This window comes from Numenius arquata, chromosome Z, assembly GCF_964106895.1.
Source record: "Numenius arquata chromosome Z, bNumArq3.hap1.1, whole genome shotgun sequence".
Taxonomy (NCBI): Eukaryota; Metazoa; Chordata; class Aves; order Charadriiformes; family Scolopacidae; genus Numenius; species Numenius arquata.
In genome coordinates, this window is record NC_133616.1 from 67165046 (window position 1) to 67308827 (window position 143782).

Sequence of the window (143782 nt, forward strand, 5' to 3'; positions counted from 1 at the left end):
TACTAAACTTTCCTGCTGCTCCTCTTTCTAAACTAAACTACTCAGCTTGTGCTAATTTTACATTGTATATTCACATCCTGTCTTATCTTGAAAAGAAATATATTTAGACACTGGGGACATCAGGTTTTGCATTACTAATTTCCATAACTTGTCATTTATTTTCAATCACAGCAGGTGCAGAGCCACTTGGCAACGCACCATTAGTGTGTCTGACCTTGCTGTTGTCAAATTAAACCAAGAGGACTCCTGGAAATTATCTTGACTAGTTGTTTCCACTTGCTTCAAAAGAATCTCCGCTCCTCTCTGCTAAATGGTTATAACTGGTGATAGGAGTACAACGAGTCCTCCCTGGCTTTGAAAGATCTGAGTCAGCTTTACAGTGAATACTTTCTATTAGTTTTGATCAACCACACTAAAAAAAGTGAAAAAGCCTCACTTTAACAAAGTATATCTGACTGCATAAAAATTTAATTAGTTTTTGGAAGGGATAGACAAAATAATTAGGCCCAAATGCAGCCTTCCAAAGCTCAGACTAACCAGAAGAGTGGGTACTTACCTCAGTTCTCAATATGAAAATTGCAGGACTCCTGCTAGGGGACACCTACACTTCCTACACACCTAAACCTTCCAAAAAACCTGCCTTCCCTGGCATTAATCTCATTAATCTGTGTTCCTGCTCCTTCAATTGGACAAAAGGTTTCAGTTAGTAAAGATTGTGTGGTTGGTCTGTTCACTGTCTGGAAAGAATGTTGATGAATACCAAACCACAAAAGAAGTTTTTAGATACAGAAGACTTCCTCCCCCCATTCCTGTGATCTAACATAGGAGATCTGCATGATGTCATCCCAGCAAAGGGAAAAGCATGATGTTTCATCTTTGTTGACACCCTTGGACAGAGTAGAACAGCTAAGCCCATAACCAAGACAGATTTTAGCCTTTCTGAATAGACAGCACCTTAATATTTGAACAGAGAGGGTCATTTAAGGTTGGCTTCAAAATAACACATCAAAGAGATTCTAACACCATGCATAATCTCACTGTGTGATGGGGTTTTATACTTGAAAAGTTTTAAATATTTCCTTTTATTTACAGTCAATGCCTTGGCTTACTGTTACTCCTGGTAAGCACTTTGCTGTGTTGATGCCTAGAAGACAATAGTGTTATTTTCTAGATAATGGTGAAATAACAGCTTTTTAAAGAAACATTTCTTCAATTAGGAAACAGTGCCAAATTTTTATCAGCTTGTTATCACTTCACCAACTACTTCTGAAATAACTTACAATTTTTTGCATTCTTTTCTTCTGTGTGTTATTAATTCTACAAGCTATAAATCAACAGGAAGCCTAAAAGCATTACAAGCAACTATACCTCAGCTAACAAGACATTCTGCTAATAAGTCATTTAACAATAAAGCTTCCAATGCATTGGGGACATCTAAAAATGTCATTTCATATGCAATATCAACATTACTTCAAATGGTGACTCTGATTTGTGTCAAACTGGAAATTTTCAGGAAAGTAAATCTGGCTAACAAGCTCATAAATTGCAGAGCTTAAATTAAAAGGAGATTATTTCAGTCAAATAAAAATTGGAAGGTGCTTGCATTAGAATTAAATGGTCACAAAGCAGGAAACAACTAAATTTTCAGAAACATATGTATAACCTCTTAGGAGCATCTGTTAACAGAAAACAAGCTCTTTGCATGATGGAATGGGAAAACCATTCTTCAGTTCAGTATTTAAAAAAAAAAAAAAAAAAAAAAAAAGCATGTCTTCTCCTTCCTCATCACTTCAGAGCTAGGGGCCTATAACAAGGGGTTCTACAAGTGTCTCTGTCTTCTCTCTATTCTCAGCACCTTGAAGATTCCACTCAATGCTTTACTAGTCTTACAGTAGTTTCCACTAGAAAAATACAATTTAAGTTCTTGACATTAATTTTCACGACAAGGTCTTTTTCTCCTTATCAATCACATGCAATTTTTCAGGTCAGCGTATACCATGCAAAAGTGTACTCACACACCAGCCTACTCTATCTACAAGGCAGAGAATACTGCTAGGCAGAGATGGTAGCTCAGTTTGCAGAAGCATAGTTTTATTCATCCTGAGAGGCAGGATTAACGGGTTCAATAGTACTGATTAAATAGTATTGATGCAGCTATACAGCTTTCAGAACTTCTATTAGCTCAGTTATCTTTGCATAACACCACACTGGATTGTACATCATAACCTCAGAGCCACAAATATGCAATGTATACATACTTATCAGAGCCCTTCTACCAGTTCTGCTTACTCAGCCAAAGCTCTTACGAGCAGGAGCTACTCATATTCTTTATTTGGAGGAAACATCTCACTTCATTCTCAGGCTGCTTAAGCAGGCTTTTTGAAGTATCTCCATCTTAAAAGCTGGATCCCTCTATCCTTTCTTAAGACATGTCCAATATCTGTATAAAGTAATCAGATACAAGCCTGTCATCTTCTAAACCAAATAAAACCCCAAAAATTAATCTTGCTATCAGCTGCATACCAAAGCTGTTTCTTCTAATCCTTGCCTGTGGAAAGCTCCAGCTCTTCTCTCATACCTCATGGCCATTTTACTTTCACTTAATCTAAGTAAACCTAAATTGACCTAATCACCCTGTAATTGTTAATCTTATATATTAAATGATTGCTTAAATTCTTATCCTGTTCCCTCTTCAATGGTTATTGTATACGATTTCCTATATTAAATACTAACACAGGAAATACTAGATCTATGACAGTCAAGAACAAGTGATAGGTCAACATCTCAGACAGTAACTGTCTCCTCTAGGAACCCTCCTAAGCTACACTTTAACGGTATTCCTTCCTTCATACTGCTGACAGTTTCTAATTCTCTCATTTTCTTTATTCATAGATTCATAGATTGGTCCAGGCCGGAAGGGACCTCCAAAGGTCATCTAGTCCGACCTCCCCGCAGTCAGCAGGGACACCCCCAACTAGACCAGGTTGCCCAGGGCCTTGTCGAGCTTCACCTTGAATATCTCAAGGGAAGGGGCCTCAACCACCTCCCTGGGCAACCTGTTCCAGTGTTCCACCACCCTCACGGTAAAGAATTTTTTCCTAATATCCAATCTAAATCTCCCCTTCTCCAGCTTAAAACCATTGCCCCTCGTCCTGTCGCTGCAGGCCTTTGTAAACAGACCCTCCCCAGCCTTCCTGTAGGCCCCCCTCAGGTACTGGAAGGCCGCTATGAGGTCTCCCCGGAGCCTCCTCTTCTCCAAGCTAAACAACCCCAGCTCCCTCAGTCTGTCCTCATAGGAGAGGTGCTCCAGCCCCCTGATCATTTTGGTGGCCCTCCTCTGGACCCGCTCTATCAGGTCCATGTCCTTTCTATATTGAGGGCTCCAGACCTGCACACAGTACTCACACATCACATTTATTCATCACATTTATCTGATGTCTCACCATCCCAGTCAGGTAAAACTGAGCTGAACGTGCTCTAGCAGAGAGTGTTAGATGTCCACAGAGAAGGACCATGCATTCTGTTACAGCAGCTCAGGAAAACAGAAGTGAGTCATCTGCTACAGGGAAGGCCTGATCAATGGTAAGCTGAAGTCAGTGGGAGTCAGTGGATTTCAAAACTCTTGCTCATTCATATTAGGAAAAAAGTTTTTCCTTGTTTAGCATGCAGTCACTCCTTATTACATACACAAACATCGTCTCATTATCTACTCCCTATTTAACCATTACAAAATTTCTAACCTTGTTAGAAAATTATTCCTAAAAAGTCTTCCGCTGACCTTAGTGCAGAGACATTAATGTTAAAGTGTTTGGGAGCAGCAGTCTTCCCTGTTCAGGCCCAAGTGTTTTGCCAGTTGATTAAAACAGGGTGTGAAAATGCCAGTGATTAGACAAGTGTAAGCCCCTGTTCTCACGTGAAGTTCATTTTACGATCAAGGCATCAGTCAGTGTAGCCATAGCAACGGCAATTTTATTGTAGCACACTAATATCCAAACTGTTACCATGGAACCAAGTTACAAAGACTTGGACAATCAATTCCGGTAATAATAGTTAAATGGTCATGACTTAAATCCTACAAATGGTATTTTTCATACACATATTTGAATTACATATTTCTATTTATTTCAGACAGAACAAATTGTGCTTAGCATTGTAATACCAGTGTAGGTCATTGAGGATATAATTTGCCCCGATATTCACACAGGTTTTTTTTTTGTTTTTTTTTTAACCTGCAGTCAAGTGGTATTCAAAAAGGTAAACTCCTGCTATCTTTGGAGATCAAATATAATCAAGGAAATTACTTCCAGACCAATTCTAAGCAATCAAACATTCATCTGTTCGATATTTCAAAAAGCAAACACATTAGCACCAATTGGAATTGGTTTTTGCAAAGTTATTTTTTTATCCTGCAGTCAAATAAAAGTACTATTAATTTTTTCTCTGTGATGATTTTGGAATAAAGCAGAAGAAAGAGAAACGAGTGGAACAGGATGATCCAAAGACATTTTAAAATATAGATCTAGTTGTTATTTTAGAAAGAACAAGAAAAAAAGGTAATTTTAAATTTTTTTCCTGATTGATGGGAGAAGCAGGAAGAAGGAGAACAGATTAAAATAGCAGACTAGGCAAAATCAGTCTCATTGCAACAGATGACACTGAATGCTTTATCAGCACACACCAAAATATATTGCTTAGTCGTTGGAGAACCAAATATCACAACTAAGCCAGGGACATAGTTGTTTCGTGGATTCTGACAGGAAAACAAGCATCCAGAATACTCACTTCTGCAGAACAAATACAGCCTTCTCCACTCACAGTCCAAGATACTTTGGGGCCTAAACATAAGCTACATCTATTGCTCATTTGAACAAAAAAAATCAAAGCAAGCAGAAATCAAAACAGCGGGTTGTTTATTTTGTGCCATCTGCCACCAACATGACATAAACTTGGACAGCATGATCCGTTACTGTTTGTGCAATAATAGCATGAAGGTGTTTACTGGTAGCAAGATTTTGTTGAGAAAATGGGATTATTTTGCAATTGTTCAAAGAAATTCCAACTTGCTTACATAATTTCCTGGAGGAGTGCTGTGTCAATTGAGTGCTTGAAGTCCTATTCACGTGGAAAATCTAATGTATGATAAGAAAAAAAACAACCAACACACAACAGCATGACCATTATGCCTCTGCAAAGCAAAAAAATGCCTGCAGTAAAAAACACCACGCTGATTTAAGCACTGCTGTCAACATTTGCTTCTTTGAGGCCCTAAGGACCAATAGACTCTTACAGGGAAGCGAATCCGGGTCTTACATACAGGCAAAGCTCCTAGTACTGATTATTCACAGTCAGGTCCCCAGGAACTCTTACTACATTTCATATTTTTCAATTTGAAAGAATGCACTACTTATCTTGAAACCTCCTTTTTCCCAGAAATGGAATCCATCAATAAAAATGTAACATCAGCACAAAAAAACCCCTGCAGAGCTGATGTTTGCCTCTGATTTTCCCTTAAGTGTTCAATAAATTAATATATGACTATCCACAGCAAAAATAATTATCCAACAGTATTGTCCATAACCATAAAATAATAGTATTCACTGATGTGAAACTAAGTTGGAAGCCTCTATAACTAGCCATAGCTGTGATAGCCACCACTGTCAGAGCCTCCTTTTCCTAATTGCATATGTATTTTTGCTTCTGGATTATGAAAATGACACAGAGGAACTGAATTTGACAGTTACATTATTGTTTCATTACAACTGTTAACCATTCATTGCTTCTATCTGCTTTATCCGTCTCCTTGAACTGTAAAATGAAAAGTAGTAATTTAATGTTATGCTGAGGTGAGAGAAAAAAAGATGACTGGGGTAGAAAAGAAATAGCACTGTCTTAGGGCAGACCTGAAAATTCAGAGCCCTGGTTCAGAGACCCGCATATGTTGACGTACTCCTGTCTACACTATTAGGGTGTATTACCTTTATTCCCATTTCTTCTTGATTAACATCCATGTTTACGATCTTAAAATATAATTGAGCATAAAGCCTTCAGATTAGACCTTTGTCAAATAGATTGAAATGCAAACAGAACAAGAGATGGCTACTTACTGGAGATAGAGATGCAAATACGTTAGATATAGATGCAAATTATAAACGACAAAGTTTTTCTTGGTAACTCTACAACTTTAAAACTCCAAATCTTAGATCAAATGAAGAGGACTTCGTAAGAGGGGAAAGATGAATATACTACTTGAATTTGACCATTGGGGGTGTTTTTTTGTGCAAAGAGTATTTTTAAATGACCATTGGTAAACCTAAGGCTGAAAAACAAGTAACTCTGTAAAAAACAAAACTCTTGAGACTTTGTTTCCTACAGTTTTCTCTGATCTTTCTTTACCAACAGTCCTGATCTTCCTTCCAGTCCCTGTTTTATCTCCAGTAGTGAGGAACATGTGTTTGCTGAGACTGGTGGCAAATGAATGGCTAATGCCTGCTGCTCGTGCCACTGCTCTCTTTTCATTGATTTTCATGAATCTTGAAAGAATGTAACTATCTTTGAGAATCAAGCTTTCATAAAATCATGGAATAGAATCATAGAATAGTTTTGGTTGGAAGGGACCTTGAAAGGTCATCTAGTCCAACCCCTCTTCAATGAGCAGGGACATCGCCAACTAGATCAGGCTGCTCAGAGCCCCATCCAACCTGACCTTGAATGTTTCCAGGGATGAGGCATCTACCACCTCTCTGGGCAGCCTGTTCCAGTGTTCCACCACCCTCGTTGTAAATAATTTCTTCCTTATGTCCAATCTAAATCTACCCTTTTAATTTAATACCCTTTTAATACCCATTACCCCTTGTCCTGTTGCAACAGACCCTGTTAAAAAGTTTGTGCCCATCTTTCCTGTAGGCTCCCTTTAAGTACTGAAAGGCTGCAATAAGGTCTCCCCAGAGCCTTTTCCAGGCTAACTAATCCCAATTCTCTCAGCCTGTCCTCACAGGAGATGTCCTCCAGCCGTTTGATCATTTTTGTGGCCCTCCTCTGGACCCACTCCAACAGGTCCATGTCCTTCCTGTGCCAAGGACTCCAGAACTGGAAGCAGTACTCCAGGTGGGGTCTCATCAGAGTGGAATAGAGGGGCAGAATTTCCTCCCTCATCCTGCTGGTCATATTTCTTTTGAAAGTACTTCTTTTGAATTTCTTTTGCAGCTCAGGATATGGTTGGCTTTCTGGGCTCTGAGCACACATCGTTGGCTCATATCCAGCTTTTTATCCACCAGTAACCCCCAGTCCTTCTCGGCAGGACTTGATATTGGGTGTTGCCCCAACCCAGGTGCAGGATCCTCACTCGGCCTTGTTGAACCTCATGAGGTTCACATGGGCCTACTCCTTGAGCTTGTCCAGGTCACTCTGGATGGCATCCATCCCTCAGGCATTTCAACTGCACCACTCAGCTTGGTACCATCTGCAAACCTGCTGAGGGTGCACTTGATCCCACTGTATGTCACTGATGAAGATATTAAACAGTACTGGTCCCAGTACAAATCCCTGAGGGACACCACTTGTCACCAATCTCCATCTGGACATTGAGCCATTGACCACTAACCTCTGGATGTGACCATCCATCCAATTCCTCACCCGACAGTCCACCAATCATATCCATATCTCTCCAATTTAGTGAGAAAGATGTTATGGGAAACCATATCAAAGGCATTAATTTCTTTCAGATTTGTTGGGCGGGATGAAGGGAACTGACAAACAAATGGGTTCATTCTACCTTCTACGTCTTTTAACGTTCATTCACGTACATAATGAAATTATGGAGAAGTATGGGTATAGCTTTTTCGCTCATCTGTTCTTGGTTTCCCAGTTTATTCGAGTGCTTAAAGTACCTAAGCTGGCACCTACTCTAAGATACTTTTGCTGCCATTACTTGAAAGAGTGAAGTTATTAATTTAGATTGTCCTGTCTTTTAATTCAAAATCAAACATTCTATTTCCAAAATTTATTTATGAGCAGCAACACCAGCATAACTGCATACATACACAAAGAACATAGTCCTGCTGCCTTATGTGCACTAAAACCAATTAAAACATCTACTAGCTTGCATAGTTCATGTTTTTAGGTATCAAAATATGCACATAGTACTACATGTTCAGGTATTCTTGACATACTGGATATATCCAAAGAACATATTTTGGAGAAGAAAGTCTGGAGAGTAGCACTATCTGAAGAACTGTTAACAGACGCAGATCATGTATTTAAGCTGGAAAAGAAGGAGGACAACACCAACAAAGAAATTATCAAAAGAAAGATATGACAAATATATCTCAATTTAATCTCTCTCTAAACTGGCAAAGCTGAGAAAAAAAGCATCACATTTTCAAGAACATACAATTGGGCGTATTTAACCCCATCTAAGTAGTCATTCTAATCTTGTACATTTCAGTAACAAGTGGGCTAATTTGCTATCCATTCTGTAGATTCAAATGCATATTCACGTCAAAAAAAAAAAAAAAAAAACCAAAACAAAAAAACCCACAAAAAACCTGGGAAAGCAGAGAGATTCTATGGAAGGGATCCAAATAAATTGACAAGTAAAATTAAATTATATTGACTCATCAGCTTCAGGCACTGCCAAATCCTTCTCAGCAAAATGATTTATCTTCCAAGATCTTACTCTATTACGGTTTCTTTCTCTTCATAAGAAAGCCTTCAATTTTATGAACAATTAATGTTTTCCATACATCTGTTTCCATGAACAGATGCATATAAATTCAAGATTTTTTTTTACTCTGAAAGCTAAAGAAAACTATTAAAAATTAGCCAAACCAAAGAAAAGTAAGCTAGAGAAAATCAAACATTACTTTTACTATGACAGTTCAGATGCTGTGTTTGGGTCCAATCAAGTTGCATGGTCAGAGATAATCTCTTACATTGAAGAACATTAGAAATGACCAATACTCGACATATACCATGGGTTCCTTAACTTTTTGGACCCTAGACCCCGTCAGCTCTCAATATTGCTCATAATTTTTTTTTTTTTTTACATGAAAGCATTAGAGATGAAAGATGTTTCCTAGGATAAACTGAAGCCTGCCTTGAAGACCAGCTGTACCTACATGACTTTGAAGACCTTGGTTTTTTGTATTAAAAATGCCTACAAGAAGAGAAAATCAAGTTTAAGAAGATAGTAACCATACTTATATTATATACAGACCATGGTGTGAAGCTGAATCAAAAACATGTTCATATTTGGATTTGATAATACTGAAAGCACAAGACTGTATGTCAAAGCTGTAGAACTATTTTTGAATTTCAAGAGCTTCCTTCTGACTACTTTCACCTTGAGGTGAAATGATATAAGATTATTTGTTTTTTTCTGGTAATTCTGGCAATTGAATTAGTAACAAAGAAATAAGCACCTTATATATAAAAGTACTAACATGAAATACAAGGAATTTAATTAGGCCTTCAACTTAATATTTACCCATATAAAGTCCAGTTTTTCCAAAATAAAGTTTTTGTGCTGAAATAGCAGTGTGCAAATACCATTTCAGTCCACAAATGCAACTATTGCATAATAAGGTCACTTCATAAAAAAAGAAAACCCAAGTGGTCTGAGTCAAATTTTCATTGGAATTATTTGTACCTCAGAATAACAAAGATGTTAGTGAAATATTTCACTCAGGCCTTCTGCATCTCACTATTCTAAATTGCTCCAACTTAACCACATTTTAAACACAATAGAACTCAGCAACTATAATCTAAATCATACACTTACCAGTCTTTTTCCCACAAGCCTTGAATCCTAAAAGTTACCATGGAAACAAATTCTACATTTCCACAAATTGAAAGAGCCAGTTAAAAACAAAACAAAACTAAAAAAAGATTAACTCATTGGTAACTATGCCTTATTGAAGGTATAAAGATGGCAATGGTTAAACAGCTTGTAAGCAATAAGGAATAATGAGATTGGAGGACTCATTAATTAATTAATAAATTAATCTGTGATCCAAAGTAGCATGGCTCTCATAAGACCATCTTAAACAAACAAAAAAAATCACACTATTTTCTTCTGAAGAAGCATTTTTACAGTGTATTTATAATATGCCATTTTAACTGTTAATGTGTGATAAGAGTGCCACTAAACCACAAATTATCCTGTAACCTAAGTGGAGGCAGAACTGCTGGCTGAAGCTTTAGATTCAAGTAGCGTATACTCAAAGTGTTTCCTAAATCAGAGAATTACAGAGAGATTTAATCTCTCACAGCTTTGGTTTCCTATCTATAAAATGGGGATGGCAGTGCTTGTAACAGCAGATAACACTTGGGAAAGGTACTGGTTATGTTTATCTGCATGGCTACCTAATCATGCAACATCATACAATCGCCATATTGTGCTCTATTTATATTACATGATGTTTATCTGTGACCTTGAGCAATACAAAGAAGCTGTAACTCCCAAGGTCGTCTCTTATGTCTATAGAGGTGAACAGATGTATCTCCTGATATCTATTTTATACCAAGGTCTGGTACATTTCAGATTATACATGACCCAAAAGCATAAAAAATAGCAAAACACAAGGGCTAGAAGCCAAGAATATGCACAACTGGGGATCAGCTATCCTTGTTTGACCTAAGTCCATGGAATTTCTATTATTGGATGAATAAAGACCAGAATTCTTGTTATTCCAGATGTCCTTTTCTTATCCATAGGACACAAGAATAATCAGAAGTGGTTCTGATATAGGAATTTGCTTGCAAAGTCTGCTGCTTCTCAGTGATATTACTCTCAAAATATCTACGGTTGGGGAGTATCATCCTCTCATTCAGTTTGACATCTAATTTACCCTCTAAATCCTTGTCATTCATTTTAACCTTGTTTAATCACTATATTGATCTTAAACATTGTGTCTTCTGAGAATGCCAACGAATGGGACAGTCCTGATAATGGCTTATGTCATGTGAACCCCTGTCAATTATAAACCAGTTTCAAAGTACTAATGACACTGAAGTACATCAGATAGTAACTGTTCTTAACCTAAACCAGATTTGAAAATACAATGTGGAACAGTCGTATTCAGTTTCTTCACCTTTTTTTTCAGTAGGTATTTCTAAGAGATCTTTGAAAGGTGGCAAGCCGTTCATCAGGAGTTTGCACTTGTACAGTAAGGAGTCACAAACTGAAAAAATTTAAAATCAGGGTTTGCCTAGGAGTCAACAGATCTTTGGAATGTGCTACAGCCCTATCCTGACTGCATCTAAAAAAAATATATGAAAAAAAAAAAAGCCATCTCATTTCTCAGTCTTTTTTTTTTTTACTATTCTTTATTCTCATAGTTTAGAAGTGTTTTCTTCAGTCTCAATCGTAAAACAATGAAGCAACAATAAAGACAGAAAATGTCTGAAGAATCTGTATATGTACTTAAAAGGTAATAAATATTACAGGTATTGAATTTGTTTACTTCAAAGTGTGCATGAGAGGCAGACTAACTTTTTTCTAGTTCTCAAAAATAAATATGGCTACAATGGGAGGTCTTAAATCCTCAGTATTATTCTTCCATGCTGTTTCAGGTGCAAATGATGAAAGTATTTCTAGAAATTCATACCACTCTTATAAATGGCAGTTAGTAAAATCAAACCTATTGTTAAATACATTTTTATTCTTCTTTTGTCCTAAAAAACTTTCCGCTGATGAAAACCAAGATGGTATATGCTATTTTTGCTATAAAAATCAAACTTTGCAAAAATGTTTGCAATGCTATTTCATCAAATTTCTTAGCACTGACTGCACAGGAAAAACATTCTCTGTTCTCTCTTAGAGGAATGTTTTAACATTTTCAGTTGAGAAAAATTAGATGTTGGTATGGCTTTAAGACATTCTCCCAGTTTCAGTCTAGCTACTGTCACTGGTCATTGAAAAAAAGCTGTTGACAGAGCTTATAAGCAAAAGCCTCTTAGGATTATAAAAGAAAATATTTATAGATACTAAAGGAAAGAGGGGAGAGACAGCAAGAGAGAACTGCATGTTTCTCAAGAGGTACAGCACTGATTAACCAGTACTATCTAAACCTGACTATTCCAAGAGTGTCAGCCAAAGCTCTTAGGAGCAAAATAAGTTTGCTTATTTGCTAAAAAAGTATATGGTAATCATCATTTAAAAAAAAATCAGCCTCTGATTCAGTCTTCTTTGTTTTATGTCTTTAAAGCACCTCTCTATTGCTTTTCTCAAGTCCCTTCTCCTGATATGGTTTCATCACATGTAACCCTGTTCTCCCTCTGAGGCTGGAAACTCAACATATATATTTTCCTACATCTTCTGTCAAACAGAAAAGAAATAGGAAAACCTACAGTGATCTTTGCTTTTATAAAGTGACCACTGTACAACTTTGAAAGCATTATTGCTCTCTGAAGCAATAGGGTGCGCACACACTTGACCCAACATTAAAAGTCACATGCTTTAGCAATCCATTTCAAGTCATTTATATTGTACCCCCTTATATGCCATGACAATTGATGTACAATCTAGCAATCAGTATACATACAAGTCTACAACACTATTTTTGTCATTTTAGAATAATCATCTAGAGTTAACATAGCCTTTGTTTTCCTAACAAACGCCATTTTTGGACTACAGTCCTGAAGTTACCTCAAACTGTTCATATATAATATCATCATCAGTCTGCAACTTTATGGCATTTCTTGAGAGCTTGCTTCACCTTTGCTTCAAACTCATTTACTTTCCCAGTAGAAGTCATGTCTCCACTAGTATGAACACATATTTTACCACAAATTTTATCCAGAAACACTTCACAGTGATTTCAAATAGCCAATCACAAGACATATTCTGATGCACAAGGATTTAAACAATACAGTTTTGCATTTAGGATACTATAATAGTTCACTGCTGACCCTTGAACACTTTCTATAAATAATTCTTCTTTACTATATAGGAAACAAAAACACCTTACTCCCTAAATAATGCATATTTTACCTTTAAACAAAAGCTATGAAATAATTTGGTTTCTTACTACTAAATTAATTTGTACTAAAAGCATGATATTTTTTGATCTGAGTTCCCTTCATGTCACAAGCATTCTTCACACAGACCCTTGCACACTAACCTTGTTTGCAAAGTGTAGATTCATCCTTGCAGAATTCCCTAATACTCTCCTTATGTATAACCCTAGAAATCTGTAGTACACTAAGCCAGACAATGGTATATTGACTTGTTTCCTTAGTTCAATTCTTGTTTGATGGAAACATGGAAAATTCCTATGCATTTTTAAGTTTAAACAAAGATATTCGAACATCTTGCATACATAAAATATTGCACATCTGTCATACCATTCTCATTTGTTAAGAACGGGAAAACTTTTTGAGGAACTTCTGGGTTTCATGTATTGTGACACTTTTCCCTCTCTCAAAGTTTTGCACATAGGCGATACTTTTTGTGGTCTCATGTACGGTCTGAAAACATCTTCAGGTGAACTTCTGTAGATTTCCCTCTTCTGAAAACTGCCTTTTCAGTCAAGCTGATCTTAAGCCAATTAACTTCCAGCCATCTCCCTGTTTTCACTAGACATAAATAACTTACACCAACACGTGGGACACACCATAGACTATAACATCTTGCAATCTCTCAAAAACCAGACAACAATTAAAGAAGAAATTAGCATCAAGTAACAGTTTCGCAGATGATGAGAGACTGAGCCATCACATCTCTGAGAACGGCTGACAGCTTGCCCTCATTTAAAGAAGCATCAGCAATGCCTTCCAACAATAGGCCCAAGTCTATTCCCCTTTTTTCTGCAGCTATAAAAAGGGCATAGATCCCATATTCAGCTGGCTGTGCGGATCTTCTTAGAACATCCAAGATTGCCAATCAAGACACCAGACAAAACTCAATCAGGGTAGGTTCCGCATTGACATGCTCCTGCCTTCATATCATTAAATTGCTGTGGAAACCATTCTATAACTATTTAAATTGTACCTACAGAGAAAATTGAAATAGTGTCTTTTCTTTGAATCTACTCTCTATTATCAGAATACCTACTTTAGAATTATGTCTTTGCAGAAAGGCCTTCCACAATTTAGTATTTCCTTCCTTGGAAAAACATTGGTTAGGCTTAGAACACACACATATATTAATTCCTAAAAATATAATATGATTTGAGAAGAAATTGAACCAAAAAATTCTGTAGGCAAAAATTGGATAAACAAAATCTAACAAATATCAATACAACCTTACAGTAATAGATTGAACTTTTTTTGTTGCTATCCTGTGAAATGTTTAACCAGTGCCAGATTATTACCTTTGCCTTTTTATTAATCTTATCTGCAGTGTTGTGTTCCCAGGCTACTACAAACATTGCATAAAGCCTTGTCTATATGGTAAATAAGCTCTATCTGGTTACCTAGGTACAACATAAACCATTTTCTATGAACTGAATACAAAATTAAGCATCTGAAAACGCAGACCTTAGGGAAAAAGGTTTTCTGTCAGAATATATTATTTATATTTAACATTCATATTCTCCTGTCAAATTTTCAAGCAATGTAAGTGAACAATATTTAGTGTAATTTAATTTTAAATCTTATGCTAATTGCCAGAGACCTTTGAACCTTGGAAGTAGTGCTACCATCCGCATGGCAAATGTAATTATGGAATTTGATTTCCTATATGTTGTAAGCAATGAAGCTGCTTTAATTGACACTGATATATATTTGTAATAACTTCTGTGTAAATTAAAAATCAATGCTAATTTTAGCTCCCTGGATACTATATTTATTGAACTGCTTATTTCTTTGGAATTGGAGATATACAGAAGCAAACATATTGCAGAATGAACAGTATATGTTTTAAATCCCAGTGTAGTTTGCATGTATGCCATTTATGTTTAAAGCTTGCGTATTTCACACATATGCACACACACAAAAAGGCAAATCCCATCAGATCTAGGCTGCCTTCAGGAGATTTTGCTTCCAACTGGTTTTTGATTGATTTTCAAGCATGCTTCACAATGACTAAGTGTGATATTATTGTATTATCTTGTATCAGTGCTGCAGTGAACTGTAGATATCCAAAATGGGACTACAAAAGAAACTAGAAGTAGAGTTATCCATTGTACTTTTTTTTCCCCTAATTTTTATAGGGCAATCTAGATTTAGCAAACTTTTCAGCCCTGTTGTGCTTTCTAAGAAATACTTGACAAATATTGCTAATTTGTTTCTTTCTCATTTAATCATTTTTCTTTGTCCCCACACTCATTGATTAAATGTTGGAAAACAAACTACAAATATAAATATCTAAAGTAAAGTTACAACTCCACACCAAGGAGGGTGGTTTTGTTTGGCATCAATAAAAATATTTTGCCATCTGGAAACTGGTGTTCTTTATGAATTCAGGTAAATTTCAGGCTAGGCTTTGAAATACTGACAACAGCTGCTGTAGAGAGTGGAAGGTGATCTTTGTGGTTTCAATCCTCAAAACCAGCATGCTAAATTGCGCAAAATATTTTTCTATTGTCATAAAAATCACAATAACTTGTAATTTTTCCCTAAAAGTAAAAAGGATAGAAACATATTTTGAAATTACCTCTTATGTTTAAATGGTGTTAAACATATAAGCTACATACTAAATAAAGATGGATTGAAGAACAATGAAGAGAATAAGAACACTCACAGCTCAAAGGTCGTGCTCTCACACACAGCACAAGGCTACATCTGAACTCACAGTGGTTTATCCTGCTGTGACTGCATAGACTTCATTAAGCTTCATCCTTTATATAAACACAAATGAATACATAAATAGAAAGCAAAGAGTTGCATAGATTCTACACTAGAAAAGGGGGAGGGAGGGGGGAATGTTAATCAGGAAGCACCCAGCTACAGCTCTAGTTCTGTTTTCAAAAGCTGTTTGTTCACATTGTACTCCTTAGGAAGAAAGCTAATTTACATCATAGCTGCAAAGCAGCAAAATCAGTGCAATATTATAAAATAACGGGGAGAGTTTGCCATTCAAAGAAATAACATTTCTCACCTGTAATGAAGACTCAACATCACCTAAGTTAGGTCTTTAACTTAGAAGCATTAAACCATACCAGCCCTTTAAAATAATTTCTTTTTGCTTCATGTCAAGTAGAGAACTCTTTTCTTTCCTGGATTCTTTCCTAGGAGTACTAGCCAGTCATGAGGATGTACCTAGGACTTGCACTCCACAGTGAGAGCCATTACCATCCCTCTCACACCAGATTATTTTCAGCAAACTGTGTTTGGGAAGAAGGGAAAAAAGAAAAAATATCAGATAACATCAAAACATAATTGATTTCTGTTAGCTTGCAAAACAAAGCACATTTTTTAAATCAGTTATTTTATTGTAAGCAACTCCTCATGAACTAATCCCTTACAAAAATAAAAGAATGAGAAGAAAAATTTTATAAGCTAGATTTTGTAAATGCCACAGAGGCCCAGCATAACCCAACATATTTGTAGTTATATTTTACTCAGCAAACAAACCTTCAACTTGTAATTTGCTTCTGATGTAGCCTAAAAGCACTTTATTATATTAAAGCTTATTGATGCCTGTAAGGCCCTTTTACCTAACCACTATTTCAAATGTGGTGAAATAATGCAACACTAATCTCTAAGACTTTTATTCCATAATAGATGTTTTTCTCACTAAATCAATTCAAAGGCTAATTGGGGTGGAAGGTGACTATCTCTAGTGGTTATAAATACATTTGCATTGCTATCAATCTTTTACACGACTGATGTTTAACGAGGCTGAACAAGAGCTTGGTCTAGACTTAGAACGGCAAAACTCGATTCAAATGCATAGTCAATGGTGCCATCAAGTGGCAAAATCTGCAGTTGCAAAACCCGCCAGTGTCCAGCTCGGACTTCCTCGCACATTCTCACTTCCCACTCAGCACCCACGCAAGAGGAGGAGCACAAGAAAGAGATGTCAGGGGTGCAAGAATTTTTGCTCAACTTTGTATCTGGCCTGTGGATTTGAACATCCAAGCAGCTCTTCCAGCACGTAGACACAAGTTGCCCAAGTTCCCTCAGCGCTGCTGGGCACCTGAGACTCAACCTATGACCATTTACCAGAGTCAGGGGTGTAACAAAAAGCAGCAAATACCCCCACGATGATTTAAATCAGATAAGCCTCGCCTCAAGGTCTAGACAGTCCAGAAAAAGTAATTAATTCCTTCAGTGTGTCTTGGCCTATAGTCTATGTCCATAAATTCTAAGTCATTCAAAACACCTACAAGTACATTTCAACCTCCTGTCCAATGAGGAGTCTCTTGTCACTTTCTGAAATAAGCTTGCTCACACACACAACCCAGAAAAAAAAAGGCAAACACTTGGCAGTTGTAGTCGGCATGTAATTTAAGGTGTTATATATACTCCACAAGTTCCAGGTGTCAGAGAGAGAAAAGGACCCACAATTATCATCACATGACCATCTCCAAAAAAATTCACAAGCAAGGCTGTTGACAATATCCCTATAAGCTAGGTAGAACAGGATATCTAAACTATAAAAGTCCAATTTACCTTCCCCAAACCCCCTGAATTTGTCTGAAATAAGTGATAAGGCTCTCTGTAGACAATAAACTTAAATAAAGATTTTTGGTCTGAAGCATGTATAAAAACAATTTTTTCAGCTTTTGCCTAATGAGAAACGTAGAGATACGGGAAAGAAAGCAGCTGTTTTTCTACCATAAAAGTTATTTGGGGAAAGAGCTGTTTTGTTTACTTGGTTTGCCTGTGAAACAGATTATCTAAGTGAGCTGAGTGACTCTTTCCTCCACGCACCATTTCTGCATGGGCAGCTTGCAATGAAGTGTATCTTCCCCTTGATGAAAGAGTGATCTAAACCAATTATTTTGTGTACACCTGTAACTTTTTCTCCATCACGAGCCAGACTGTTACAAGTATTATCCATGGAAGGATCATACATATTGAATGTCAAATATATAATAAGCAGGCAGCCAATACATCCTTTATGAAGTTACAGCATTACTAGGTGCTCCCTAGAGCTTTACAACCAGAAACTTAAAGTAGCCAATTGTTGATATGATAGAAGACTGAGTTTACTGAAGCCAGCTATTATGATTCCAGAATTTTGCTTTCATGTGCCTAATGTTGCAGTAAACAGTTCATAAACTATAAGTTATGATGTTAAAGCAGTGGGCAAGAAACTTGTATTCTGTCTGTTATTACTGAGCATTTGTACGCATACTGTCAGAAGACATTATTTGCTCTGTAAATATTAATGCTGTAATATTGTACTTCACATTGCTAGTAAAGACAAGCCTTTGTGTCAATGAATACACAGGCTAAAATGAGTACTGAAATAGAAGTAGAAGCCTGAGGGAAAATAGCATCATGAAGACAGACAAAATGAACAAAAAAAAGCTAGAATCAGTTACAGATACATGAGGTACTTAATAACACTTTCTCTAACTACAGTGTAAATACACACTGTTGTTTAAAAGGGATTAGGAGATATACATGTCAGATAGAAAAAAATACACTTAAAGAGCCTTTTCAAGACTTAAGCCAAGAATTCACATTCAAAAAAGAAACAGTCCAGAATAAAAGTTCAATTTAGAAGGCCTGTGGCTAAATAGGGAATGAACATTACAAGCAAAACCAAACTCCCCTCAAATGCGGTGCATATGCTGCAGCATTATTATTGCTCCTTTCATGTGTTCCAAGATCACAGCTGGTGTCACACTGACATTTTTAATTTCTGTCTCAAGTATTTTTGAACAGAAATGTATATAATTAGAAAACAACTAAATACACTACATCTTCTCATTTATTTATTGCTCAGAAATTGAGACCTTCACTATGTATTGAAAGTTGCAAAACAGGACCAGTTGAGGGCAAATCTAACTGGTTTGCAAAATATAAAGAGATGTCAAAAATGAGAAACTAAGTACAGATAAAATATGCAAGATGTCAAAACAGGCATTCCAAATAGAAAAATGATAGCAATTGCCCATTCCAGATTATTTTCCTTGACATTGTGAAGGGCTGAAATGTATTATCAACAGCAAAAAAAACCCCAAAACCTAGAACAAAAACAAACATGAAAAAGGACACAGCACTCTATATTAGGGCTAGTTAATGTGCCAGTGCAACCAAGACTACAATCAGAACCAGCCAATTCAATTAATGTTGCAGCTGTTTCTGAATTTCCTTACTACTGCCATGCCACAGCAACAGAGGGGAGATCTGTGAAATCAGGCTCTATCACTTTGACCAGTCATTGCTAAACCTGTTCTGTGCCAGTCTAAGGCAAGTTTCTAAAATCCTATAGCACCAGCACAGTAGCGTACCTTAGAGCTTTCACTCTTACTAAGCAGGAACTGAACCTGTGACAAGCAGAGTTGGATGTTTCACAGGGAACAAAACTGTGCCAGTCAAGTGGTAGCATTTTCTGATCTCACATTCTGAGTATCAGCCTCGGAAGTTCTACAACTATTGCACAGAATTACCAGTTCTTTCATCCAGTAGGGTTAATGCACATTTTCAGAAGTTAAAAAGGAAAAAAAAGAAACTACTAGGTTTTGGATAGGTTCTGCTGAAGTAACCTAGGAATGCTAATAGCAAGATTTTTCAAGCCTTTAGTATCTTAAAGAGGTACATGGCAGTTAACCCAGTGTAGAACACGAAAGTTGGCGTCCAGGATGCTCTGGATACCTGTCGAAGTTCAAGTTCAGAAAGTAATCAGGCAACTCAATGGAAACAAAAATAAAATTCACTAAGGTCATTAAACTGATAAATACTGCTTGCGACTGAGCAAGTTCTGAACTGTGGAATGCTGAGAGAGGTGACTACTAGGTGAAGTATTACTGTAAGCTTTCATTTTCTCATATTCTTTCTTATTAGGTATCTGATAGTGATCACTGATGGTGACAGACTACTCTGTTAAATATACATTCAGTCTGTTCCAACATGGCTGTTCTTGTAGCGTGACTATCAAAACTTTATCTGTTTTCACTCTTAATTTGAATTAAGTGTATTTGGAAAAATTACATTTGAAAAAAAGTCACAAAAAATCATTAGAAATGTCCTTGTAATCACCAGTCTATCCTGAGACTATTTGTGGCTTCTGATAAGCCATCTTAATTTAAATACACTTCATTAAAAGCTTCACAGCTGTTGCATCAGACGACCTTGTATCTTCACATGAAACACTGCCTAGAAGTGATCTGCTGAGTTTCCACGCAAACTGACTTTGTGCCTTCAGCTCTGCACCTTCTTTCGTAGGTTATGATGGCTCACTGCTACACTGGTCTTACATTGGTGTGCTTGCTGAAGGTAAGGTACAAACAAGCACAGCATCAGTGATGACCGTAAACTAATGTTTTACTTATGCTAATAAGGAATGTTTGAATTTAAATCACTAAAACACTTCAGCAACCATAAAGTTCAGTGAGTGACTACTTTAAAGTTAAAAATTATAACAGCTGGCTATTTATCTGTGCTTTTGTTTCGATATAAGAGCAGCATTCATATTTAAAAAGAAAGCTAGTGTTTGTGATATGGTAAGATCATCCACATGGAAGCAGATGCAGTTCTGCTGAAGTGGGCCATAATTTCCATCACATGTTATCCGGCAGAAATGCCCTACTTTTGTTGTACTGTGTTACCATCTATTAAAACAAAATTGGAATCTTTTCAGTCCAACAGCTTTTCTTAAAAGACTCTTATAGGCAGGTTTGACCTTTACATTATGAATTTCATTTCATTGTAAGCTCTTACATTTATATTACTGCTTAACATGAACTCTCACTGAAATGTGACCTGACAATTTCTATCTATATTTATTCATGCTAAGCTTTCTGTTTAACAACCATCGGGCTAAAAGCATAGTATAGTTACTATAGAAATAATATTTCCTGCTATTTCAGGCAATGAAAGTCATACCAGCTTCACATAAAAGGAAATGTAATTTTTCATGTTTTTCAATTGGGACATGCATTTTAAATTCCTAGTTATAATCACCTATAATAGAGTGTTTGCCAAAATTGCTTTTTTTCCCCAACTTCCTTTTCTGTCTTTTAAGTGAAGCATATAGTTTATTATCAGTACTGTCCTGCCTACAGGATAAAAATACCAAATACACAGATTCAAAAGTTACCAAGAAATACACCTGAAAAAAAAAAAAAAAACCAAGCAAAAAAAAAAAAAAAACCCAAACCAAAACAACCAGGCTCAGGCCTGTCTGTGCCTAAGTTTATTCTCGCATTCTTATGCCATTGGCAAAATTATTTTGCCTTTCTGGAGTATGCATTCAAAGAAAGGATCCCAAAGAGATCTATAAGGTATTAAGCTTCATGTTCTTATTAAACCAGGTCAATAAGAATAACTGCACAAGCCTAGACCCATGATGAAAGGTGTGGTTGATTCCTAATTCACTTTTATCTGGACACTAGAGCCTCGGTTCCTAGGCAGTCATCAGTATACAGTAACTATAGCTACTGTGCTAATTTCTGCATTACACATTTGTACATTAGACTTCCAAAGTTATTGGAGGGCACAGAACAACAGATATTGCTAACATAAAAAGACAGCTACTGAAATTTTAAGTGCATTTTTCTAGTTAAAAACATCAGTTGCTTTTTCTTTAAGCAGATAAATGTATCTAGAAATACACAGATATTGTTACTTGTGCTCTGTAGGTATGCTTCCACACTCACAGAAAATACTCTATTGTAAAACTTAAAACAATATAATTTAGAAACGTTGTAAAACATGGAAATACTTATAAATAGCTCTTATAAAACAAATTTGCAATCTTTTTCATAGACCAGTTCCATGAGACACTTGTTGAACATGCACAGGGTGTCATCATTTACAGCAGTCTACCATATTGAACAGAAGACCGGTAGTTGGGTTGGGTTCTTTTGTGTATGTGTTGTTTCGGGGTTTTTTTTAGGCATTGCATTTTAGCTGCAAAATGGAGCATTTTCTGAAGCGCTTGTTCCATTCCTGGTTACAGTTCCTGATGGAGCATATTTGATTTGGAAATAACCAGTGATTTCAGTTACAAAGCACATATAATAAGAACTTTCAAATGTCCGCTCTATGTGGCAGCATTGCAGTACAGCTGAAATAAAGTGTTTGAGCAACCATTTGAGCAGGAATTCTGCCAAAATAAAAAAAAAAATAAAAATACAATGCCATAAAGAAAAAATAATTCAGCAGCAATGTTAGTTTTGTGTCTGTACAAGCAGTACAAAATGTTTTGATCCAGGTCTCCTTCTCTCCTTCAATAGCTCCATGGCAGTGATCCCGGACACCCCAGCTCCTGTCTCACAACAATCCTTACCTCCGTACTCCTCCCTTCCCACAGGGAATTAACTTTGGCAAGAGACTGGAAATCTACCTGCTTACAAGCTACCCAGTTAGCTTGGGAGAGACAGGGAAACCTGAGTGTCTGGTAAGGGTGGTTATACAAATACTTATTGTCAAGGTGTTACACTCATACAAGGATAGAGATCAGCTGAAGCAAACATTATATTTGTGAAAATATGGAACCTGATAGAAATAACCTCAACACTAACAGGAATCTAACCAAAACATGTCAGCTGTATCCAATGAAATTCAGCAATATTGATTTAATACACTGTAGTACACTGACCAAAAAAAAGTCATCATATGGTGATGAGGCTTGGGTCATTACTATTATTTTGACAGGAGATACACAAATTCCAACTAGTTGCAGAAAACCATTGCCCAGTATTGCACTCATATGCAATCTATAATTATGATAGGTCAAAATGCAGGGTATATAACTCAAACTACTCGCAGCCCACAATCAAGTTTTGAGCCATCAGTTCTATTGCTAAGTAAGACATAGAATCACAGAATATCAGGTTGGAAGGGACCTCAAGAATCATCTGGTCCAACCTTTCTTGGCAAAAGCACAGTCTAGACAAGATGGCCAGGCACCCTGTCCAGCTGAATCTTAAAACTGTCCAACATGGGGGAATTCCCTGGGGAGATTGGGAGATTATTCCACCGGCTGATTGTTCTCATTACGAAAAATTTTCCTCTTGTGTCCAATTCAAATCTCCCCAAGAGTAACTTGTACCCATTACCCCTCATCTTTTCCTTGTGACTCCTTGTATAAAGGGAGTCTTCATCTTCTTTGTAGCCACCCTTTAAATACTGGAACATGGTAATACATATCTTGAAATCTACATATATAAGGCTTGGATTTTTTCTTCTTTGAAATAGCTCAAAGTCTAGTAGGCTTCTAACCTACTGCCTCTTAATTTTTTTCCCTTTATATTCCTTTGCACACAGTGAGCTTAACTCAACAAGCTTTATACAACAATCACACTCAAACTTAGCACAGGGTTTTTTCCTTTGAAGCACCAGCAGCTGTTTGTGCTATGTGTACAGACATACATGAATTTTAAAATCTGGATCAATCACAAACCAAAAAGTGTTTGATGCATCCATCTCTGAAGTATGACAGCAATGCAGGAGAGGAATGAACTGCCTTCTTGTATTACAGTCCATATTATAAAGTCATGACTCTCTAAGGCACTGGAATTACGAAATATAATTCAGATCTCGGAACTGAAACACAATATGGCTACCAATTCATTTGCTATGCAGACAAGATGCTCTTCTTAATTAGGAAACACTTTCAGATATAAATTTTGTATGTTTATGATGAATAAAAATTTTAAACTACCAGATTTACTAAAATGATCTTAATGCATCATTAAACATTCTCATCAGGCTAAAGTTAAGACTTCAACTGTAATTTTGTGCAGTGTGTGTAGGATGTGCAATGCAATACAGAGCACATGTGGTAAGTACTAATTCAAGAATATGACTTCCTCGGAGAGACTCAACTCTTCTCCAGGATGCTGGCTTGACTGGGGAACAGTCTTCAAACTAATCCATGTAATCTAAATTTATTTATTGGATTTTGTAAATACTACTCTTCATAAAAGGTGAGGAGAGCATATCTGTGTTAGGTAAAAGATTGCTAGCACTCTAGCAATCTTTGGAATAAAATCATTAATCCAAGTTTCTCTAATAACAGGACAAACAAGTCTGAAAAGGTCCATCATACTTATTATTCAATTATTCATTACTGCTCTTTAACAGCTCCAAGATGAAACAGGTCACTTCCATGTTGATCAAATTAATCTCATCTAAGAAACTGCTAACTTTGGGACTGACCAAGCTGATCACTGAGGCAAATCAGAGTAACAGCAAAAGAAAGTAGAAACTACTGCAAAAATTTTCTCTAAAAAAATATATTTTTCTTAAATACTGGTATAAACAATTCTGACACTGAATTACAATAACCACTCATTTTAATAACAGATTTCTTAAGTCCAAAAATAGTAAAAAGTGTCCAAATATCAATGCTGAATTTGCATTTCTGGCATCACCTGTTCTTGGAATTGGTTTAAGTCAGATAAGCCTACTGTTGGTCTCCATTGAATTTGATTTAATTAGCCATAGCTATCAAGTAAAATGTATTATTACAGAAATACTTGATTTAAGGCATATTTTTTTAAAATCATTGTATATACATTGCATTTATGTTTTTGGAAGTTCTAGGTTGTTAGTTCTCACACCTATCCACAAAACAAACCAAGATCAGTTACTCTGTATTGTCCCTGTAACATGTCAGATTTGTAAGCACTGACAAAATCCCTCCACAGATTAAGTGCCTCGTAGTACAATGAGACACGGCATGAATCTGGCCTCCATGACACTAAAGAAAAAGCTTTGCATTGCCCATATGTACAGCAAATTTCACCCCATGTTAATACATATGCTAAGAGGAACTATCTGGCATATTGACAGTTTCCTCAAAATTGGCAGCTGTTTTTCTAAAAGGCAGTTGGTAATTGTTTTGTAAAACAATATGGCTTTTACAAAATCTGAAATCTTACCTGTCATTTTTATGTCAAAATAGTCTTTCTCAATAGCTATTGCAATTCTTTCAAAAGTTATAGCATATATTCTTAAAAGGTAAACTAAAGCAACAAAAGACACAAAAGATAAAAGCATCAAGAAAAGAAATATAAAAGACATATATAGCTTGTAAAAGAATAACTATAAGATATCTGAAAACACGATGTCTAAAATTAGTTTATCATCAATATAAACACTGCAGGATTCAGACTGGAGTTTTCCATTTCTTTTTCTGGAAGATCTAACTAACTTTTATTGCAAACTGGAAAGGAAGAATCCCAGCAGCACAGACTCTGAAGTACCATCAGCTGTGAAACAGAAGTTCAAGCCTTAACTTTCATAGAACCATAGAATGGTTTGGGTTAGAAGGAACCTTAAATAATTATCTAGTCCACCTCCCCCATCAAACGCAGGGACATCTTTCACTAGACCAGGTTGCTCAAAGCCCCATCCAACCCGACCTTGAACACTTCCAAAGATGGGGCATCCACAATTTCCCTGGGCAGCCTCTTCCAGTGGCTCACCACCCTCATCATAAAAATCATCTTCCCTATAGCCAATCTAAATCTGCCCTCTCTCTGTTTACAATGCTTGCCCCTTGTGCTGTGTCCTGGTTTGAAGTAAAACCGAACCAATTTTCTGTTCTGTAACTTTACATCCTAGCTAGGCCTCCTCTAACTCTCTGAAATGAACGGCATATTGTGGAGAAAACTGCTCGTTCTCAGAATGATAAGACCAATGTTTGTGCTCCATGCCAAGGAATGGTATGCAGGGAGGCCCTTGCTTATACTTATTGCTATAACAACCAAGGTCAGCCCATTTCGTTATTTGCCCCCTTAGGGGGTCGGAAATGGAAAAATGTAAAGGGGTCACATCAGTGGGGAGGAGCAGACAGGACAGGTGACCCAAACCTGACCAACTGGGGTATTCCATCCCATCTGCCCCATGCTCAGTATAAAGGCTGAGGGATCAAGGGGTCAACTCTCTTTCTTCGATGGCTGACGTCCGAAGAGGACTCTGTCTGTTCATCTGCCTTTGATCCTGATCCGTGTGTTCCTGACTCCAGAGCTGGAATCCAGTTCCCATTCGTCGCTGAGTCCAGTCTGGGACTTCCCCAGTGCCTGCCGGTGACGTGACTGTCATCCCGGGAGCTTGACACGGTTTTGTATATATTGTATCTATTTCATTATTTTCTTTTTTTTGTTTTGTTTTATTTTAATATTAATTCTTCATTAAAGTAGTTTAGTTCATTTTAAACTTCTAAATCTCCTCATCTCTTCCTCTCTCCTCTTTTGGGGGGGAAGGGGGAGGGAAGGGCCATCTGTCGGTCTGGTTTTGGTAAATTTGGCCGAAACCACGACAGCTGTCACTAGACACTCTGGTGAGAAGCCTCTCTCTGTCTTTCTTATAAACCCTCTTTAAGTACTGAAAGGCTGCAATAAGGTGTCCCCAGAGCTGAACAGCCCCAGCTTTCACCTTTTCTTCATAGCAGACGTGTTCTAGCCCTCTGATCATTTCTGTGGCCCTCCTCTGACTCCACTCTATTAGGTCTATGTCCTCCTTGTACTGGGAGCCCCTGGGCTGGATGCAGTTCAGGTGGTGTCTCACAAAAGCAGAGTAGAGAGAGAGAATCACCCTCTCTTGACCTGCTGCCCACCCTTCTTGTTAAGCAGCATAGGATATGACTGGCTTTCTGACCCACAAGTGCACATTGCCAGCTCATGCCCAATTTGTCATCCACCAGGACCCTCGTGTCTTTCTCTGCAGGGCTGCTCCCTCTGTACATTTTCTTTAATCTTACTTTTCTGGCCAATGTACTTGTAAAAGCACTTACTCTTTTTCTTCTTCTTTGCATTTCTTGCTAAATTCATCTCCAACTGTGCCTTAGCTTTCCTCATCCCGTCCCTGCACACCCAGGCAGGGTCCCTATATTCTTCCCAGGATATATGTGTCTGGTTTCACTGCCTGCACATTTCCTTCTTACATTTTAGTTTGACCAAGAGGTTCTTCCTGAGCTGTGCTGGTCTCCTGCCTTCTGCACCTGATTTCTTACACATGGGAATCAAGAGATTATAGAACCCAAAACCCTGAGGACAGCACCTGCCACACAGGTAGGCATTCATCTATCCAATTTGTCTCCTCCTTCCTGAACCCCTTCCTCTGACTGGGAGGATAAACAAGACCACCTCTCCTCCTGAGCCTTTTAACATGCTCCAAGGGATTGATGGTTCTAACTTGCCTCAACACAGTATCATTGGAGCCTACATGGAATAGTAGGAGTGATGGTAACCTGTAGGGTTCACCAGGCTCAGCAGCCTCTCAGTGACATTGTGAAGGCGAGGTCCTCCTGGTAGACAGCCAGCTTCCCTAAAGAAGTTGTCTGGATGGCAAATGGGTACTTTGGTGCCTCTCAGTAAGGAATTTCCAACTACTAATACTTCACATGTTTAGCACCTATAAAGGATGAAAAGCGTTTCTAAGCTTGCAAGAAAGATGGACAGAGAAGGCATGTTCTTGCAGACCACAGCCAAAGCCTTGTTCCTCAATATTCCTTCTAGCCAGTCATGTTTGCATGAAGACCCTCAGTAAAGTTAATACAGCAGGCACTGATAACCTGCACTAGTTCTCAGCAGTAGCTATTATTTTAATACAGATCTTATACTAGTTAGTGTTGCACTAGCTGCTACAAATCTGTGCCTAGCTGTGTCCTCTTGGCTTGGCCATGCACATTTCCTCAGCCCCCAGACACAGCCCTTCTTTCCCAAGCTAAGCTGAACAGCACTGCAGGCTAACAGCAAAGGCCAGCTGATTTCTGACTTGCATCTGCCTGGGCCAGACCTTCAGGAATGCTCCTGTACTTGGAGGAGATGCTCCTTACTCTGCTAGCTCTGCTACTCTAGACCCTTCTTAGCTCTGCCCAGAGGGTCAAAAAGCTTAGTTTTTCTTATCTTTATTGTTCAAATATTTAGGCCAGGGTTTCATAAAGCTGCCAGGGACTAATCCAAATGCTGAAGGGAACAGAAGTGCTGATTCTCACTGGTTCGACATCAAACCTGTCTTTTACAGAAAAAAACACTTGATCCAGTGGAGAGAGCGTTGACTCAGAAGGCTGACAGAAAATTAACTTTTTTAATTTACTTCCTGAATTTTAAATATAAAATAAAATCATAGGAATCCATTCAAAGAAATGTGGGGTTTTTCCGTATCTCCTGTTTGTATTGTTTGCAAAATGCACTTAGTGCTTTAGTCCCAGTTGCTCCTACAGAGCAGCCATGGAGAGACTGCTGCAATTTGTGAGCACCACCTGGGTATAGGGACTGCCCAGGACAGAAGGAGTGCTACTGAAATCAGAGTCCTTCTTAGGCTAGAGAAGTGGGGAGGAACCGGGCAGAGATTTTGATCTCCGTTGACCCACGCTGCTTGGGAAATGCATTTCTGCACAAAGCTGGAGAACCCAGAGGGAAATGCAGGAGGCCAGAAGGCTATTCAGGGCATCATGGCCAAAGCCAAGCAATGTCCAGAGGAGGAGCCACCCCACAAACTCAGCAGGCTGGGGGCACTGGCTGCAGACCCAACACTCCCCATCACAACTCTTGCTCAAGCAGGCTCTCAAGCGGGACCCTGTCCTGCCTCGCACCCCTGCAGTCACCTTCCCAAGCAATGGCCCGGGCTTCTACAGGAGAGGACAGCCAGCGCCTCTGGCATGTGAAATGTCTCAATGAGACACTTCAAGTAACAAACAGCACATGCCACTGCATCAAAGCTTCATGCTGTAGACCCAGCTGAGATCTTGGTCCTTGGAATGAAAATGCAGCCTGAAAATGCAGGCCAGCCCCTTTGCCAACTGCCACCTTGCACTGATCTGCAAAAATGGGGCCAGGCTCCTGTTTGTGGGAGCTTCCACTTGTCCCCATTGCACAAACACCATCTTGAGCGTGCCAGGACAGAGAGTCATGGGGAGGCCTCCTCGTTTCCCTCTCTACTCTCCCACAAGCTGCAAGTGGCACAGGAGGGAAGCATCTCTGAGCAGAGCTGGGAGTCTGGAGCAGAAAGTGGGGCAAGCACCTGCTGCACCATGCAAGTACCTAAGCAGACCTGAATGGGAAGAAACATGGGTGTGTGGAGCACCAGGTGCTGAAGGCAGCTCTTAGAGCATCCCTAGGCTGGTGTGAGTGGCCAGGAAGCAGCAACTGAACATGCCTTGCACTATGGCTGCTGAGACACCTTGACCCAGACTAGGCTTGGGCAACTACCCAACCCTCCTGGCTCTCCAGCCCCTTTCCCAGCTGCAACCCTGCATTGAGCTGCAAAGATGGGGTTATGCTTGTTTTCACGAGGGCTCCCCCTTGTCTCAACTGCAAAAACGCCATCTTGACATGGCCTCCAAGCACCACATCACCCAACAAGTCTTCCAGAGAACACTCAAGTGCTCTTCAGTACACAAGAAAATAGAAGCGTAGTCTGAAAAATAACTTACATCTCAAACTAGTCTGTGCTGGTTTTGGCTGGGATAGAGTTAATTTTCTTCTTAGTAGCTAGTATGGTTCCATGTTTTGGATTTGTGCTGAAAACAGTGTGGGTAGTATAGAGATGTTTTAGCTATTGCTGAGCAGTGCTCACACAGAGTCAAGGCCTTTTCTACTTCTCCCACCACCAAGCAGGCTGGGGGTACACAAGAAGCTGGGAGGGGACACAGCTGGGACAGCAGTGCCCAGCTGACCAAAGGGATATCCCATGCCATGTGACAACATCATGCTCAGCATATAAACCTGGAGGAGGAAGGGAGGGACATTTGAAGTGATGGTATTTTTCTTCCCAAGTAACCATTACACATGATGGAGCCCTGCTTTCCTGGAGATGGCTCAACACCTGCCTGCAATGGGAAGGAGTGAGTGAATTCCTTGTTTTGCTTTGCTTGTGTGCTTTTGTTCTACTTATTAAATTGTCTTTATCTCAACCCATGCGTTTCCTCACTTTTACTCTTCTGATTCTCTCCTCCATCCCAGCTGAGGGGGAGTGAGCAAGCGCCTGGGTGGTGCTTTGCTGCCGGCTGTGGTTAAACCATGACATAGTCGATGAAGTTGGTGAGCTGAGTTTTGTTCTTTTTTTTTTTTTATATAAAAACCCAGTTCTTTTACATTCAGCTTTTAGTGACAAGAAGATAATATTTCAGAGGCAAGTTGTCTTAAGACCTATGTAATTATCTTAAATATCCCATATTATACATCACCACAGGAAACCCCACAGATGTTCAGCAAATTTGTATTTTGAGTAAGGTCAAAACAGATGTGCCAATAAGACATGGAAAAGCTCATTCTACAAGCAAAATAAAAATTTAGCATCTGAGAATGGAATACATCCTTAAAACTATTCCACCTCAGTTACTATCACTCATCCTGACAAAGAGGAAAATATTCTCAGAAAATATACTGTTTAATTTGATAAAACAATCAATGAAGCCAAACAGTGGATTAATTCTGACATAACTGATTCTCTAATCTTCATGTCTGAAACATCCTTCAAAAAAGCTCCTAAAAGCTCCTAAAAAGCTACTGAAGAATAAATGGGGGTGTAGTTTTAAGCACTCAGGTCTTAGAATTCCAAGTCTCAAAAAGAAATACTGAGGAAAACTTTAGTGTCAATAAAAAGAAAGCATGAATAAAAAAAAAAATTTTTACTTGCAGCAGTTCTGTAAATCTATAACAGCACAGGCAAATGAAAACATCTGTTTATGAAGCAAAGTGCTAGGAACTTTAACCAGAAGTCTAGCAACCATTTTTGCCTACTAACATTGTTCTCAAGTAAATATGCCCTTTTTTATATCACATCAAATGCTCTACAGCTAGGAACAGTCACCTCCACGGAACAAAAGGCTGTGACTGAAAAACTAACTGTAAATCTTTCTTTTCTAGACACCTACCTGGCAAAATCAAAGATGCATTTATTGCACATCACAGTATCCGTAACAGCTTTTATTCTACGTGGCACAGACAGCACAGACTAATCCACAGAGATCCTGAGTAGATTTCCTGGCTAGAAACATGTGCATTGAAGTCTCTTCACTCCATTGTTATCATTAGGTGTATTAAAGCCTAAAACAATAACACCTGTTAATTAAGCAAACATAACTATAACTGCAATGTTGATGTAGCATTCCAAGTAACATGCTTTCAGATTCCTTACCATCCAAGCAGATTAACACTGTTCAGCAATTCTTAAAATTCCTTCCATTATTTCATCCAAGACTGGAGGAAAGGGAGAAAAAGAGGCAAGTTTTAGAAAACTATCTTTATTTTTTGTCTTACATTTAAACAGGGATGTATTTAATTTTTAGACATCCATCCAATGTTGACTTCATTAGTTTAGCAGGAAAAAAACGGTTATAAATGCAAATCATATTGGCATAACCTGAACATACCAGCATTAGTACTGACCACTTTGCTGGAAGAAACCCTTTTTCAGCATTAAAATCAAGCACTTAGATATTGCTGAAAAGCAAGTGCCTAGATACTGGTCATTTCAGCAAATAGACAGCTCTTATATATCCAAATATTTTAAGTCCATAATATACACACTTGTTATGTGTATGGAGCTCAGATCATACAAACACTGCACAGGTCAAAAGCCTTTGAGAATCAAACTAATCAGGTGTGTCAGAAATACATATACCATATGGACTTACACACCTTACAAAGCAACAAATTTGGTCAAGTACTACAAAGAAGGATGTGTTTTCATATGAGAATGGTCAAGTAACTTTTTCAGCTCAAAGAAAAACACAGTAGTAATGAGTTTGAGATAATCAAAATCACAAACTGGTGGAGTGGGAACCTATGATCTGTTACACAGTATGTTTTTGTAGGCCAAATTTATGTTTTTTTAAAACAAAAACTTAAGATCATGAACAGTAATAGTGACAAAGTATACATATGAGCACATAATCCAAACAATGAAATACACTTTTGGCTGTTAAGGAAAAATAAATTACAAAATATAATTAAAGTCCTTGTAAATGCAATAATTAATTCAAAGGTGTGCATTTATTTTAAAATACATTTTAAATGCTATGACAAAACAAATCAAAAAATAAATATGTATGCCAAAAGGCATGTGTGGATAAGAAATACTAATTAGCTCTAGAAGAATTATAAAAAAAATTGAGATAATTTGAGTTTTGGTCATTGGATCTGTCTAGTCACTTCCATCTTTCACACCCCTTCTTCAATAACTGGCAGCTAAACATGACAAAAGCGCACTTCTGTCACTATGGCTTTAAAATAAGTACATATTTTCTGAAGATGAAAATATAAAATGGGCTGCCTTATCTGCAGAACTGCTGGTTTGTTCACATTGCAGGCACTTTGTTGGACTGTGGGGAAGTACCTGACACATCCTCGCCATCCTACTCTTCTCACTGCACTGAAAGGCAAGAATTTCCAGGAAAAAAAAAATCTTGGGAAGTTTTAGGTACTATGGGCTAGTACCCACATAAGGGAGAAGTCTAACTTGCTTCCATTGCATTTGTTTTCTAAATTAAAGAGTAAAATAATTTACAAACAGATCTCTAACATTACATGGCACACCCATATTTTCAAGTTTAAGAGGTCAATCATCAGTTACCTCAGTGAACACATAGGTTTAATACTTATTCCACTTTAACCAGATTCACATTTAATTCTTGTTTTATAATTCCTCTGTAGATCCACTTTTGAAGATCCACTCACTAACATTACTGGAAGCACAACTTAAATTTTGCAAATGTCTGTATTCTTTGTACAAACACTCCTGTCATTTCTTCTGTACTGCAATTCCATTGTAGGTATAACAAAAGTCGGTTTTCAAACCCAGAAGCTACTGGATAAACTTTCTGTTCATTAATATTTCCAGCATTTAGACAACTGTCAACACTTAAATCCGCTTCCTCCGTATCTCTAGACAGTGACTGTACAACAGAAACACATACAAGGTTTAATGCTGATACAATTTGACTACAGTATCACCAGTAATACTGGGAGGAAAGAAAAAAAAAAATCAACGCAGGTGTCAGAAAAGAAATTTTATTATTTTTCTATACGGTTGTGCATCTTTATTTCTTTTCTGCATTCTTGAAGAAAACTGCTTTTGATATGCTGTTACGAACTCAAATAACCAGGTTTATGGCAGCTGTCTTCAGCTAAGACACTGCTAGTACTTCCTAGGACAGAAGAAATACTTTTTAAGTTTAGTTTTGCTGAAGGTACTGTTCATTTGTACCATTTCATTGGTCCATTTGTTGATGCTCAAAAAGCACTCATATTCAACAAAACCTTAAAGCTTTCAGAATAGATGAATTAAAGAAACAAAAGATGGTTGCAGGAGAACCAAATCAAAGCACACGGGCATGACATTATTTTGAAGGGAATCCTTGGAAAACGTGTGGTCATTACAGAGGTGCTGGGGTTTTAAGTTCACAAGACAGGAGTTGAACAAATAAGCAATTTCCCGTGTTCTGCTTGCTTCTAGTCATTTGTTGCGCTGAATGGTTTTCTTTGTCCTCCGTTTGAAAAGACAGCAGCACCTGCAGAATTACATATGATATAAAAAGAAATCAGAAAACCAAACACTCTGTTCACTGTATTTGTTTTACTTGAAGTGTGTAGCTCAGGTACAGCCAGCACCACAAGGAACACATTAAGCTCTATTGCAGGTGATTGATTTATTAGTGAAAGAAACTGAAGCACAGATATTTTTGGCATGTTTCACCTTTTCTTGGAAAAAAGTATCAAATGAAAAAAGTTGTAACAAAAACCTAATAAGTTTAGAGTTTTGTGTGAGAGTATCAAAAGCATGGGCATTATAGGCTGACTTTAAAAATGTACTTATAAGAAAAAAGATTGTTCCATTACCTAAGTATTCTTTCATATTAACTGGTAATATGCCAAACAAGCTTGAACTTTATGTATCACTTGATTGTGTCACCTGAACTGTGTATTTAAGACACTGCTGTTGCTAATACAAGAAAACAATTTGAGCCTCATTTGTCAACTAGAACTTGGAAAAAACTTCCCCAAATTATTTTAGAATAAAATATTCATGAACAACATAATAATGTCCTGATTCAGTGCTGTGATGACACTACTACAGTGAAAAATCACAGCAAAGTATATTGAAGTATACTGATACTCTTTCTTCTGCTTTATTGTATACTACATGAAGGAAACTAAAATTGACAAATACTGTGAATTCACTTCACAAATAGAGACAATCTTAAAGTAACTGAGAAAACACTGTAAAAGGAAAAGGAATTGGAGGGAGTTAGAAATAGGTAAGACAGAAGTCCAGTAGGTATTTTTGAAAACAAACTAAAGAGGAAAGCAACAAATACACAAAGAAAATGTTTTCATTTGCATGTAACATCAGCCTTATTTTAAGCAACTCCCAGTTCCTGACTACTACCTTTAAAATTAAAGCTTCCACTAATAAAGTATTCACAATTTGCAATTAAGAATGAATATACAAGCTGTCTGCCTTAACAGAGCTTGCCCCATGGAGTTCTGCAGTTTGGTTACTGAGTATAGCGTTTACAGTGCTATATACTCAAGAGCTCTTTCTTAAACTATGAAGTACAACAGAAGTGAAAACATAAATGTACTGCATCAATAGCCTATCAGTAAGTCCGTAAGTTCACCAAGCATTTTATGTCACTAAGATTCAAAAGAAATCCTGCTGATTTAGTTTGGAATATAGGAAAATGGGGAAAGCACTTGAAAACCAGGGAGAATAAGGGTCTAAAAATAAGGTTCTACAAGGTGTGATAACAACATCCAAAGTAAGCGGAGACAAAAGTTACCTTCCAAAATATCCAAGGGCACCCTGTCGCTCAGTCACTGAAAAAGTAGCAGTGGGCAGAGGCAGACCAGAGCTGCTCTGAGAGTTACATAACTTTCAGCAGAAAAAAACATTGGTTATTGATGGAGAGGAAGCCCGAAATTAAAATTCATCAGGGGAAAACTACACAGATAAATATTTTTACAGCTAGCAGAAATATCATAATGTATTTATTAACTTTAAAGTACTCCTAAAAGAGGCATAATTGTTTTTGAAGGCTAGTAGCCACCAACTGCAACTAAAACTCCCCCCTAACTAACCCTTTTTCTTAGCATCTGTCTATAACCACTAACATCCATTATCACTTAAGCTTGGAATTTATATGCAGATGTATGGGGTCCAATTTAGTATAATCCTTCTTTCACCCCAATCTCTTCCCAAGTATTTGATATATGCATATACATTGTCTTGATTCGTAATTTTAGCATATATGGAACATTGGTTATATAAGTAACTGCAGGAAGATCAAAATGTGGAAGATTGAATTTATATTCTAGAAAATCTAGAATTTTAACTCTTCACCCTTTAACTATGTTTTGCTTATATGGAGTATGTCTCAAGGAACAGCAGATCACAATTTTTAAATGTTTAGGATTGCTTGAATCCTCTAAGTCAAGGCCATTTTAGGTTTTCATGCTTTCTTCTTAAAATTTCAGAAAATTTTAACCCGTCCTTGCTGCAAATCTTGTACTGTCCTTTCCTCCTTCTCCATAGCCTATTTAGTTTGCCGCTTCTCTGTCAGTCAGAGAAGGGCATCATGCAGTTGGGAACTGCATAAAGTTCTATCTTTAACCAACATGAAGCACTGCTTTTTTAATCTCCTGGTCTTCTGGAGTTTGCGTAATACTGTTACAAAGACTATAATTTCTATTAACATCTTTTTTTTTTTAAATTGTAAGAATATACGCACATTTAAATGGGAATAAATCAGGTCAGACTACACTGCCTGATAATAAATTTTATGAAAGAAATGTAACCATGGCGCATAATCTCCTGAAAAGTATAATCTGTAATAGAAATGCAGACATGTTCTTAAGAATACTGTCACTAGAGGGTGTCATTATCACTTTTATATATATTAGATTGTTTGAAGCCATAATTTTAAAGCTACAGATAGGGGCATTATTAATGAGTATTAAACCACAAATTTATCATATTATTCAATACGCATGCAAAATGCAGAAGAACAGATATGCTTTGAAAATTTCCCATTCTAGGAGAGCAACTTTTTTTCTTTTTAATGAAAGCATTTAATGACTCCTAACCTCTTTCTCTGTAGGATATAAAACATTTTTATAGCAGGGAGCTTAATACCAATTTATGAAACTGGAGAAAAAACTTTTCCTGTAGCAATCTCAGTATTATGGTTACAAACATTTCTTGTCCTGCTTCAAACATTATCATACCTTTTTTCTGTTAATTACTCTTCCCTTTACAATTTGAGCAGTCCCCTGGCACAGCATGCTAAAGCATGTTCAGTTCTCATTTGTGTTTAGATAGCTGTGTTTTTATACTTGTCATCTAGCATGTGGCAGCACTTTACTGCAAGATTATTAACAGGTGTTTAAAGTAGCAAGAAGAATGCAAGATGTAAAAAAGATAGCCCATATCATCTTTTCCTGTTTGCCCTTCTCTGTCCTCTGGAGGCAGAGTCTTTTGGTAATACAAATTACATATGCTTCATAGAAGCAGCTGTTCTGATGGCTAGCAAAGAGTTAAGGAAAGAAAGGCTAATTTCTGGTGATAACTAGAACAGTATCCATAGAAGATAAGATCTACAAGTGCAAGGGCAAAACATTGACTAGTTAACCAAAAATAGTTAGTTTTCTCTCTGCTTTACAACCCCAGTAATTAACAAATGAAATACAGGTGAAAGCTACTTTTCTAAAAAACATAAACCACCAAACCAAAAAAAACCCAAGCCCCCAAAAGACCCTGAAACAAAAAAACCCACAACACAACAAAAAAATTCAACAAAAACCCAACACCCCAACAAAAAAAAAAAAAACAAAACCCAACACCCACTGCAAAATCATGCCTGCTGCACAGCAACACCTGACGAGCATGAAGGTGACAAGGCGTAAAATTTACAATATATACTGGATGTGCATACATAAACATATCAAACAACGGAAATGTTGGATGATGTCCGAAAACAATAAAACGCCTACTGAAAAAAATCCTTATCCTTTCTGATTTACAGCATCCTACTAAAATGGGAACAGAAGATTTAATATTCAGCTAAAAAAAAAAATCTGTGTTGATAGTTAGAATCACATAATAGGACACCCTTTCCTCAGTCTTGTAAATCAATAGATAGTAATGCTAAGCTTCTAAAACTATGAAAAGATCTAGAACAAAGAATGAAATGTTTCTAAAAAATATTCAAGTTTGTCTCCTTAGAGCATGAGGAAATGTTACAAACAGAAGATATCAGCAAGAGTTTAACTTTGTTCATATTTTCAGATAGAGAAAAGATTATGAAAGAGGTAGAAATTGAGAGTCTTTGATAAAATAATGTCTCCTTAAAACCAAAAATGTCTGTATCACAGACATGAAAGATACCAATACTTGCATTTCCTTACACTTTTCAGCAGTGTAAAAATCTATACATGGATGTTTAAGCATCTCAATACCTTTTGACAATAACCTTGTAACTATCATTTTAAAATGGAATATTACCTAACCCTTCTAAAGTATTGTTACTCATAAGAGATGTATACCTTATACATTGATGTCTGATAGCAATGCTGGGGAGGGAGTGAGGGTGGAGATGTGTGCATTTGTGTTGCTTTAATTACTGCCAAAATATAAAAAAAAACTTTTACCCTGCAAAAAATACTGAGGAAACTGGTTTAAATAGACAGCACTGGAAAACTAATTTATATGTTTCATATTGAAAAAGAAGATTAATCTAAAGAGTAGGATATTGAGACTAGATTTTTTTTCTGTAATAAAACCAGTAAAGACTAGGCAAAAAAGGATAGCATATTTTTCCGTCAATTATTTGTATCAGAAGAAATTAACTTTTACATTTTCAAAGCAGCTGCAGCAACTTAGCTTCTCAGAAGTCTCTTACTTTCTGTAGATAACTAAGCATAGGTTTAGTTGTGCTAAGCACTACTCAAAACTTCACAGAAATGTAATCTTTTCCTGTGTGTGTACATAAGCTCAGCATAAGGAAGGTTATCACTGCGCTTATCCAAAGGGAGAGGATAGGGAATTTCTCAATGTGCAGCCTATCAATATCCTTGCTCTTTGGAATCTTTTCTGTTTGTTTTAAACATATAGATAAGAAAAATTAATTCTTGCCAGAAAAATAATAATACAGTACTCTGCAAAGATGGCAGGTAAAGAACTCATCTGAGAAAGCTAGTGAACAAGTGTGGCACAACAGACACCTCCAGTCACAATTTTTAACTACACATGCATGTGAATCTTACATACCAGAACCTGCAGAACAATCACTTCAAAGAAAAACTGTACTCCGAGAAATTTCCTCTTATTTAAAAGTTAGGAAAATGGGCCCTTCAAAACTTACTGCTGTTAAGGAATGCTTAACTGGATTATCCTGCTTACAATGAATCCTTCATCCTTGAGTGCCTCTATTTTAGGATAAACTAGATCCATACCCTTGTAAAACCCTATTCCGGACACAATTATAAAAGAAAACATGTTGAAAGTTATACTGCCTTTAGCTATCAAGAATATTTTTCTGTACTACTTTGCAAGTCTGACTTTAATACTCAAATATATATGCATTAATTGCCCAACCCATATTAACAGACCTTAATATTTTCCCCATTCGTTACACTGTAACTTTAAGGAACCCTGAAATTATGTTTTAGTAACTAGTTAGTCAAAGAGTAATAGTCTAATAAATACTTATCTTACAGAGATAACAGGCAAAGTTCAAACATTTGGTAGTATTTGTTACTTGTTCATATAAGTGAGTTATTTTCTAGATGATAAAATACTAGCTGAATGCTACAACATCTAAAACCAACATTTTCCCCTCTAAAACAGGATAGCAGATAAGAAAAAAAAAATATTCTACTACCCACTAAAAAGGATTAAATAAAGTACACCACAGACTACACAACTTGAAAGCAAGCAAGATTTGAAGCAGGCAAAATAGCTCCTGAAGTTGGCTGTTTGTATGAACAGTTAATTGCTGACCAACATTAAAATATGTTTTGTGATTTCCAAATGGACTTGTTATTTTAAAGTTCTCTGAAATTAGTTATAAAGCAAATAACAGGAACAAAGCCCCTGGGGCTATTTCTGCCTGCATGTGCTGTAGAACTCACCACATGTTCAACACTTTCTGGCAGCTATACAGAAGAAAGTGAGGGAAAAAGAGAATCAGAATACCACACAGAGTAAGAATTTTACATCTTTCACACATAACTTTTGACAGTCAGAGCACTATCCTTAAATGAGTATATCAAAATTAGTTGAAATATCAAGAATACATGCACTTTTCTAGTATAGAGAAATGTGTTAGAGGGCTTAGCCTAAAAAGCACAAGCTATAGAAAGTCTATTATTTAATATTTAAAGCCAAAATTAAGTTTAGCACTACAGTTTTGCCCCTCACCAGTGGCTATTCAGTTTAGACTTTTTTGAATAACTGTACAAGAAGATTTTTGAAGCAGCTGAGCACACAAGATCCAAAGAATATAAAAAGATGGACATACTTAGTTTCATCCATTACTTCTACTTCTGCAGGAGCTGTGATAGGTGCATTTGAACGGCCTGCAGTTGGGTCATCTGTGTTCAGTTCTCCATTTGTTGAGCTTACTACCTGAAATCACCAGAAATACCTGAAATTATGCTAGTGCCAGACATACATTTGTCAATTCCTAAAGTTACAATGCATCTTCAAAAATCAGTAATTTTTGTTAATTCTCTGTGAATGTTTGTTTTGACTTTAAACCAAAGGAACCCCAAATTCTCTCAGTTTGTCATCTTTCCTGCATGACAAATGGAGCTATTCCAGAGGCCTCTCCCTTATTCACCTCACAGAATCTGCCACGAAGATGGTTAACTGGATATAGACAAATGCATAGTGCTGCCAGCTGCTCTGACCAGATATCTGACCCATTAAAGTATGAACAGGTTTACTAGCTACAAAGTAGCAGCAAATGCTTGACCAAACATAGCACAAAAATATTGTTCTGGCCAAATAATATAAGAGCCTGCAGAAAACATCTGTAAAATATCAGATACAGGAAAGTGGACCAATAGTAGTCCATAGTTCAAGATTCTTGCCAGCTGTTCCTGAAGGTCAGAGATTAAAGTAGAAGAAAGCAGAGGGAAGGCATGTCATCATCATAGTATTACTAATTCCCCTCACCCTTCCAAGTTCTACTCTTAATGTAGCAGAGTTACGTCTCATCTATTTATAACCAGAGGTAATAGCCTTGCCTACTGAGATTTGCTTTGTCATTCCTATTGTAACCAAGTACAGAGCTTCAGAAGTTTGCTGAATTTAAGCCATTTTCCATGCCATATACCCAGCATGAGGCTGAGTTTTCTTCTTTCACTAAAATAGGAACCACTGGCAAAAAACCCAACCCTGCTGCCCAGTAACAACTCAAATAGAAATATGTCTGAGATTGCAAGAATACAATTATCTTAATTTTGGTCACTATAACTGGAGGACTTCTGGGAGATTGGACTTAAATTTCAATGACGACAGGTAAGCTGGTGGAGTTTCCACCAGCTAACTTAGGCTTAGTTTCATATTGTTGGGGATGGCAGAAGCACTAAACATTCAGTGATGGAAATATGTAGGAATTGTACTTTAACAATCATAAGATGGTGGGTCAGGCATCTTAAACTATATACCCTGGATAAGTTGATTTTTTTTTTTTTTTACAAGTATCTTAATATTTGTTGTCATCATCACCCATATTTACTGGTAAGGGGAAATCATATGATCTCAACCATCTCATCAGATATTTTACTGTGCAGATAGTTCCATTGCTTCTTGTGAAATTTCCAATTGTAATAGTGATATGCAGAGCGGAAACATATGGTGTTTGCATGGGAAGTACTTGCTAAATGAGACAGGACCGTTCTTGAAAATGTAAGAGTAGAAAAAAATTACTCAACTTGTCCAACAAATGAGTTTTGGATCCAGAGGATTCAAATCATAACTACATAACTGAGCACAACAACAGCCTGCGCTAACTCATATAAAGCAATGCCACCCAATTAAGATTGTAGTCAACCTTGCCTGCAGTCCTACTCATTCAGGATTTCTGCTTCGTGATCTAGACTTAAAATGAACTTTTCTAAAGAGGTCCTCAGACCTGTGCTCAAGGTCTAGTAACAATGGTTGGTCAGAAGCAGAAGCCTTTGTCTTCAGTTTACTCAAGTAAGGGTAGGGTACATCAAGAAACAAGACAACAGAAATATGCTCCTTTCTGGATGGGAAGCAAACCCATACATCTTAGCATTCCTGACTGTTGTAAAGAACAGGTGACAGTTTGCACAAGAATTTGCAAGAACTATTTTCTTCTCTTTTCCTACAAAAAGCAAGATTCATGGATGGTTCCTATCAGCCTTTATCAACAACTCTCTTCTGGTCTCCTTGGAACCTCTCCTGTCAACTGTTAAATTGACAAAACGCAAGCAACTCATAAAACCAAAATACCTCCTGGTTTATGACAAGGGATTTTTTGGTTTGTTTGTTTTGTTGTGCTGATTTTTCTTTGTGTTTTGTTTTTTTTTTTTAAATCACAATTAAAGTTATACCAATCTAAGCTGACTTCAGCTTTAAAGGAGCAGTAACAATCTTCTGCCTTGGTAAACGCAATGCCATATGGTAACAAAGAACAAAGCTTATTTCAGGGTTTCCCAACATGCTTATTATGCTTAAAAAAGAGAAAGCAGAGAAGTTATAACAGCCGGCTTGGTGATTCTTTTCTTGAAATTCTTCAAACTGACTTCAAAACTGAGTAGCATTTCTTGCTTGCCTTTAGTGAGAAAGTCTTCTTTTCAAGACAGCGCTTGTCCTAAGGTGTTTTTTTATTAATTTAAGATGACTGTAGTCTCTAGGGAGCTTCAACACAAACTCCATAGAAACCTTCACACCAGATTGCAGAAGGCTGTCCTGCCTCGCTCTGGTAGAACTCTATCAGAGAGATGAAGATCAAGGAGAAAGAGACCTCAGTACTTCCCACATACATACACCAGACACGTTTCACCAAATACAGAAGCAAATACAATAAAGTAATACTGCCTATTGCATGGCTTAGTTTAGATGGGAGGAAAACAAAGTTCTTCTTTCTGGAAAGAGTTGCGAACTCTAAAAGCTAAGTGAACCAAAGGGTATTGGTAGTGTAAAAAAACCAGCATTGGTTACGCTTCTCCAGAATCACAGACGTCCTGACTTTCACTCGAATCTACTACTGCTGAACACTGGTCTAGGAACGGTCTCAGTAAGCTAAAGAATCAGGAATTGATACACCTGCAACAGAGCAAAATACTTACCTTTAAAAAAAAACTAACAAAGATAAATTTAAAGAGGCACAAGAGATAGTCAGGACTGCTTCAGTAAGGCTACAACTGTATGATCTAATGTCCTAAATTCTGCACCTTGCTAAAATAACCTACAATGCCAGAAGTTAATTTCCTGTGACATCAGTAAAACACTTTTCAAGCTGACCAAGAAGTGCACTTGGTAAAAGACTGACAATGCAGTGGAAATGCACTTCCCACTCTCAGACTACATCCCAAACATCTCTAAAATCAGCAAAACAGATGTAGAAAGACACAGGAATATCATAAAATTGAACAATAATAAGTCATCTGGAAGACAGTTTATGAACTGAAGGTGTGGTACACCAAATTCTGTAGACAGGTTGTACCACAAAAGAGGCATAAAAAAAGGTTCATCATAGTGTACCTACATAAAAAGCTGAAACTTTAGGAAAGGAGAGAGAAGAACCAATACACTAAACTAACAGTACTTAAAGAGAAACTTTTAATTTCATTTCTCTACTTATGACTGGAGTTGGACTGGAATTCCTCAGTAGTCTGATGAAAGATGCAAGGCACTGTTCATCTCTTAATAGATTTTTATATGATTGCAGTGAAAAAATGTGGATAGTGAAGTTATGTCTTTGCACCTAAAAATTCTGTCAACAAAAAGTAAATGAACATTTTTCCATGAATAGTAACAGAATTAGGTTTCTGAAAACGAGTATTTTAAACTAAGCTTCAAATTACAACTAACTGAAGCATTAACTGAAGTTACTCACCTATATACAAGTGGGAGATTAACCACTAAACTGAAAATCTAAAACAACTTTAAGCACCTTCGGATAACAGAATTTATCCTGGGTGAAATTTAGGTCCTTTAAATCTAATCAGTTCTTTAAAAGTTTTATTTGAAGACCACATATATAAAGAAACATATGCGTCACATACTAGACCAACTACCTAGTAATGAGATATATTAATTGTGAAACAGATTAGTTTTATAGTCTTTTAGAATGTGTTATTATAACTGGCATTTAACAACCAAGTTAAGCCTAAATGCTAATTCCCCAAATGGTAACAATAAATCTTCAGGCTAGCCCCATGCTTTGTTTCGGATTAGTGTGTAAACTAATCTTTAACTGGCTGTGTTCAAAAATCAGTCCAAAAGTCTCTCAAAACAAATTTTCCTGGTTTTCATGCTTATAATCACAATAAGTAATTGCAAAAATTTGAGAAAGACATAGAAAATAATCGTTTCATTATCAGTCTCATTAACTCAACTCTCCACTCTTAAAAAAATAAAACCAGCCTTCATGCCTAAACAATCCATTAGTGATACTACAGAATGCTATGCTGTACCTTCAAAAAGCCTCCAGTTAAGATAAAAGAATCAAAAAAGTTCACACCACCTTTTTAATTCACAAAAGCTTAGGGAAGTTTGTTTAATCTAAAATGTTGCTATCTTGACTTCTTGAAGGAGAGGTGTCTTGCAACTCAAAACTATTTACATCAAATATCTAACGTTTCAAGCAGTTCCTGAGCACCTTCCAAGACCTATGGCACTTCACTGGGAAGTCTTTAAACCGATCTTTTAATCTAACCTCCTTTCAAAGAATTTCCAAGTGGGAAAACAGAAAAAGGAAGGATAAGAGGAAGCTAGCGAGTGGTGAAAAAAGTAGTGAACAGATTAGTACAGTCTCTATGAGTGCATAAGCAGTTTGCAGTTCATGCACAGAAGGAAACAATTCAGTGTTGTACAACTGACATTTTTGGGAGCTGAGGCAAAGAAAGATATAGGAAGTTACTGAATGAATTACTGGGAGGTACAAGTTGGCTCTCATCAATAAGGCTACACAAACTAGAAAGACTGCTGTACTACAGCCTTTGAATCTCACTCCAAATAGAGAAAAGTGGAAGAAGGGATGTGAACTATTTCTGGAGGTCTTCCCTTTACAACTCAATTTGCTAGTAGTATTTGAACTTTAAATGTGAACTGACACTACAAAGTAAAATTATACATTATTAAGCACATTTTTATATCTCTAACATAGGCCTAGGGCGTCTAGGATAACTTAATACAAGACCCAGAATCACAGAATCATAGAATGGTTTGGATTGGAAGGGACCTTAAAGATCATCCAGTTCCAACCCCCCTGCCACGGGCAGGGACACCTCTCACTAGACCAGGCTGCTTAAAGCCCCATCCAGCCCGGTCTTGAACTTCCAGGGATGAGGCAATGATTACTATTAATGAACAAACCATTTAGGATCTAAAAGTTTCCCACTTGAATATCAATACTAAGACTATAAAAATATGTATTAACATACACATATCAACATTCAGTCTACTTGAATTTAATATGTAAGTGAAGAATCACTAACTCATTTTGTTAAGCTTCTATTAAAGGATCTCAGAGATGACATCAGCAGTAGTATTAGAGATGACTAACACCAGTGACCTAAAAAACATTCTGTTGACACCTTAAAATAAAATTATCAGCCAGGTTTTCATATCTTGCAGAAAAAAAGGATAATTCAGCATAAAGTTGATCTCAAAGATAAGCAATGACTCACTAATGTCACAGAAAAACCAAACACATGTTAATTTCATACCTTAGACTCAACTTTCTTTTGAACAATTATCTGTGGCCCTTTTAGAACTTGCCTTCTTAGGGAGAGTTAGGAATTCAGCTAAACTAAGCCAGCTAATCGTTCAACTCAATAGCATGATTCAGTTAGTATCGCTACAAAGGGGCGTTTGACAACAGCCAAGGGCTCAAACTTCAAAACAAAACTGAAGGTATTATGTAGTTTTATAAGTGCCTTTAATGAGGAAGCATGACCACTCCACATTAAAAAGCAACCCAATTAAGCTGGCTTGAAAATACCCTTCTGTACACCACTTGATCTTCAAACACACAGACCAAACGGGTACAGTTGTGCATGCTGCTCTTTTTATATGGTGACTGTTTAGTCTCAACTGATCTAAGTGATCTGAACTCAGATCACTCAGCCCCCATCCTTTGAGGAAAAAAAAAAAAACAGAAAGAAATACCACTGCTATTTTCTAGAATATGTTCTCCCCACACCCAAAGGGAATTTAACAAATATTACAATGGAATAAGATCTCTTGCGATTGTTACATTTTACCTGAGAAAAAATAAAAGGTTTCTTAAGAGCTAAGGTTATCAAAGGAGCAGTATGATAAACAATTTGAAAGTTCTACTAATTGAACAAGTTAAATAGGTATTTTTCTAACCTAAAAATGAGAAAAATGATTAAGAAATGTAATAATTTTGTAAGACAGAATTTCAAATCCAATTTTGATTCCACATTACTAAACTGTTTTCAAAAGATAAAGCACTACCTTTAAAACTGATGTTGAAATAACTATCACAATTCCAGTTAAAGGCTAAGTTTTCAAAGTATTTTGTTACCGAGAAGTGTAGAATGATTTTTAAACTTTTCTTGATGCATAGTGATAATTGTCATCTAGTAGATTTTCTTACATGACACATGACAGTTTCTAAAGCAGCAAAATTTAGAAAACTTTAAGTTTGAATTGAGTTTCAAAGTATTTAAAGATATGGAATTATCACACTGGTGAGAGTACAGGGCTGTTTTCTTTACCCTGGATTTCTTATTCTTTCTTCAGGCATTGACCAATTTTTTTGCAAAACAAAACATCAGAAAGAAATATATGTAAGTTAGATTGTCAAAAATTTGGCGGGCAAAACAAAATATTCCACCACCACCCCTAATGCTTTACCAAAGCTAAATTATTTTCATGGACCTAAAACTCAAAGCCTCATATAGACTTTGCAGCTGGCATTTTTAATCCTTCTGTATTAAATTTAGACTTCCTTATGTATTATCCCAACCATCTTGCCCCTAAATATATTCAGAGTGAGACACAAAAAAGTAAAATCAAGAGCAAACTAGGAAAAAAACTCTTTGAAGATGAAATAAGCTAATAAAGGAAAAATTGTTAGTTTCTATTCATTTTTTCACTTATAAGCATGAAGTACTGCTATGGGAAACATTATTCTAGTCAACTGTTGTTTGAACAAAAGTAGCAAAGTTTGAGTGAAAATCACTACTTAATTTCATTTGAAGTTTGCTTAAGGAACAAAAACCACGACTTGAACAACACAGAATTCAGTCAATAGTGTTTTCATTTCTAATACAACTCAGTAACATATCAAATGTCTAAACTTCAGTTGCTTGCACTGATGTCAGTGTATATTCCTTCAAAAAGAGAGATAGTTCCATTGTTTTAGGCTTTCACTAAGAAACTCCACATAGAAAAAGATACAGTTTTCTGCACCTGTTTTAATGGCAATTATGAAGTAGGGAATAACAAACATTCTGAACGTTACTGGAAAGCAAGCTTAATATGGAAACAGTAATCATGTCATGCACACCACAGGAAACTAGTATTATATAATACAAAATGACTAATTAAGTCACGCATAGAAGCAGAAAATACCTGTACCGAGCCACCATGTCTGTCAGCTGCTAGGTGAGCCTTCAAATGGTGTGGATTAGCTTGCTGTGAGTCCCAAGCTGCCCTATGGTCTGTTGACTATAATTTTTGAATGTATTAGGAATATATGCAAAAAAAGAAATAAAAATTCCAAAGAGAAACAATTCATGCATTAATTATGATGTTATTTTAAAAAGTGAAGCACTACATACTCAACTCCTACATAGATAGTACATCAACATTATCTGTATACTTATATATGCCTACACATACATTTTCATAGAGAAGTATTTAAAACTCAGAACTCCTAGTAAGAAACAAAGTTCGCCAACACAACCCCTGTAACTTATCTTAGGTAAATGGAAACAGATCTAAATTGCTGATGTTTTTAGCATCTAGGTGATTATCCCAGTTTAAAAAAAAGTTAAAATATATACATGCATGTTTGAACCCCAAGAGATAACATAGTATTATGTGGAAGAGCGATTAAAACCAGAAAACTAAAAAAAATTTAAAGAACTATCAGCAGAGAGAAAATTCACTACTGATGTAAGCTATGTTATATCATAGCATCAAGCAAGAAACCTTTTAGGACATTTTACGGTCTATAGATGCAGAAATACATTAACAAGGACCTACTTAAATCAAAGACAAAAACCAACAACCTGTAGTCAATTTTATCTTGGAGTCCTAATAAAAGCAACAACATAGCACAACTCATTAGACAAAAGACAAAGTAATGCTGATAATTCTTACATGAGCAGTTTACCTGATTTTTCAATTGTTGCGTTTTATCTCTGTGCTGGTATGCTTCTCTGTTGGAAGATGGTGCAGGGTCTGAATGTATTGAACCCACTGGAGTAGGCTACAAATACAAAAAATATGTAGCAACTGGTAAAAAACCATAAATTTCTAAGTCTTACCAAAGTTACTGATTTGTAACAGAAATTAATCTTTGACAGTTTCCCATAACACAAATTATCAAATTAAAGCAGAAGTTTCACGGCATATTTACTATTACCAAGAAGAAAAAAAGGCAAACCAAGACTTACACAATTTCATGAAATAGCAATTCCCAGTATTGTCAGGCATTAACTTTCTCAATTTGGGCTGTTATTTTCTGCAATTAGCAGTTCAGACATTCCAATGAAAGCCTGAAGAAAGGCTTCAAGAAATTTTTAATGCTAAACACTGAAAAAAGACTTAGCAATAAATACTACAATTCTTTCAGAGAGTCACACAAGGAACTTCAAGGTAAAGTGTATAATCTGAAATTGTCCAACTTAAACACACAATCCCTTCCCTACTTATTAAAAAGCAAGGAAGAATTTGAGGTGCTAAAAAAAAAAAATCAATCTTTTACCCTTTTTTTAGACAATATAAACACTATATTTTCTGTAACTTTAGATGTACTGTGATGGAAACAGATATTCTACATCATATTTCATTAGAACTGCATATAGACAGTTTCTTCATAATTACCTAATAAATATCTGGAGTATACCTCACATGCAGAGAAGTGATTGCTCTAAGTTTGAAAAATACTGGGAGAAAGTCCCCAATCCAAGAAAATACATGTGATAACAATCACCTGCAGTTTTAAACTCCAACTCAAAAACCAGTCTGAATTCCTACAGCTTTTCTTTGGATTGAAAAGACATTTACTTTGATATTAAGAGTACACATTTGGAAAGAGACTCAGTATTAAACATCTCAAGCCAAAAGACAATATTTGAAAATGCATCTGAAAATGGGTTTCTAATAGCAGCTGTTCACAACTCTAACAGCAGCCACAAGATGCACATGTATTCTGAAACACAAGACTAACACTGGCTCAAAACTGGTAACACAAAATCCCCCAGTATATTACTAATAGCTTCACTGTACTCACCAAGGGTTTGCCAATCCAATCATATTCATAATCAAACATATAGCCTTTCCGATCAAGTAAGTCTGTGAAGAGCTTTCTTAAGTAGTCATAGTCTGGTTTTTCAAAGAAATCTAGCCTTCTTACGTAACGTAGATACGTAGCCATTTCCTCTACATAAATAACAAATGTACATAATTGTTCTATCTGTTTTAATGGCATTCAAAAAACAGTACTTATTATTATACTTTAAAGCAACTTCTACCTCTCACCAGAAAATCTGAATAGTTGTTCACTATAAATGTGTGAATTACCACAAAGAAAAGTTACTTAATAGTAATAATATTCTTCAAGATATATTGTCATATTCTAAACATACCCAAGTGACCTCTGACTAATTTTCCCTTAGCACTACCTGTTGAGATCTTCCATTCAACCTTCCGATCCTGATGCACAGTGTGCCAAAGAAGCAGGGAGAGAAATGCCTCTAGTTTTCAAATTTTTTTGTAATTACTTGTACAAAAGCAAGTCTAAGGAAAGGTAAAGAGAGCAGCATACAAATGTACAGGGTGGACTATGTCTCAAAGAACACTTGTTACTGGAATGTAGCCTTCCTGTCTTTAAGAGAGGATCCACATGTATGTTTCTAAAGTGGGCAACTCCAATTGTCCTGACAAAAACCACTCTGTATAGCATCTGTTGAGCTATAACTGTAGTATGACTATGGAAGGCTGCAGCAGCGCAGAATGCTTCAGGCATCATGTTATGTGAAGGTGTTGAGCAGAAGTGGTAAATATCTGGAACAGAAACACTGCAGAGAAGTTCTAAGGTTACCTGAGCTCTTGTAGAATGACTTCTGACCAGTGTCAGTTTAATATCGCTGTTTAAATACCATGTCAGCATACAAATGGAGATTCATTTGTGTAGATGTTACATGGAAATGTTAAGATTCTCCCAGTAGTGGAGACAAAACCAGGGATATTTCTGAAAGGGCCTGGACCTGTAAAGATAAAAGGAAAGAGCTTTCCTAGTCATTAAAGGGCATGAAGTACAGACTGTGGGCTAGCAGCCAGAACCTTCTAATGAAGACAAGAGTTCCAGCACAAACCTCTTGGCAAGTGAGGCATGTAAGTCCCATTCTTGATAACGGGTAGAAGCCATGAAAAGCTTCCAAGCCAACAGCTGTAAGGAACAAGCATCCTTATGGACAGAAGACTACAAGAATCCAATGACTGAAAGGGAGGACCTTCAGACGAACAGCTGAAGCACAAGCTTCAAATCCCATTGAGAAACTGCTCAGACATGCGACTATATTTGCAGTAACCTCCTGGAATCAGTGAAATGAGGGACATGAGGAAATATAACAGTCTGAGAAAACAGATGGTAAGAATAGATAAATGTTAATAGGCTTTCACAAAAGACCAAGTCCTACAGGTCCTTCCACTCCAGCAGCTATTATAAAAACGAATTAAAGTACTGGAAGAGTAAAGAGAGCAACAACCTAATCATACTGAAATTTTGGTTCATTTAGACTGCATCCATCCACACGTTCCTGTTACAGAAAGAAGAAAAACCACAGGAAAAAAATATATCACACTGCAGTAGTTTGGAATAGAGTACTGCAACAACAACTCACAATATGATATGGATCAGGTGAAGCACTTGACCCGAGTCCTGGGACATGAGTTCTGGATGGACAGAATTCTTAAAAACTAACTTATTTAGGAACCTTTGTAGCTCAAGAAAGAGTGGGAAACCACTGGCTGGCAAGCCATTCTGAGAAAAGCAGTGACTCCTCACTCACAGCTGACATGGCTGTTCACGTGGTCCTAAAGTACAAGAGAAGGCATCTCTATATGGCCAGAAAGTCAGAGAACAAATAAGGTTAAAAGTAGATGCCACCAGCACTCACTAATCCTGTGAAGAGGTATGTATGTCAGATGCAGCACAACAGTATCACTACACACTCACCTTGACCCGCACATCACATTCCAGTAAGTCTGGAGAAGCTGACATTTTGTGGTACAAAAAAAGGTGCTTCAAGAAGCCTATCTTCTGACACAAGGTGGCTGAGAAGTGCAGAGGCAGTGCTAAGACTGAGCTATACACTAAGTTAAACTTTCAGAGATAGTAGGGTAGAAAGAGGAAGAAGTGAAAGTTTGAGACCAGCTTGATAACAAAAGGTTGTGAGACAGCATCATGTTGGTGCTGCCAAGAATGCACCGCAGGACAACGATGCTGAGACATCCCAAATGACTTAGTTATGACAAAACCACTGTATTAAGTGCTATGTTTTAGGCACGAGCAGATAGAGCTGTGGATAGGAGGAATTTCTTGTCACCTAAGGTCCAGCTCAGCAGAAAAGCAAGACTCTTCAGTAATACTGACCAAGGAGATCAGTGTTTGAAGAAGGTGGACAGAAATGTTGACACATTGCTAGGGACACCTTTAACCATACTTTCCCTAGGTAAAATAGAATCCAAAGCATGCGAGGCCTATCTTCAGAGTTATGCAGGCTGGAACTGAGCCATTTAATGCAGCTGAATCTGTTACAACTGGCTGACTCCAAAAAATGAAATACTATCTTTATTGTATCTTTCAAGGGGAAACTCCAGAGTTTAAATCCTTGCTCATGAACAACCATGTCAAGGCTTGAAGCAGCAGTAGTGTTGCACACTCAAAGACACTACAATTCACAGAACAGGGGATGAAAAAGATAAGCATTTCACATGTGACAAAGACCAAAGTATCTTTCACTGATCCCACAGAGTTCTCTTGCCTTATGGAATATCAATCAGCTAGCTTGGTCTGCAGACTGACTGAGAAGAATTGAAATTATGGTTGAGGTACTTCTCATTCTATTCTATATCTTCAGTGACAAGAAGTGCAGGGAAAGATAGAACATCCTTGGGTATCCAATGTGCAAAAACTTCCACATACAATAATATATTTATTATTGAAGTGTATGTATGTACTAACAAAGAGGTTTATCTTTTGTGTTGTCCAAGGTCAAATATCTTTTCTCTGTTCCATTTTCAGATGACAATAAGCATGTACTTGATTAATTTGGTGGAAACAGTCCACTAGATATACAGAGCTACCCATGCATAATTATTTCCAGGAAGTGCACCATATATACCTTAACACAGATACTTATTTTTTAAAGGGTTCTATCAACTACATAAAAATCAACACATAAGACACATTCATTAATGGACACAGAAGATTTATACTCCAGAACAGGTTTCCCTCCCAATTTAAATTTTTGTAAATTCACCAAACATACGTTCAGACATTTGCTCTAAGCTCTGTAAAAAATTAAAAATCAGTTTCCCTTGATTGTTTCTTTAATACGTAGAAGAAAGTGAAATGAAAAACATAATAAAAATTGATAATGGACTAATTTTAACCAGAGGGTTCGAAAGAACTGCAAAAGGCCATCAAGTATACACTACCATATCCCAAAGCAAATCAGTTACCGCCTTGTCTGTCTGGTTTGTTTTCACATAACTCCAATGCAAGAAACTCCATAGTCTCCCTGGCAATGGCAATTCCTTCATGCTTTTCAGTATATTCAAAACACAGGAGTTCAACTCTAAACTTAACTGTTTTCAGTTACATCCATTACTTTGTCCTGGTTGCTGTGGCTGTAGCAAACTTTCATGTTTGTAGCTGCCAAAAGGTACAGGAGAACTTCTTTCCCTCAAAGTAGGACTAAACCCACCTTCATGCCTTTGATGACAGGTATAGCAAATACAGCATATAAGCACTTCCACTTCTTTATAAGATACCCTTAAAATAGGATACATTTTCTTGAAGTACAGTTCCCAAAACTGAACATACTGCTTCAGCTGAGGCTTTACAGAATCAAGTAGAGTGGAAATGGCAATTCATGTGTCTTTCAGGCTATATCTTGTTTATATAATCCAATTTAGTATAGGGCATTTTGTTTGGTTTTAAAAATGTAGCAGCATGACACTGTTCACTTGCATTTACTTTGTGACTGACTGAGTTTGAGTCATTACCTAAGGAACCTTTCCATACCCAATAATTCTTAATTTGGATTTGATCCCATCTACAGGTACTACCTTGAATACGATTTCTTGAACTTAACTTTATATTTTTAAGACTGTATTTGTAATCTGTCAGGATCCTTTCATTCTAACTGCACTGTCAAGCCTACAAATTTCAAATTTATCTTTTCAAAGTTTAATAGACATTCTCAATTATACGAGGCACTAAGAAATACTGAACAGATCCAACTTAGGTATCTGTGGAATACCAATTCATGTTTCAAATTTGGCAACAATGTACTTAATTACTTCGAATTGTTTTACACTCCTGTTCCCATAGTAGGTTGTTCTTGATTTTGCTTTTAAGATTATTTGTGAGGGTACTTCAAAAGCAAAAGTACTAAGACTTCATGAGATAAAACATCTGCCTCTTGTCCACAAGGCCTACTGTGGACAGTATTTCCTTTCATAAGAGGAAATCAAATCAGCAAATCCATTTTGCCTAACAGTAATATTGTGATTATTTTTCAAGGTGTTTATTTTATTGTGGCAAAATCATGACGACATCATGTGTGTGTCCTCTGTCCTGAGCTGGTTAGTCCAACTTTAAAAAAATGTCATATTTCCTTCTCTCCAATTTTCCATTACCTCATTGATTCTCCATGCACTTAAGGAGAACTAAAAGTGACACCCAAAACTACTTCCAAGTTACTTGCAATATTATTTCAGGCTGTTCCTAATGCAGCTTGTTTTAAAAAGCTATATCAGATTTAAGCTGAAAAAGCTTGCAAAATTTTATGTGTGAAGATACAACTTCAGGCTAGTTGAACACCATAAGAATATATGAAATAATTTTTTTAATGTTTCCTTTAAAAGAATCTATCTTTGAAGAACACGAGCATTAGCTTAGTACTTAGTTTCAAAGGATAATTCTTATATCTATCACCATAGTACATAACAGGCATATTTGGAAGCATTATATATTTTTAAAACCAGATGTTAAACAGTTTTCTATGCCAGTTTCATTCTCTAAATCAATACACAACATTTTTATTAACAGTAGATATTACCTGGGAAGTTTTCACACAATACTTCTATAGGGGTTGCTCGTTTTGTATCTCCAATTTTCTGGTAACGCTCTTTTAATGTATCAGCCTATGAAACAAAAACAAAACAAGCTTCTAAAGTTATACAGCTTGAAGACACTTTAAAAAAGAAAAAGACTGGCAAGAAAAGCTAATGATGTAAAAATAGTATACAGGAAGATATCAAAAACCACTACCTTTAAACCTTGCCATGGAAGGCTTCCTCTGAGAAAATACATAAACATATGACCTAAAGCTTCCAAATCATCTCTTCTACTTTGCTCTGAAACAAAATTCAAATATTATTAGAACATTTATTCTATGTAATTCTACATTATATTTAAAGTTAGCTTTTATGTAAAACAATTGGGAGGTATACAGTACTTGAAATCAAACTGAGGATGTGGGAGGCTTCTTGTGTACGACAGACTCTATTAAGAGCACAGTTAAAACAAAAAAATAGCATATGCAGACTGCAGTACTATTAATCGCAATACTACTTTAAGCAAATTATCCTGCTATAAGAAATTGTTCTTATTTTAAAATGTATTTTGAGCCTTTCCATATATAATTGCATTTTAATTTTATTTTTTGATCCATTAGTTATGAACTCGAAACAATTTAAGAAAGCTTTAATTGAACTCATTTTTTCCCCTATAAAATCATGAAAAAGATGATATGTTTCTCAGGTACCTGCTATGGAATTTCTAAGTAAGCCAAAGGTGGACTGAAGAAGGCTCAGAAGTCTTGTTATTTGATCAGAAATTAGCATGAAGAGGCATAGAGATACAGCCTGCTCTCAAGTGTAACTGACTTAAAAGCTAAGTTACAGAAGACAATGTCTAGCATGCCTCCAATTTTTCACCTGTAGTAGCGCAGTGGCAGTCCTTCAAAAAGTTCACAGAAAGTTAAAGGAAAGTAACAAACAAAATGCAGTGTATTCAAAAGTTCAAAGTCTTCAAAGCACATTCCATATTATTTTTAAATAAAATCTATTATTCTTAGGAAAACAATATAATACAGAATAGTAAAAGTCTTTAAATGACTAGTAGAAAACAGATTTTTACATTTTCACCTGACTTCATTCTGTACTGCTCTTGAAACAGCTGTTACACAGCGTATTATGTTTTGTAGTAACAGGTTGTATTTACATATAACTGTGATTTCCTCCCTGACATAAGGCAGAAAACCAAAGTATTAACGTTGTTTCTACTCTTTTTTAAAGACAAAAATCACTATGCTTTGACAGAAAGAGAAATGGAGCAGGAAAGTAAACAAACAAATGTTTGTTAGATTTTGAACACAGGAAGGTTAACAAAGCCAACCTGGCTTTGATCTGATCAACACAAAATATTGCCACAAATACAGTGCATCTGAAAAACAATTCTTAATCTTCATATAAAAAGAATAATTTATTTATTACTTTTTTCCCCCCTACATTTCCATGTTTCCAATTCCTTTGCCAACACTTTTCTTGTTTGTGTCCACTCCACCATTCTTCTTGTCCACTGCTGCCACTATTCTCAGTGGGTGCCCTCAGACAATCTGGTCTTACTTGACTTTCTCTGCCAACCCTGTAACATCCATTTTCTGACCATATGCTATCCTGATGCAACCACGCAGGTTAAGAAGAAAGCAGGAATAAGCAGTAGAGTTCTGTGCCTGACAGGTTTCAGTACACAAAGAAAACGTGAATTCCAGTCACATGCAGAAATCCTACGCTCTTCATGAGACCGGGTAGACAGAGATAATGAGCACTTCATGAGTGCTGCTCATGACAAAAGATGGTGGCAAAGCATACAAAAATGTTACAAGTGCACAACAGATGGCCCACCTACGGGCAACACTAAGGTATGGTCCACAATAAAATAAATGTATTGGCAAGTTCAATTTGGTCTTTGCTAAGGGGCAACAATTCCTCTCTTTTGCATTAACTTCTACAGGTTATGCTAATGAAAAGTTGACAACAAAGTTGCCTCAACCTTAATGAGGCAATTGTTCCTTCACTGAGAGTCCTTTCTATGAAAGGAGCAACTTTCAATCTTTATCCTGAAGTGATTTATAATTAAGAGGATTTTTTTTTTTTTAATGAGCTTTCAACCACTGGAGATATTTCTGTAAGATAGTTCTGTGCGAACTACTTCTAGGATTCACCCTTTGAACTCACAATGCCCTCAAAAATTTCCTATGGGAAAAGATTGTTTTAATTTTCGGGGAAGGGGACTGTTATTTAGAATACATTTGAGTTCTTCATTGATCACTTTGGAGTAATTAAAAAAAATAGTAATAAAATATCCTTTCCTATGGATGGAGTATTTCAAGATAAGCCTGAGAGGCCTATCTGAGAGGAAACCCAAAGATTATGTTCCTGTTGTTGGAAGAAGGATCTCTGAAAACTTGAAGAAAAAAATAGCAGTGGACTAGCACGAACACAAAAGGGCTTCAAGCATCAGCTGAACGAAGGGCTGCTGATGTACACTGATTCTAGCCCATCACAATTTAATGAGATTGAGAGGATCTGTTGCCTAAAAGGTAATACAATCATAAGATGACAAACACACAATGAAGCTTTAGTGCACATGGTCTCCTCTCTCTCAATAAGGTCACCTGAAGCTAGCTAATTTAGTAAGAAACTAACACCAGTTATTTAGTTCACAAGCTATATATAAATTAATCATCTCTATTCAAACAGGTTTATTTTAATAAGAACTATAACCTCCTTCAGCACTAACTCCAGAAATTATCTTTTTTTTTGCATACGCAGTAAAGTAACCATAACACAAGTCAAGTGACAGACACTCAGTCTTCAGTAAGTGTCCATTACAAACACTGCATTCTCCCTCCAAAGAAAATTTTACTGCTTGCTACAGGAATGCTGAAACAGTAGAAACATAATATCTATTTGGATCAGAAAATGCAATATTACCTACAGGATAATTACATCGTTTGATACACAGACTCATTACTGTAATCACAAAGTAGACGAAAAGTGATAATCTACATATACTGAACTGCCAGTCTATAAAGTTCAGCAAAAAGACCAATTAGTCTCACCTCTGTCCCTGGGAAAATAATGGAGTGACTCGTTCTAGATGTCATCTCTAAATACACTGAAGATCAAGAAGTTATTGGAAGTGGTCAACACAGATTTACCAAGGGTAAATCATGCTTGACCAATCTAATAGCCTTCTATGATGTTATAACTGGATGGCTGGATGAGGGGAGAGCAGCAGATGTTATCTACCTTGACTTCAGCAAGGCTTTTGACACTGTCTCCCATGACATCCTCGTTAGAAAATTGAAGAAGTGTGGGCTAGATGAGGGGGCAGTGAGGTGGATTGAGAGCTGGCTGTGTGACAGAACTCAGAGGGTTGTAATTCATGGAGCAGGGTCAAGTTGGAGGCTTGTAACCAGTGGTGTCCCCCAGGGGTCAATACTCCGCCCAGTCCTGTTCAACGTATTCATCAATGACCTGGAAGAGGGGACAAGAGTGTATCCTCAGCAAGTTTGCTGATGATACCAAACTGGGAGGGCTCGTTGACACTCGAGGGCTGTGCCACCATCCAGCGTGACCTGAACAGGCTGGAGAGCTGGGCAGAGAAGAACCTAATGAGGTTCAACATGGGCAAATACAGGGTCCTGCACCTGGGGAGGAAGAACCTCAGGCACCAATATATGTTAGGGATGGATCTTCTGGAAAGCACTACTGAGGAGAAGGATCTGGGAGTCCTGGTGGACAGCAAACTTTCCATGAGCCAGCAATGTGCCCTTGTTGCCAAGAGGGCCAATGGGATCCTGGGCTGCGTAGGGAAGAGTGTGGCCAGTAGGTCAAGGGAGGTCATTCTCCCCCTCTACTCTGCACTGGTGAGGCCACAACTGGAATACTGCGTCCAGTTCTGGGCTCCCCAGTTCAGGAGAGACAGGGAACTACTGGAGAGAGTCCAGGGCAACTAAGATGATTAAGGGATTGGAACATCTCCCTTACGAGGAAAGGTTCAAAGAGCTGGGGCTCTTCAGCCTGGAGAAGAGAAGGCTGAGGGGAGACCTCATCTATGTTTACAAGTACCTAAAGGGTGGGTTGAAGGATGATGGAGCTGGACTCTTTTCAGTGGTTTCCAGCGATAGGACAAGTGGCAACGGGCACAAGCTGGAACATAGGAAGTTTCATTCAAATATGAGGAAGAACTTTCTGGTGAGGGTAACAAAACACTGGACCAGGCTGCCCAGGGAGGTTGTGGAGTTCCCTTCTCTGGAGATTTTCAAGACCCACCTGGACGCAGTCCTGAGTAATGTGCCCTAGGCAATCCTGCTTCAGCAGGGGAGTTGGACTAGATAATCTCTAGTGGTCCCTTCCAACTCTGACAATTCCATGATTCCGTGAAAAATTTGAAAGTTATCACCCACTTGTAGTCTTACTAAAAATGATACAATTCCAGACAATAATGTAATTTGAGGGAATTCAGCATGCCTTCCTGAACAAAATCATGAATCCCAAAGTTAATGATTCCGGTTCATAGAAATGAAGTTGCATGACAGTTTTATCATAAGCACACACTGTATGTCATAGTGTTGCGTTAATAATGTGGACTTTACAGAACCCCTTCCCCCCCATTTTCAGTTATACCTGTAAGTAGAGGGGGTGGGAGGAGGGGAGATTTATTTAGCTCAGTTTGTATTAGAAGCATTTTTTCATGTAATATATGATTTATAAGGTTAGTTCACACAGAAAACTTTATTTATCTAGGGTAGCTACAACCCTACTCCTGAGGTCCAGTGATAATTCAGCGGGTACAAGAAGGAGATGAGTGAACTTCCTATGGGTCTGGAAAACAGATTCATCCTGCACCACTGTCTCAGTGACGAGTCAAAGTTGCTGGGACTCCTGGAGGTCCATGACCACAAAGCACAGCCTGTAACTACAGAAAACAGTTTTTTCTTTGAGTTGCTGATTTAGGCTATTATGACTTTAGGTCCAATGCATTTTCCTTCTACATTTAAGACATACATATTTGAGAATCTCGCATGAGAACGAGACTTACTACAGTAAAGTGAGACAAGCTACTGAAAAGAGCATTAGCTTTACCACAGCTGCCTTTGCCAGAGGAGCCAGTATATACCTTTCCACACTTCCTTACAGCTTTGCATCAGCCTGATGGTTACAGAACTACCCATGATATAGAAGTTAAATTCGTCAGAACTTTCATATTTGTTAAACAAGTTACCATTAGACAAAAATAAACAAGTCCAACCAGAGATCAAGATTCTACCTGAGTGGAAAAATCTCCCCTAAAGGAGAAAGTGTCATTTACTATATTCATGTGTTAATATCAGACATGTAATCCCTTCAAAATTCAGTTGTGTTCTTCAGGTAATTACCAGTTTTACATTTTGGTTTATTTTCTTAAATGATATGGGGAGTCTTTTATTTAAAGACTAAAAAAACAGTTATTTGATTTTAAAATTAGTTGTATCACCTTAAGCTGACATCAACTTTGTATAACGTGCCTGAAAAAATAAAGAGAATTCTTCCTTTGAGGAACTTGTGTTCTAAGAGTTATGTTTAGGAAGCTCAAACCCTGCTATCAAGTTTTTAAAAGTGTTCCTGGTGTTACATATTTATGATACTATTAGGAAATACTAATATTTCTATTATTATTCTTTAAAGGAAAAGTCATTTAATCTAATCTTGACAGTTTTTGGTTCTAACCCGTCTTAATCACAATGCAGTTTCAGTCTTTACTTGGTAAAGAATAATAAATCTAGCAAACATGACAAGCTTACAATAGTTCAGTTACGTTTTACACATCCTTTCACTATGTAAATGCACACAGAATTAAGGACGGCTTCATATACAATGCATTCTTGGATGGGTAAGTGGGGTGGGAGGTCTTTCATTATATTTAAATTACCTAGAATATGCTATTATGCTGTTTTAATTAAAAGATTGCTTCTTATGAAGCCTTTCAAAACCTGCTGACATCCATGACAAGACTTGCAGTCATGACAAATTTGTTATCATTGCAGTTGTAACTGGAAAATATCATAGCACTCTACTAAATACTGCTGTATTATAAAGATAGGATTCTCCTTCCATTTTCAAACACAAACAGAACTGCTGAAGCAAAGCTGGCATACTGTATTTCATTTTTAACATGGGGGAATGGCCAAAAAGTGTTCTAGTAGGCCAATTCTCAGATACAGTTTCAATGCCATTGTGGAAATAAATTTAACTGAAAAAGGAAAAGGATTCCTATTCTTACAGAACTGTAAAACAATAACAAGAAAAAAAATTAGTCTAAGATCATGACCACTACATCTAAAAATATTAAATAAAAAAGTTAATAATTAAACCTTTTATCCATCTGACAAACTTCCAACTGCAACTACTAAAACAGTAACAACTTACTGTGGTGAGAAACTAAGGAGAAAGTTTTCTGCTCTGTATGTTCTACAGGTTTATTGTATTACTGGCACCGGTTACCAAAAGAGGTTGTGGGGTCTCCCTCCTTGGAAATATTCAAAAGTTGTCTGGATGCCATCCTGGAAAACCAGCTCTAGGTGACCCTGCTTGAGCAGAGAGGTGGAAGAAAATGACCTTCAGAGGTTCCTGCCAGCCTAACCATTCTGCAACTAGCAGTCCACTACTGGAATCCTTTACTTACCAAGGGTCACCAGACGCTTGTGTAATAAGGAAAGGAACCACAGTGGCTATGATGCTATGGCAAATTGGGATGCTGATATTTAAACTGTCCACTACTGAAATACATAACCAGTACCTTCTAATTCTGAGACATTTTCTGAGATTCAAACCAGCAGCTGAAGATCCACAAAACACAATCAGGGCAATATCCTGGTGCTCTCAAGTATCAGTTGAAATAAGGAAAGATGCCACCCCCTGCTTCGGGTAGACATTTGAGCACAAAGATAGCTGTCAGCTCTGAAGTAGCCAATATCTAACAAAATCAACCTTTGGAGACTATCGGTCACTGACTGTGGAAGATGAGTAGCAGATGGCTGACACTGAGTTTGGCCCTCCCCTTACACCCTGAAATTGCAGCCCTGTGGTAGGGATAACAGAATGCTTTCTGAATCAATCTCTGAAAATTGACAGGTTTCTAATGCAGTTTAGATTTCAATAAACTGAAAGGTTTGTTAGCCTTAATACATAATGCTGAAACCTGTAGTTGTTCATAGTTTTCTTCACTACCCATTTGTTTTCCCTTTCCGCAACAACTATTACTGAACATCGTTCTTTCCAGCTACAAGTAAGCATCACCTTCAGTGGCCTAACTTTTAATCTGTTATGGCACTGCAAACTATGTTTTAATCTGGATCCTACAGTAAACTGCTACACAATTTCTTGTAAAATTCACTTCAATTTATCAAAAACCTTTACATTATTAAACTTTTTATTGTTGTATTCTACTTAAAGAGAATAAACTATTTAGAATCAATACTAATAAACAATCTTTAAAGATGAACCACAAATATGGTAATTTGCATTTTTACTCTGGAAATTGCTTTGCAGAAACTAACTATGCAAGAGTGCAGGCTAGCATATCTTTCAAAAGAATCACTATTCATACTATTTTATAAAAAATATTTTTGCTTAAAAAAAAAGTCTTACTCATCAGTGATGAGCAAAGTAGAAAAATATTGGAAGACACTGACGTACTTCAGGTATTGAAAAATTCTCGAGAAGGACAGAATGTCTTGGAATCTAAATATGGAAAACAGGGCTATTTAAGTACATAAGTTGGAGTTCAAAACTTAGGCTCTTCTACTCCTCAGCTCTTTCGTCCACATCAACCTTGTTCACAAATTGCTTATATGAAGGAAGGATGCTTCCAGAATTAATTTACATCATCAGAAGTCTGAAACAACAATTAAAAAAATTCCCCTCAAACTATCAAGATTCAACTTGCCAGCAAAAGGAAGACATTTCTCACCCGTTTCATTTCATCTGTTCAACTATAACATGACAGTGAAACTGTATCTTGATGAACTTCCTTATTTACAAAAACTTTAGTCTTTAAAAAAAAAAGCAAACTGGGTAACTGTTTCCTAGCTGCTCCATTGCATATAAACCCACTTAATATGCTTAGCTGAACAAACTGTATTCCAGGATGCCCATAGAGCCAAGAGTCTCAATTGTGTTTCACAAGGCTCAGTTATATTCCAGATATTAAACATGTTTCTTGGACAAACAGTATTATTGAAATTTGTGCATTCCTGATGTATAAGTACAAAGAATTACAACGGTGTTTCACATAGTTTGTACAAACTATCTCAAATACCTTTTGCTTACTTTAATGAATTCTACACTTTCTACAGAAGCAGTTCCAAAAAAACTGAAAAAATGGGTGCAAGAGCCCAATCTCCCATCTTTAAAAAGGGAAGCAACTATTATTTTGCCTTATTTTCAGAATTTCCCCTAAAAGCTTGTATACAAAGAAGGTAGCCACCCTGTGAAGACGTTTCCAGGATGTAGGACTGCCAATAAGATTTTAAAAGCAACTCACAGGACTGCCTCCAAAAATCAGGTATCAGACACAAAGGCAAGACAGACACACATTAAACAAAACAGCACTTCTTCCGTTTCCCTAAAAAAATACAGTGTGTAAATACATAAAAAGTTTAAATTTTTACATTTTACATTACAAAGTTAATATTTAAATTTAGGTGTACAGTAACCAACTATAAAACTCTTATCAAATGACTGGGATCATCTTTCAGCAACTGTCTGATTCGGGGATTTCTGATTATGCACTTCTAATAATCTGGGGACCTTATATCCACAGTTAATCTTACATATGGACACATAAGAGGCATAGTTATACCTGCTTTTTTCTCCCTACTAAATGGAGAAATTTGAGGTTGTTTTAGGAATCTGTGTGGAGAAAGCATGATCAACTCATGCCAAAATCTAGAATGAATGGCAGAATTGGTTTGCACATCATGAAATTAAAGCCTTCAGCTTTGCCTGTGAAGAAACAAAGAAGCCAGAGGATGCAGAGACAAGTCAGGTGAAATACCATTCAAAACTAACTTTATACTATAATGTTTGGCCATGTAAAATCAATACCCTTTGAAATGTCAACATAGAAAAACATCTTCTCGTTGTCAGTTAAATGTACCTGCTTAAGTCTTCCTCCTATCTGTTTTAAAGATTTGCAGGTGTTTAATTTGAAAAAAGTCATTCTTTACCTTGCCTGGAGATGTTACAAACTTCCCAAGTTGCTGTCCTGCTGTCCTGTCAGGCTGTTGAATGATGTTTTGTAAACATAGATCTGCATTTACCATGGAACACACTAAACTGTATATTGCTTTTGTATATTTCTCTACACCTTCTTCAGAAAGGCAAACTGAAGCCAGCTTAGTATTCAAGAAAGTTAGACAAGTCTTTCATCCTGATTTATTTTGAGACTAAGGCAGGCACCAAGAGAAAAGCAGAAGTAGGCAGAACAGCCTCATGAATGAAGTATAAAAAAATTTGCCTACAAAGTAACATCTGAACACACATGCCTAATTATTATACTTTAAAGAAAATCTATTATGATATTATTTTTTAAAAATATATTATATTGAACTACACTTGTAGTGCTGGACTGACTTTAAAGAAGAGCAATGAAGATGGTGAAGGGTCTAGAGCACAAGTCCTGTAAGAAGCCACTGAGGGAGCTGGGGTTGTTTAGCTTAGAGAAAAGGAGGCTGAGGGGAGACCTTATCACTCTCTCCAACCACCTGGGTGGAGACTGTAGCAAGGTGGGGAATCTTTTCCCAAGTAAAAAGTGATAGGACAAGAGGAAACGGCTTCATGTTGTGCCAGGGAAGGTTTAGATTGGATATTAGGAAAAATTTCTTCAATAAAAGGGTTGTCAAGCACTGGAACATGCTGCTCAGGGAAGTGGTTCAGTCATGATCCTTGGAGGTGTTTAAAAGACATGTAGATGTGGTGCTTAGGGACATAGTTTAGTGGTGGACTGGGTGGTGTTAGGTTTATGGTTGGACTCAATCTTAAAGGCCTTTTCCAACCTAATTGATTCTATGATTCTACATGTTAACATCATTTCATCAGCTACAGCTGCTAACCACAAGCTACTATGGTCTGATTTTATTGATAAACCCCCTTATTACTATCCGGAAAATGTGAAAGGTTTCTCATTTGCCATATTAACAGGAAGTACCTTTGAACTGTAAGTATTGTGCAACATTTTTATGACCAATTCAAAGAGCAACCTAATTAGCAATTACCCATGCAGTGATAATGCAACTGGTTTACACAAATTCAAAGGTGTCAAACCTGTTTTCACTAGAAAACCTCTATATAACTTGAATAAGCAAAGACCATTTTTTGTTCATGTACCTTTTTCCCCACTAAATTTATTCATTCAATAACATCTTACCCCTCTATATATCCTGTCATTTCTTTAGCTCATCATACTTACAACACTAGCATAACCTTTAACTACTCTGAAAAAGCCCCATTAACAGCATAAGCATTAAAAAAAATAAATGAAGAAACCAGTATCAAATATAAGGTACTTTGATCCTACCACATGCTGCATTTCAAAGGGATCAAAAGACTAGCTATGTAGCTTTGCAACAACTTAAGTTTTCAATCTACTCACTAGGTATCTTTAATAAGCATATCTACTTCCTGCCCACCCCACCATGACATACTTCTAATGTGAAGATATTATGCTACAGAAAGATACACCTCATCTTTCTTCTATGAATATCTAACAAAAATAACAATTATTTGCCAACCCATGACCATGATGATTAGAGACCCAGAGAACCTTATTCCCATAAAAAGTATTTCCATAAGGATAAACTATAATTTTGCACAATACACAAAACTTGCAGTTCTTAAAGACTACAGACCGAGAAAAATTACAACTTGCAAACAAGATGATTACAGACAAATGACAGTGGTTGAATTCTTGTTTCTCCATTTGAAAAGCACACATACCTTTTCCTAAATGTGTATGTATACTCATGTATCTAGCTGTTCCTGTAAGGCTCTTGTGTTCTCGATATGGTATGTGCTTCTTATTTTCTGGATCTATATATTCCTTTGCCAAACCAAAATCTATAATATGAATAATTTGCTGGGTTTTGTTTCCAGGTCGTCCTATTAAGAAGTTCTCAGGCTTTACATCTCTGTATATCAAGTTCTTTGAATGGACATATTCCATACGAGAAATCTTTAACAAAAGGAAAAAAATGACAAATTTTAGTTTAAGCTTCAGGCTGCCACATTAAATTGTGGTAGAAGCTAAATATCTTACAACGACTTTATATTTATAGGAAGTTACCCCTTCTATAGCTTTAAAACCAAAGGGCTATTGCTCTGAACAAGGTATCTCCCAAGCCAATGAAAATTTTACGCATCCCCCAAGTAGATACATCATATTGTGTTTTGAAAACTTTCACATGGACATTAATCAGTATATAACAGAAGTTATCTTCTTTAAGAACAGCTAGCACCAAGTATGTTTTGTGCACATTAAAACTGTAACCAGAAATTATGTCATCCAGCAGTGAGCAGCAAAGTTCCACATGTAGCTCTATTACATATTAAAGGCATAGATGAGAGAAGCACTGAAAATTCACTAATATGCATATAACCTCCATTCTAGCTGGATCGTTTTCTATCCAAATTTATATATTTGGAAAGGAACAGCAAGTATTAAATAAACATGACCTTTGGATCTGTAATGATTTGAGCATTTTTAAAAATGAACTTTGTCATTTTGGCTGTAAATAAGCTGAAGATATGTTTATAGTTGCAGGCCTGTTATACAATTACAATTGTGCTTTAAGCAGTTACTTTTACCCTTCATGGGCAAAAATATCACTAACTATTTAGGGAAGTGGAGGTTCAGTAGCATTAATATTTCATGACTACTTATTTAAAACACAATGTATTATGGTAAACATGCAAAGTCTTATTTCTTTCTTTCCCTTTCTACTTCTGCCCACCCTCGGGTGAAAACAAATCAGGAAGTCTTCAAAAAAAAAGGAAAAAATTCTTCATTGAATAATGTTGTGCTATTTTACTATTCGTGGAAGGGCTTCAGGGATTTTTTCTTTGCTTGCTTTCTTTCCAAGAACACCCAGGAAAAATGTTTATGCTATTTAGGAGTCCCATCATCCAACTGCTTTCATGCATTAAAATTTTGAGTTCATGAAGGTTTTCTTTTTAATTGAGTATGTCAAACTAAAATTCATTATATCAGGTTGTGATTATGAGAACTCAGAGCACACAATGAAACTACAATGATGCAATGATTCTTGAAAAACTTGAATGAAGTAAATGAAAGTGACATAAGACAGTCTTCCTAATAAAACTGTTTCACAGGCTCTTTAAAAGCCACCAACACCAGTTTAAAACATGGGAAGTGCGAATCTCAAATTAAATAAAGATTTAATCCATTCAAGACTTAGTTATTCTAATGAACACTCAAATTAACATCTATTCTACTTACCAACTGTATGGCTATCATAAGAACTGTTTTAAGAGAAAAAGTCCTACCACACAAGTCAAATAAATCTTCCAGACTAGGTCCAAGTAGTTCTAGCACCATAGCATTATATTTGCCACATGGGCCAAAATAGTAAACCTGAGGTATTCCATCTGTAAAATGAAGATAAGGGGTTAAATAAGATTAATGAACACAGCAATAAAATTCCTATCAGATTTCAAGTTGATCTGAATTTAAAAATACATTTTTCAAACAAAATCAACAATAAAACTTCATTAAAACTACACATAAAAGATACAACAGGAGTAATGAAGGTAGTATCAGTTTCATTAAATATTTTATGAATCTCACGTGTTTGAATTCTAAAAGATTTAAAGCTTTTTACAAAAAATAAAAATCAGAGCATATGTGTTAGGTTTTGTAACAGTAAACTGAAACAAGTTTTTAAAAAGGTATGAAGAGAGGCTTAAATAAGCTCCTTTTCAAATAAAATAGGTATTTAAATTAAACTTCTTCAATTCAGTCTATGATAAACCTACATTCAGGAATGAAACCACCTTAACTATAGAAATCATTTAAAAATCCAAAAGATTAATGAATCCTCAAGTTTAATGAGACATTAAGTCAAGTTTTAGATGCATCATCAAAAGAAAAACATCATAAATTATGAGTCATCACTTGTTAGTATTCAATTTTTTTCCAAATACAAGCATTTTCTACTTTAAATTTATACTGGAAAGCTTCTCCTGTCTTCTCTTCCTCCATTATTTTTGGTATCTGCTTAGCACATAAAAGAAAACATTTTTCTTAACTGTGAGTTAGTCCATTAAATATCTAAACACCAGAGAGTAGAAGTTTGGATTTTTAAAATCTAGATTTCTAGTATAATGTATGGTAGATTGAGATCTATTAATTCATACCATATGAAGGACCAGGATTTTTTAAATGTAATCATAAGAACTGCTGACAGGGAATTTTTTAGATGTCTCAAGGAGAACCTATGATAAAGATTCACACTGATTTCAATTCCGAAGTACCACACCAGACAGCACTCAATTTCTTAAATACTTCCAAAAATTGATGTCCAGAAAGAATCCATTAAATTCTATTCTTACTGTCAAGTTATTAAAATGATTTAAAATAAAAAGATCTTTGAATAAAACACCATTTCAGATTTAATATTTTATATTAACAAGCACAAATTTATACATTTTAGTTTTGGGTTTTGGTTTTATACTTAGAAAATTATTAAAAATTAAGTTCAGAACAAAACATACATCACTTCCAAACACAATATATAGGAACAAAAATATCCCACTGTATGCTCAGGTAACAATTGTTTAAATACTCCATAAACAGGTATAAAACACATTTAACTAGGTGGGCAAGAGGCAAATTTATTGTTAAAGCTACATTTGTTTTCAAGTCTTGCATGCAGTCTGAAATGCGAACTGTGACTGTGTTATCTCCAAGTAAAACATTTTTCCTGATGTAAAATAAATGTTACATTCTCCAACATAAAACACTTGAAGAATATGTTAATTTGCTGCTCATAAAAGCTATAAAAAACAAAGACTGTACTATTGTGTCGAAAAATTGAGTTTTGTTGAATTTTCTTTGGCAGCATTCCAGAAACCCCAGCAGGAACACAAACTTAGAGCACATGTTTCGTCAGACATGAATTGGTGATACTGAGGCCACAAACATCTTGAAAACTACAGCTAAAAGTCACACGCATTGCACTGAGAATGTTCCCTTACTGTCTGGTCTGTTACCGGGGTCATTGAACAAAGGTCTCCTGATGCACACAGCTCAGACTAGCAAAACTACATGTTATCTGAAAAACAATTACTTCTTCCCTGAACAGAAGCACAATAAGCAAGTCCATATAACAAGGCTTCTCCTGGAACAGCAGGAGAATCAGTTAAATATGTTTAATAAATCAGTTAAGGGTATCTAAACCTTACTACCTCTATTCATCCTGCACTTCCTCATATGTACACAATCTCTTCCTCATTGAACAGAATAAATTTCGTTCACTTAGGGAAGCTAGTCATTCCAGATTTTTTTTTTGCTCTTCAATATGTATCCTCTGTGTCTCATTTACTCTAAATATTCAATACTCTAAAAACACATTTTTCCTTTCATAGGAACTTTTTCAATGGCATCTATTGTTACAATACTGTACTATACAGAACTGTAAAATCTATTTTCAGAATATCCTAATGAAACACTGGTTTTCACTTCCTTCTCCGCAGATCAAATAAAAGTTTAAAAATGAAAACATCACTAACTGTGGGTGGTTTTTTGAGGTACATCAAGTTTTTCACACTTTACTACAGTGCTACTTATACTCAGGGCACAGATTTGCAATTGTGCCCACTACAGCTTTGGGTGAAAAAAACTTAACTGTTTTAGCGAAACCAAAAGCAAACGAATGCAGCATTTTTAAAGAGCATTTTCACTGATCTCCTTTCCTACAATGAGAATAATGAAAACATAACCCCTAAAAATCCAGTTTAACTGTTCGATTTTCTGAAGACTATAGCTTCCATTTATTTTTTAAAGTATTTTAAATTAAGATAGCCAACAGATGTACAGAAACATAAGTCCAAAAAGAAAAAAAAACACAGGAGTATGTAAAAAGAAAGAAAAGCACTGTGAATTTGGAAGAGAGAGCACCACCTACAATGGTGTGAGACATTCTGAGAATTTCTGTTCTTGTGTTTGCATGTTTAAAGACTTTAATTCCAAAATATTCTCAAGAGATGTTGGTCTCCTCTATCACCACTGCATCTGCTCTGCATCTCTCTAACATTTCAAAATATTTAACGCCCTTCAAAAATACAGGAACCAGAAGATGTCTGGGCTTTGTCTAGATTTACAGAACTCATTTGCATGACTACATACTAGTAAAAGAGGAAACATTTTAGAAAGAAATTTGTGACTTTGTCAGATTTGTAGGCAGAGCTGCCCATTTCAGAAGTGTGTTTATAGGAGATGTCAAAAAACCCCTTTAGCGTTTTATTCTCCCACATCATATGACAAAAACACCACAACAACTCCAGTTAAGTATACATCCAGCATAGGGACTTAGTGTTTAAGCTGTGATCAATTTCATTTTATTTAATATGGCAAGAATAGTAGTTTTACCTACAACACGATCTTCTGGTTAGACAAAACTCCAGAATACCTCAAAATTGCACTTAATGTCGTTACTCACTTGTGCAAGGCAGATATGTAGTGCTACATCTAAAATTCCTTACATTTATAAAAATCATTTCATATTAACAGTTAAGTACTAGAAGTTTGGGCATTTGTTTTGTGGTTTTGTTTTTGTTTTTTTTTAAGCAAAATAGTCTTAGTGCTTTTGCTTAAAAACAATAACCTAACATCATTCTGTTACTTGTGTTATTTCTTCATGTCTTTAGATCTCCAGAAGAAACATCAGAAACTAACACGTTACTAAGGAGTATCTGGGGTTTTTTCCCCACAGAGATATACATGTAAGCCCCTTCATATAAGTCTTTAAGAAAAATACAGTAAGTTAGAAAAACAAAGAAACTTTCATTTCTAGGAAATGAAGGATTTGCCCTTTAGTTCACAGGATATTCCAACACTTATTACCAATTAACAGTGTGTCTTTTATTTCCTTTTTGAAATTGTATTTTTGAATTAGTCTGGCTTCAACCACTGGAGACCTTTGGTGTAAGAATACAAGCAAATACCGGGAACTTGTAAAACAAATCCCAGTCTTCTTCCTATGAAATTAAGTCAGCCAGTGTTCTTAAATATTGCTTTGATTGCTATTCAAACCTTTCAATAAGCTTGACAGATCTTCTGATCCATTCTCAAAAACCCTTTTTAAAAAGAAGCACCCACGTCAAATTATGTGGAGAATTCAATGCTTGTCACACTGTGTGACTATTCACTAAGCTGCGACTATTAAGTTACAAGTAGCTTCCTATTCTTCCGCCAATGAAGAAACTTAACTGAGGCCAAAAAAAATACTATCACATACTCCCATTAAATTACTTTAACATCAAAACATCTAATTCCTTTTTAGGTTTACAAGTCTGAATACAGTATCCTTATTTTCATATGAGTCACATTTGCTTATCCCTAGATATTTATCATGCTCACAAATAAAAGACCTTCATTTGAATAGATTCAATTCACTTAAGCCATTTACGATGCTTTTGTGACTGCCCTGTCATAAAATTGTAAATCTATTTTAAACCAATATGACTTTCAATCTCATTTTACTTGTAGTAAAAATCAAGACAGTCTTAACATGGAAGTTGACTACTTGAATACTGGTTGGATTCCAGCTTCTTTTTCTAGAAAAGTTGATTTTCATTAGTCACCTAAAACATTGCCGTTGCATACCACTGGTCTCCAAAATAGAGTGCACACACACAGAAAGCTCACGAGACTATCCACTGGTGGGCTGGAAAAGATATGAGAACTTTTATTTATATTTTATCTAAAAATAACAAACTAAGCTTTACTAATATTAAATGTACGGCTTGACACTGGAGCCCTCAGTCAGATGGTTGTGTCACATATGGTACGCACAGGAGAGATCCTGGCAGAAGAGTGGGAATGCGGAGATAACAGTATTGTACTCATTTGTTCGCTCACTTTTAGGTTATTGCAGTTGACGTGTGCCCAGGTAAGTAGATTTATGGATTATATTGTCTAGTTTTCACTAAACTACCTCTCACAAAACAGAGAAGCAGCTTTGTATGGGAGCACCCAGCCAAACCGGTTTCAGAGCACAATAGGTGAGATGCAGGGGGTTGTCATCCGACTCAGCTTCATCTCCGCCTTGCCTTGTCTATGCAGAGATAACTTGGGGGGAGCTGCAAAAACGGCTCAGCCCGGGGTTGTCTCAAGATTGCATCCCAATTAGAACCGAAACCGAATGGAGCCTTAACTCCCTTAACAAATAAAGTGCCCTGAGTCCCATCCCACCACTAGTCCCATGACTTTGAGTGCTAGACATCACAAAATTGGCAACAGAGATTTGGCCATCGCACCACCAGAGGTAAACATCCCAGATAGTGTAATCCACTCAGGCATAATCCTGCACCCCCACAGAATTAGGAAATATAAACCTCAAGGTTTGAGGAGGAAAATGGGGGGGTAATCTTCCAACGATACAGCTGGCCTGTAGGAGATTCGTCCCCCCGCCTTGTCCAGGACGCTGTACAGGGGAACTTCCCAGGGACTGAGCGACCTTACCTGAGAGAAAGGGTAAGTGATAAAGAAACATACGTATGGTATATGGCATGCTATTAAGATCGTGATTTGTGCACTCTTTTAAGGTATCAATATCTAGCGCGCTTGTGGTTTGTGTTGTTACTTTTCGGGATCACTTGTAGGTTGCAATAGTGTATTCCGTGAATTGATTTTAAATTGCAATAGTGTAATCGCCATTGTACACGTAGAACTCGCAATAGTGACGTATTGGACCTGTGAGTGAAGTCCAAATAAATTGTTAATTTGAACCTCTCAGTGAAGTCCTTTTTCCCATTTTGTCACAAGCTTAAAATGATTCCTGTAAAGGAATCACACATTGAAGATAATGCTACTAATGCTAGCACAAGCAAACAAGAAAACAGCAGAGCTCACAATTCTCCTGCTCCTTGTACGAGCTTATTTTCAACAAGAATTTCTTGAAAAGCTAACTAGAAGACTACCACTTTGTGTTTATCAGATCAATAACTTACATGGAATACTTAATGGATTTTTATCATGCTGTAATAAAAATTGTGCATCATCAAAATCATCATCAAAATATTAAATATGGGGCACATATCCTTCAGTTAGTAATTTTTCCGTAACTGTATACACTGCAATCTCTCCAGTATTTTTCTATTAGCAAGTCACTATTAACAGAACTACTTCTGTCATCTATCAAGGATGATTTACCACTCAAATGCTTTAGTCCACCACATTTATATACATGATGTCCAGAAAGTTTTCAAAGCTGACAAGTTTTTAAAGGTCTGACTTCCTTTATAACTATGACAAAATAAAAATAGTATAATAAAGAAAATATTATTGGTAGATTACAACTGTATCTGTCAAACATCTTTAAAATAAAGATAATCTAGTAGAAGTTATTTCTAGTTCTATTGGGTTTGTATGGCAAGGTTTTAGTAGCAGGGGGCTACAAGGGTGGCTTCTGTGAGAAGCTGCTATAAGCTTCCCTTATGTCCAATACAGCCAATGCCAGGTGATTCCAAGATGAAGCTGCTGCTGGCCAAGGTCAAGCCCATCAGCAACAACAGTAGCACCTCTGTGAGAACATAATTAAGAAGAGGAAGAACTGCTGTGCAACAGCCACTGGGAGAGAGGAGTGAGAATATGCAAGAGAAACAACTCTGCAGGCACCAACGTCAGTGAAGAAGGGGAGGAGGTGCTCCAGGCGCCACAGCAGAGATCTCTCTGCAGCCTGTGGTGAAGACTATGGTGAGGCAGGCGGTCCCCCTGCAGCCTATGAAGGTCCACAGTGGAGCAGATATCCACCTGCAGCCCATGGAAGACCCCATACCGGAGCATGTGGATGCACCCAAAGGAGCCTGTGCACTTATGGGAAGCCATCGTTGGAGAAGGCTCCTGGCAGGACCCTGTGGCCCCATGGAGAGGGGAGCCCACACTGGAGCAGGTTTGCGGGCAGGGCTTCTGACACCACAGGGGGCCCACGCAGGAGCAGTTCATGAAGAAGTGTTAAATCCAGTTGGGAACTGGTCAGAAGTGGTGTTCCCCTACTGAGGCCTTGAGTGCTTTTATCAATGATCTGGACGAGGGGATTGACTGCACCCTCAGTAAGTGTGCAGACGACACCAAGTTGGGCAGGAGTGTTGATCTGCTGGAGAGTAGAAAGGCTCAGAGGGATCTGGACAGGCTGGATTGATGGGTCAATGGTATAAGGTTCAATGAGGCCAAGCGCTGGGTCCTACACTTGGGCACAATAACCCTATGCACTGCTTGGGGAAGAGTGGCTGGAGAGCTGCCTGGCACAAAAAGACCTGGCGAGTGTTGGTCAACAGCCAGCTGAATGCGAGTCAGCAGTGTGCCCAAGTGGCCAAGAAGGCCAACAGCATCTTAGCCTGTATCAGAAAGAGTGTGGCCAACAGGACTAGGGAAGTGATCGTCCCCCTGTACTCAGCACTGGTGAGGCTACAACTCAAGTACGGTGTCCAGATTTTGGGCCCATTGCTACATGAAGACATTGAGGTGCTGGAGCACATTCAGAGACAGAGAAGAGCAACAAAGCTGGTGAGGGGTCTCGAGCACAAGTCTTATGAGAAGCAGCTGAAGGAACTTGGGTTGTTCAGCCTAGAAAAAAGGAGTCTGAGGGGAGACCTTATCATTCTCTACAACTACCTGAAAGGAGCCTGTAGTGAGGTGGGACTGGATCTCTTCTCCCAAATAACAGGCAACAGGACAAGAGCAAATGGCCCGAAGTTGCTCCAGGGGAGGTTTAGACTGGATATTAGGAAAAATTTTTACACTGGAAGGGTTATTCAGCATTGGAACAGGCTGCCCAGGGAAGTGGCTGAGTAACCATCCCCAAAGGTATTTAAAAGACATGTAGGTATGGTGTTGAGGGATTTGGTTTATTGGTGGACTTGGCAGTGCTAGGTTAACAGTTGGTCTTGATGATCTTAAAGGTCTCTTCCAACCATAACAATTCTATGAGTTTAAGAACTACAGCCTGTGGGAAGGACTCACATTGAAGAAGTCTGTGGAGAACTGTCTCCTGTGGGAGGGACCCCACACTGGAGCAAGGGAAGAGTGTGAGGAGTCATCCCCCTGAGGAGGAAGCAGCAGCAGAGACAATGTGATGAACTGAGCACAACCCCATTCCCCATCTGCCTGGGCCACTTACAGAGGAAGAGGTAGAGAAAATCAGGAGTAAAATTGAGCACAGAAAAGAAGTGGGGGAGGAGAGAGAGATGGAGAGAGAAAGGGAGAGAGAGAGTGTGTGTGTGTATGTTTTAAAATTTAGTTTTCATTTTCTCCTTATCTTACTCCGATTTGATTAGCAATAAATTACATTCATTTTTCCCCAAGTCAAGTCTGTTCTGCCCACCAAAGACTGGTGAGTGATCTCCCTGTCCTAATCTTGACTCACAAGCCTTTTGTTGTATTCTCTCTCCCCGATCCTGCTGAGCAGGGGAGTGATGAAGTGGCTTTGGTGGGCAACTCGTGTCCAGCCAGGGTCAACCCACCACACTAGTTCATGACTGTTATCCACCTTGGCTGCTATCTTTTTAAAGAGCTTCAGCATCAAACCTTATTTAAGCCTGAGGCTACATACCATTCACTGCAATTATGTAATGCAATAGACATAATGACTGGTATGAACACAGATCTGTATCTTAAAGCAAGTATCAGGAAACTTTGCTTTAACACAGGTAATACATAGTAGGCTCAATTATTGCATGTGTTCTCATTTAGAAAAAAAAAATAATTTGATAAACAAGCCGCAGAGGCTGCTGGCCAAACAAATATCAAGCACACAGGTCAATGGTAATACCACTTGTACTTAACCTTGAGTTCCCAATCTATCACTGACTTAATTTTGAGCCATAGCTTGGCCAAATATCTCTGTAAAATACAATCTAAATTTTTAAAGCAAGGCGGCAGCTTTTCAGTGTCTTGTAATATTGGTTTCCTTTCAGAGTTTCCTCTAAGCCAGTCAAAAAACTCATCTACTGATTTTATGTGCATTATATCTTATTGCTTAGGTTGTCTGTTAAATTGGATCCATAAATGCCAGTAAAATACACAGGACGGCACTTGCAGAACAAGCTGTTCCACATTCAACTTCCTGTACCCCACTGCCTTTTATATGCAGTCTTAATCATATGTGACAGATCATTGGACACAAGCAAAATACCCTAAACTGAGTAGGCCGGATATCTGCAGGAACAGCCATCTTCCATGGCACATCTGCACTGGTACTCTATCAAGTATCCAATTCAACAATCTGCCACAAACACAAGTATTCCCTACTAAGACTACAGAATCTGGCCTGAATCCTCTGAAGGTAAGCGATTACAAAATTGAGGGTGGCGCCAGATATTGTTTTTGATTTGAACCAAAGCAGCATCCATAAACCCAAAGCAGCATACACAGAAAGCAATACAATCTCCAGAAATGTAGCACTTCATGGCTACAGTAACCATGATCATCCATGCACTGTAAACCTCTAAACATGGAATGAAGCACTACGTAAGCAATACAATGTCAGTACTGCTAAAATGCCATGTTGAAGGCATGCACCATATCACTTGGAGTACACTTATTTACAAATATAAGCATGTTTCCAAATACAAGAAACAGTAGTACCAACAGTAAGATTTCTCCATTAAAAAAGATAAAACTAGTTCTTTGTGTTACTAAAACAGAATTAGAAATGCATTTTTATTGTAAGCCTTATTAAATCAAATATCCATTTATCTAACTTTCACAATGTTCTGTGAACTGCACTATCAAGCCTCCTTCACAATTACAGATATCTATTGTATTTTATACAAAAACCACTGATTAATCTCTGAAATTTTTGTGCAATGTCATATTCCAAAATTAATTCAAATTTTTGTATACCACCAGGATTCTTATGGTCAGTAATTATTGTTGCTCAGAAACATTAACACATGCACCTATTCTGACTAGACGTCTTGCACTTATTCTAGGCAAAAAAATTACTTTAAATATAAATTGAGAAAATTCTGTACATTTCCTTAAGTCAAATGCTAGAAAGGACTGGCATAAAATAAGAAAAATTGCCACTACAATTTCCTACAGTTTTTGTTGGACTATACTTAAAAAATAAATTTGCAATGATCATCATCATTCATTCAGTTAAAGGTAAATATTAGTATATTCACATAAATAATTGAGCACTTCAACCTCCCTGTTAAAGTGTATCAGCAGCAACAGAACTCCAAACCGTCAGCTTTTTCCCCAAATAACTTGCAACAACAACATAGCAGTCATCAGTAAACAGATTAACAGTGCATACGAACAGATACCTCTTTCAGTCAAGAGATACCTTATTTGATTCAGTTTAAGTGCTTTTAACAATAAATTTTAAATTAAGCATAGAGCACGATTTTATAAATTCACTTGCCCTGTATTTTTATTAGAGATTTAAAAACACTTCAAATCACTGCTTATTGTTTATTCTTCTACATAATAACCCCAAAGTAGAACAAAAGTAATAAAGCGGGACAGCATTACTAAAAGAGAAGTTTTAAGTTTAAGAGCAAATTATCAGCTACCTACTTAAAAGTACAGCTTAAAGCAATGTTCATGTCAAGTTACTAAAAAAAATTCACTTTGCATTTATACAAATACAGTATATATATACAGTAGCAGCAACCACAGGATGCCAATCCCAAAATATTTGCAAAAATATAGAACAGAATACATTATTTTAGATTATTTCTATAAGATCCATAAACAAAAGTGATCACTTGTCACATTAACCTAGCTACAATTTAATTCTAGCACTAAAATCAAGCCGACTTGATTGAGATACTCTACCATATCATGAGGAAGTATCAATCAAGTAAGTTACAGTCTACTGATTGAGAAGGGAATTAAGAGATCATAAAGCAATCATAATTTCGTCTTGGGAGGAGTTATAACAGGGCACAGACGATGATACACTGCGATGAAAGCACCCTGTGCTGCATTTTCTTCCACAGGCTGAAGTGGAAGGCAGGGTGGCTATGGCCCAGGGGATGAGCTAGAGCAATCTGAAAACACATTGTCTTTTCCCAGGTGAAGACAGTGAACCTGCCTTATTAGAGCTTGTGTCTGAAAAAAAAAAAATCACCTATCACTATCTTAAATACAAAAGATAGCCTCACTTTCAGTGCCAATATCTGTCTCATGCATTCTCTATCCTGAATAGAGCTGTATAGAAATATTTAAAAGGTGTCACTGAATGCTCAGTTCTCACACACACACTCAAGCTGGTCTGAACTGAAATTAGACAAAGAACCACATTTTTGTTACCATAAACATTTTTGTCTTTACCTACAGAAAAAGCACTGAACACTGAAGTACTGAACTTCATTATTGGCCTTCAGCCCATCAAACACCTTTTCAAGAAAATAGGGAAAAAACTATAAACAGCAATGTCTACCCCACCAGTCAACATTAAACTGTGTATAATGTGCCTTATAACAAAGTAGTGTTCAGTCTCAAGCCTCAAGGCAACCTGCACCACAAAAAATAAAATTAAAAAATTCAGAGTATTTCAAACTGACTTTGCTACGTTCCCAAATCAAAACACCATCACCAACCTGGAGAATCCCAACATGCTCCACATTCTAAAATGAATATTCTGCTGAGCCTGATTATCAAAATGGTTAGCAGGCTCCACTCCTCTGCAACAGCAGTTGACCACCATGCACAAATGCTTTGTACTTCCCTGTCTGCAACTTCTGAAGACTACACACAGACTTGTTCTCACACTAACAGAATTACTAGCCAATACGTTACAAGTGGTCCGGTAACTTTTCTGTATCTTCCAAAATCACGTTACGCCAGCGCTGCAGTCTTCTTCAACTATTAACCCAGTTACTACTGTCCACGTAGTATGATTCTGTTATGCCTAAGACAGACTCTCATGATCTCCAAACTGAAAAATACATTTTTTAGATAACAACACAGAGCACAATTACCCATGATTATTAGTACCAAACCATGGAAAAAATTCTCATGTACAGAACGCAGTACTTAGCATTCATTTAACACTAATCATAACCTTTTAGAATATAACACCTTTTTCCACAGTACACAAATAAATATCTTATCCATGCACTGGCCAATAGTTACCCTGTAAGTGAAGTGTTTGACTGCCAGCTTTAAGTGTGGAAGTGTTAACTATACTCAGGTAAAACAAAAGAAGCACAAGAGTTAAGAAAAATAAAATACCATTAACAATAGCAAGCATCTGCCTTCTCTGAAACATTAATACAGCAGTTTCAGAAGCAGGATAATCTACAGCTGAACAGATCTTTGTCTCTTTCAAAAATAACCTCAAATGAAAAGCTAAAAATCTAACCATGGATACCCCTTGTTGCTAGAGACAGGTACTACAGTAACAGTCTGTTCTTCGTCAAACAGCAGCATCGCAGACACAAGCTCTAGTAAGGCAGGTGAAGCAGCAGCAGCCGCCTGCCACTCTTTTGTTCCACTTATCAGATGGGTAAGTACACGAGAGTCCTCATTCACTTGTAAAGAATCCCCAGTCATTGTGACTAATGACCCACAGATTTATTAAGAGAAACATCAGACAATAAGAGTTGAGTAGTTTTTATGCTCTTCAATACATAATATTAACTTCTTCAATAGGTACAGACTCATTATCGCAAAAATGAACTGTAGTATAAATACCTACCTGTCAAAGAAAGGAAGCATTTTAAAAGTTTTCACAAATAAGGTTTTAAAATTGAAAAAATCCCACATTAAAGACTTCCAGCTTTACTGCTCAATACTCAAATTAAGCCAGCAATTAATGCCTCCCTCTCCCCCTCAATCTCTCCCCAGTAGGGAAGCACACTGAATTTACGTGCAGTTAAAATATGGGCATAACACGTGAAATACATCTACAGCTCATCTTCTTATCACGAGGATAAAGACTGATAGCATAAAAGATGAATACAAAAATCAATAAAAAAATCCAAAACCATTTTCTATGCATTCCAGAAGTTGTAGTAAGGTAAGAATTCAGCTCTAGTTTTATTTGTAGTACTGCACTTTTGATAACCTATCAGTTTTTCTTATTGTTCATACTTGGATATTAAGAAAAACACTTTTAACTAAAATTTTATTAGAATTAAAGACATTTTAAATTCCATCTGTAGTTGCTCATTCAGTTGACTAAAAATTTCTGTATACAGACTAAATGATCTCAAACTTCATGAGTAGAACATGCTCACAGATACTGAAAAAACAAAATTTTGGCAGAAAAGAGACAGCAATTTCCATAAAAATATCTGTTGGTATATAAAACTGAAATGAAAGCTAAATAATGATGTGATCAAAATAAGCCACACCTTTTAAAAATAGTTTTCAAATTAGTTTAAGTTTTAGATCCATTCTGCTGAATAACTAAAAATGTTTCAAAAAAGCCCAAAAGTACACAAAACGTTTCCTATTTAAGAACGATTCTTCACCTTTTTTTTTTCCCTAACACACACCTACGTGCTACCACACATTCACAGGCATGTTCAGTAACAAGCACATCTGAGAGTAAAGTTACAGATTATAAGCTTTCTTTATGAGCAGATGCTCTCCAAAGGAATACAGTTTTGAAGTGTTAATGCTTTTTCATGCAAGTCAAAAGGACTTTATTAAATGAAAATTTTTTACAGGTAGTGGAAGCAGGGAGAGGTACCCTGGGAAGAGTATAGGGACACTGCCTGGGTGTAGGGATGGGGCCAGGAAGGCCAAGACGCAGATGGAACTGAAGTTGGCAAGAGATGCAAAGAATAGTAAGAAGGGCTTCTACAGGTTTGTCAGCCAGAAAAGGAAGGTCAAAGAAAGGGTTCCCCCTCGATGAGCAAGAATGGGAAACTTCTACTCAACAACTTTTTTTCTTGATCTTTACTGGCAATCTCTCTTGTCATACCTCGAGTGGATGGACTACAAGGCAGGGACTGGGGAAGCAAAGTCCCTCCCACTGTAAAAGAAGATCAGGTTCGTGACCACCTGAGGAACCTGAACATACAGAAGTCTATGGAACCTGACAAGATGCATTCCAGAGTCCTGGAGGAATTGGCAGATGTAGCTGCCAAGCCACTCTCCATGATATTTGAAAAGTCATGGCAGTCAGCTGAAGTCCCCAGTGACTGGCAAAAAGGAAACATTGCACCCATTTTTAAAGAGGGCAGAAAGAAGGATGCTGGGAACTACTAGCCTGTCAGCCTCACTGCTGTGCCTGGGAAGGTCATGGAACAGATCCTCCTAGAAGCTATGCTAAGGCACATGGAGGACAGGGAGATGATTCGAGAAAGCCAGCATGGCTTCACCAAGGACAAGTCCTGCCTGATCAACCTTGTGGCCTTCTCTCACAGAGCAACTACCTCAGTGGACAAGGGTAGAGCTACAGATGTTTGTCTGCACCTGGGTCAGGGCAACACCTGGTATCAATACAGGCTTGGGGATGAAGTGATCAAGAGCAGCCCTGCTGAGAAGGACTTAGGGGTATTGGTGGATGAAAAGGTGGACATGAGCTGACAATGTGCACTCACAGCCTAGAAGGCCAACTGGATCCTGGGCCGCATCAAAAGAAGTGTGGCCAGCAGGCCAAGGGAGGCGATTCTGCCCCTCTACTCCGCTCTGGTGAGACCCCACCTGGAGTACCATGTCCAGCTCCTGAGGCCCCAGCACAGGAAAGACAGGGACCTGCTGGAACGGGTCCAGAGGACAGCCACAAAAAATTGATCAGAAGCATGGAGCACCTCTCCTCTGAGGACAGGTTTAGACAGTTGGGGTTACTCAGCCTGGAGAAGAGAAGGCTCCAGGAAGACTTTATAGCAGCCTTTCAGTACTTAAAGAGAACCTACAGGAAAGATGAGGACAAACTTTGCAACAGGCCCTGTTGCAATAGGACAAGGAGTAATAGCTTTAAACTAAAAGAGGGAAGATTTTGACTAGAGGTAAGGAAGAATTTTTTTACAATGAGGCTGGGGAAACACTGGAACAGGTTACCCAGAGAGGTGGTAGATGCCTCATCCCTGGAAACATTCAAGGTCAACCTGGACAGCTTGACTCTGAGCAACCTGATCTAGCTGAAGACGTGCCTGCTCACTGCAGAGGAGGTTGGACTAGATGAACTTTAAACGTTCTTTCCAACCCAAAATATTCTATGATTCTATGAAATATAATGAACAAACACTCTCAGTTCAAAAGTCTTGTGTATTAAAACTGCATATATATCATATTTCATGTCTATTTTCTCCTTGTTCTTTCAGGGGGCAGAAATATAAAAGATCCTCCAATTTTTTTTTATTAAAGCATGTCTTCCATGTTCATGGCATTCAGGAAGCAGAAGAGCAAAATGCTAAGCACAGAAATTAACAACAAAAAACTCTAAGTCTCAAGGTCATTACAAAAAAAAAAGAAAAATGGATATTATAAGAACAAGTAAGTAGACAAATAGTTGCTGGAGATAAGGGAATACCATGAAAACGTAGAATTTCAAAACGCTACTCCTTCCATCAAGGGCGCTCAATATCAGAGGAAGTACTAAGGTGCTCTGTTAAAAAGGATTAGAAGGTAAAATAATCTGTTGCCAATAACATTTTCTTAACTTGCTTTTAGGATGTTATTTCAGGAAAATAACCTCACTTTCTTCCAGAACTATTGATTTACATGTTAATGACTCTCCCTCATCCCTGTGACACTTCCAAATAAACTGTGATTTCACAGGGACTACAGGTTTTTATCCCTTAAACTTCAGGTTATTTCACACTAAGCACAAGTCTCTTTGTAGCATAACCTGTGGAATTAGTAGTTCTTATTTGTGAAAAATGAAGTTTTGACTATAGCAAATAATGGCACTGATTATAAAATTGGGAAAGAAAAGTAATAGTATTCACTTTTCACCAGTTGCTTCTGAAACTATTTTTCAGTAGTCACTTGTTATTAATACACATGTATGCATCTATACATGAGGAGAACAAGTGGAAAGGCTATCTAATACAATTAGATGCAAAATAAGCAGTCCACACATGTATAAAGCTATCAGCCAAATTACAAGAAGTTTTGTCTGAATAAACAAAAACAGCTATGGAAAAGACTACTTCATCCTGATTAATAAAGCCTGCAAATGTGGAATTTTAGAAGCCAGAAGGCTCCAGACAACTGGAACTGCTAGTACAGTGAGTGATTTCTTATCAGAGAAATCTCCTATCTGCTCAAAATTACTATACTTCAAATTTCTTCCAGCAATCACAGCTATTTTTATACATCCTACAACAGATGTATAAAATGGCTTCTACCACTTGCACAGTGAAGATACACCTTCTTCAACCTACTCTGACTGAAGTACAACCACTGCCCATAAAGCAACACTATCTATATGGATAGGTCTGGCATAAGATTTTTACTGTCTCCTGTTCTGTGTAGGAAGGATTATCTGCTTCCTGGATTTATCACTTGGTCCATCAGCTTTTTACGACTGTTTTCCAACTGTTCATGCGACAAAATCTCTTAAAGTTATAATTGGTAGTAAACACATATGTCATGAAAAATCAGTGAAGTACAGCAAATTGCCTCACACTACACAAGGACAGAAATTATGTAATTCCGCAACTTTTTTTTCTAAAATAATCAGGCTATGTAACTTCCTGGCCTTGAGGGCCTAACTCCTGTAAAGATGCGAAAAGGGAGAGTGCTGCAGAAAGACAAGGAACCAGCATTTTTTTTTTTTAACTTATGTCTAAGAAGATGGAAGCATGAATATTACTTCATGATGAGTCTTTCCAACAAAACCCATTAAAATGAGTCTCAAGTGGGGTGCCTGACTAAGTCGGACAAGATTCAAAAAGGAGCTTGCAGGGTGCTATGCCTGCTAGCAGAGGCTTTCATTTTGGAATAAAAGCTGGTTACTTGGAAAACAGGAAATCTATAACAAGGTTCTTCATAAATATTGAAGATGGCTAGTAACTCTTCAGCTTTATTTTCTTGTTTTCATCCCAAAGGTCTCCTCACCTTCATGCAAAGCATCGGAGAGATCATTCTGCCTTACAGTAATTCAATGAGGCAACAAAGTTATTAAGTTGTTGCAAGCAGCAGAAAGGGTTAAAAAGACAGAATGACATCAGAAGTAAAGCAGAATAAATTTGACTTGCCTACATTCTTACATTAAACGCAGTCCCCAACCTTATTCAGTAAAGTAAAAAAAGAGGTAAACAAAGCTGCATTTTCCAAGACATTTTTCCCAATAAATATTTCCATAACAGTTCCTACCTCTGAGAAGTACTATTTTCTGAAGTCTGAACTAGTAAGTATAGTTTTATTCTTAGCTCCATTACACTGCTCCTTTGCCATTTCAGATATTCACAACTGGGTTCTATCCCTAATTTGGGGGTTGCGATGTCTCAGCAGTTAAGCAATTGAGATCTCTGCTTTCTACTTACCATCTATTTCACAATGCTAGTCTACTGCACAGTGACAATTTACAACTTCTTACAAAAAACCAGATATACCCTGATGACTTTCTCCAATTAGCAAGCATGTAAGACTCAACACTTTGACTAGACATTCTACAACTTTTCCATCTCTGAATGGGAATAGACAATGTCATACCTTCCTAAGAGTTCTCTCTAAATACTCCTGGTTGCAGACCACTCTTATTACACCATTAAAAAGTTCTATATGAATTGAAATTACTGGAAAATATGTTTACCTGGAGAGAGTCTTTAAAGAGCAGCACAAAATTTTGAAAGCTACCTAACTAGGGAAATGCTATCCAGTCTGTGCATCAACAAATTTTTGATGCACAATATGATCCTAAATTTTTGCAAGTGAAAATAGTATTTAACAAGTATTAGAAATCACCATAGCATAAACATTCAATGCAACAAAATGAAAGTGGTATGGGCCTGTTCAGTTCGTATTTCCTGACTTTCGGAGATGACTTCTCAGCTTAAATAGTATTTTATTTTAGTTTAAACACAACTTTAAAATCACCATTACAAAATCCAAGCTGCCTTTGATAGAAAACAAAAACAAACAAGCGTGCATGTAGAAAACAACTATTAGAAGTCCATTTTATACAATAAACTTCTGCATTAGTAAAAAATTGAAAAAGTAACTAACTATACGACCTAAGAAAAATTAGCCTAGGAATTAAAGGAATGTTTTCAAGGAAAAGATATCCTAAGAATTTTTCCTAGGGTATAACTGATTTAGGGAAGATTTGTCCGTACTTAGTTTAAAAAGCTTCACATCTCGCTAACTGACTATATACAGTTTTGTAAAAGGCACAAAAGTACGCAAGAAGTTTTAGGTATTGCTCATGTACAAAAGCAAAAGGTCCCCTCTTATAAGGGGACCATCATAAGAGGATTTCTGGGTATAAAAGCACCAGGCGGAGTAAAATGAGAAATTAAGAGCTTAAGGTGCACTTAATACTAGTTTAAATACTTCTAAAAAAAGTTTAAAACTAGTAAGCAGCAATATATGCTGTGAAGTAAAACTGGAACTGAAGCTATTTAAATATCATAGCAACTTTAAATAAAAATATATTAGTAGATTAGCAGTTTGGTCATTCATAGGGTTTATTCAAAGAGGACATGCTGGGAATGCTCCAAGTGCTTGGTTTAAGGTATACGCATATGCACACAAATTCTGTGATACTAAATAGTCTCAGGATTTCATACACACGCTTTAAGAGCAGAACAAAAAGTCTTACAATAATAGGAAAATTTATACATTAAACCACTGACTCATGGGACTTTTTTCTGCTTTAAGTAACAGGGACACTTTATTAAATAGATTTATACCCCTAAATCAGAAAACTTCTGTGAAAAATTGATCCTGATTACATCACAGAATATGCATGATACTGCTTTTTACCTCCAGATCCTAGCTGCTTGTAGAATCTGTATTCCAAATGTAGCTGTGGTGCTCTCGACTTCATTGGCTCCTGATTTAAAAACAAAAACAACATTTAAAATAAAGCCTCTCTGCCAAAGCCTAAAAACTAATACACTAACCTACCACCAGCCAAGCGAACCCTACTGCTTCTAAGCCACATGGAAAGTTTGAATGTTTCTTCTGAAATGACTGGTAATTAAGAAACTAAGAAACCTAAACCTCTCAGGTGAGACTAGAGCATATTGGGACATTTACATCTTGTATTGCTCTATGGGACCGGGGTCAAACAGGCAAACCCAATCACAGACCCACAATGGAATAACTAAAAAATACTTTGTCTCCCCAAAGCATATGGGTGATGTGTCTTGCAGCTCTCAAAAGACAGCATTGATATGCAGCTCAACAGGTTGAAAAGGCTATCCACACACTAGTTATACATGACAGATGTATCTTTACCAAAAAAAAGTTTTATCCTAGGATCTTGACAAAAAAGATACCAAATCTTTCCACTAAATTGTTGAGAACTTAGCAGAAATAACATCATCCTAAACTGTAAATCAGAAACAAAAAGAGTAAGTTTGTAGTTCAAACCTTTCTTTTCCCAACATAATGTACGTAAGTTAATGAAATCTTAGTTCTGTGTTGTACACCCCAATGTGGCATGGTCTCATAGAATAGTGACATGAGATCAAGCACAAGAACACATAAGGAGCCTAAATCAAAGTCCTAACTTCTTGAGTATTTCCCTTTACAAAGTAAAGGAACTTTATCATAAGATTCTTAAAGCAATTTCCTACAGCATCTTTTAGAAGATATGCTCAGTTTCTTGCAGTATGTAACATCTTCCAATGCATTAGTGATAAATTGGACATTAACTGTGCAGTATTTCTACACAGATTACTCCTACTAGATTTGTAGCATGTAAATAGTAAGATTGTTAATACACTTATCAGTAATAATAGATACCGCTGGATGTCAGTGTTCAGGAAAACTTTGGTCAAGGTGCTCACCTCGTCCCTCACACCATCTTCTTCATAAGCTATGTTTATCAACCTGTGTTGTTTCCCAGTGGCACATCCAGGCTATAGAAACCATACATCAATGTGCAATCATGAGAAACTTAGTTCTCTTCCTCAACCCATCTGCCCCCAGCACCCAGATGTTTCAAATTGCAGCTACTGCTACAGCCAAAGTCCCTGTTGTTCGTTTCAGTGGCCAGTCCAACCACAAAACACTGTCAAGGTGTATTTATGCATTTGATTTTGCAAATCAGTGCACCTATCAACCTTCAGTACTCAGCTTTCAGAGGTGTAAGTAAATCCACTCTGAAGCACGTAACTGAAACATTTTAATCTTTTACAAAACCACACGAATTTAGCTACTAATACTATTGCCTGCAGTATTATTATACAAGTCTGTTAGTTACGAAACCTATCCCTCTCTACATAATCTCAAAGCTTGAAATTCTGCCTGCTAAGAAGAAAATGTTTTATTCCATCAAACTCTGCACGTATGCTGAATATATTAAGACAAGACACTGGCTGATGAGCAGTTTGATTTTGTTCAGTTGTGTGGCTTTGCCTTAATTAATAGTACATTAAAAACTTGATCACCACTCAAGGTTGTAAAATGCTCCCACAGTAAGGATGAAAAATAGCTTGTATGTGTTAAGTTTACATAAATAGACCCAAAAAAATTTCTTCTAGTAGAAAGAAAGAGCTTCCAATTTTTGACATGTATATGTACACTTGTTTAAATTAATGCTGATTGTTCCAGTCGTCAGCAGGAAACAGTTCTGACAGGCCTCCAGAAGGTAAAGTGTTCTGAAACAGTCAAACAAGTCTACTTGGCATCTGCACACAAGCCAAAGACTGAAGTTAAACCCTGTCTAGCAGACAGACAATTCAATACTTTTACTCCCTTCAGTAACAGTGACAAAAAAGTGGCAATATCTACTTGTATACCATTTATTGGCTGACAGTTTTCTGGAATTGCCTTATTTTCGTAAGTAGCCCTAGATATCTTCCTGACTGTTCAGTAATTCCAAACATACCAAGGAAATAATCTTTTGTTCAACCAAAATTGTGAGGGGGCAAGCACAATGAGCTCTTCACATAAAATTTGTTTTGTTCCTACACACACCACTTTGCAGTATGCAGTAAACAACTGAGAAAAGACAGATAGATAAGGATCAATCAAGACACAGGTATGTTAAATGTAATCCTCCACCATAACATAAGATTGAATACATCACTAGCTGTATTTTTATGAATAAGTCTAAAAAGCACATTCAAGAACTAAAAAAAAGAAATGGCAAATCATGGTTCTTTATTTTCATTAGTAGTTTGGTACATTTCAGCATGTAAAAATAAGCTTGGGAACACGTAACTGTTCAAACATCATGTTATTCCCAGAGGACTTTGAAGCCAACTTCTCCTCTTACCAGAAGAAATTAATGTATTTTGTTTACTTTAAAAAGCTCACGTCTTCACTAAAGTATCCTGAAAGAACTGTTCCAGGGTTTCTGTAGTGCTCTGTAAATGGCCTTCACTCTACTGCTTTCAGATTCAAGTCTAATTATTTCAAAGCTTCTATATTAAATCATAGATAGCTTCTTTTCCCTGCAAAAGAGCATTTGCTTCTCTTTATGAGGGACTCAAGGTGTTGTTGCCATCAAAGAATTAATGTGCAATTTATTAAGCACCAGTTACCTGAGCAGCAAAAGAACCAGCTCCTTAGTTGAGAGGCTCTTTTGAGCCAAGTTTTTTCCCCTCATTTTTTCTTTTGTAGGATTCAAGCAAACAAATAAAGACACCTGAAATGTATTTTAAGTTCATAATGGATTTTTTTCCAATTATTTTTGTGCCAAATACATGGAATAAACTACTATACAATTTTCAAGACATGCCACTTTCCTTCTAAAGGCCTTTAAGAACACAGTTTACTAGCTCTAGCCATAAGGGTAGAAATTTTCAAGAACTCTGATGTTAACCCAAAGCACAATATAAACTTTCAGTTCTTACCTATTTTACATGCTTTTATTAATCTAATGAGAACTCCTTACTCAGTGTATCTTCTGTTTCTATTGTCTTAAGCAACAGCAAATAAAAGCTATTTTCAAGAAAAAAAATCTTAAGAGGTAGGGCTTGTTACAGGAAAAGATTTGTCTATTAAACAGTTGCACTTGATTTGCACTACAGCCTTCTATAGAGGTTCAGAAATGGTATCATTCTAGACTGCAATAATTTTTTTTAAGAGGAGGAATAAACATTTCAGCCTTGGAACCAACTGCAACTTCTTTCCACATACACAACCCACTTAAAATTTTAAGGACTAAAATCTTAATAGTTGGGTAATTAATGAATCACTGAATTAAAGACTACAAATTAAAACGAGCAGTGACTACCTCATAACTTGCTATGTTTCACGCAAAGACAGAAAGAAAAATTGACTTATTTCCAGAAGCAGCTCAAGCTGAAATTCCTTTAGTTGATATTTGGTTAGTGGTTAAGAATCCTGTAGAGAAGATAAGTTTGGGCAACAGGGAAATCTGTGAAAGGGAAAGGGAAGAGCTGAAAAGGGAATAGGAGATTTGAGGGAAGTAGAGGGTCATGTAATAAAAAAAAGTAAATCTAACAACAAATCAAGAGGTGACCAGGAAAGGTACAGTTCATGTATACCACACGGTTATTGCTGAAGAACTACCCGATCACAACGTACCGGTTTGTGTATTAACAGACCAGCAGAAACATACAAACACTACTAAACAGTGCACTACTGATAAAGCCCAGTTCCTAGGAGTTTCATTCCAGTTCTTAAAAAAGTCTGTTCCACCTTTCAAAATTGAGTATCTGCCCAACCAGAACAGGCCATAACGAAAGAAGCCAGAGTAAGACCCTGGAACTGTAGCCATTTTACCAGAATAAATATGAATTTATGTATAAACATATATACATTAAAATGCATACATTGTATGATCCGCAGGCATCTCACAGAAAAATTGTTTAAACTATTTTCCTTACACAAGTCCTGAAGTTATCATAAGCATCATTAACAGAAACATACTTGTGTAATTTTGTCCACAAGGGAAATATTAATTCACCACAACTAAAAGTTTAAGTCAAAACAGTAGTTATAAAATCCATTTACTTTTAACATCAGAAGCACTCCTGCAAGCTGCTGTATAAATGCAGCCATTATAGCTCATGCTCTCAAGAGAAACCCACCATTTACACACAAAACATCTGGCATAGGAGATGTCTTGCTGCTGACAACAAAACAGTATGTCAACAATGGAATGCTACCATGAGGAATGCAAATATGATTTTAGGACATTACAGGAGAGATATTACCACAACTGTACCTGCCACGGGTTTCTGCTCAAGCTACAATACATACATAATTCAGGTAAACCCATTCAGGAGAGCTACATTTGAACTACAACAGGTGCAAAACAGTAAATTAAGAGTGCCTCATTTAGGATAACAAAACAAAAACTGAGCATAGGCCTAATGACTGCTCTCAAAACACAATAGGAATTAGTGCCAGAGATAGGGAAAAACTATTAGGCTTACATTTTAAAAGGGAAAGAATAGCATACCACAAACAAGTGTAACCTACCTAACTATTAGAATACACTCCTGGTACTGTCTCCAGTAGGAGAAGAAAAACAGCAAAAAAGCAGATTTCAACTAAATCCTGCAATTTGATGCAGCTGCTTTTAACAGACTGAAGCTTGTGACCCAAATCTCTTCCAATTTGAAAACATATTCAAAAGAGCTGAAAGATTAAAAAAGTGAGAACTAGTTCTACCTGTTAATAAATGTATTTACACTACAATGATGATGCAAGCTCCAGTGTTGATTTTCACTATAACTCCTTCCATCTGTTGTTTAGTGCAAAGACACTACAGCTTTTTATACCACTAATGTAAGAGGACAACTCAAGCAGTTAACTGCATATTCAGAGTTCTTTAAGCACTGGTAGTACATTACAGGTGAACTTTACTACACTGGTTTTTAGTGACTTCAAAGTAAGTTATTCAATAATGATACTTCAACCTTTTTACGCTGCTGTAAATGAACAGCTGTAAGATCGAGTAATTCAGAAACAAAGTAGAAGTTGCAACTGAACAGCACCTTAAAAGTTAAAGTGGGTTGAAATAGTAGCTGAGTTTATTAGTACTTACATATATAATTAAAATGGTTTTACCAAAACCCAATGATCAGCTTAAAAAGTTCTGGCACTACATTATCAAGTAACTAGTGCTTAAGAAAAAACCCAACCCTGTCTTGTAAACCATTTCTGAATGCTCTTTACAGTAAACAGCCTTTAAACTAGAGGAATTCTCAGACCATTTTCAAGTTTTACCAGACATGTGGAATAAGTTCAAGGTATTTTTAAAACAAAATGAATTTAAATCTGGTATAACACACACACGATAACCCTCAAAACTGCATCCAATGTTGCTCTTTCAAACCATAATTTGCATGTTTTTAAATCTGTAACTACTCCTGGAGTAAGTATTCCTCTAAGCAAGGATAGTGATAAACATATTTTTCAGGAGTTTATTATATACATTTGCATGCTCTTTAGAATCCCCATCTAAAGCCATGTATTTCTGTTTCATAGTTAACCTTCCACATTATGGAACTAGAAATTCACCATACTATGCTATGAAAAACCTTCTGCCCTATTGCAGCAAGAAGAAATTAATGGGACTCCTAAAATCCTTCAATGACAAAAAAACCAACCAAATGTCATCTTGAAATACTTTGGTTACAAAGACAGTTAATTACCAAGAAGTTAAAAGTATCCAGAAGCAAAACATGAAGTAAACTGAGTAGTTCTGATGAAAGATTCAGAAAAAGCAGAACAATGGCATATTAACAAAATATCCAGGTTTACCATGTTTGTAAGTGAAGGAAATATTTTTACACATCATTGCAAACACAACACATATACCAAACCAGATTGTCAGTGCCAGATTCACATTAAATTTGGTGTTCATCTACTTTTTGCACAAAAAAAAGAAATCTACTAAGAAGACTGCTGAGCATATCCTTGAAGTAGCAGTGAATTATCATCAACTTCATAAACAAACATAGATTCAGCTCTGAAAACAGTGAAAATTAACACTGGTTTCACTCAAGATAGCGAAGCATATAACTACATCTATCACTAACTGCTTTCATCTAGTCAGTTGAAAACATAGAAGACTATTAAGGATTTCAATTAAGGAAATCAAACAGTTATAAGTGAAAGGAAAACTGATTAGTTTTTCATCCCAAATCCTTAAAAATAAATAAGTTAATTAACTTACCAGTTTAATTGCCATATATTCATTTGTGTATAAATTTTTTCCTTGAAAAAAGAACAAAAACAAGAATGTGAGACATTGGCTTTCCTGTTCAAGTAAACTGCCATTTAAGCCTTAAGGAAGTCATGGAAACATTTCTGATCTAAGGTGCTAGGTGTTCTCATAGTGACTTAAAAAAAAGTGGCTTTACTAGTCTGATACCATACTTTAAAAAAACAACTTTATTCTTGAATAGTGTTACAAGTGGCAGGTTCACTGAGACAGTTTCAGCTATTTCACCAAGTTTGCAAAATTTTATACTCTAGAAAAGCTTGAAATTTGGTGAATTACTGTAAGTGGAATGTGATAGTCTACATTATCATATTTATTGCTGAAAACTATTTAAAATTTATTTTAAAATTATTATATGGTTTTGGAATACCAGACACTAAAGTTAGAATTAACTAAGACTATTTTTTTTCCTCAACTCTGTAATTTACTAAGCTTAAAGTTAGGACAAACAAGGCAACAATGTTACTGAGTGAAATGCTTACACCATTTGGAAAATCCATCTGCTGCTTTAAAAATGATTCTGTAACTGGATAAGCTTATTTCAACACGCATTACTTCAAATTGTATGCAATGACGAAAATATTAAGCAAGCTTTATAGGTGTAAAATTATAGAAATAGCAGATAAAGGAAAAATTAAGTTGTCGCTTCCAATACTATTTGTTTCTCTACAGTCTTCAAATGAGTTGTGTGTATTCTTTTCAATAACAAACCTACTCTTTTTTTCTTTATAGTATTACTCAGGTCTGAATTTCCCATGTTTAGCTCAGTTTTGTTAAAGAAGTCAAACAGGGAAAAAACACAGATCAAGGTTCCCTGCCAAAACAGTTATATTTATAGTCAAAGATTACAATCTCAACTCTAATCCTTATTTTTACAAATAGAGTACTCTTACAAAGCTGAAAGAAGATGTATTAAAATCATGCATCTTTTAAGGGATCAACTTTACAAAAAGCAAGTTACTTGAAGGCTGTATGATAATAAACACAGACTCAGTATGGGCAGCATGCCCTAATCTGACCACTAAAATAATCATAGAATCATAGAATGGCTAGAGTTGGAAAGGACCTTAAAGATCATCTAGTTCCAACCCCCCTGCCATGGGCAGGGACACCTCTCACTAGAGCAGGTTGCTCAAAGCCCCATCCAGCCTGGCCTTGAACACTTCCAGGGATGGGGCATCCACAACTTCCCTGGGCAACCTGTTCCAGTGCCTCACCACCCTCACTGTAAAGAATTTCTTCCTTATATCTAATCTAAATCTCTTCTCTTCCAATTTAAAACCATTGCCCCTTGTCCTGTCACCACTCTTCCTGACAAAGAGTCCCTCTTCAGCTCTTCTGTAGGCTCCCTTCAGGTATTGATAGGCTGTTATATGGTCTCCCCGGAGCCTTCTCTCCTCCAGGCTGAACAACCCCAGCTCTCTCAGTCTGTCTTCATAGGAGAGGTGCTCCATCCCTCTGATCACCCTCGTGGCCCTCCGCTGGACCCGTTCCAACAGGTCCATGTCCTTTCTGTGTTGAGGACTCCAAAGCTGGACACAGTACTCCAGGAGGGGTCTCACGAGCGCAGAGTAGAGGGGCAGAATCACCTCGCGAGACCTGCTGGCCACACTTCTCCTGATGCAGCCCAGGACCCGGCTGGCTCTCTGGGCTGCCAGTGCACACTGCCTGCTCATGTTGAGCTTCTCATCCATAAGCACTCCCAAGTCCTTCTCCTCGGGGCTGCTCTCCAGCCATTCTCCACCCAACTTGTATTTGTGCCTGGGGTTGCCACGTCCCAGGTGCAGGACCCTGCACTTGGCTTGGTTGAACTTCATGCAATTTGCACGAGCCCACCTCTCCAGCCTGTCTAGGTCCCTCTGGATGGCATCCCTTCCCTCCAGCGTGTCAACTGCGCCACCGAGCTTGGTGTCAACAGCAAACTTGCTGAGGGTGCACTCTATCCCACTGTCCATGTCACCGACAAAGATGTTAAATAGTACTGGTCCCAGTACCGACCCCTGCGGAACACCACTCGTTACTGGCCACCACCTGGACATTGAGCCATTGATTGTAACCCTTTGGATGCGGCCATCCAGCCAGTTCCTTATCCACCGAGTGGTCCATCCATCGAATCCATGAGTTTCCAATTTTGAGACCAGGATGTCGTGCAGGACAGTGTCAAATGCTTTGCATAAGTCCAGGTAAATGACGTCAGTCGCTCTGCCCTTGTCTACCAAGTCTGTGGCAGTATTGTAAAAGGCCACCAAATTTGTCAGGCACGATTTGCCCTTGGTGAAGCCATGTTGGCTGTTTCCAATCACTTCTTTATTCTCCATGTGCCTTAGCAAGGATTTCAGGAGGATCTGCTCCATGATCTTGCCAGGCACAGAGGTGAGACTGACCGGCCTGTAGTTTCCCGGGTCTTCTTTGTTTCCTTTTTTGAATATTGGAGTTATGTTCCCTTTTTTCCAGTCAGTGGGAACTTCACCAGACTGCCACGACTTCTCAAATATGATGGAGAGGGGCTTAGCAACTTCGTCCGCCAGTTCTCTCAGGACCCGTGGATGGATTTCATCAGGTCCCATGGACTTATGCACCTTCAGGTTCTTTAAGAGGTCTCGAACCTCGTCTTCTTGTACTGTGGGTGGTTCTTCATTCCCAGAGCCCCTGTTCTTGCCCTCCGTGACTTGGGCAGTGTGGTTAGGGCCCTTGCCAGTGAAGACTGAGGCAAAGAAGTCATTCAGTAGCTCAGCTTTATCCATATCCTGGGTGACCAGGTCTCCCATTTCCTTCCGGAGGGGACCCACAGCTTCCCTAGTCTTATTTTTATCCCTGATATATCTATAGAAGTTCTTCTTGTTATTTTTCACATCCCTGGCTAGATTTAGTTCTGCCTGGGCTTTCGCTTGCCTGATCAGGTTTCTGGTGACTCGGACAGCTTCTCTGTATTCTTCCCAGTCTACCTTTCCCTGCTTCCACCCTCTATAGGCCTCCTTTTTGGTCCTGAGTTTGTCCAGCAGTTCCTTGTTCATCCACGCCGGCCTACTGGCTATTTTGCCCGATTTCTTCTTTTTTGGGATGCACCTCTCCTGAGCTTGGAGGAGGCAATCCTTAAATACCACCCAGCTTTTTTGGGCCCCTCTCCCTTCCAGTTCTTTTTCCCACGCTACCTTACCAATCAGATCTCTCAGGAGATCAAAGTCTGCTCTTTTGAAGTCCAGGGTAGCCAGCTTGCTGCGCACCCTCCTTGCTGCCTTATGAATCTTGAATTCTATCATCTCATGGTCACTGCAGCCGAGGCTACCCTTGAATTTGACATTCCCGACCAGCCCCTCCTTGTTGGTGAGGACAAGGTCCAGCACTGCTCCTTTCCTCGTTGGTTCCTCTATTATTTGTAGAAGAAAGTTGTCGTCGACACATTCCAAGAACTTCCTGGATTTCCTGTGCTCTGCTGTGTTGTCCTTCCAACAGATGTCGGGGTGGTTGAAGTCCCCCATGAGGACCAGAGCGTGTGAGCGCGATGCTGCCCCTATCTGTTTGTAGAGGGCCACATCCTCGCTGACACTTTGATCTGGTGGCCTGTAGCAGACTCCTACTGTAACATCACCTGCCCCCGTGCTCCCTTTAATCCTGACCCATAAGCTCTCTGTCTTGTCTTCATCCATCCCCAGGTGAAGCTCCATACATTCCAGCCGGTCCTTGACATAGAGGGCAACACCCCCTCCCCTTCTGCCCAGCCTGTCCTTCCTGAAGAGCTTGTAACCCTCCATTCGAACACTCCAGTCGTAAGAGCCATCCCACCACGTCTCGGTGATGCCAATAATGTCGTAGCCCTGGAGGCGTGCGCACATCTCTAACTCCTCTTGTTTGTTCCCCATGCTGCATGCATTTGTGTAAAGGCACTTCAGCTGGGTGCCTAAAGGGGCCGACTTATTAGCTGAGATGGCAGGTTGAAGGCTCTCTTTGAGTTTTTTTCTGCTCAACCTATGCTTAACCCCCTCCCCCTTCGATCCTAGTTTAAAGCCCTTTCAACAAGCCCCGCCAACTCACTTGCCAGTATCTTTCTCCCCTTCTGAGACAGGTGTACTCCATCTGTTGCTATCCGACTCGGTGCCATATAAAGTTCCCTGAGTTCAGAATACCCAAAATTTCAGTGATGGCACCAGTTTCTGAGCCACTTGTTTATCACAGATGCCTTTTTATTTCTTTCAGGATTTCCTCCTGCAACTAAGGGTATTGCTGAAAAAATTACCTGTGCCCCTGATCCCTCAACCAGTTTTCCCAGTGTCTTAAAGTCCTTTATGATTGTTTTTAATTTCCTGGATGTATTATATACATCATCACTGCCTACCTGAAAAACTGCAAGGGGGTAATAGTCAGAAGGGTTGACTAGAGCAGGAACTTTGTCCAACACGTCCCTGACCCGTGCCCCAGGGAGGCAGCAGACTTCCCTGTGAAGCGGGTCAGGACGGCATATTGATCCCTCTTCCCCCTTCAATAGAGAGTCACCCACAACGATGACCCTTCTGCTTTTCCTTCTTGAACTAGTTGTGATGCCAGGTTTGCGGCGACTTGGTCTTTCTGGCACATCCTGCCTAGATGTACCATCCTCCTCTCCAACAGTCAATTCCTCCTGCAGGATTCCGTACCGGTTCTGCAGGGGTAACTGGGGAGGTGGGAGAGGCAGGGAGGGGATTCGCCTGCTTCGCCGACTAGGGACCTGTTTCCATTCCCCCTCTTCTCTGAGATCCCCTTCTACTGTCGGGCGAGAGATGGGGAGAGGGTCCTCTGGCTTATGTGGGGCCTCAACATGTTCTTTTATTTTCAGGGAGTGGGCCCACCAGTCAATCTCCCTCTCACATTCCCTGATACTCCTCAACCTTTCCACTTCCTCCTTCAGCTCAACCTTGGAATGGATAATTCCAAGACCTATTCAGGGACTAAAGTCAAATTTCAGTAATCTTAAATAGTTATTTCTTATCTTATGATCATTTGAGCTACATTTTTGACAAAAAGCATACTTTATTTGAAATTGTTTCTGTATCTTTGCACTCTGTTACAACCTAAAAGACATAAAAAAAACCCCAAACTCTTGCAGGAGCCCTGCTCACTTAGTCTATTAGATATGTAAATCAGCTACTGGAGTATCTAACAAAACCAGTTACAGTACAGAATCACACAGAATCACACAGAATCACACAGAATCACACAGAATCACACAGAATCACACAGAATCACACAGAATCACACAGAATCACACAGAATCACACAGAATCACACAGAATCACACAGAATCACACAGAATCACACAGAATCACACAGAATCACACAGAATCACACAGAATCACACAGAATCACACAGAATCACACAGAATCACACAGAATCACACAGAATCACACAGAATCACACAGAATCACACAGAATCACACAGAATCACACAGAATCACACAGAATCACACAGAATCACACAGAATCACACAGAATCACACAGAATCACACAGAATCACACAGAATCACACAGAATCACACAGAATCACACAGAATCACACAGAATCACACAGAATCACACAGAATCACACAGAATCACACAGAATCACACAGAATCACACAGAATCACACAGAATCACACAGAATCACACAGAATCACACAGAATCACACAGAATCACACAGAATCACACAGAATCACACAGAATCACACAGAATCACACAGAATCACACAGAATCACACAGAATCACACAGAATCACACAGAATCACACAGAATCACACAGAATCACACAGAATCACACAGAATCACACAGAATCACACAGAATCACACAGAATCACACAGAATCACACAGAATCACACAGAATCACACAGAATCACACAGAATCACACAGAATCACACAGAATCACACAGAATCACACAGAATCACACAGAATCACACAGAATCACACAGAATCACACAGAATCACACAGAATCACACAGAATCACACAGAATCACACAGAATCACACAGAATCACACAGAATCACACAGAATCACACAGAATCACACAGAATCACACAGAATCACACAGAATCACACAGAATCACACAGAATCACACAGAATCACACAGAATCACACAGAATCACACAGAATCACACAGAATCACACAGAATCACACAGAATCACACAGAATCACACAGAATCACACAGAATCACACAGAATCACACAGAATCACACAGAATCACACAGAATCACACAGAATCACACAGAATCACACAGAATCACACAGAATCACACAGAATCACACAGAATCACACAGAATCACACAGAATCACACAGAATCACACAGAATCACACAGAATCACACAGAATCACACAGAATCACACAGAATCACACAGAATCACACAGAATCACACAGAATCACACAGAATCACACAGAATCACACAGAATCACACAGAATCACACAGAATCACACAGAATCACACAGAATCACACAGAATCACACAGAATCACACAGAATCACACAGAATCACACAGAATCACACAGAATCACACAGAATCACACAGAATCACACAGAATCACACAGAATCACACAGAATCACACAGAATCACACAGAATCACACAGAATCACACAGAATCACACAGAATCACACAGAATCACACAGAATCACACAGAATCACACAGAATCACACAGAATCACACAGAATCACACAGAATCACACAGAATCACACAGAATCACACAGAATCACACAGAATCACACAGAATCACACAGAATCACACAGAATCACACAGAATCACACAGAATCACACAGAATCACACAGAATCACACAGAATCACACAGAATCACACAGAATCACACAGAATCACACAGAATCACACAGAATCACACAGAATCACACAGAATCACACAGAATCACACAGAATCACACAGAATCACACAGAATCACACAGAAGGTTGGAAGGGACCTCCAGAGATCATCTAGTCCAACCCCCCTGCCAAAGCAGGTCCACCTAGAGCAGGTTGCACAGGAACTTGTCCAGGCAGGTTTTGAATGTCTCCAGAGAAGGAGAGTCCACCACCTCCCTGGGCAGCCTATTCCAGTGCTCTGCTACCCTCAAAGGAAAGAAGTTCCTCCTCATGTTTAGGTAGAACTTCTTGCATTCAAGTTTGTGCCCATTTCCTCTTGTCCTATCCCTGGGCACCACTGAAAAAAGATCAGCCCCATCCTCTTGACACCCACCCTTTAAGTATTTATAAGCATTGATCAGATGCTCCCTCAGTCTTCTCTTCTCTAGACTAAAAACACTCAAGTCCCTCAGCCTCTCCTTGTAAGGGAGATGCTCCAGGCCCCTAATCATCTTTGTAGCCCTCTGCTGTACCCTCTCCAGCAGTTGCCTGTCCTTCTTGAACTGGGGAGCCCAGAACTGGACACAGTACTCCAGATGGGGCCTCACCAGGGCAGAGCAGAAGCACAGGATAACTTCTCTTGACCTGCTGGTCACACTCTTCCTGATGCACCCCAGGATGCCATTGGCCGCCTTGGCCACAAGGGCACATTGTTGGCTCATGGTCATCCTATTGTCCACCAGGACTCCCAGGTCTTTCTCCTCAGACGTGCTCTCCAGGAAGTCAGCCCCAGAATATTTGGTTCCAGTAACCAAACACAGTAATGAAAGGTTTATCCTTCTGAAGAAACATCATAAGGGACATTCTGAAGAATCATCAGATCTTTCCATGTGGTGACTCAAGACAGTTGTCTCTAAAATATGGAAGACTGCAGATTTGACACCACTGTTGATCCATCTCTTAGCACAAAACAGGTTTTGTGTAATGAATCACATGCAGCAGCACCAAGCTTTCTTTTACTGTCCCATCCATTTATCTTAACTATAACTCAGAAGATTAAAAACTCAAAATTCAAAATAATTTAGTCCTTTGCAAGTTAATGGTTGCACATCAAACACTCATTTGCTACATGCAGCCATTCGATCCACAAGCCAATACAGAAGTCTGGCCACTCCTTTCTTCCCAGGTGGATGAACTACAATGGCTACTGATTTACAACTGAACTTTTATCTCCTGAAGCACAACTTCACCGCTTCAACAACTTTATTCCTCTTTTAAGTCTTTAAGATTCAAGTTAAAGACACATGCTCAAAATATACTCCATTTTGCAGAAGTACATAAATTAAGTGCTTGTGTACATCTAGGATGGATGCCCACTTTAAGTTACTTGCTACTGTAGTAATGTAAAAATAACAAATTTGAATCAGAATATGTAATACCAATCTTAACTCCTGCTTTCAGTAACTTGTGTGGTAAGGTGTCTTAAATACAAATAACCATAAATAAGGATTTGAAATATTACTACATAAGCAAGAAAAAAAGACATTAAACAGAGAAAGCCTGCGCTTGTCCTGGTGACTGACAAGACAGTACAGTATTATCTTCCTCCGATCTTTTTTACTTGTTTGTCCTATTTTATTTCAGCGCGATCAGACTTTAAGGTCTTAACTACTTTAATATTGTATTTAGAGTGAAATAGAAGATTTCACTCTGTATCTGCTGCAAGCAAATAAGTTAATCTGATATTGACCTGAAAGAGACAATCAACTCTATACATTGTAACCACTCCAAGACAGACAGGAAAAAAATTAACTTTAGTTTACAGTTGCCTTCAGTAGTAAACATGACATTATACTGGTTTGATTTAGTTCATGGAGAGGTTTAAAAGAAAAATTATCACTCAAAGCAAGTTTAGAAGTGTTTAGAACAAGTTGAAGACAGTTTCAGCTTGATTTGCAAACTGCAGAGGCACATATATAACACTGTAAAGATCAAAATACATCAATTCTGTTTAACTATTTACATTCTGACTCAGACTAAATATAAGGCCCCCAGAAACACTTTATTAAAAACATGTTATTTTTTGCATATTATAAACATGCACAGACACATATTTTATGTAAGCACTATATTAAAAAGATTGTCTGAAGGACAATGAGTAGTAGTTTTACCAGAGGCAGAAGATAACAGAAACAAAACATCTACATTGCCCACCCTACTATCAAACACCCTACTTTTGAACCTATCTTTAAACCTTGACACAGTGTGTTAACTCAGGAACTTCCAGGAATACTGGAATAAATTCTTGCCATTAAGTGTAAAGTTATACTTCTTAACACACACAGAATTCCCAGATCTTGGAAGTCCTGGCTAAATATGCTGTCATCATGGAAATTTAAGTCCCCTAAATTAAATATATAGTCTTCCAAAAGCACACACCTATCATTAACTGTCTATTTTAATAAATGGTAATATTTCCAGCTTTTCTACCAAGTTCTTCAAAATTCAACAAGTCCTTCTCCATCTGTCCCTTTTTCACCATTTGATTTTCATCCATCTGTTCAGCAGGCAACTAAACGACTTCATTACCCGTCTCCCAGATTCTCTCTAAAGATGGATTCTCACTGCCCCTGTATAACAGCAGGTCACTCTTTAGCCTCACTACACTGCTGATGATGGAAAGGAAACCACGGAATCCAAGAGTCTTCTGCTATTAAAAACATTGTAGTGCCTGCTACACTGTCTCCAAGAGATCTTCAGGACCACAGTACTATAAGCCAGACCTGCAGGAGGACAATGTGTTTCACATACACTTAGCCCCAAATCCAACTGAATAAACTGCTTTAGGAATCCAGGAAAAGTAGCAAAATACAATAATAATGAAATCATTTCCAGCATCTTGGAAGAGACTGACTGAATTTAGGATAGCACCACACACAATTACAAAACATTTTTAGTCCCAGAAAGTCTCCTGCTACAGAGATTCTTAATATGCAATAGAGCTTGCACTGGCCAGGGTCAAGCCACAAAAGAAGTCCAAGGCAAATTTAACCACTCTAAAGCTTGAAAGGAGTTTGAAGAGCTGTATGGTGTGTTCACATAAACATTTTCATGCCTAGACCACATACAATGGTCTTGAATAATGTCAACTGAAATAAAGAAACAAGCATCTTACCTAACCGTAGTTCTCCGAAGTTACCACATCCGATTTTTTTGCCAACTCTGAAGTTAGGTCCAACCATTAACACTCCAGAATTTGAAGAACCAGATCCACGTGGATTATGGCCTGACCTCCCACTAGGCCGTGACATTCTTTCATCTGGCTTGTCCTTGTCTTTCTTTTTACTATCCATGTCAAGTTTGCGGTACTCCACTTTGATTTCTTCCTCTTTTTAAAAATCACTATAAGCAAACTCCAGTAGGAAAATGTGAGAATGAAAACATCACCAGTGAAGTGCCAGCTGGCTACTGTCAGTAAGCAGTCAGCAGCAGTGTGTTCATCCCATTCGCAAAGGCTTGGTAGTATCTGTAGTAATATATCTCCAGAATGCACAACACCAGCAATATTTACTAGTATTTACAGGAATTCTGTTAAAGAAAAACAAAGTTATTCAATACACTAAGATTCTTGTACAAAATTACCTCCCTCTTCAACTGTCTTCATATAGCCATAGTTATTAAGCTGTAACTAATTATATTTGCTTTACAGATCTTCTATGAAAAGCACTATTGTAAGGTTAAAGCCTCTGATTGTAGCACATAATGGCAAGAGATATTGGTGTGACTGAAGTGAGCTAAAAAAATATCAAGGCTTAATGCAACAGATACTTAAGAAAACAAAAACAACCCTATAAAACAGATACACTTAAAATTGACATTTAGACTCTCATTGCATCTTATGTCACCTATGCAAAACAAAGTGTTAATTTCTGTGTTCCCTCCCCACCCCAGGAGTATCTGCTGATATAAGGAAATGCACAAGCTGCACAGTTATTGAAGTCAGAGAAAGATATTTAAATTACAAAAATATTCCATTATCTTTTCCAAATCATAACTTCTGAGATGCACAATTTATAAACTCATGGCAAGGACACTTCAGTTCTCTCAGTAACTCCTAGAGTCTGGAGATAAAATATATTTACTTATTCTCCCCTGCCCCATTCAATTTTGTCATAAATTTGCTTCCCCACTCCCCTTGTCCGCTGTTTAGCATCATTGCCCAGACATTAATTCCAACATGGAATTCAGCAAAAGCGTAATGTTAGCTTAATACTGCAATACAGAAAAGCTTTCATTTTTATCTTGCCCATAAGAATATTGGATATTGTTTTCTATTTGACAACAGTGGTTTAAAAACCCAAAATTCAGAAGATAGTTGGCTACTACAATGCCAATATTTCAGGGTGAGTTACATATCTGTTCAAAGTTATTTTGTTACATTTGCTTCAATGTTGGGAATACACTGCCATGCAAGAAAACATTCTCTGCAAAAATAATGTCCTATACTACAGCCTATTCTAAAGATAGCCATCAGGAGCTCATTTTAAACACTTTGAACTGAAGATACTTTCAGCTCCTAAACCCATTTCTCACAAAGTAAAATTATTACTCACATCATAGCTTATTACAACATTTTAAAAATCAAAGAGCCAATAGAGAAAAGATACCAAAGAACAGGAACAACCACCAAATAATTGCATCTGCTTAATCATGGATATTTGTGATACGGTTATAATCAGATTATATTTAAAAAAATCACTAACCAACAGCTGACTAACCTATCACCTGAACAATGAAGCAGGTGAAAATTTGTTTAGCAAAGAAACATGATTATCTTACTATGAGAGAGGGAAACAAAAGACTTGTTCTGAGAAAAAGCAAAAAATGCAAAGTCCAAGTAGCCTTACTTAATTCAAGGGAAAAGGACATCAGCAGTGAGTTATTAGTGAGGTGGTATGGTACAGAGGAGTTTAAGAGAAAAATACAAGTACATTTGGCTACAACATAATCTCACAGGTTCAAGCACCACCATTAGACATCCTAAAGTCACTTTCCAAACCACAAATCTCAGAGGAATAGACTCAATGGGAAGCAGTAGGTAATTTTTCCTCACCCACTGTGCTACATAAGCTAGCGAAAAAATAAGAAAACTAGAAATGTACTGTGTTGAGCTAGAACTTCAAGGGCACCACTGCGTATGTAGAAAGAAGGTCAGTACATTTGATGCAGCAGAACACACAAATATTTTAAAGTACATAAAAAACAACTTATATTCCACATCTTAGTGGTTCTCCAGTGAAAAACAAGGTAAACTATCCTAGAATTTTTGTTACTAGTACACAGGCTTCATGGCAAATAGAAGCAGTGTACCTAAGCACAGCATATTACTGCCATCAAAGAGTACAAAAGCATAGACAGTTACTAACACAATGCTTTGGTAATCTTAGTAGCAATGGAAGGCCAAACTTCCTGGTGCTATTTTCCACATATCAAAATTTTCATACTACCAAGTGCTTAAAGACATACCTTGGAACACAGAAAGGCACTGCTAGTTCATACCAATGATACCAATGGACTCCACAACACAGCACTAGGACTTCAGAAGGGACTGGGTATGCAGGCAAACCTGAAGAAATCCAAATCCGATTTCAGAGTTAATAGGATTCTTAGCTTAAAAGTTTTCCATAGCTTACCTGATGACACATATACAGTATCTAATCACATGTCAAATGAGTTTAAAATTGTATTCAAAACTTCATTTTAGAAGGACAAAACAGTTGTAGTTTTGTCATTTATTTCAGATTTCCCCATTTTGTCTTTGTATTTAACTATCACCTTGAGCACAGCACATAGCCTTGCTAACTGAGTAGAAAACTTAGCAATAACAGGCTGGGCTCTGAGGGTACTGAGAGGTAAGTCGTGATGCATCAGGAACATGGAATAACAAGCAGGCAACATGAGGACCAAGGGCACCAGAAATTCAGTAGCAGCGCTACAGCAACAGTGATCTCTAAGAAATCAGTTGTGAGCCAAAGGAAGTCCGTCATCACCGAAAAAGCTTCCAATCTCACACTGTTTCAGTTCATGTAGCAATAAAACAGTAATAGAGAAGCCAAGCTGGGAGCTCAAGGACAGATTATTTAGTATTTATGCAAAGCATATTAGCAGCTCTGTGTGCATGCTCGTCCAGATGAAGCCTATTAGTTAACAATACACTGAAGCTTTGCCAGTTAGAAATTAATTTCCACAATACATTTTTTTAAATCCATCTATAATCATAGGAAGATCTTAAATTTGGAAAGTCCAAATAATAACCAAGCCTACCCTTGAATAGTATTAAGTTACTAGAGATGAAGACTTCCAATACCTTTAGAATCTTCATTTTAAAAATATTCTATCCACACACACAAATACCTTTTTCTACAATCTAACAGTCTAATATTTTAGATACGAGTTTATTATGTACTAATGGCAACAGACATTCTCAAGCCAGTTTATAGTAATACTACAGTCTTTATCAAGAGAACTTCCCCTGATTACACAAAGCCTCAGACACTGAAAACATCTTATATTTATATAACACTGCACACTTAAACATCAAATCAGATGCTCTTTTAAGCAATTTATAATACATGTTAATTTATTAATTGAAACAGTCAATTCAGAATAGAATCCTGTCAAAGAAGCAATTGCCACTGCTTTTTAATTGCAGTATTCACTCTGAAGTTACAGCAGTTTAAGTTTCAATTAGTTTCAAAAACTGAGCTAATTTATGAAAAATCTCCTTTTGTCCTTTTTTTTGTCTTTAGTATTTTCCGAGATGTCTATCCAGTTGCTCTCTCACTCCACCTTCTCAAAAGGGGAGTGGAAAGAAAATAAGATGAAAAAGCTCACGGGTCATCATCAAGACAGGGAAATCACTCACCAACTAGGTTAACAGGCAAAATAGACTTGACTTGAGCAAGACTAATTTATCGCCAGTTAATATAGGGCAAGTCAGTGAGAAACAAAGAAAAAGCTATTACCACCTTTCCCCCACCCCTTCCTTCTTCCCAGGCTCAACTTCAGTCCTGCACTTGCCACTCCTCTGCCCCCTTCCCTCCCCTGAGCCGTGGAGGGGGACAGGGAAAAGAAGTTGTGGTCAGTCCGTAACCACTCCTGTCTGCTACTTCCGACTCCTCACGTTGTCCCCCTGCTCCAGCATCAGGTCCTCACCACAGGATGCAGTCCTTCAGGGACAGATTGCTCCAGCACGGGTCCCCCACTGGGTCACAACTCCTGCCAGAAAAACTGCTCCTGCATGGGCTCCTCTCCACAGGCTGCAACTCCTGCCAGGAGCCTTAGCTGGCATGGTCTTCTCCACAGGCTGCAGATTCTTTCAGGACATAACCACCTGCAGCAGCGTGGTCTTCTCCACGGGCTGCAGGGGAATCTGCTCTGGCACCTGGAGCACCCTGCTTCCCTCCCTCCTTCTTCACTAACCTTGGTGACTGCAGGGCTATTTCTTTCACATATTCTCACTCCTCTTTCCCAGCTGCTGAGCAGTTTTGTTTTTTTTTTTAATCTTTCTTAAATACATTTTTCTGGAGGTGCCATCATCTTCACTGCTGGGCTTAGCTGTGCCCTGCAGTGGCCTGCACAGGGCAGTCCTGGCCTCTCCTCACAGAGGCTGCTACAGCCCCCCGGGGCAGCACTGGGGCACAGACACCCAGTGCATTTACAAAAGCAACACTCACATCTTTCAAATTTGTGAAATTCCAAACACCATAGGGCAAGTAACTGGTTGGTTGTTTTTTAGTTTTTTTTCAAGTAGCAAGTGCTTCCAGGAGAAGTATCCTACCACACACTTTTCCATTTAAGAAACCACCGCTTCCAAAACTTTTGTGTCCACACACAAACCCACCACAAGCTGTTAGCATATGTAATTTTAAAAACTATGAATGCAGGAAAAGAAAAGTTACAATGGATTCAAGGGATAAAGAGAAGCTCAACTATAAACTTCTATTATCTGTTACTATTTAGCATGTAGGTTAGCTTTGTAAATGGTAATAGCATGTTGAGAGAAAAAAAAAAATCACAAAGCAGGAAAAAATTAACAAAACACAATACTTCAGAAAAATAGTAAACAAACTCATTATGAATTCCTTCCTAAAAAAAATAAAAATGTTTTCTCATTATGTTTAAGTCATGCATTATTCAGCGTTTTACTGAAATTTAAGCCATCAATGCATGAAACCAAGTACATTAACAGTATAAATTTCAGTTTCCAAAAATGCATCTACTATATGGTAGCTTATGCCCTTCCCTCTTCTGCTGTTGAGCCAGCAAATATTCCAGTTACTGGAACTACAGTAGTTACTCCTAGCTCAGGAGAGTTTGCACACTTCTCTATACCATTAAACAAACATGCAATAATTCATGTACATTTATCATCACTTCCAAACTTTTGTGGACTTAACCTCACAAATTCAGTAATATTACTCCTGAATTAAATACTTCTTCAAGAAAGCCAAGGCAACGACTAAGCACACCATTCCCTAAAGACCTCTACTGTCTATAAAGGTTAGATGGGCAATTTTGTGATATTTGAAGAGGACAGACAGACAACTATTTCCGTGAAGGGGCATTTTTACTCTACAGAATGTTTTACACATGGATGGCTTGCACACAAAGCTTTCTTACTTAACAGACAAGGAGATTTCAACTCAGAAAATTCAGCTTGTTTGAAGTGTTTGCACTGTGTAGAATTTTATGCAGCAGAGAGAGCAACTGAATGAGTTTTAATGGAACTATACAGGTGTGTAAACAAAAGTGATTCTTCAATTCACCACTACACTTAAATTATTTTTTATTTAAATTCAAATCACGCAGTTGTACAATCCTAAAGAACACAGAACTCTGAATAGTCTCTAAGAATACATACAGAACTAGACAAATAGAAAGTGAAATTAAATATCTAACTTCCAAATGAATTCACTGTGGGAAAACTTCAGTATTTTTCTCCTCTAGCAAATAGATTATGATCTCCGAACAATTTATACTTAAAGAGTATTTGCCTAAACTTTTAAAGAAAACTGTTTAAAGGCTCTGAAGAAAAACACTAATATTATATACATTGTGAATAAATGGGTGAGCTAGAAAAATATTCGGGCTCTGTCTTCTTTTACATTATACACTCAGTATATTCCAACAGCTCTGCTGCTATCATTCCAAGTTCACACACCACCCAAAAGAACACATTATACATTAAGCAACCATATGCTGCTACAGAAACTAAACAATCATTACCTAAACCTACACTGGAGAGAGTTTCCTTTAAATACTCTTATCTTCTACTCCATGATTCAATTTTCAAAGCTTAGTAGACCAGTGCAACACCAGCTACAAGAAAAAAGGATAATGACACACAGCCACACAAATCTGATCAAATCTTCTAATCACATTCATATTAAAGTTCTCCTTTTTAAAGTGTCCTGGAAACAATTGCCAGTTCTTTATGTTGTACCACTACCAAAGATAGTGCCTCTGCCACAGACTTCCAAGAGCCTTCCTCTAACATTACACATAGTTTTTATGGAAAAATTCACCTACTAAGTAGCCCATATTTCAGACAGAGAACAGCTACATTCAATTTCCAATATTCATTTGAATGATACAAATAAATTTGGACCACAGATAGAGTAACATGGCATTTTATTCAGCAAAAATCCTTTAGAAATATTTAACATAGAACTGCAATACGTACTACAAATCTGAAATCAAGTTCAGAATGACAGCTTTGTTGTGAGGTAATCAATACAGAACTGAAGTATCTAACCAACCATTTCTGATATTGTTTGTATGCCTCATGGAAAGATTAAGCTGTTCTTTCTAGCCTAGCTCTAAGACGACTGCACCATTTTAATTCATTTTTATATATGTCTCTATGCAACAGCAGACACCCATGAAATTTCAAATCCACAGCAAGAAGTTTCACAACCAAAAAGCCCTTGAAAGTTTAGGACAGTAGTTTCTAGCCTCGGAAAACTCTTGGGATAGAATCTGAATTGGAAAATACCTCTAAATTTATATATGATTTATTAAGATTCATAGTTTACTTAAAATGAAAAATAAATCACCTCTATTCATTAAATATTTAATTATTTTCAATTTAGTCCAGTGAGAGAAATTCAAACCTTCACATGATCTTCATGTGTCCCAAAAAAGTAGAGTGGCTATTCCAACAATTTATATTACAAATAAATTTGTCTATAGATTTGTCATACAAATAGATGCTTATAATATTGGTATCACAGCACTTTGATGGTTGTTTCCTTTTCTCACTAATTTGAGCCTGAAAAGAAAAATACTTTCATATACAAACTCCAAAATAAAAACAGATGTTAAGAGGCTCACTGCATAACTCAAACATAACCAATCTGATTTTGACTTAAGAATATTATTTCATAATTTTTCCAGATTTCAGAAGCAGAAAAAAAAAGGCAAAATCATTAGCATCTCAGTCAAAACTAAAGTCAAAATGAGAGTGTTGAAATATTCACTACTTAGAACTTCCACAGAGGCTACTTACTCATGAATGAGCTTTGAAAAATAAAAAACATATCCAAACATTTCTCCTGTCACAATTTCTCTCTCCAGCTACCAATAACCTGCATTGAGATTGCTCATTATTGTATCATGTCATATTTCTTAGAAGGTGTTCTCTAAATGTAACCTCACCATAATGAAAAGTCATTCATCAGAATCTCATTTTGTTCACAACAATGGAATTCCCCATGTATATCAAGTGGATTACAAACTTTTGCAAGTCTAATGCAACCTAATTTTTTAGTTTTCTAAATCTTTTAACATAAAATACAAAATACAGCTTGGCATTATATGATCTTTCCTTTCTACCACTTCTAGCACACCTCAAGATTCATCATCATTTTGGATCTTAGTTGATTCATCTAAGGATGTTTTATTCTCCGATTTCTTAAGTACTTATCATTCTGATTTCAGTTGGGTAAACAACCACCTTGGAAGCAAAAGGAATATGCAGGTCCTCTGAAGCAACACCATTCTCCCCCCAAAAAAAAACCAGTACCACTTTGGAGCAGATGTGAACTAATCCAAGAAACAGGGATTAACTTTTTCAGTTTTGCATAAAAGGACTGGTGTCTCTACACAAGTAAGATCAGAAACATACAGAACACACAAGAAGTGAAGATGTACCTCAATCAGATATTCAGCAGCATCCACATCTGGTCCATCAAAAAAACACTGTTCACATTGTTTCCCAGCCAGCTTGCCTTTCAAAATACTGAAGACCGGAGCCCACATCTGCTACATTGATTCCACAATGAAAAAGTATGCAATATATTGAGTTGGAAATTGTTCCTAGAGTTTCAGCAGCAAAGAGGGAAAGTGAGCAAAGCAACTACTACTTCTTGATCACATGCAGACCACACTCTTCACACTTCAGAAGACAGACATTTACTTAAGAAAGCAAACAGAGTAATTTCAAAGGCAAATGAAATGTTATGAGGAGATTTATATATATAAGCAGGAGCTCAGCTGTGCAATGTGTTTCTCAGCATACATGGCCTCAAAACATTTTTATGTTGTTCAGCACTCCAAAACAACTAACATATTACAAGTGCACTTAAAATTTGTTTACATTACCAGCACTTCCAGCAATGCAGTGTTTGTATCTCAAGTACCTTCTACATTACCATTTTGTCTTTTTTTACTTAAAAGTCTAAGTTTACCACAGATTCTTGTGTTCACTTTCTATGACTACCTCACACAACTGCACTGTTCAGGCAGTATCTACTCTTTTTCTGCTTCTACCTTCTGTAATATCAACCCATTCTACACCAACAAAACAGTTTTGCTTTGCAAAACAAGAACAGAATTTGAGTTTTGGCACACAAATGAGATTTATCAGCATCCCTGAAAATGACAAATTTTTAATAAATATCTATTTGTTTACTTTTACAGATTTGTAAAATTCTCCCTGTAAATTAAAGTTTTACGTAATTAAATGCAAGTCTACATATGCACAGTCTCAGTCCACAAACACATACAAACAAGATTCACTCAAATAAGCAGCCTAATTGAAAATGTCAAGGTGAGTCTGAGTGGCTTTCTCATGAATAAAAATTTACACAGCCAAGCCTTCTGAAAAGTTAAGTTTTCCTGTCAAGCTGTATATATTAAAAAAAAAATCCAAAGTTACATTCCCCTCTTACAGTATCAACTGCCACACACTATTTTCAATGAATTAGCTCAAGGTTTGAGAATGAGCTTTTAAATTTGCATGTATATATCTATTTCTCTAGGGAAAGTTCATCAACAAACCACATATGGCCACATATAATCCTTCTTCAATACATGAAATAAAACACAAAACCAGCTGTGTTTATTAACATATTTGATAAAATCCTCCTCTGTACAAAAACTAAGTTAAAATATACCTTATCTTTATTGAAGCTTGTTTTAAAAGTCCATTCTAGTTAAGTTAGTGTAATTTTTCTTGTACCAAGGTGTAAAGTCACATGAAGAAATCTTGAGGACTATCAATATCCACACTTTCGTACCCAATCTGTACATTTAATTTTGTCACTTGAAAGACTACTACCTAACCAACAATAATGCAGCCTTCTCCATCACCCAATTGCCAGTTCTAGTCAAACTACTGTCACATCAGAAGACATGTACAGCACTCAGAGTCACCCTAACTCAATATAATTTTTCCACAAGTGACACACTGGACTAGCTACATAACAGTTAAGATCCCTAGGTAATCTCTTCACCTCTGTAGACTCAAAATGAACATCAACTGAAGACTCCTATTTTCTGTTCAGTGCATGCACATTTGTATTTTCTCACTGACCTAAAAGAAAAGTTTGGCCATAATCCACAAATCACACTTCATTATGGGCTTTCACCACAAGTTCCCACAAACTTCACTTTAGGATTCCATGCAAGTCAATGCATTTACTCAGTTAAAAGTTTTTGTGTATGCATCTTTTTTTCAGGATGAAATAATCACCATTTTAAAGTAACAGTTGAAAGTCAGTTTTCAGAAAGGAGTGATATTAGGATTAAAAGAATAATTAATAGAATAAAAGGAATAATTAAAAAAAAAACCTAACAGTGACGGTATTAGAGCTTATTTACTAAAAAGCAGAGAAAGGAGGTAACTGAAGGTTAAGCAACATACCAGTAATTTGGGTTTTCACTTTTCCCGCACCACCTCCTCACACATTTAAATACACTATATATTCCACAGCTGACGGAAAGCTAATGCCAGATAATGGATGTTTCAATTTTCTACATCAAGCATTGTACCATCAGCACTCAACTGTTACAGCAGAACTGAAAGCTATAGATTAGCTTAAAGCTAGCCTAAAGAAACTGTAAAGTTGAACAAATCTAAAAGTTAGATAACAAAGCAAGGATAACATTACATTTCATCTAACACCGTAACTATATCTGAAGGCAAAATTAACAACAATAGTTAAGCACTCCAGTGCTATGTGAAAAAAACCTAAGAGTCCAAAAGACACTAATTCTGTTTGCAGGTTAGAATTTTAATAGGGTAAGTATGCAGTGTGCTTTGGCATTCCACAGTGATTGTGAACAGCAGTTTTCAAAATGAAGTCTATTTAATTCACTGAGACCAATTCCTCCTCACCCTTATCTTTAATTACAGCATCATATTCTACTACAAGAACTTAGGGGGGAGCCAAATTCAAGTTAAACGATTTTAACTCTAGAATTTTTCAACTTGCAACTGCAGTCACGTAAGACATTAACTACTACGTTACACACCTGAAAAACAAGAAAGTAAGAATCATAGAATCATAGAATGGCTAGAGTTGGAAAGGACCTTAAAGATCATCTAGTTCCAACCCCCCTGCCATGGGCAGGGACACCTCTCACTAGAGCAGGTTGCTCAAAGCCCCATCCAGCCTGGCCTTGAACACTTCCAGGGATGGGGCATCCACAACTTCCCTGGGCAACCTGTTCCAGTGCCTCACCACCCTCACTGTAAAGAATTTCTTCCTTATATCCAATCTAAATCTCTTCTCTTCCGCATCACATGCTCATGCCTGACAGATCATGATTTGATCCTACAAGACAGTCATCTACTATCAGCAGTATTGAACATTATTCCTTTTCATTTGGCCAAACTTCCAGAGGCACATCCTTAAGTTTCACAGAACTACAGAGAATACATTTTAGTAGCTCTGCCTTTCCTCATTCTGACCTTACCAAAATTCATGTGCCCTCTCAGGTCTTCCTGAATCATTTGGTTTTTCCTCCCCAGAGGTCTCCAACTACTTTAGTCTAACTACAACTATATTGAACTGCAACTCAAAGTGTGCTCTTCCATATGTGGCCAGTATGGATACATGCACTGGGATCCACGAAGTGGGAAATACTCCTTTGTCCCACAGCTCAAACAAAGTCCAAGTCACAGCCCTAGTCACCCACTTACTGTTGAAGTCATGTGTTTCCTCCTTTTCCTAGGTAGGAGTAAAGAAAACGCAGAAATCACAAGGTGGAAAGTCACTTAGTATTAAATCCCAGTACCCAGCAGCACAGCGATCTCCCATTAACATAACCAAGCAGTTCCAGAAAAGTTTTGTTCCAGCCATGCAGCCCAGACTTGAACATGGTAAGGACTTAATTATTGTAGAATTTCTTCCAAACTGTCAGATCTGTTGGACTATTTTAAATGGTGTTTCCAAAAGCAAAACTTAACTAAATAACAATTAAGAGATTGACAAACTACCCCACCAAAACTTGAGTACACACTTTAACAGTACCAGAAGTTATCATCAGCAAGTCAGCTAGTTGCTGTGAGTTTTTCTTGGGTTTTGTTCTATTGGTTTTTTTTTTGTCTCCCCACATATTGGTAGGTCTTTCCCTACATTTTTTTTTTTCCAAATCAGCCAAGTAGTTTAATCCACACTATTTCTGTTTGAGGCAGGAACTAGCACGAAAGACTTCAGACTTAATTTGACAATGTTTTTGCCACTGAAAATACGCAACCTTACAACAGATGTTAACCGTAGATGTTCCTGTCAACTCTGCATGTAAGGAAAGGGATAACCCACAGTACAGGAAGATGTCTGCAGAGTAAGTTTTTCAACTATGAATCTATCAAGGTTTTTAACTACAGTGAACTATGTTCAAACAAAAATGCCCCATGAAATCGATGAAGGACAAAGCAGTTTAATAAACATCCTACGAGAATGCATTGGTAAACACATTTCTAATATTCTCAAAGTGTTGCATACTTGCTATTTACAAATATTCTCTGCACCTTCTCTTAGAAAGTGTTGAGATACTAGTTGTTTATCTTAAGTAAGTTTTAATTAGAATAAATTACTTAGGGTTATAATATGGTGTGATTTATGCTGTGTGCTTAGCTTTACTTAGCATGAGTTGCTAGGTTTGCTGAAGCCTTTAGGCTGCAATAATTTCCTCAGTAATTTTACTATCAGCTGGTACAGTGCTGTGCTTAGTCTTTTAGTATGAGGAAAATGTTGATAACACTGATATTTAGCTAGTGTTTTCCTTAAGTTTGGGGCCTTTCTGTTCCCCATGTTCTGCCAGGGAGCACAGGTGCACAAGAAGCATAAGCCAGAAGACGAGACAACAAGAACCTTCAGCAGAGACTGCCCATCAAGAGGGTAAGAGCAGCCAACAGCCTGCCTGAACACAGAAGAAGAATCCCAGACAGTGTTAGAAGACCCCAGACCAAAAACCACCATTGGACTGAAAGACAAGTGAAGAGCATGTGAGGGGCAGGTGTAGAGATCACAAGGGTGTCATTGCCCAGGGATTTCTTTGAGGTCCCTCTCTGGAGGCACTCAGCCCAGGCTGACCCTTGCAAGTAAATTAATTATTTTTATAAAATCTGACACCTGAGACTCCACTGCGGAAAACCTGAAGGAGGGATCTCACCTGAGAGTGACTGTGTGTGTGAGGAGCAGGAAGGGGCACACATCAGCTCATGGGGGTTGCCCACTGCAAAGGGACCCTGGTCCAAGCAGGGAAAGACTGGGGTGCTGTGTGTGCCACTCCCTGAGTGGGGTGTGAAAGCTCAGGCAGAGGCTCCTCCTTTAAAAAAAGGAATCCACCCACTCATTCATTTACGGTAATGAAAATATCATCTATTGAACACTAGAACTAAATGTAACAGGTGAGCTAAATCTGATCAATATAAATTCATCTATATTTTTGGAACACAACTGAGTACTTTACTACTCATTAAGAGTTACAGAACTTCCTTTCAAAGTACTGCTTTCAGAAAGCTCTCCAAGTGAGCAAAATCCAAACCAATTCTACATCACAGATTGCTATGTAATGTCTCCTCTTCTACATTCTCCTTATGTTGAAGAGGAGACATTAAATTCTAAGTGGCTTAACTAAGGTCACAGGGAGAGATAGATGTTCCAGTAACTGTATTTATCTGTGATCATCAGCCTAGCTTTTAACTACTTTCTTACTATTCTGCTTTTATTTACGTAACAATTTAGCTTAAACACACATGTTTTTCTTCACTGAACTCTTTCACTAGAACTCCAATGACAATGTCTAGGAGGCTACTCGGAACTACCCTCAGGAAAACAAGCTCAGCAGCAGCAGGCTTGATTTCATGACATTGGTTCTGCAGCATCATTGAGGAAGCACTAAAATGCATGCATAGCAAAAAAAAGTTTAAAAAATTTCAAATTAAGGATTGCCAGAAATTATACAACAGTTTTTAACCTTTTAATAGATCAGAGAAAACAATTACATAGAAGTCTCAAAACATTTTTGAAAGAATGTTAAAGACCCAAAGGCAAAACAAACAACTTGTTACAGTTCTTATGCTTTTGCCTACTCTTCCAGGGTACATTAGTTGCTCCTTGGGAATATACCATCTCATTTTACTTGCTAAATAATTACCAGGTACCATGATCAGTTTAAGATCATCTAACCACAGTCTGCTGCTGAAAAGTATTCTTGCCAGCATGCTTCCCCTAAGCACTATGTCAGCTCTTTTGCTCATACAACTGCCGGTGGAGTATATAGGATTGGACTGAAAACTCTTGCAATTAGTTTCCAGTTGAATCAGTGAGGTTAAACTATGAAGGAGCAGCACCCCAAACTCCTTTACAGCTTGTTCCTCCTCTGTTTTGTGTGTGCCTTGAATTATTACTTGTGTATGCCATTCCAGAACAATCAGAAGTAGAAAGAAAAACCTAAGGAACAGGAAGCAGCTATATGTTTTCTTCACAACAGACTGAGAAAAACTGCTTAGCTGGTATGACTTAAGTAAAGCTAGACAGACACAGTGAATACAGCTGATCAGTACCCTGTCCTTTAGAAAGTTGTTTTTTTTAATTACAAGACAGTAGAGAAAAGTAACCACCGCCACTTCCCTATTCCTCACGTTTGATCTATTGGTGTCCCTAAGTCATAACTAAGCAAAATTCATCTTAAACACCACTAGACTTCCTAATATTTTATTAAAACACAATTTTAAGACAAAAGTAAAGATGTTACAAATACATGCAACTGATACTTTTAATCAGAAAACAACTTAGCACAGTCACTACTGAAGCATAAATAATCCTATTTTCATAGGACACACTGCAGATGCAGTTGGGACACTAAGTTTTGATACACTGCATCAGCTTTAAAAATGTATTTATTCTAGTTATGAGGCTATTAGAAAGTGAAAAACTATCACAGGAAGTGAATTTAGTCTCATTAATGGTACATAAGTAAACTGGATTAAGAAAAATTCTTTTTGCAGGTTCAGTGACGTTTTTCTTTTTTAGGGAAGAAAAACTTCAGAGAGGGTATTAAGACAGAGCCTGCGAGTCCTCCAAACAAACATGTTGAGTCTCCTAATTAACCTTGAACATCTTTATCTTGATCATGCAGAAAAAACCCTACAGAAAAAGTGACATATCACTGTATCTGAACTGGTATTCTAGATTCTGAAACTCATTTACATTCCATAAGCAAATATCTCTATTTGATTCAAAAGTACAGTAGCAAGACAAAAAGATTCATTACATTAGCTGAAAGTCATTCTCAGCTGATGAACTAGTTTGCTGTTTGCCAGGTAATTTCAGGCCAGCACAACTAAAATACCACTTACTTCGATTGCAAATACTGTTTCACTTGTTGAAACTTCTCCATTCAAAAGAAATTGACAAAAGGATGTTGAGGTCAGCAGAAGACATCTCCTAAAACACAGTTAACAAAGAAACCTCTCTCATCTTTTCCCTCTAAAAGGAAAATTGCATTACTCCCATCTTGGATTTTAACATCCCAACACAGGCCAGGATAAAATGCATCTGCTAGACATTTATTAGTGTTCAGAAAAGGTGTGACTCTACAGTGCAACTAAACTGTTTATCTCTACTAGTAGTCATAACCTAGGTAGCAACACTTAATAAACTTCACAGTATGATTCACTTGTGATGATGTTTAGAAACATGCAAAATAAAGGATAATTTTGCACAGTATATATTTATAACTATGTATGTACTTATGAAAGATCTTATATACAAAATGCACTATGAAAAAAAATCTTTGATTTTATTCCAACTCCTTTTACCCATAGCACATCACTTTAACACCCCTTAAGGGTTTGCCAGCAAAATCAAGAGGGAAGCCTGAAAATAAGCTCTTTAAAAGTTTCACAGCAAATCGCCTGAAATATTACTCTTAGAGGTTTAAATGACTCAAACTTAAAACCACTATATTCAGAGTGTGTTTGTAAATAACTTAAAAAATAATAATAATAAAAAAGCCCTTGCATTCAGTTTGGCGGTAATCTGCTAACGAAGCCAGTACAAACGCACTCCAGCAACCTGCTACAGAACAGGAAAACGAACTTACTTGTTCCTACAAAAACAGCTAACTAACAGCTAACAACTAACCACGGCCAGCACCACCGAAACTGGCCACTACCCAGGGAAACCCGACAAGCTGGCCAGCAAACGCTTCTTCGGAAGGCGAGGGGCAGCCGGAGGTCTCGCAGCGGCGGCTTTTGTCACCCGGGAGAGCTACAGAAAAGCCAGGGGCCCTTCCACCGCCAGCCCTGGCACCGCCGCGGCCCGCACGCCCGACTCGCCCCGCGGAGGGGCGCGCAACCCCCCCTCCTCACCCCGTGGCTACGGGGGAAAGGAGGAGGGAGCCGGTGAGAGGCCTCGGCCGCCACAACCGACACCCCTCGGGAAAGCGGGCCAGGGACAGCTACCTACCGGGCTCCGCGGAGGGGCTGAGGGCAGCCGGCTCCGCCGCGCCAGGGAGAGGGGGGAAGCTGGCAGCTCGGTGCCCGGCGGCGAGCTTTTCACTTCTGGCCAAGGCTCCCCGCCCCTGCTGCCGGGGCCAACCGGGGAGGGCACCGCCGGAGAGGTGTTACGAAGCGGCGACAGCACCGGAGCGCCCTCCCCTTCCCACCGCACCCGGCAGGAGCCCCAGGCGGGCCGGGCCGGGCCGCGCCTCCGCCCGGATGCAGAGGGGGGAGCGTGGGCGGGGCCCCAGGGAGAGCAGGGGGAACGTTGGGCCTAGGGCACCCTTCGCGCGAGAGATTGACAGGGCCCGCCGACCATTCGGAAGACGAGAAGCCTCGCGAGGGGGCGGGGATCGCTGGTGGGCAGAGGAGGTAGCCAATGAGAGAGGGGCTGGGCGTGGCAGCGCGAAGGGGGTGGAGCTGACAGTGGGTGCCGTTGTCCCTCGGTCTGTCCTCAGCGCTGGAGGGGTGGGGGGGTAACGGTCGCTTCGCGGCGGGCGTGGGTTAGCAGCAGCGCCCGAAGGGCTTCGGCCGGGAAACGCCGCTTAGGTGCTCTTCGGCCCCAGGGAGGCATCCGACTGCCGACGGCACGCTGATGTTTCCGCTCAAAACTTAGAGATCCAGTTCAAAGGAGGCGGCGGCGGGGCAGCACGCCGCCTCCGCCGCTCGCCTCCGTCGCCTTAAGCCTCGGTGAGCTGATGCGCTTTGCCGCAAAGGGGTAAAGGTAGCTGCTTAAAATGGGAAGGGCTAGCTTCCAGAAGTTGCCCTGTGGCCGGGCGCGGCTGAGTCAGTTGCAGACCATGGCCGCGGAGCGCCTGGAAGTGCAGCTCTCCTTAATGGGCTGCTGGGCACCAGCCCCCGGGACGCAAATACCCTTCGACTTGGGACTGGTCGCATTCGGTATTTTCTCCAAAATGCTACTGCCTGTCTTGTAGCCCCTGCTTCTGATAGGGAAAACACTACTTTTTTGGCACTGTAGTTACTTAACGGATGAGGTGACACACTCAGGCCTGGACCATTCTCTATGTATCTGTGAAGAAAACTGCAAAATCAGAACCCCATTCCCGCTTGATGGCTGCAGGAAAGTAAATGTTAAAAGATAGACTTACAATATATAGACTATACAATAGATTTTGTGCCAAGACTTCGGCAAAAGCAAAGATATTTAGGCCCTTTCCTTGTTCTCTGATCAGGGGAGTGGAGCATTTATGCCACTGAGGGCCTAAGGTTTGAAGTAAAAGGATTTTATTTTGTTTCATTTGAAAACTTAAAAATAGCTTTAAAAGTTTATTAACAGCTTGTTTTACAGTCATTATAAATATGGAGGAGAGAGGATGCAAAGGAAAAGTGTTGGAGCTTCTGACAAGTTCTTCAGTATTGCTTGCCCAAATCACTTTTTAGGGAAAGTTTGCATCTTTCCAGAACCTTCTAGAAATCCTTGCAGAATAAAGAATTACAAACAATATAGCTGCAGTAGACTTTAAGAAGTCATTCACTCAGTGTTCTTTTCCCTGACTGTACATTTCCTAGTCTCAGCAGATGATACTCAATTACCTTTGCCAAAAAAACCTCCACATGCAGTCTGTGCTGTTTCTCCCATTAAGAAAGATTGTGCTCATGTTTAACTGTGAACTTGTAACTTAAGCCTATTGATAATCGCCCTGTATTCATGCTACGTATTTCATGGTGTGTTGGTATATAAGGCAGACCTCAGTAAAATCATTATCATTCATTTGCAGAAATGTGTAATTCCTCATTTACCATAGGGAGCACGGATTCACCTTCAGAACATCTTCCAGCAATTGGCCTGGTCTTCTCTAGCATCATACAGGGTGCAGTCTTGGAATAATGCAGAGAGGTTTGTGCTCTTTTGCATGAAAAGTTTCCCCTCTGTAATAGATGGTTTTATCAAAGAGAAGTGAGCATATACTTAGTTCCAATTAGTATTGCAGTGTGCAAAAGGAAAACATGTCTTCCACATCTCAGAATTTTAATCAAAAAGTGCATCTGTTAGATGGCAGTTAGATTTACAGTCTGTTAGGCTGCAGCGGTGAAGAAGGAGAATAATTGCTACATGTAAAATGTATTTCTACTCTTAATCATTAAGAACAATACAGACATACCATGCTGTATGTCAAGCACATAAAATAGGAAAGGAACGCTGTGGCTTCAACTTTATAATGGGACGTACCTTGCAATGTACATGCATGCACACTGTTCCAAGTAAAGGAAAAAGTACTTTCAGTGTTTAATCCTAGACGGAGCATTGTTGCCTTCATGGAATCGTTTGAAAATTCCTGCATACAAAGCAAAATAACAGAGCTTGCCAGATACCATGCCTCTTAACTTTCCAAAGCTTTTTATTTTAAAAAAGTACTTTATTGTAAAATATCTTTATTGACAAGATATTTCATTCCGTCTGAAATTTCAACTTTCAATTTAATTCATGATTTTGCACTGAGATTTCAACAGCCGTTTCCAGAAGCCTACACAATTTCATTTATAATGTTTTTCTGACAAACTTACTCCTTCATGACATAAATACTAAATTACTAGATACTAGTAAATTAAGAACTTGCACTAAAAAACCCCACATGCATAACTTCTGGCTTTTAAGTATTACAATTCAAATTTCCCCTAACAACAACTCTTCCACTTTGTTAAGATTTTTGTTCTTTTCACACGTGAAAGAAATAATCATATGATTCCTCCTTCCATCCAATGTTTTAAACTAATATTCAGTTCTAAATATCAGTCTTTTTCCCACTGTCTTACAACTTCAGCCAGTCAAGCTCGTTTAGAATGATTGCTCTCACTGAGGTATCTCGATCACAGTCCTTTCAAATTTCTGCCATTCAGGATCCTGTAACTTGATCCATGTGCCTAAGAAGATCTCAACACCTAAAAATAGAGATAAACAGGCAGTAATATAAGCTGCTGCAGCAAATTAATTCTTTCTTATGGATCATCTAAATTCTGTTTGACTAACCTTTAGCTTACGTTTTTTGTTCTAGACTAAGAGTTCCTAGTGTGTGATAAATTACTGCAACACAGTGAACTATAGAGACATGAGCCAGCCCTTAGCCAACTTTTAGTCCTATGTGGAGAGGCAGTGGAGGGAATCTGTTCCTGGCTGCTGTACACGTGTGCCTACAAACAGAGAAAACAAACAACGCTGGGTACTTTTCATTTGTTCTAAAGTTCATGCATTTTGGCAGCACTCCCTGTTTGTGCAGGAGAAAGCCTTACCTGGCTGGAATTATCAGTATGCACTGCAGATTGGGGTTGAGGTACACTTGTCGGTTCCAAAATTTCAGGACCACAGGGAGGCTTTTATAGTCCTGTTCTGAATGTAGAGAGTGCAGCAAGGAAGCCAGACTTGTTAATGCCATGTCAGAGAAAGGTGGGGCTTGCGTTCTGCTGTGCATGAGTGGGGCCCTGCAAAGAAGCTGGAACTCATGTAATTGCTGTTGTAGTGCTGTCATTGCTAATGATGGTGGCAAAAAGCATGCCCGCTTTGAGAATCCCTGTAACACATCATCCTCATACATCATACAACATTAATCAGTTAACAGAATGTCATTGCTTTAAATAAAAAAGCAAAACCAGGCTTTGGCTGTTTATGTTGTCTGACTCACATACAAATGTCTTACTACTTTCTCTCCATATCCCAAAAGTTGTTGGTTTAGCTGATTTCTCAGCAGTTTGCTGTTCTCAATTTTTCTTCAGAAGAACTCCCTATAGCCCTGGGGGGAGTACACTTATATGAGGTAGAGGTGTGAAACAGTGCTGTGCTCAGGCAGATCCCTTCCAAATTAATGGCAACAATGAGCTTTTAAAAACTGGTGAAATCAGAGTTGCACAAAAAAAGCAGAAAGAGGACATGTAGATCTTCATTGATGCCATGCCTCAACAGCATCAAAATCTATTTTAGTACAACTGGGGAATTAGCCCATTAAACTGTAGAATGAAAAAATTATGAAAGTGAAAGGACTGAGAAGGCCACATGCATGTGAAGCATGTGAAGAGGTACAAAAACATAGGCACTTTGGTAAAATGTTAGAATTCTCAAGTTTGAGATAGTGGTAAGAGATCTGATTGTTGATCAGAGGCTGTTTCATGTACAGGGAGGATTTTGTTTGTTTTAAGCATTTAATCGTAGACCCGCTTCAACCAGTGGTAATCAATTTGTCATTTATCCAAGAGGTTGAACAGAAGTTACGTATTTTTTCATGTAGGTAAAAGTGACAGTCAAAGCTCAAAGTTTAGGGAAAACAAAAACAGATCGAAAGATTTCTGCAAAATTTTTAAGAGGTATTTGAAAAGGTTTTCTGCCCCACAAGCACTTTCAAAGTTAAGCTTTGCAGTAACTATACAAAATTACACTAAATCCTTGTGTTAGTTATGTCCTTATTTTTATTCTATGATTCCAAGTGTAATTAATTTAAAGCTGAATCAGACTTTTATAAATGGAGCTTTCTTTTATTAATATAAAGAGGGGTTTTTTAGTGTAACTTTTTTTTGCAGTATTATAAACTCCCTTATATTCTCTTTACCCCATTTTCTGTTTCCAGTGTGTTTTAGAAATGTCAGCATAACTCTGCAAGTTGAATTTAAAAAAAAAAAAAAACATAAGAAATACTGATATGGTGTAAGCATCTTCAATATTTTTCAGACACTGCATCCTTGTGTTTATTTTCCTCTCTTAATGTAACAGTCCAGGAGTACAAAGAAACTATTTATATGTTTCAAGCTATTCCACAGTATTTCCACTTCATTTTATAACAGCAATTAGTCAAGTTCCAGGGTTTTTTAAATGCTGCATTTGCTAATATATCATAAACTTCACTATAAATTGTACTTGGTTTTTATGCCAGTTGCTAAATGATTCACAATCTGGCTTCACCAGTATTTGTAGTTCTTCCCAATCCTTTCCCTTGAAGAGGACTACTGAATAGTCCTTTGCCTGAATTTTTACCCTTCCTCCCCCCAATACCCAGCCCCAAAATCCTGTTCTCTACTTTATGAATTGTTTGAGTCCTACCTTAGAAAATCTCCAGTGAATTAGTCACAAAGCACTAATTTTTAGTGCACGAAGAGTAATAACAACGCCACTCTTCTGCAATGCAAAATTTACATTTTCCAACCATTGTTCTAACTGCTGTTCCTCAGCAACTGACTCGCCCAGTCTGCCCCTAGTATTTTCCAGAATAGGTTATGTGAACAACAAAGCAGAAGAAGGAAGGTTTATTAGAAGCAGCTGGTAAAAATGCAGAATAAAGTTTGGTTTTTTTTCTGTAGACACTTCTACTTTCTTCTCATCATCTCTGAGAGCTGCTGCTCTTTCCCACGTGTCACATAACGGCCTTCAGTGTTTTCTGAAGGAAATTCCACCGCTATCTGTATTCTGTCCGCTTCCCATGAAACTCTCTCAGTCTGAGAGGTGAGACAAAATGTTTCATAATGGCACCAAGTTAATTTGTGTGCTATTGTACTGAATATAGTCAAAGGTCACCAAATACAGTAGGAGATCATTTCAGTGGAGAGCATGTGGGGGAGCAGAACTGTACTCAGATGAGGGGACTCATTAATTAGCTTGCTGAATCACTGCAGCTCTTTGCCAAAGCAAATTATTTTTCTTTCAATGTCATATAGCATTACCAAGAATATCTTGTTACTTATTAGATCACATATTCCATAATCTTTGCAAGATGTATTTTTGTACACATCAAGGACTCCCTCCATTTCAACACAAAAGCCTCCAGTGTGCCACCTTTCCTTAGGAATCTTGGAGTCTGTATCTGCGATTAGTTCTGTTTGTACCCTGATTTTGACTATTCAAATCACAAGGGTTCCTTTTGTCCTTTACCCTTACTTACCAAAAGCATTTTTGTTCCTTATTTACATTCTACGAGTCATTTTCCAGCCTTGCTCTACAGAGTGTGTGTACATTTCCATTTTGCCCTTTCTAAAAAAACGGTTGTTTGACTACTAGAAAATGATAGAGGTGCTCAAGTCTGTCACTCTAGTAAACAAGCAGAACAGATTCTACAGGTTTTTCTTTTTTCCCTTTTTGACTTTCTAGTTTTCCACCCAATCAATAGCATTCTGCCCACTGACAGTAAAAAAATCTTCTGAAATTGAGGAATTGATGAGATAGAAAGTGACATGGCAGAATTGTGGCTGTGCTACCTAGACCAAGTGGTTTTTGTATAGCAGAAGCTAAAGAATTCACTGAAGATTTTTGTCCCTTTATACTGGCTCTTATGAAAATGGTTGGGAATGCATACTTCTCACTAAATGTTAAAGAGAAGCAAATCATCCCCATCGTCACCTAAGTCTTGCTTTCCTGTTGGAAATAACTAGTTTTACAGTAGTAAAACTCATATTCAGATTTGTATTGGTTTTGTTTGGTTTTCCAGATATAAATATTGCACTGGATTGATCACTGTATTTATATTTTCTCTGAAAGTTGAGATCAATGAGCTATATTTCACAGATAGGAAATCAAGGCAGAACCTGGCCCTGAAAATTTAATTTTGCTGCTAACTCACATTTAAAGGAGCTTCTCTTGGCTTTATTTATGTTTCTGTCTATGCTGTTGATTTCTTAAAAGTTTCTTCCACTAGATATAATTTAGAAAGCTTTGAACTTTTGTTTTATTTGAGCATTAACCCTAAGGAAGTCCTATGTATCTTTTTAAGATATGAGTATTAAATTTCTGGAAATTGTATTTACATGGATTTGGAAGGCAAAATAAGATTTCCTGCGCCATCCAGAAATAGAAACCATTTATACCATCAGGTGGAGCATAAGGGATGAGGTACTACTGCTTGGGTTCCTTAACATCATTGCCTATCCATTAATTCAATAAAAGTCTCTTTTTAAGGGCTCCTTGTGTGTTCTGTGTTACTGCTATTATATAATTTTCTCCTGAAACTTACTAACGTTGTGCTGAAAACCTGGCTATTTCCACAGAACTTGTCTTCTTTATTAATGAAAAGTAATAGTATAGTCAGTAAAATGCTAAGCTCAGGGGCTGATGATTACTATGACAAGATCAAGGACATTTCTATGAACTGCTGTTCTGCGAAAATCCTTGCATTTGTAATCTAGAAATTCTGACAGCTGCTATATAAAAAAATTGTGTTGTGTGGGAAGGGCACAGAGATAAATACAATGTGAGCTTTTTTTTTTTTACAAATAGGTTGCTGTACATAAATTATTAGACGTTCTATTATTTTTTTTTTGAGGGGGGAGAGTGTCCCAGGAATTTAGGTATTACTTTAATCCATTAATTTGAAGAGAGAATTTCTTGTCAATCCAAAACCATGTAAGCAAATTTCTAGTTCTATGGATCACTGTCCTGGTTTGAGGATTTTATCTTTAGTTATGTTCTGTCTCTAAGGGTTGCAAAGGTAAAATATATCCCAATTTAAATTCCTATATGAGCAAATGAGGCATTGGAATGTAACTGGCTTGAAGAAGCCAGTGGATCCCTGAATTGACTAGCTTATATATTTGTTAATTTTCCCTCCTTTGCTTTCTGAAGATAAAGGTGTATCGTTGCCCAGAGGTATCATCACATTGCTTCTCATTTTAATCTTTAAAAACAGTTCATTTTTACAAAAATTCACCACTCTACTAAGAAAATTATTTTGATAAAATACGTTGCAACTGCTTTGAATTCATAGCAATACCATCTGAAGAAACACTAACAAAAAGATAACACTGCACTGACTTAGAGACACACTGATAGATTTCCACTGGAACCAGCAAGAGTGGAAGCCTGCAGTATCTTTGGAAACAGGCCCTTGACCTTTACACAAAAACAAATGCAACCAGCATTCCACAGCTACCTCGTTATTTGTTCAAAGGACCTGATCCATCAGTGCACAGTGGGCAGGCTGTCTCCCTGCAGCCTTCAGAGGTCTACAGTGGAGCAGATAGCCACCTGCAGCCTGTGGAGGGCCCGACACTAGAGTAGGTGGATGCCCAAAGGAGGCTGTGACCCTATAGGAAGCCTGCATTGGAGCAGGCTTCTGGCAGGATCCGTGGCCCTGTGGAGAGAGGAGCCCATGCTGGAGCAGGTTTCCTGACAGGACTTGTGACTCCATGGGAGACGCATGCTGGACCAGTCTGTTCCTGAAGGATTGCACCCAATGGAAGGGACCCACGCTGGAGCAGTTAGTGAAGAATCACAGAATCACAGAATGGTAGGGTTTGGAAGGGACCTTCAGAGATCACCTAGTCCAACCCCCCTGCCAAAGCAGGTTCACCTAGAGCAGATTCCACAGGAACACTTCCAGGCAGGTTTTGAATGTCTCCAGAGAAGGAGACTCCACAACCTCTCTGGGCAGCCTGTTCCAGTGCTCTGGCACCCTCAAGGTAAAGAAGTTCTTCCTCATGTTGAGATGGAATTTCCTGTGTTCCAGCTTGTGTCTGTTGCCCCTTGTCCTGTTACTGGGCACCACTAAGAAGAGTTTGACCCCATCCTCTTGACACCTGCCCTTTAGATATTTATAAGCATGGATGAGATCCCCTCTCAGTCTTCTCTGCTCCAGGCTAAACAGACCCAGGTCTCTAAGCCTTTCCTCATAAGAGAGGTGCTCCAGTCCCTTGATCATCTTTGTAGCCCTCTGATGGACTCTCTCCAGTAGTTCCCTGTCCTCCTTGAACTGGGGTGCCCACAACTGGGCACGGTACTCCAGATGCAGCCTCACCAGGGCAGAGTAGAGGGGGAGGATAACCTCTCCCGACCTGCTGGCCACGCTCTTTTTAATGCACCCCAGGAGACCATTGGCCTTCTTGGCCACAAGGGCACATTGCTGCCTCATGGTCAATGTGTTGTCCACCAGGACTCTCAGGTCTTTCTCTACAGAGCTGCTCTGCCCGCAAGTCAGCCTCTAACCTGTACTGGTGCAAGGGGTTATTCCTCTCTAGGTGCAGGACCTTACACTTGCCCTTGTTGAATTTCATCAGGTTCCTCACCACCCAAGTCTCTAGCCTGTCCAGGTCTCATTGAATGGCAGCACAGTCTTCTGGTGTGTCAGCCATCCCCCCCAGTTTTGTATCATCAGACACCTGCTGAGGGTACACTGTCCCCTCATTCAGGTCATTGATGAATATATTGAAAAAGACTAACCCCTGGGGAACACTGCTAGTTTCAGGCCTCCAGCTGGACTCTGCACCGCTGATTACAACCCTCTGAGCTCTGCCATTCAGTCAGTTCTCAATCCACCTCACTGTCCACTCATCTAACCTAAGCTTACCTATGTGGGAGACAGCGTCAATAAGAACTGCATGCAGCCTGTGGGAATGACCCACATTGGAGAAGTTCATGGAGGACTGTCTCCTGTGGGAGGTACCCCACACTGGAGCAGGGGAAGAGTGTGAGGAGTCATCCCCCTGAGGAGGAAGGAGTGACAGAGACAACGTGTGATGAACTGACTGCAAACTGCTACTCGGGGAGGACAAAGAGAATTCAGGTGTAAAGAAAGCCCAAGGAGTTGGGGAAAGGTGTTTTAAGATTTAGTTTACACTGCTCTGATTTTGATTGGTAATAAACTAATTTCCCCAACTTGAGTCTGTTTTGCTATTGTCAGTAACTGATGAGTGATCTCGCTGTTCTTATCTTGACCCACGAGCATTGCTTTATATCTTCTCTCCCCTGTCCTGCTGAAGAGGAGAGTGATAAAGCAGCTTTGGTGGGCACCTGGTGTCCAGCTAGGGTTAAGCCACTGCAGTTTGGTAACCCTCAATAGACTTCCTTTACGATACTACTCCAGGCTCCAGTTGAATGAGTTTTTGCATTGACAACATCCTGTATGAGGAAATTAGAGAACAGAGAACTTAGCAGCTGTCTGAAGAATTTTGCTTGTTTTGAAATTGGCTGCTCTTGGCCTTCACTCTTTTGCTAGAAGTTCTGCTGAATTTATGCCACCAGTGATTTTGCAGCCTCTGCCATAACCATTACTAAACTGCCTTTTTTTTCCAGACTGAAAAATCCTACCTTATTCAGTTGTTCCTTGTAAAAAATCTGTTTCGTGCTTTGGTCATCCTTGTTACCTTTCTCTGAATCTGTTCTAGTTCCAGCACATCTTTTCTGAGATAAAGGGATCAGAATGATACCCCTGGTTTATTTCATATTCCTTTTCAAATAATTCCTAACATTTAATTTTCTTTTTCGACCTTTATAGAGCGTTAAGCTGAAGTTTTGCACAGATGTTTCATAAACTGAGGTCCACCTCCTGCAGAGTTGTATCAGTCCACAATTTTATATGTGAAGCTAAGATTGTTTTTTTCCATGTCCATCACTTTACATTTCATCTGGCATTTCAACTGCTATATGATTAGGTCTTAGAAGGTGCAGTTTTGTCCAGGAAGTTTTATCATTAGATCATCAAAAAATCACATTGGTACAAATTTTTAAGATACATTTAAAACATAGATCAATCTTGCTTGAAGTGGCAGTATAAGATGAAAAAGTGAATGAGAAGACTTTTATCATAAGAAAATTTGAAATTCCTTCATATTAAGTTTGGTACAGGAAGCCAATGTACCACTCAAGATTTATCTCTGTGCACTTGACTCAAAAAAATGTACTCTTCTCAAACAGTAAGCAATTTACTCTTTTCAAAACACTGCATTGACATATATTTGCCTCCATTCAAACTAGCCATAAGTCCATATCTTTGTTTTTCCATCTGGCAAAAGAATACCACATGGTGTAGTTTTAGATGGAATCCACAGTGCATAAAGTCATTGAATCCCAGCTTGGGCAGGGTTACAGGCGATAAGGTCAGGGTGGCACCTGGGGAGGGAGAGAACACGACCACACATGGACAGTAGAACATAGAAGCTATCTAGTAGGATGTGGCTCTCTAAGGTTTTTGAAGTTGTTGAACTTCAGAATAATGAAAATAAATGTTAGGACAAAGAAAATATAGGAAATGTTTTCTGCTGGGAGGAGACAGGGGAGGAAGGAAATGCTTTAAGAGGTCTGGACCAACATATTTCTGTTGTGAGAAAAGCATGGCTCATCTGTTCTTAGTGTAGTTGATAAAAGCTCTGGCAGCGTGAAATGTATACATTCTACATCATCAGATGTAGAATCAGCATCAATGACAGAAGGAAAAAAAAAGTGTAAGGATCTGAGTTACTAAAGTATCACAGAAGTTCACAAAATCTAAGCAAGATCTATATGAATGTCATTGTGACAAAACCAGCCACACAAAAAAAGCTCAGCAATTACAGTAAGGGGAAATATTTTTTGTATCCACATACAATATTGCAAAATGAAATAGATTTGCTTATCCAGTGTATTTTTAACATTCAGTCAAAGGATAAAATAACTGAACATCTTTTATTCTCTGTCTGAACAGTACTACTATTCAAAGGAATCATTTCCTGCCCTCAGCTTTGTAGCCTTTTTAGAAAAATATACCAGCATTTTATCAAACTTTTTCTATCACTGCTTTTTCACATCTGATAAATTTGTTCCTTATTTTTGTGACCTCTACTCATGTAATTTCTTGAAATCATAAACTAATTAAATCTTGAAGTCATCAATTTTAAATTGTCAATACATATATTGTAGGCATCTGACAATTAGACACAGTTAAATTAAAAAATAATGCTCTGAGAGGCCCTTAGAGATCATAATTTCCAACCTTCTGTTTCAAGACTATACCTATGTTAATTCAAGTAGATGCTTGTCTAATCTTTTCCTGAAAGGTTTCCAGTGACCATGTAATTGGGAATTTGGCTAAAAATCACTCTTGCCTTTAGTACTATGTCAATCTATAAATTCTATCCTAATGAAAAATAGGGACCATCAAGAAAAAGCTTAATTTTCTTCATGGGGATAATATTTACATTGTTATGTTTCTTCCCAGCTCTATCAGAAAACAGTTGACCCATAAGTTACGTTTAGAAAAACTATATAATCAATAGTTGCAGATGAACTCCTATAGCAAAAAACAGCAGGATGGAACTGAATAAGATAATATTGAACTAGCTTGATCTGAAAGAAATTAATTAATGTTGTAATCTAAAACCCTTTTAAAGTCAATGGAGACAGTGTTGAAAGTTGAAATGCCATGAAATATTGGAATGTATGGAAATTTAATTAATTTATTAGAGTAATTTTATATTTAGATGTAAGCACCCAAAAGATATGGTTGTAAAAGCCTAACTACAAATGCACGTACAGTCAAATATGTTCCAAAACAGTAAGTAACAGAAGCACACAGGTAAGTGTAAACTCAGCAATCCAGGAACAAAAGAAAAAGACAAAATAAAGTGCTGCCAGTCAACTTTTTACCTCTGTGCAGTATGACATTAAAAAAAATAAATGGTATGTGTAGTGTTAACCTCCAGGGAAATTACAAAAAAATAATTATGATCACTCATTTCTCTAATAATTTAATCCACCTTTCACTTGAAAATTAATTCTTTTTATTCGTGTAAAATTCTTTTTGTCTAGGAATATATGTGATAATTTTGTTGTGTCATGGAATGAAAATACGAAATAGTCATCAGGTATTATTTCCTCTCTCAGTATATCAGGTTTTGAGATCTGGAGGACATAGATTCTCTACCATGTGGAATGACTGCGAGCCAATTGTAAAGTTATATGCATTCTCACTATTGAGAAGAAGTCATGCAAAAAAATTAAGAGCTGAACATTCTCAAGCATATGAATAGCTTTCTTCCACATGAATCACTCTGTTGACTTCAGTAGGACTGCTTACACTTTTCAGGCTCAGCAGGATGAGGGTTATCATTTTTAGCATGTTAAAAAATTGCTTAATAATATAAACACAAGGCAGATTTTTTTTAGTGTTAAGACCTCACAAAAACTTGTCAAATTATCCCCAGAATACAATACGGTGAAATCCCACTGCAAATAAACCAGATTTAAATATGCAGATATCCAATGAAATTAAGCATTTTTACATTACTGCTTTTTCAGTTTTAGTATCATCTCATAAGTCAACATTCTCCAGTTTATATTTTGTTATCAAAGCATGCTTCTCCCTAGCATACACTTCAGTCTTTGATTCTGAGGTATTAATGTGATCTTGTGTAATGCCTTGTGTGGAGTCCACTACCCACCAGTGCCAATGGAAAGTGTGCCCTTGACTTCAGTCCCAGAAATTCTTATTTGGAGTTCCGGTTACATGCAAGTAAAAGGTAAATTCTTCTATTCAAGAGATCCATCCTTAATGTGAGTGTGATTCATATTTTAAAACAGGTAAAGCAAAAGTACACGCTCCTGATACTCTATAAAGCTCCATGCTTTTCTTGATAATACACAGCACTAGTAAGAGAGTTTTCATCACATTCTTTGGATGAATATACTAGGAAAAAAACAAATCAATCTGCAAAATTCCTGCTTTTTAAAAAAACATTTCAAGTACCATTTCAGTATTTTCAATGGATTGCTATAAATCTAAAACTGCAGTTTAAAAAAAGTAACCCCTGGAAAGAGATTTGCTTCTATGATTTAACATTCTAATTTCAGTAATACCAGTGAAGTTTTCAATCACTTTAGAATATGCTTTTAAATGTTATTTTAATTTATTTTAATGTTTTTAAGATGTTCTTTTAATGTCATTTAGATGCAATAATTTAATGTAATTGATGTTTTAATTTACTGCTAGATCATTCACTTAACATTTTACCCTTAAAATCTTATCCAAGGAAAGGACAAGCACCAGAACATCATAGAAGTACTTTCTGAATTAGCAACTAACTTAAGCTTCTAGAATTCAAAATAAATGTATTAAATTCTTTGATAAATAATTTTTGTCAGACACTGAGGCCTTATTGATTTTCTGCTGAGAGATTTTTGGAGCTTCAAAATATTAACATACAGCAGAAGATATTAACTTGCAAATTCATACGGTATATTTATTCACCCTAGATGTGGAATGATATGGAAGTCATCTTCTTACAACTCTATATATTACTAAAAATGTATGTCTTAGGAGCAGTGTCCTTTGCAATCTAGTTATTCTGGTTGCATTCCAGTATAATCCCAATTGATTCTTTCTAATTTTTTCAAGAGAATGCAAAAGAAAAAATACAGGCACTGCTAAATTTTGCTTATCTGGAACTGTGAGTGAGTGTTACTGATTTTTACACATCACTTTTACAACCTAATAGCATTTAGATTGAAGGCAGTGGCAAAACTAAAATGCCTTATGTCAGCAGTGTACTAAAGAGGTAGGAAAAAAAAGTAAAATATTCCAAAATAAATTATATATTGCTTAGTCTTTGGACACTGCCCACCTTAAGCTTTAAGACTTTAAAATGTTTCTCTGATACTGCTATGAAAGCAAGAGAAGAAAGGAAGGATCTAGGTTAGATCACTTGAAAAGCATTAGAATGCACTAGCAAGACAAAGTTATTAGGTTTTCAAGTATAAATTCTTTGGAGTGGTAAAAATATGCACCATGTTGGATATTCAGTAATATAATATTCCATAGTAACATAAAATTAAATACTGTCATTTGCATTAAGTAGTCTCCAACACTTATCCTTTGCTTACAGTTGAGTGAGGATTCTTGACAGAAAAGTGCTATGCCTGACCGACAGTTGATAATTGATTTAGCTCGGTAGGGAAGAAGAGACCAAAAGATTTTTTTTTCCTTTAATGTATGTCAACATTTTGTACAAAGGAGCCTTGATCCTTTTTTGGAGCACCTAGGAATTAGTACCAGTAAAGTATAAGTATGGTAGCTCTGAATGTGCAGTCTCATGCTATACTAGATGCTGTTCAACACTGTAAATATTTAAATAGTTAATATTCATGGCCAGTTTATCAAATAATAATTACAATGGCCAAATTTTACACTTCCATCTCATACAGTTCCAATAATAATGGTTATTTGCTTTCTAGACTGGTGAAAGAAGGAGACCTAACACACAAAAGTAATTGAACCAACATCTGTGTAGTTTATTGAAATACGTAGGCAAAGAATGCAAACTTTGGACAAATTGTTATACCTAGAGAAACATTCCATGTTTTCAGATTAGGCATTTCACCTAAGCAGTTTACCTGGACTTTGTTTTTCTCATTAAAAATCTATTTAGCAGAAGCCATTTGCAGCATGGTTCAGCATCACTTTATGCATTACAGAATATGTTCCAAAAAGATCTCAGAATGGCTCACATGCAGTGTGAATTCATTTATTAGGGCTTTTTTAATTAGTAATATTGCCTTAAATGGGCATGGTATAATGAAGTAAGATTAAATTAGTTAATTTAAACCTAATTATGCTGAAATATTTTTTTCACCCCACTGAGTGCTACTAGTAGTCTAGAGAACAATAATTCTATTTTACTGAACTGAAAGATCAGGTGAAGGTTGGCCACTGGATTCAGCAACTGTTGATGGTATTAGAATTCCTATAAGTCTGTATTTAGAGAAGAAAATTAGCATTCTGATAAGTGGAGGAAAGCACTCACCCTCATAACAAATTTAACAATATTGTTCAAAATAAGTGCAGACCATAATGTATGTTATGAAAGCTGCTTGTTTTTTTCTGGTACTTAGGAGTTACAACTCTTACAACCCCATTTAGAAACTATGCTGAAATAATTGTTTACATTCCATCTCATCCTTCAGCCTGAATGTAAACACAGATATATCCAAACCCTTAGGAAGTCCTAAACTATCAATAGGATTAATTAACTAAACATCCACATACACCATCTCTTGTGTGTGTACACATTACAGATGTAGCTGACAGGTCCAGAAGTTGGTAATATCATATTTGGAAATCTTTCACTAAAAATCTGTTTCAGTTTTATATTAATTATATAGGAAATAACATAACTGTCAGACATTAAGAGACATGATACTGTAGTTGCACATTTTACAACTGCATAAGGATCACTGAAAAGAAAGAGCTATATGTTTATATTCTTTTGTTTCAGTTTCCTGTAAGATTTCTTGAAGACTGAGTGGATGGTGAAATTCTAATAACTAATAACTAATTCTAATACTAATACTAATACTAATTGTTTAACTGATATTTAAAACAATGTGAACAAGTAAAGATAAGATCCTTTGCTCCCCTCTGAGAACTATTGTACTCTGTTGTCAGAAATCTTAAGGACAGCTGAAAAGCTTTTCACAGAGAACACTACTGAGCATAACTCCAGAAAGAATCAAAGCACAAGACTCTTCGTGGCACATTTACCTGAGTAGAATTTACAGCTGCTAGCTCATGAGGGACAGCTATGATTTTTTCAAAAATACTCCATTTTCATGAAAAATCAAAGGAGATCCTTTTTTAACAAGACTAAGAAAGAAAAAAAAAATGTGTCTATATTGTGTCTTGTCTGCAGTTCTTTTTGTTAACCACTTTAAATATGGGTAGCACTGTCAGGCTGGTGAACTTTCCAGTGGCATCAAAGGAACATACACTCACATCCAGTGTACAATCTAATTTGCAGCCAGCTTTGCACCACTGTACTGATACTTGATAAAGAGCTGATCACGCAATGCAGTAAATAATTTGGCCTTTTCTGCATTTCATTTTTATACACTATACAAAATTTCAGAAGGGATTTAGCTTGTTAAAAAGAAGACAGTTGTTTTATTGCTATATATTCTGTTGCACTTCCACTCTTCTTCTAATCTGCACCCACAAAATAATGAGTCTTTGAGAGATGTCAGAGTGGACAACTGCATCATGCTTCTGGTTTCTGTGTCCTTACAGACTGGCTTCATGGTCTGTCTTCATTTCCAGTGTCAAGCAGACCTGAAGACAGCCTGTACTTTCTTGCTTTATGACACCTGCAACAAATAAAAGAGTAACAACAGAATGCATAGTTACACTGCTTTAGAAAACTTATTTCTTGAGAACTGACTGACAATGTATTAAGTTTTACTTAAAAAACTTGAAACTGTAGTTGTTTTTCCAAAACTATTGATTTACCATTAAACATCCAGGAAAAGTTAATCACAGATATTCAAAGAACTTAATGCATTTATAACTCATGAATATTTGAAAAATCCAGAATGATTTTTAAATATGTGTAAAATAATTATGGAACAATCTTGTTCTAAGTAGAATACAGTTGGCCTGGAACAATTCCTACAAATCTAACTAAAGTTGGACCAGAATTTTAGGAACATTCTTTTAAGATTACTGAGAAGAGATCCTTCCAGCAATATCACAGATGCAGTGTAAGACAGCTTGATACAAAATATGAAAAAGAAAAATCCAAGAGGGCATTAAGAAAACCTGCAATACCGAAACAGTGAAAAATAATATTTATAATATCTTCTAGTCAATTTATGCACAATATCCTGTACAATGTGGGAATTACCTAATTCAGGTACATACTTTCAGAAGTTTCTGGCTTGTGGATAGTTGAACAATTCCAACTGAAATCAATGATATCTGTGAGTGTGCAATACTAGTGAATAAAACATGAATAATATTTTTTAAGTTAGATACCCAGAAAGCAAGATGCACTAAGTATGCCATTTCTGACAATGTGTCCATATATGATACAAGCTGTGCTCCGAAAGGTTCAGCCTTAAAGCTGGAGCTAAAATGGAAACAGCTGTAGCTTAAACCACTAGAGTCTGTACTGATGCCATTAACAGAAATACTGTTACCCAGAAGTACTGGGTTCCTGTGGTTTTAGCTCACAGACACTGAGCTATCAAAGTGAAACTATGGCACAATATACACTTCTTGTACATTAATTTTCTACGCTTTCATTATGCTAAAAAGAGCAAAAATAAATAGCATTTCTCCATTATTTAATTCTCAAGTCATGAATAAAATATTTATTCTTCTGTAAGGTGGTGCTGTGGTGGTTTAAACTTGTGGTGGTTTAAACTTGGTTGGCTGCCAGATGCCCACCCAGCTGCTCTCTTACTCCCCCTCCTCACCAGGACAGGGGGGGAAAAGTAAGAACGATAAGCTCATGGATTGAGATAAAGACAGGGAGATCACTTGCAAATTACCAGTTGGCAAAACAGACTTGACTTGGGGAAGATGGAACAGATCTTCCTGGAAGCTACATCAAGGCATATGGATGACTGGGAGGTTATTAGAGACAGCCAACATAGCTTCACTAAGAGCAAATCATGCTTGACTGATCTAGTGCCCTTCTATGATGGAGTGACTGCACTGGTGAACATGGGAGGAGCAACTGATGTCATCTGCCTTGACTTCTGTAAGGACTTTGGTATGGTCCCACAAAACATCCTTGTCACTAATTTGGAGAGATGTGTTTGATGGATGGGCTATTCAATAGATAAGGAATTGTCTGGTTGGATGCATCCAAAGAGTTGCAATCAAAGGTGGCATCTCCAAATGGAGATCAGTAAAAAGTGGTGTCCCTCAGGAGTCCATACTGGGATGAGCACTGTTCATTATCTTTATTACTGACACAGACAGTAGGATTGAGTGCACCGTCAGCAAGTTTGCAGATGACAACAAGCTGGATGGTGCAGTTGATTTGCTAGAGTGAAGGGATGTCATCCAGAGGGACCTTGACAGACTTGAGGAGTGGCCCATGTGAACCTCATGAAGTTCAGCAAGGTCAATTGCACCTGGATTGCGGCAATGGTCATATCAATACAGGCTGGGAAATGAATGGATTGAGAGCAGATAAGGAGAAGGACTTGGGGATTGCGGTGGATGAAAAATTGGACATGAGACAGCAATCTGCACTTGCATATCCAGAAAGCCAACTGTATCCTGGGCTACAGAAAAAGAAGGGTGGCAGCAGAATGAGGGAGGCGATTCTCCCGCTCTATTCCACTGATGTGATGCCAGGTGAGAAGAATTTAATAACAAGCTGTTCCTAACAGAAAAAAAAATGTTTCCAGCATGAAAAAATAGCACAATTAAACTGGTTGGGTCACTTCAGGGCAAAATATGCATTTTATAATTTCATATAAACAAAACTAGGAACTTAGACGTATGCATGTGTTAAGGCAAAGGGAACGCTTTTTTTTTTTTAATTCTTTTTAAAATAATTCAGCTTCAGCATCTGTTACTGCTTTAGCATTTATGATGGACTCATCTTAAAATCCTGACCCCAAATTCACCTCAACCTTGTCAGAATCAATGGGGCTGCAGTAATGTTTCATGGTTTGCTCAATCATTAGCAAACTATGCATTAATTATCTTCATCCTGCTCTTCAAAATCACATACTAAGAAATTACTAAATAAGTGTAATGTAAAATATATTAATTAATAATCGTAATAATTCAACACAGCTTTTGTCTAGGGATGCCAAATCCAGTCTAAATTTCACACTATTTATACATTTCTTTAATACCTAAAGTAGTAAATTAAAGATATCTATATTGACAGCTTTCTCTTATCTGTCTGCTTTTTGTACAGTAATGTTTATATTTCATTGTGAAATACCAGTGTTGAGAAAAGAATCTTTCTTGAGTGTATCCTTTCCTGAGTGATTCAGACATTGTGTATCATAAACCTGAGGACCAAACTACAAATATTTCCTTCTGGTTACATAATGTACATGTAGAATGCTTCTTTGCAGGTCTAATTTGGAGACTGTTCAACATGGTAGAAATAAATCAATTAATGTACAGAACACTAGCCAGACTACAAAATCCATAGCTTACATAATAATAACATAGAAACAGGACTAGATCTCTGGGCCACTGGGGCTAAGTGCCTGCCCACTGCTTTTGCAGCATCAAGACCCGTGGATGCCCTGGGTTTGGGGACAGGGAAGAATTTTTTCCCCCCGGGCAGATGGGCACTGGCAAGGGAGGGCATGGTGTTTCCCACACTCCCTGGTCCAGCCACTATGCCTTTTGAACAAGATGAGCAGAACAGAAGATGACTGCAAGGGCTCACATGGTCGCAGCAAGTCCTTAGATTAAGTCCTCTGCTCACAGAAGCCCTGGGGAGGGAGCGTGGCTTGCAGAAAGAGTGCCCGAGCCCTGTGCTGAAAGGGGTCGCCTGAGGTCCTGGTGGGGAAGGGCTCTGCTGGACTCCTCCAGGCTGGGAGCACAGGCAATGTTGCCCTCAGCTAACAAGCTACTGGCTGCTTGTGGCACAGCAGGAGAAGCCCCTGGCCAGGGCCAGGCTGTGACCTGACTTTTGGCCCAGCTGCGGTGACACTGGGAGCCTGCTGCACCGGGTCACAGGGAGGGAGCTCAGCTGGCTGCCCCAGCTGTGCCCAGTGCATGGCCATCCAGGGCAGGGACAGCCTCTGGCCCTGGGTACAGGGATGGCCTCAGGACCAGCACCCCAAAGCCCCTCCTCCTGTTTGGCCTTCCATGTGACATCCTGCCCACCCCCATGTCACAGTGCCACCAGCCGGCAATGCAGGATCACCATGCCTGGGCAGGATAAAAGGGTCATCCTCCCATGTCCCACCGCCAGCCTGCCAAGCTGCGCCATGGGGACAGAGCTGGCCAGGGGCTGCCCCATGGCATGGGAGAAGGCATCTTTTAGGGGCCAGGGGGATTACTTGGAGGGGCTGAGGGGGGAAGGCTTGAGGCTGGATGAGGCTACTGGAGGTTCTCTGACACAGTCTCAGCTCCTGGCAGAGCCACGTTCAAAGCTGTGTCTGCTGGATGGAAATCCTGCTTCATCCTTCTTTCAGGGAATGGAGACAGGCTCCTAGGGAGAAGAGAGGTGCCACAAACACTTGGAGGTTTCCATGGCTGTCAGGCCTTTTCAGACGGGTAGCAGTGGCAAAGGTTGGCTTAGGAGCCCGCCATGCCCATGAGAATGTGTTCTTGGTGCTTGAGGAGAACTGCAGAGCTCATAGTCCTCATGCCTTGCAGACCCAGCAGCAGCGGCACTAAGGAATGAGCTGCAAAGATGTTGCAAGGGGTATCAGAGCCAGCAGCTTCCCCCAGAGCTTTGGAGCAGCCACCGGTGCACTGGTGTCCTGCTGGGCATGGGAAGGACTCTTGCCCCCAAGGTTGATCCACTCGGGGGCTTTTGCCATCTCAGAAGCCCCTGAGATGGATCTGGGTTGTGGAAGGGAAGAGGTTAGTCAGTGGTGGTGTCCCTGGTAGGCATGACCACCCCATGGGGCTGGGAGGCAGGTCTTGTTCACGTAACTCAGGGAACAGCCAATTTCCAGCTCTGGGGTCAGGAAGGAATTTTTCCCCCGGGAGCAGATTGGCACTGGTCCCCAGGGGTTTGTCACCCTCCCCTGCTGCATTGAGTACAGCCCCTTGCCAGGGCTCCTCTAGGCCATTTTGGGTAAGTGACTGCCTGCTGCTCTTGAAACACCAAGACGCCACTGGTGCTCTGGGTCTGTGGTCTTTCCCCCAGGACAAACTGGCACTGGTCCCCAGGGTTTTTTTTTTCCTTCCCCTGCAGTCCCTTGCCAGGGCTTCTGTGGACTGTTTTGGATAAGTACCTGCCAGCTGCTTTTGCAAAAAATAGATGCTGCTTTTGCAGCATGAAAACATCACTGGAGCCCTGGGTCTGGGGTCAGGAAGGAATTTTTCCCTCTGGGGAAAGTGGCACTGGTCCCTGGGGATTTTTGCCTTACTTGGCCACACTGAGCACGGTCCCTTGCCTGGGCTTCTGTGGGCCATTTTGGCTAAATGCCTGTCCACTGTTCTTGCAGTATGAAGACACGGTGTCCTGCACCTCTCAGGAGCTGCCACTTTTCATCTGTCCCTGAGTGCAATAAAAGTGCAGTTTCCTCCTTGATCTGGGTTCGTGTCGTATGTGTGCTGGTCTCAGCCGGGAGCCTTGTCCTGCAGCTCTTCTGTCAGCAGTGGCATGTGCGCTCACACCACGGGCCTGGCAGCGCCCCAGCAGAGCCAGGAGGGATGGCTGGTTGCCCAAGCCCAGCCTGGTGACTCTGCAGAGGCACGAGGCAGGACAGGGTTACTAGTGATAAGCTCTGGGGCAGCACGGCGAGGTTTGAGTGACAGTGGCTACTGAGGGCTTTCACTCTGCTCCACAATGTACCAAACAGAGTGGAGCACACCTCAAATGTTTGTACACTAATGCCCACAGTATGAGGAATGAAAAAGAGGAACTGGAAGCTTTGGCTCAGTCCCAGAGCTACAACAACGTTGGCCTGAGTGAGACTTGGTGGGAAGAGTCCTGTGACTGGCGTGCTGTGATGGAGAGTCAGGAGAGACAGGCAGGGCAGGCGAGGCAGGAGGGTAGCGCTGGGTGTAAAGGAGGGGTTGGACTGTACAGTGCTTGCAGCTGAGGATGACACGGTTGAGAGCCTCTGGGTAAGGATCAGGGGAAAAGCTAATAAAACAGATGTTGTTGTGGGAGTCTACTATAGATCACCCAGCCAGGATGATGACACTGATGTATTAGTCTACAAGGAATTAACCCCCCTTCTAAATCCATTGCCCATCCCCTTATGGGTGACTTCAACTTCCCAGATGTTAACCGGGACTGTTGTACAGCAGACAGAAAGACGTCCAGGAAATTCCTGATGCATGTTGAAGACAACTTTTTGGTAGAGGTACTATGGGATTGGAGAGGGAGGTGCTGATCTCTTTTCTCTGGTGTCTGGTGATAGGACACAAAGAATAGCTTAATGTCAGGGGAAGGTCAGACTGGTATTAGGAAAAAGTACTTCACTGAGAGGGTGGTCAAGCACTGGAACAAGCTCTTCAGGGAAGTGGTCATGGCCCCACGCCTCCTGGTGTTCAAGAAGCAGTTCACCTTTTGGTTGTCCTGTCAGGAGTTGGACTCAATGTTCCTCGTAGATCCCTCCCAACTCAGGATATTCTGTGATTCTATATCCTATATTTAAGTACTTTTCACTCAAACAGTAACTTACATAAAGTTTGTGAAAGAGGAGGAATAAGTCTATTCATTTATATGATAGCTGCAATTTTTTTTCATCATTTTGGTGATTTAAAATTTAAAAAGCAGTTACCTTCCAACATGCACGACAATTAGGAAAAAAAAAGGAAACAATATATATGACAGAGCATATGCTGTCTAGTAGCTAATGAACTTCACCATATATTATAATTAGCTCAAAAAGTAACTTTTCAGAGACAATACACAGTTCTGGATAGGACACCATAAAAGAATGTGGAAAAGAGGATTAAATTCGTGGGCAGGTCATTCAATCCTTCTATTACACAGTCATCCACCTCTGTCATGGTTTCGGCCGAGTTTACCAAAAGCGGACTGACAGATGGCCCTTCCCCCCCCTTCCCCCCCTCTAAAAGAGGAGAGAGGAGGAGAAAGAGATAAAGGAGATTCAGAAGTTTAGAATGAACTAAACTACTTTAATGAAAAATTAATATTAAAATAAAAATAAAGAAGAAAATAATGAAATAGATACAATATATACAAAACCGTATCAAGCTCCCAGGATGACAGTCACATCACCGGCAGGCACTGGGGAAGTCCCAGACTGGACTCAGTGACGAATGGGAACTGGATTCCAGCTCTGGAGTCAGGAACACATGGATCGGGATCAAAGGCAGATGAACAGACAGAGTCCTCTCTGGACGTCGGCCATCGCAGGAAGGGGACTGACCCTTTGATCCCTCAGCCTTTATACTGAGCATGGGGCAGATGGGATGGAATACCCCAGTTGGTCAGGTTTGGGTCACCTGTCCTGTCCACTCCTCCCCACCGATGTGACCCCTCTACGTTTTTTCCGTTTCCGACCCTCTAAGGGGGCAAATAACAAAATTGGCCGACCTTGGTTGTTATAGCAGTAAGTATAAGCAAGGGCCTCCCTGCATACCATTCCTTGGCATGGAGCACAAACATTGGTCTTATCATTCTGAGAACGAGCAGTTTTCTCCACAATATGCCGTTAATTTCAGAGAGTTAGAGGAGGTCTAGCTAGGATGTAAAGTTACAGAACAGAAAATTGGTTCGGTTTTACTTCAAACCGGGACAACCTCCATAATGGGATTAAAACTCCTGTCTCTAACTCTCTGTTCACCTGGTCCATCCAAGACCAGATGCTAACTTGCACTGGCACAGAGTTACCTGTTACAGAGATAGTTTGTGTGAGAAAATGCATACAAATTAAAGTATAGATTACTGTTTGCTAGCCTGTAAACTCCCTGGGATTTAGACTGTCTTTTTCTGTGTATCACTTTCTATGATCTACACAGATCACCCCAAGGAAGTCATTCCTGCCTTAAAGGATCAGTTTTAACACACTTTCAGTATTCTGGTCTTCAGAGCTAGAACACTCATACCTGTTATTTCTTATTAGATAGATGTACATATTTTCCATATTGTGTCCTTCATACTATATAGCAAAGTCTAGTTTCTAATTTAATCCTCTGTAAGGACTTATTATACATATATAGAGATATTTGAATGCGGGTCCTAGAACGTGAGCATCACTTGATTTCAGGATCCTAATCACCAACATGTATTTGACACTCATTTGGATTTTTTCTATGTATCTGAGTGCCCCAGATTATCAATGAATTTACCAAGAATACTATGCTGTGCATCTGCACAGATAGAATCTTAGAAATCAAGTATTTATGGGAAGGAATATAATCCCCAAGTCGAGTTGGAAAGGTGATTGAATGCCAGCAGTCTTTGATTAATGTCATTCCCTCAGGGCAGAACAGCACCAGTGCTTCTTGTCATAAGCAGTTTATTAAGACTAGATAATTACATTTTCCCACCGGTTTGTTAACTATTATGCCTTCTCTGAATCTTCCACTTGCCTCCTTATATTTAAATTTAAGTTGCTGCTTGTGACATAGAAATTGGGAAAGTTGCTGCACTGAACACAATTCCTTTTTCTTCACTAATATCTGAAGAATACTTAGTGTGTAACCTTAGCACAGACAAGCTGATCCAAACTCCAAGTCATCTCTGATTCCATGTTTTCTTTTGTTTTTCATTGGATGTCCTTCTGCCTACCCTTAACCTACCAAGTTTAAATAAATTAATTAGATGTGTACATCCCATTATCAGCAGCGGATACGGTAGTAACCCAAACTGAAATACCAGACTCAAGTGACATTTTCTTAAAATGCTCTATGAAGTATCGCATTTTAGTATCTTTGCTGTCACTGACCATAGACTGAAGAATTATTTTGATGGTTTTGTCCTTAATTTCTCCTTTCTTATACTACACAGCATGCTCAACTCCACAAATGGTCTCTTTGAAAAAGAAAGATAATGTCTTGATTTATATTAAGAGCAGCAAGGCCTAGTGTATAGATAAAAGAACTAAGATTCAGGAGATCATGGCTTTTAGTTTTTCACTGACCTGCCAGGTTATGCAAGCCAAAATGATACCATTCTCTTTGGTTAAATGACAAAAACCTACTGTGTTTGCTGTGGACGACCTTTCTGCTTGCAGAGATGTAAGACTATGTCCCTTGTCATGTGGGACAAGATGCAAAATCTACTGAAGTTATCCCTTCAAAGAAATCTTCTCATTGACTCACATGCATTCTGAATTAGGCCCTTAGTTTAACTTCATGTTCAAGTTTAACGTATGAGCGCTCTCAAGATGCAAGGAATTTCCTAGGAGTGAATGAATGATGAGGGGAAGCGGATGATAGAAGAGATTCCTTTCATCATTAATCATGAGGAAATGCCATTTGCTGAAATTATTTCAGTTTAAATTTCAGTCACAGTGTAACCTTTAAGATGTTTTACCTCTAGACAAGTACTTTAAAACTTTGAAAAATGTAAATGCCTCTGAAATATGCTCACTTTTACCGAGTCTTTTTTTTTTTTTTTCCCCAAAATGTTGACTGAAAGTTTTCCTCCTTCCAAATAATTAGGGTTTGGCAATTCTTGATTCTTCAGTATTAGCAATACTTACGAGGTGAGCAGCGAGCAGCCAAATAACAGGAGACCATGTGACAGAAGATCATCAGGAATGTATCCACTGATGACAGTTTTAAATTTTAAAAGCTGTTAGCCATTAGCCATTATTAGTCTTAGGAATTCCTATCACAGACTTTTTCACACAGAATCTGACCTGATACTTTTACTGAAAATGTCTAGAAGGAAACAGGAACAATCTGGTAAGTTATTTGAACAGGCCTGGAAGTGTCACAGCACAGGCACACTTAAGGGAGATCCAGAACTGATATTCTTCAGGATGCTCTGATTTTTTATCATAGATAGTCCTAGACTTGAGAGAGGAACAAAGCTTTTGTATCTAATTTGGGAATATCCACTGGATACTTTGCATTAATTTCTCATATATGTAACTATCCATTTTCTTTTCAGATCCAATTCTTCTAACAATTTTTCAGTTTTCATTGATAGCACTATTCACAAATACAGTTTATGTGAATTAAGCATTACAGTAAACTTTCCAGTGACATCTACACCATTTGGTTTCATGTACTACTGATGTCAGTGGAGAAGAAATAATAATTTCCTACTTATTCTGAAGAAATACATTTCA

At 38.0% G+C, this 143782-nt stretch overlaps 1 protein-coding gene across 7 annotated transcripts; it reads right to left on the minus strand.

The window, feature by feature from the left end:
* Positions 1 to 31238: 31238 nt before the first annotated feature.
* CSNK1G3 (casein kinase 1 gamma 3) lies at positions 31239 to 117558 on the minus strand. Of its 7 annotated transcripts, XM_074166547.1 has the most exons (15): positions 117362 to 117558; positions 103623 to 103722; positions 101272 to 101684; positions 91239 to 91279; positions 84896 to 84965; positions 66275 to 66423; positions 64756 to 64990; positions 53978 to 54063; positions 53766 to 53850; positions 48707 to 48855; positions 47585 to 47680; positions 46819 to 46914; positions 39536 to 39642; positions 39147 to 39170; positions 31239 to 33526 (listed from the first exon to the last, which is right to left on the minus strand). In XM_074166547.1, the coding sequence occupies exons 3-15, from the start codon at positions 101447 to 101449 to the stop codon at positions 33472 to 33474; spliced, it is 1371 nt and encodes a 456-aa protein (XP_074022648.1). In that variant the 5' UTR covers positions 101450 to 101684; positions 103623 to 103722; positions 117362 to 117558; the 3' UTR covers positions 31239 to 33471. The 7 variants fall into 7 exon arrangements, with proteins under 7 accessions (XP_074022648.1, XP_074022650.1, XP_074022646.1 ...); XM_074166549.1 differs by lacking the exon at positions 39147 to 39170 and having other exon boundaries at positions 31246 to 33526; positions 117362 to 117550; XM_074166545.1 differs by lacking the exons at positions 103623 to 103722; positions 117362 to 117558 and adding an exon at positions 80717 to 80719 and having other exon boundaries at positions 31246 to 33526; positions 101272 to 101449.
* Between the last annotated feature and the right edge of the window lie 26224 nt (positions 117559 to 143782).

Bases quoted from the DNA above. Each gene is read 5' to 3' on its own strand.
- CSNK1G3 (XM_074166545.1), bottom strand. From the start codon at position 101,449: ATGGATAGTAAAAAGAAAGACAAGGACAAGCCAGATGAAAGAATGTCA. The intron at 54,064-64,755 runs GTATGTGTGCTT...ATTTTGTTTCAG, and splicing joins ACATACACATTTAGGAAAAG to AGCAAAGTAGAAGAGATGAT. The intron at 47,681-48,706 runs GTGAGTACAGTG...TTGTATTTGTAG, and splicing joins ATTGGATTGGCAAACCCTTG to CCTACTCCAGTGGGTTCAAT.